Genomic DNA, 137,798 nt, shown 5'->3' on the forward strand with positions numbered 1-137,798 from the left:
ACATCGCTTGCCGGGAGCGGAGCTGGGCGCAGGGGGGCCACCGTAAGGGGGCGGCACCGCACGCAGACGTTCATGTAACACGCATTTATTAAGCACCTGCTGTATGCTGGAATCCCTGCAATAAACAAAAAGTCAAAACCCCTGCCCTTGGGAAGCTGACACGAACGAGGGCTGCAGCGGGCTGGGGAGAGAAGCCAGCGGGGCGGGCAGGGCGTAGGGAGCTGCTGGGGAGGCCGAACAGCCCTGCGCCGTGTGGGGGGAAAGGGCAGGGAGGGAGGGTCCCGGGCAGGTCGCACAGGCCCTGCGGAAGGTGGGAGCCACGATGGGCTGTGGTGAGAACAGGGCCGCGCCCGACTCGAGGGTCACGGGCGCCCACTGGCGGCTGCGGGGACAACAGGCCATGGGCGGCGCCGGGACGGCTGCGCGGGTCCAGAGTCGGAAGATGGGGCCCAGCCAGGTTGGGGGCCGAGGTGTGTTATGAATTGCGCTAAGTCCCGGGAAACCGAAGATCAAGCGGCCCACGAGAGAGGGGCGCTGCTTTAGCAGGGCGGCGGGGCAGACTGCCTCCAGCAGGTGCCTCAGCTGGAACCCGGGGAGCTGGGAGGGAGCCATGCTGCCGGCGGGCACGTGGCGGGGCCTGCAGGCTTCGGGGGCACGCAGGGCTCCTGCTCGAGAAGTCAAGGGAGGGCACCGCGTCCGCTGTAAAGTGCCGCCCAGGCGGGAGGCCGCGGGCCTGTGCCAAGCGGCGGGAACCAGGACAGGGACTGAAGGCAGCTGACCGGCAGTGCCAGGGCCAGACCGGTGCCCAGTGAGAACGGGGCTGCCCGGGACGTTATGTATGAGACCCGGCAGGTCTGGGAGGGTCCACACAGGTTCTGGTGTGGGGTGTGGGCTCAGAGGATAGAAACAGAAGCGTGCACGCCTGTAATCCCGGGAGGCCGAGACGGGTAGACCATTGGAGGTCGGGAGTTCAAGACCGGCCTGGCCGACATGGTGAAACCCCGTCTCTACTAAAAATACAAAAAATTAGGCATCTTGGCACGCGCCTCTCGTCCCCGATACTAGGGAGACCGAGGCAGGAGAATCGCTTGAACCCAGAAAACAGATTGCAGTGAGCCGAGATTGAGCCACTGCACTCCAGCCTGGCCCACAAAGCAAGACTCTGTCTCAAAGACCAAAAAAAAAAAAGCATAGATGTGGTGAGAGACCTAAGGAAAAGCCTGCCCAGGGGCCTTGTGTTGGGAGCGGTGCCCAGCAATGGCACCCCAGTTCCAGTTGGAAGCTCCCACCCCAACTCCTGGATGCCCCCCAAATGCCGTGGACCTAGAGCACCACCTGGCTGCCAAGGTGTGCCTGTGTCTGGGATGGCAGATTATCTTTTTGTTTTAAGTATGAAAATACATTTTCCCTGATTCCAGCTGCAGAAAACCAAGAGAAGTAGCCATATGTAGCCACCCGCCCCTGAAGACCGAGCGGACACGTGCTGGCCAGGCCGCTCCATGTGCAGGGAGGGCATTTTTGGACAGGAAACTTCCTTTAAAGGGCCGCAAAGTAAATTCTCAGCATCTGCCCAGCAGAATTCAGGTGTGAATGGGCACACAGCTGGGTGCCAAGAAGCTCTGCAAAAGCACGCTGAAGCCCTGAACCCGGTCCCACTCCGCTTTCTTCAGGGAGGGGCCTGGGGCTTGTTGCCACCTGGCCGCCTCCGGAGGGCAATGGGCGTGGCCCCAAACGTCTCACCTACACCTGTCGTTTGCTCTGCAGATAGGCCTGGTAGCTCAAAATCTCTTATCATTTCCATGGTTTTTTTCTTAGGCGGGGCCTCGATAAGACTGGGCACCACAGTGCACCACCACCACTTTTGACTTGCAATGCTCAGGGCTGAAAACCACCCTGCATTTGAGCATGGCATCCATTCATCTATCTGAGGTTAGAAACACCTGTTTCTAACACCTCAACCATTTTATTTTTAAGAATAATTCTGAGGCCTGGCACGGTGGCTCAAGCCTGTAATCCCAGCACTTTGGGAGGCCGAGGCGGGTGGATCATGAGATCAAGAGATCAACATGGTGAAACCCCATCTCTACTAAAAAAAAAAAATACAGAAAATTAGCTGGGCATGGTGGCGCGTGCCTACAATCCCAGCTACTCAGGAGGCTGAGACAGGAGAATTGCCTGAACCCAGGAGGCGGAGGCTGCGGTGAGCCAAGATCGCGCCATTGCACTCCAGCCTGGGTAACAAGAGCGAAACTCCGCCTAAAAAAAAAAAAAAAAAAAAAAAAAAATTCTGGGCCAGACACGGTGGCTCGTGCTCGTAACCCCAGCACTTTGGAAGGTCGAGGTGAGCGGATCATCTGAGATTGGGAGTTCGAGACCTGCCTGACCAACACAGTGAAATCCTGTCAGGTATGGTGGCACATGCCTGCAATCCCAACTACTCGGGAGGCTGAGGCACAAGAATCACTTTAACCTGGGCGGTTGTAGTGAGCTAAGATGGTGCCACTGCACTCCAGCCTGGAAGACACAGTGACACCTGGTCTCAAAAGACAAAAACAATTCCAAATGCTGACAACCGAGACAACACTGAGCCCTCCCTGGCCGTGCGTTCCCTCCATCTCCGGAAGCTGGACCTGGGGTTGTCCTGTGAAGCGCAAGTGAACCCAGCCAGGCTGCCCAGAGCCCTCTGGACACAGTCCTAATCCTGAGGGGTTCGAGGGGAAAAGCCCAGGTGGGTTCAGGGCAGCCCACAGGCAAATTTTCAAATAGTCCACGTATCTCAGGGGCTGCTGGCAAGAATCACCCCCACTTCTGACTACCCAGCAAGGTCCAGGCCCTCAAGTGGCCTCCCCAGCCTCTGTACTTCCTGACAGGGTCCGCCAATGTTTGCAGTCCAGGGTAGGGCTTGAGAGTCACAGCCGCGCGCAGCACAGCGCCCCACAGCAGCGGGCCCCTCTGCACCAGCAAGTGCTCTCAGTACCCCCCAAACTCTATATGCAGGGTGACGGTCTCCAGCTGCAGTGGACCCAAGCTTATAAAGCTGTCCCACCCACCTCTTTCCCAATCAGATCAAAACAGTGACCCACACTTTCTACGTGATGTAACTTGATTACAAATTGAGAGTTAACAACATTGGCATATTGTATTTTACTTTTTTTTTTGAGTTGTTTCGCTCGTTACCCAGGCTGGAGTGCAGTGGCGCAATCTCGGCTCACCGCAAACTCCGCCTCCTGGGTTCAGGCAATTCTCCTGCCTCAGCCTCCTGAGTAGCTGGGATTACAGGCACGCACAACCATGCCCAGCTAATTTTTTGTATTTTTAGTAGAGACGGGGTTTCACCTTGTTGACCAGGATGGTCTCGATCTCTTGACCTTGTGATCCACCCGCCTCGGCCTCCCAAAGTGCTGGGATTACAGGCTTGAGCCACCCCGCCCAGCCTCCAGCTAATGTTTTGTATTTTTAGTAGAGACGGGATTTCGCCATGTTGACCAGGATGGTCTCGATCTCTTGACCTCGTGATCCACCCGCCTCGGCCTCCCAAAGTGTTGGGATTACAGGTGTGAGCCACCGTGCCCGGCTGTATTTTACTTATTTAAAGATGGGGTTTCATCATGTTGGTCAGGCTGCTCTGTGCCAACTCCTGACCTCAGGTGATCCACCCGCCTTGGCATCCCAAAGTGCTGGGAATACAAGAGTGAGCCACCACACCTGGTCCGTTTTTTGTTTTTTCCTGTGACAGAGTCTCACTCTTGTCACCCAGGCTACAGTGTAATCCCTGTCTGCTGGGTTCAAGTGACTCTCCTGTCTGGCACACGCAACCAGCTAGGCTAATTTTTTTGTGTCTTTAGAAGTACAAATAGGGTCTCAGCGTGTTGTAAACTCCTTACCTCAGGTGATCTGCCCACCTCTGCCTCCCAAAGGGCTGGGATTACAGGTGTGAGGCACCACGCCCAGCTGCAAATTATGTTTAAATTTGAAGACAGAACCAAGTGCAGTGTTCCACGCCCACGATCCCAGCAATGGGAGGCCGTAGGAAGATGACCAGAGCCCATGATGTTGAGGTTGCAGTGAGCTGTGATCACACCACCACACTCTAGCCTGGCAACAAATAAATACAAAAAGGTGGAAGAGACATTACAGAGCAGGGCCTAAAGGGGGTTGTTGTCGGGTGTTTGAGGGTGAACTGAGGGGGGCTCCTCACATTTCCCGTGAAGCCACCTGCCTGGCTGAGCTCTCACCCTCCCATCCACTGCCGAAAGGGAGGCGCCCATCCCCTGCTGCTCTGCCAGGCGCTTAGTGGGCACCTCCCACCTCCGCTGAGCGCGACTCAGGCATTGAACCCAAGTTAGTTCTCGCCATGTTCTTCCACCCCTGTTCAGCCATCAGGGAGGTCAACAAGGGCTGGATGGTGCCTCAAGCCTAGACACGCGGTGGCCACCTTGTCCTGCTCTTTCAAGCATCCCGTGCGAAGAGGACAGGGCTGCTCAGACCATAGATGGTGCAGCCGCAGCCATGGGACATGCTGCTGTCCTGGGACATGAGACCCCAGGCTGAAAGGACAAAGCTGGCGGCAGCCATGGAGCCTGCTGGGAGGGCAGAGCCCGCAGTATGGTGTCAGTAGAGTCAGGAGCTTGTGAGGAGCTGGGCGGGCTGATGACGAGAGAGGCTCAGGTCGCCCCAAAGTTCCTGCTGCTGCTTCGCTTCCTAAGGGAATCCTCCCCCAACAAGAGATAAGAGGCCAGAAGAGAGAGCCTAGGAGAGCTGGGAACCTGAGGAGGGGTTGCACTGCGCCCAGGAGTGGCCCCCTCTGCATGCGGCACCCAGAAGCCAGCTGCCCCGAGATAAAGAACCCTGAGGGCCGAAGGGCCAGGGCTACACCTGGGCTTGGGCTCACCGCCGTCAGCCTCAGACACCACGAGGCCACCCGCCCGGCACTCCCGCCCAGCCCTCAATGTGCAACCTGAACCTCCTCACAGCAAGAACCGCAAACAGCCCCTCCCGGAGCCCAGACGCGGAAGGTCAGGCTGTGCGCAGGACTGGAGATCTGTGTGCCTTTATTAGCAGAACCACTACTTGAGGGGGATGAAGCGGGAGGAGTGAGTGGCCCCGATGCCCGGCCGGCCGTGCTTCACGGGCTTGTAGGTGATGGAGAACTCGCCCAGGTAGTGGCCGATCATCTCCGGCTGCGGGAGGTGAAGAGGAGAGCTGGGCGTCAGGCGACCTTCCCGGCCCTCCCGGCCCGGCCCGGCCCACAGAAACGGCCGCAGGCACCTTCATCTCCCCACCCCCGCCGCGGCCCAGCCCGCAGGGACCGCCCAAGCACCTTGATCTCCACTTGGTTGAAAGTCTTGCCGTTATAGACGCCCACCATGCTGCCCACCATCTCGGGCAGGATGATCATGTCTCGCAGGTGCGTCTTCACCACTTCCGGCTTCTCCATGGGCGGCGCCTCCTTCTTCGCTTTGCGCAGCCGCTTCAGCAGCGAGTGCTGCTTCCGCCGAAGGCCCCGGTTCAGCCGCCGCCGCTGGCGCGCGCTGTACAACTGCATCAGCTGCTCGCTGAGGGTGCACCAGGCACAGTGGTGTCAGCGGGGGACGGTGAGCGAAGGCCTGGCTCTCCCCAGGGACATGGCGGCACTGGATTTGTCACTGACCATTGTAATGACCAAAAACAACGTGCCAAATCCCTCTGGCAGCCCCGCCAGATACGTGCGACACCCCTCAGATGCAGGAGCTATCGCGTGACTGTGCAGGGATTCAGAGGGGACAAGCGACCCGGAAGCTACAGCCTCAGACAAAGTGCTGTAACGCACGGCTCCGGCCTGGAATCCCGGCGCTTTGGGAAGCTGAGGCAGGTGGATCACGAGGTCAATAGATCAAAACCAGTCTGGCCCACATGGCGAAACCCCGTCTCTACTAAAAATACAAAAATTGGCCGGGTGTGGTGGTGCACGCCTGTAGTTCCAGCTACTCGGGAGGCTGCCGTGAGCCGAGGTCGCGCCACGGCACTCCAGCCTGAGCGACAGAGCGAGACTCCGTCTCCAAAAAAGACAGTAAAAAAAATAATAAAATGGGCCGGGCGCGGTGGCTCACGCCTGTAATCCCAGCACTTTGGGAGGCCGAGGCGGGTGGATCACGAGGTCAAGAGATCGAGACCATCCTGGTCAACAAGGTGAAACCCCGTCTCTACTAAAAATACAAAAAATTAACTGGGCAGGGTGGCGCGTGCCTGTAATCCCAGCTACTCAGGAGGCTGAGGCAGGAGAATTGCCTGAACCCGGGAGGGGGAGGTTGCAGTAAGCCGAGATCGCGCCATTGCACTCCAGCCTGGGTAACAAGAGCGAAACTCCAACTCAAAAAAATAAAATAAATAAAAATAAAAATAAAATGAAACGGCATGCCAGGTGCTTCCCCCTACCCTGCTTGAAAAGGAGCCAGCGCCTGCCACCGCCCTTAGAATCTAAGGACTAACGCTGCCCGTTATTCTAACACACGTGGGAAGGTAACAAAGAGGGGCGGGTTGAAACAAGCGAACCCCTCCACGTCTCTGGACAGTTTTCTGGGCGCACAACCACGCTCCGTCCTTCGCCGGAGGGAGGCTGTGCCCGCGCAGCGCGGCAGAGGCGCAGGGACCCCGGAACCAGCTCCGCCCGCGACCCCCGCCCCGGCCCCGCCGGCCGGCCTTACTAGGACATGTCCAGCAGCTGGTCCAGGTCCACGCCGCGGTAGGTGAACTTCCGGAAGGTCCGCTTCTTCTTCTGCTCTACCTCCGCCTGCGCGGGCGCGGGCCGGGCGTCAGCGGGATCCCGACACCCGCCACCCGGGGCCACCAGGCAGGGGGACACTCCGCCTCGACCCCTCCCCCGAGGTCACGCGCGGCTCCGGGTTACGGGAACCCGGACAGGCCTTCCCCGCCCCGCGTCGTCCCGACACCCACTGGGCCCGCCCCACACCCCAACATCTGACCGCTCCCAAGGTCCGGAGCAGGCCGCCGTAGCCGCGGGGCCGTACTGCGGCTCCCGCGGACAGCCAGAGGTCGGATGGAGCCGGATAGGCCCGGGGTAGACGCGCCAAATTGCAACACTCACCATCTTGCCGGATCCTCGGAAAAGGCCGTGCTTGTCCGCGCCTGCGCAGTTATCGCGAGACTGCCAGCGTGTCCCGCCCCCTCGGCCGTGAACGCACACGCGCTTCCGCTTTGCCGGCGGCGAACGCGCACCCTCTGCCGGCTGGAGGGCAACACACAGGCTGCGGAGATTAAAGGGGCCGCTTTCTCCGCTGAGTGGGAGTCGGGTTCGTGCTCCGTTGTCTACAGGGTGACACCCACCTCGAGTATTCATGGAGCGCCTACTGTTGGCTCGTAGGTGCGGTTTGGGGGTTTAGGTCCCAGTGTGCGAGGAAGACAAGACGTTATTATAGGGCTGGGCGTGATGGCTCACGCCTGTAATCCCAGCACTTTGGGAGGCCAAGGCGGGTGGATCACGAGGTCAAGAGATCGAGACCATCCTGGTCAACAAGGTGAAACCCTGTCTCTACTAAAAACACAAAAATTAGCTGGGCATGGTGGCACGTGCCTGTAATCCCAGCTGCTCAGGAGGCTGAGGCAGAATTGCCTGAACCCAGGAGGCGGAGGTTGCGGTGAGCCGAGATCGCGCCATTTCACTCCAGCCTGGGTAACAAGAGTGAAACTCCGTCTCAAAAAAAAAAAAAAAAAAAAAAAAAAAAAAAAAAAAAAGGCCGGGCGCGGTGGCTCAAGCCTGTAATCCCAGCACTTTGGGAGGCCGAGGCGGATGGATCACGAGGTCGAGAGATCGAGACCATCCTGGTCAACATGGTGAAACCCCGTCTCTACTAAAAGTGCAAAAAATTAGCTGGGCATGGTGGCACGTGCCTGTAATCCCAGCTACTCAGGAGGCTGAGGCAGAATTGCCTGAGTCCAGGAGGCGGAGGTTGCGGTGAGCCGAGATCGCGCCATTGCACTCCAGCCTGGGCAACAAGAGCGAAACTCCGTCTCAAAAAAAAAAAAAAAAAGGAAGAGGAGAAACTAGAATTACATAGGAATGTTGCTTTTTTTTTTTTTTTTGAGATGGAATTTTGCTCCCAAGTAGCTGGGATTACAGGAGCCCACCACCACACCCGGCTAATTTTGTATTGTTAGTGGAGATAGGGTTTCCTCATGTTGCCCAGGCTGGTCTCGAACTCCCGACCTCAGGTGATTCACCCACTTTGGCCTCCCAAAGTGTTGGGATTACAGGTATCAACCACTGCGCCCAGACTGTATCTTACTGGAATTAAGGATAAAGTTGAAGGTGACTATTATTACAATAATGTGGCACCCAGCTGGGGGCAGAGGCTCACGCCTTAATCCTAGCACTTCGGTAGGCTGAGGCGGGCATATCACCTGGCATATCTGGCCAACATGGTGAAACTCCCATCTCTACTAAAATTACAAAAAATTGGCACGGTGGCTCACGCCTGTAATCCCAGCACTTTGGGAGGCCAAGATGGGTGGATCATGAGATCAAGAGATCAAGACCATCCTGGCCAACATGGTGAAACTCCATCTCTACAAAAAATACAAAAATTAGCCAGCTGTGGTGGCTCACCTGTAATCCCAGCTACTCAGGAGGCTAAGGCAACAGAATCGCTTGAACCCCGGGCGGGGAGAGGGGGCAGAGGTTGCAGTGAGCCAAGATTGCACCATTGCACTCCAGCCTGGGGGACAGAGCAAGACTCCTCAAAAAACAAACAGCAACAACAACAAAAAACGGCCGGACGCGGTGGTTCACACCTGTAATCCCAGCACTTTGGGAGGCCAAGGTGGGTGGATCACCTGAGATCGGGAGTTTGAGATCAGCCTGGCCAACACGTGGAAACTCCGTCTATACTAAAAATACAAAAAAATTAGCCGGTGTGGTGGCACCAGCCTATAATCCCGGCTGCTCAAGAGGCTGAGACAGGAGAATCATTTGAACCCGGGAGGTGGAGGTTGCAATGAGCTGAGATCGTGCTATCGCACTCCAGCCTGGGCAACAAGAGCAAAACTCTCTCCTAAAAAACAAACCCCCAAAACCTCTGGGAACCCAAGCTTAGCTGTGGCGCTGTCCAGGGAGCTCAGCTCTCCCCAGCCTTCCCCACGGTCCCAAGGGAAGCCAATGACACTGTGTCCAGGAGGGGCTGCCTCTCCCTCTCCCTCGGGAGCACAGCACCTGTGTGTGGGGCCCACCCAAGTTGCCCATTTTTCTGCAGCAGACGCCGTCCTGGCTGGCTGGCTGATTTAGCATGTGCTACTCCTCGGCTGGGGGAGCTAATCAAACTCAAGAGGCTGACACGCAACACCAGTGGAGACGGCTGCTCCCGCCTGGCCCCGGCCCTCCTGGAAGCTGGGGGGCCCACCAGCTCCTGAGGATACGGGAGAAAGCTCTGAGAGCAAGGAACATGGCGGGCTTCCTGGGCGGAGGCATTAGGGGGTACTGTCTCGGTGAGAAAACTGTACTGCACAGGGGTGTGTGGGGGGGTACTCCTTTTCTTGGCTCTCTCTAAACTAAGCCAGACCTTCCCTAAACTAAGCCCCCAAAATATGAAGTGGGGCAAGGGGTTCTAGCTGTTGTCTGCAGGATCTCACACTTGGAACGCTGTGGGCTTCCAATCTGAAACTTGGCGGACCTATTTATTTATTTATTTATTTATTTATTTATTTATTTATTTTTTTTTTTTGAGATGGAGTTTCGCTCTTGTTACCCAGGCTGGAGTGCAATGGCGCAATCTCGGCTCACCGCAACCTCCGCCTCCTGGGTTCAGGCAATTCTCCTGCCTCAGCCTCCTGAGTAGCTGGGATTACAGGCACACGCCACCATGCCCAGCTAATTTTTTGTATTTTTAGTAGAGACGGGGTTTCACCATGTTGACCAGGATGGTCTTGATCTCTCGACCTCGTGATCCACCCGCCTTGGCCTCCCAAAGTGCTAGGATTACAAGCTTGAGCCACCGCGCCCGGCCCTATTTATTTATTTATTTATTTATTTATTTAGAGACAGAGCCTCCCTCTGTGGCCCAGGCTGGAGTGCAATGGCATGATCTCAGATCATTGCAACCTCAACCTCCCGCGTTCAAGCAATTTTCCCGCCTCAGCCTCCAGGAGGAGTTGGGATTACAGACATGTGCCACCATGCGCCGCGTGCCACCATGCGCCGCTAATTTTGTGTTCTTAGTGGAGATGGGGTTCCACCATGTTGGTCAGGCTGGTCTCAAACTCCAGACCTCAGGGGATCTGCCTGCCTCGGCCTCCCAAAGTGCTGGGATTACAGGCATGAGCCACTGCGCCTGGCCCTTTTTCATGTTTTTAAGTCTCACCTTCCCTGTCAGAGTGACAGAGTATTGCTTCCAAAAGATGCCCATCCTAATCCCCAGAACCTGGGGACATGTCACCTCCCATGGCATAAGATGTTTAATAAAGGTCATAGGATGGGAAAAGCCTGGAGCCCACATTCCCAGAGAAAACTGGCGGTGGCCACGTCCTGAAATTCCCAGCATCCCAACACCCACTGAGGGATGGGCCCAGGCCAAGACCAAGGAGGGAAGAAACAGACACAAAGTGGTTTCTAATCCAAACGCACTTCTCTTTATTCAAACCAGGGTCAAACTGGTCAATGGGAAACACCCTGAAGCACATGCCTGGGGAGATGGCCTCCTACTCGGCCCACGCGGCCGTGGGATCCAGACCGCCAGTGTCCACGCGGCTGGCTGTGCGCAGCCCCCAAAGTGCACCTCAGACACTACCAAGCAGGTCAGTCGACGAAAGCAAGGAATTAAACAAAAAACAGAAACACAGTAGATTTCTTCTTGAAGCTCCCAGAGTTTCTGGACCAAGGAATCCCAAGCCCCAAAGCAAGGGGACTAGAAACGCACCCCTCCACCAGTGCCGACGGAAACCCTGTTTTAAATTAAAAAATAAGCCAGTATACATCGTAGAAAATTTCTCTTAAAAATCTCACAATTTGTAAATGTATATTTTTTCTTTAACATAAAAGTTTACAATATACCGTAAAACAAAAGGCTCAGGAAAATAATTTCCAAAGAAAAGGAAGAAAAAGAAACCTGAAGTTTTGAATTAAAGCTGAAGACATTTTTTTTTTTAACCCTGTTGTTGAACCAGTGACTTTTTTTTTTATTGTGCTGATGGGTTAGAGAAAGAAATATTTAAAAACTTCAGTCCAGACGACACCCACAGCCGCTCCAAAAGCCTCTCGCCCTCCCCCCGCCCCCCAAGGTTGAGTCGCTACTTTGCCGCCACTTTTGTGATTGTCACGAGTTCACAGGTTTGGAATCCGGGTCTGGGCCGTGCAGACGTCGCCGCCGCGGCTAGCGTCGGTAGGGGTGGAACCCTTGCACGTTGTGGTTCTGCCCTCGTCCAAAGCCGCTGCCACCGGCGGGGGGGCCCCCTGACCCTGGCACAGAGGGGCCCCCGTAGGAGGGGGGCTGCTGGCTGGGGTCCGAGAAGCCCTGTCCAAAGCCACTCAAGTCCTGCCCGTAACCTGCTGGGGGAGAGAGGCCTGTGAGCTGGGGGCGGTCCCCGGGCACTGGGCACTGCCGTGGAGCGAGGCTGCCTGGACGCGGTTCCGCTGAGCCACCTGGAGACCACAGGCCCCACAGGGTGGGGTGGGGGGCCCTTCTGAGGCCAGCACCTAAGCCACGGAGAGGAGCCCCGGGCGTCATATTCTCTCCCTCAAAACCATGTGAGCAGGGCACATACAGGGAAAAGCGGCTTCCAGAGCCCTCCGTGGCCCACATGGTCTTGCCGCTTCCCCGTTCAATCCTGAAGACACCGTGCGGTGGGTTGGTCGGGGGCAGGCTGGAGAAGGCTGGGGGTGGGTGGAGACACAGATGGCCCGAGGAGCCATCATGGACAGGGCTTCTAGAAAGCTGGCTCTCAGGAGGAGTGCACGGCTCTCAGAGTTTCAGAAACCCCCAGCGGGCCCTTGCAGCGATGCAGGGCCTGCCCAGACTCCACACCGTGCCCCTGCCAGGGAACGTCTGTTGGTGGCACATGTCAAGGAAGGGTCCTGGGCCCAACCTGACTGCCCCAGTGACACCATGGCTGAGGGTCCAGCACACTCTGCAGCCGGTCCAGCCACACAGCCGACCTCAGGGGCATGGACAGTGGTGTCTTCACAAGGACAGAGATGCCAGGCTGTTCCCCACCCAACTACACACCTTCAGGAAGCCCCTCCCGCACCCTCTGGGTTCCCAGTCAGGTGCACAGGGCACAGGCGGGCGTGGGCTCTGGGAGATCCTGGACCCGGTGAAGGCTTGTAGCCAGCCAACATCTTAGCACTGGCAAGGGCCCCTCCCCAGAGGGCATCGCCAACGTCCACCCCCGCCCGGGCGGCAGAGGAAGCCACGTCCACTTCCCGGTGCAGGCAGGTGGGAGGAACCTGGAAGAGGCGGCGGCACCTACCTAGGCCACATCACTGCTCAGCCTGACCATAAGAGTGTAAACAAAGTGTGGGCCGCAGCCCGGCGGGTCTGGAGAATAGGAACCCAGGCCTGGCAAGAGACGAGACCAGGGTGACCAACCCAAGCAGCTGTCACCGAGAGCAGTGGCTGACACACACTCCACGCCCCAACTGGGCGCCTCATGCCCCCCTGCCAGCCTTAGACACTCGGGGCTTGGTGGCGGGTCAAGACCCACATATGCAGCAACCTGGGCCCGAGGCCTGGCCATGAGGGCAGGGGACCCAGAGCCATGCAAGGCGGGCAGGCACCTGGGCCACACACAGCTCCCACTCCCAGCACCCACCAGGCCTAAAAGGAAGCGTGTTCACAGGTGCCCAGAAGCCCATGGCCACCTGGAGACAGGAGCCTTGTCCTCAAACCCTGCCTGTGAGCATCCCCTGGTGCCGGAGGAGCTGCCCGTGGTTGGAGCCCTACCCACTTAGGCCACTGCACTGGTCCTGAGCAAGGATGCTGTGACACTAGGCTCAGTGTAGGTCAAGAACTATAGCCATGCAAAACCTTGACCCATCCTGGCTCTGTCCCCCACCAAGCCCCTAGCCAGGTCCCCAAACAAGCTCCTAGCCCTGCCCCCCACCAAGCTCCTACCCTTGTCCCTTACCAAGCTCCAAGCCCTGTCCCCATCAAGCTCCTAGCCCCACCCCTCACCAAGCTCCGAGCCCTGAAGCACATGCGCCTCCTGCAGGTAACCTCCAGACACCCAAGTCACAAAAGCCATCAAGTCCAAGGCAAAGCCCACGTCCAGGCCACGGCCTGCTACAGACCCAGGCCTCTACCCCAAGCAGGGTCTTTAACCCAGCAGGAGAATGTTGACATCAGAAACTGAAAACACCGAAGGGTCAGTGCACCCTGGACCCAGATCAAGGGCCTTGACCCTGCGACAGTGATCACAGCCTCCTGGGACCCACTTCCCTGGACCCAGTCACCACTCAGCTTCGCACACACGCAGGCCCTGCAACGCCTGCTGCAACCTGCTGCCACCCGCGCTCCCGAGCTACCCCCACGCCCCTGCACTCCCCCAACGAGCGCTCTCCAACAACCACTGCACCTCCACTCCCCTCCCTCTATCCTTTCCTGCCAGGTAAAGGTGGGAGGAGGCCAGCAGAGGGAGGAAGCAGAAGGCAGGCCGTGCCTGGGGTCGGGGGCCAGCAAGAGACCACTTACCATACTGACCGTAGGGGAAGTCTGGCTGAGCTGTCGGGGGCTTGCTCATGTCCGGGGCGGCCTGAGACGGAGGCGGAGGGAAGGCCAGAGGCGCTGCCCCAGGAGTGGCCGGTGGAGGAGGAACCCCCGGAGGGGCAAACTGATCCGGTGGTGGAGGTGGAGGCCCATAGCCAAAACCTGCAGAAGCACAGGACGGCAAGGCACGGGCCACGTGGTGCAACTGGGAGCGGACCAGCAGGAGACCCACACCCAGCCCAGCAGGAACTGCCCAGACGGGACTGCCACCCTAACCCACGCAACGCCCAGGCCTCATGACGACCACAGAATGGACCACACAGCCACAGACCCAGGCCACTCCCCCCAGGAAACACACGCCCCTGGGATGGTGGCAGTTCGCTGAGCTGCAGCAGGGCAGGTGTCAGACAAGAACTCAAGGAGCCAGTAACCCCACAGCAAAATCACTTTCAGAACAAAATCCCGCCACCATGCCCAGTGCCCGTGTCTAGGAAGCTGCCAGCACAGGTGAGGGCGCGTCCTGACGAGCTCGGAGGCACTGCCGCCCTGCCCTCTGCTGCTGGACGTCAGGCAGCCGGTTCCACTCAGCTCCCTCCTGTCAGTCATCTGGCCGAGCCTGATCCAGACCAGAAGATGGGACCGCCTGCACCTGTGCCACGGTCACAGGGAGCCTCCAAATCCCCCTGATGGGACTAGCTCACACTGGGATGTTCCCCAACTGTCAAACATCCCTGGGTCCCAAAGACAGCAAATGAAAATTAGGTCCTAATACAGTCCTTGCTGACTGCGTGCTCTGAGGAGTAACCACTGGCTCGGCGGTAAGGGAACACAAGATCCTAGAAAGCCACACCCCCGGGAGGCCTGCGTCTCTTCTCTACTGGAGGGCTCCAATGGCCGCACCCTGGGAGTCCATCGAAAATTCAGGTGTGCTGAGGTCAGGAGTTCAAGACCAGCCTGGCCGACATGGATAAACCCCATCTCTACTAAAAATACAAAAACTAGGCCGGGGGCGGTGGCTCACACCTGTAATCCCAGCACTTTGGGAGGCCAAGGCGGGTGGATCACGAGGTCAAGAGATCGAGATCATCCTGGTCAACATGGTGAAACCCTGTCTCTACTAAAAATACAAAAAATCAGCTGGGCGTGGTGGTGCGTGCCTGTAATCCCAGCTATTCAGGAGGCTGAGGCAGGAGAATCACTTGAACCCAGGAGGCGGAGGCTGCAGTGAGCCAAGATCAGCCCACTGAGCTCCAGCCTGGGCAACGAGAGTGAAACTCCATCTCAAAAAAATACAGTAAGATGAAATTCTGGGTGTACCTTCTAATCTTATACTCAGCTCTTCAATTACAACTGAAGCATACAGGAAAATTAGTCAATAATGAGAACTTGTGCACCCTCAAACAAATGCCCCCCAATTCTGAAGTACGAAGCTGAGACGAGGTCCAGGCTCTGTCTCCTGAGGGGCTTGTGAGAACTGGCCGGGTGCAGACACTCCTGCGGTGAGGTCTCTGGCCTGCAAGAGCCTGGGCTGCCCTTCAGCCTGACCAGCGAAGCCACAGGCAGCGGAGCCCATCTGCAGGTGAAGGGCCTGGTGGCGGGTGACCTGCTGAGCAGCCACAGCCCACTTGTAGCTTTCCCTGAGGTTGAGGCCAGACGTGTAACACAGGAACCCCCATCACTCCCACCCACCACCTGGCTGGCGGGAGGCCCTCCCACAAGGCCCCCTAGACTTACTGAACTGTGGCGGGGCACCGTAGCCCTGAGGGAAGCCCTGGGGAGGGGGGAAGCCTCCAGGAGGGGTGGACACGATGTAGGAGGTGAATGGTGGGGGCGGTGGGGGGGCTCCTCTTCCTGCAGGGGGCGGTCCGTAGCCACCTGAAACACAGTGCAGGGGTGATGGGCAGACTGCGCTGGATACCACGGCTTGGCCACAGCCAGACCTGGGCCTGCCAGGGGCCCCCTGCAGGCCCCTCACCCTCTCTTCCTCTCCAGCACTCAGGACACAGGAACCAGGCTGTGCCTGCTGCCCTGGGGCGCCTGCTGAGTCAGCCTGCCATGTGGCTTCTGTCCCCACCTTTGCTCTATCAACAAGGACTTACCAATCGCCTGTCCTGCTGGCACCCACATTCCTGGATGAGAGAACAGAAGAGGAGGTTGGAGCCGTGTCCACCCAGGTGCCCAACGCGGACGAGGAGCCGCAGAGCACAGGCATCCGGGGCTGGGGCCCACCCCGGGACCCTCTGTGCTCAGAGCCTGCTTGTCCTGAGGGTAGAGCCCCCCCAAGCCCTGAGCAGAGAAGCACTCCCCACCCACTGTCAAACAGGCCTTTAAGCCACACTCCTCTGTCCCCTGCCAGATGGCAGGCACTGTGTCTGCTGACTGGGGCACGGGCGACCTCCAAGCTCCACCGGAGTACCCCAGAGAAACCTGAGACTTCTGAGCCTCAAGAAGGCAGGGACAGTCCCCACAGGACCTCCCAGCTTCCAATAGGGAAGGCTCCAAAGAGAAAGGTTTGAGACGAGGCACAGGGAAGCCACAGTCTCGGGGCCCGGACAGGTGACATCTGGAACCGTGACCTGGAACTCTGGTCAGGCTGTGGCCAAGCCCAGGGGTTCTGTGGCTGCTGGAAGCTCTTGAGTAGGGCAGGGCGGCCACGCACAGGCCTAGCTACAGAGGGCCCACGGCACTGCAGAGGGGATGGCAGGTGGCAAAGATCCAAAGCCTGCCCAGTCTTCAACGGCCCCCTAGGGGCAGCACCCCAATTTCGAGCTCAACTAGGCAACGCCAGAACTCAGGCTTTCCCACTCAGACCTGCCGTGGCACACAGCAGCGAGGTGCAGACGTTCACTGCAGCTCTTCCCGGTGACAGCGAGGCCCAGGCCAAGGACAGGCACCTAAGCCGTGGATACCCCGCTACTGAGGAGGCTGCAGTGCTGCCTGGGAGCTGGCTCTCTGCCGGCTCCCGGTCGGGACTGAAGGCCACTGTGTTGTGCTGGCAGGCGCAGCAGAAGTGGGGAGGCCGCAGCAACAGCCGAGCAGGGTACGTCGGGGCGAGTCAGATATGGGGGGTTCCCAAGAGCACCTCTGCCTCAGCCTTACCTTGCGGGCCATATCCTTGCTGCCACGTGGGCGGGGGCTGGCCTGCCCAGCCATTGGCAGCGTTGGGAACAACGCGGCTCCCCCACTGGCTGGCACCTGGCTGTCCCGGCGGCTGGCTCTTGCTGTCCCGAGGCTCAGCCCGTTTAACTTCCACCTAAACAAACCGAGCTCTGGTTTAGAACAGGGCCGCGGGTCCCAGCACCCCCTTCCCTTCAGACACACCCTTGGGTAACTTATAACTACACTTAGCAACTTACGACTTAAGACTAAATACTTAACTATAAACCTTATTTAGGCCAGTAGCATTTTTTTCTTAAAAAAATTTTTTTTGTTGAATTTTTTTGTTTAAAAAATGTTTCTCAGGTACAATAGATACAACTGTAAGACAAGCAGAGCCCACCCGCTGCGGGGCAGCAGGGACAGAGCCAGCAGCCCTCAGGGGAGTTTTGTGCATGACGAAGGGTCTTTCACTCAAGCAAAACGTCAGCATCCTCCTTCCTCTTGAAAACATGGGGACAAAACAGGACCAGGATCTTCCCAGCCGTTGGCATCCTCATCGCCCTCTGGACCACTCGGAGCCCACCCACCTGTGCTTTTAACTCATACCTGAGAAACACGGTTGGTGTTTTACTTAGATTTTTTAATTTAAAATGTCTAATGGAAGATAAAGACTTACCTTCCCCAGGCTAACGCTTAAAGAATCTCAATTAACTCAAAAATAATGTCAGAGGGAATGGATGTGATAAGAGAATCTTACATTACATCTAACAAAAAAAAGTAAACAAACATGCAATAAAATGGACATTTGGATCAGTAAGCAATCTTCATACTGTGTTCGCTCCACAGCCCGGGGCCCTTCCTCTCTAGACACTCAGGAGCCACAGCCTTCTCAGGAGGCGGGTGCGGGGCCTGGGACAACGAATAGAGCACGCCTGACCTACTTACTCCAGGCGCAGGGGCCGACCTTCCTTTAATGCCTGCTTTAAAGCATGGGTGGGCTGACAAGAGTCCGCAGGTCCGGGGCTGCCTCAGCATTTGAGATTGCTGAATTTGTCTTATTTTTATGGTACATTTTAATGAGAATAAAGGGGCAATGAATCCACCTGGAGTCAGCCTTGGGGTCTCAGTCTGAGCGCTGCGCATCTTGCGTTCTGTTCTGTCCATTAGAGAACAGACAGCGGTGGCCACAGAAGCACAAAGCCCCCACCTGCCTGCCCAATGCCCCAAGGACGGCCTATGATGGGAACAGAACCCCGTTAGCTCAAGGCAATGCGACAGCAGGAACAAGGGACCAGCTTCAAAGAACTCAAATTAATAAGTCTTCACACACTCTCCTTAGAGGACTGTGGTTCCTGCTTACAAAGCAGAGCAGTCCTTGTACGTGGGGAAAAAAAATTCTTTTACCCTTTCCTATCTTAACACAGCAACACAGACTTGCCTGGCATGGAGATGAACTATCACTTGAGACCAAACCTCTATGGAAAACCCCCATGAGGGGCTGGCAGCAATGCCAAGTGCCGTGTCCAGCCGACCAGTGAAGGTCGGTGCCAGGCAAGCTGGACTCCAATAACTGTCTTCCTTGGGAGGCGAGACCCACGCTGAGGCCGCCGAGCTCAGAGGCTCATGCAGACAGTCATGGCTAGAGGGACCCTCAGGCTGCCCAGGGACGAAAGCAGGTGTGTGCACTGCACAGAGCCCTCTCTGTCCCACGTTTCAAGACCATGCCAGCCTCTAATTGTCAATGGCGTAGCAGCTTAAAATTGTGAGCGCAGACTCCTCTGAACCTGTGCAGGCACTGTCGGGCACCCATGCAGCCTGCATGCCAACGTTACACCAAAAGCTGCACCGAATGTCAGAACAAGGGTGGTGTCTCCTGTTTTAATTGGGTTCGAATGGAATTAATGACGTCTGCAACCAAATCGAAGCCACCTGTATACAAAAATAACTACACCTGCTCCTGTCTTTATTTAAATGGTCGGGGCTGGGGGCAGGAGAAAAAGAGCATGAGGCTGGCTCCCTCCGGGACATTTTAGCTGAAAAAATAACCGTGGCTTTGTCCAAAAGGCTGAGCATCTTCCTCTGTTAACAGGTGACGCTGCCACACCATGGAGGCGGGGTCGAACTCCCCTCCGTGTGTGAGGCAGCCTGGCACAGCCAGCAGAGCTCCTTGGTTTCAAAGAACCAAGACAGGAATCCTGCAAAAACTTGGACCCCTAAGCTTTCGCTAACTGCAAGAAATTCCACACTGTAGAATTTCTGCCAGTTATTTATTTCAGAGTCCACTTTTCAAGAACCTCCAAGGGTCCAGGGAAAAAAAGAACTTAGGAAGAAGCCTTTTCTGACACACACCTACCAAGGGCTGGCCTGGGGGCGGGGGGTGGCCTCCTGTCCCTCTCACCTCCGGGGGTAACACAGTATGAAGATGACACAACCAGAGGTCACTTGACTGCATGGTGGCTGAGTACTACCGAGAGCATGTGGCTGGTGCCGGAGTTCCACAGTAAGTGACCCAATTAAAACAACCAATCCTTCATGATGTTTTCATTTTTCTTTCGGTTTTAAGCGGAACCTCGGCTCTCCAAGGTCCCTTGCTGATCACATTACAGGTCAGTGTCAGACAATGGGGATTTGCAGACATCTGAAGGAGTGGTCATGGAAACCAAGCCTGAGGCAACGCTGCGGTTTCACTGGAGCCAGCCCCAACACCGCCACAGCCTCGCCTGGCCCCCACCCGCCCAGTCCCAGGCCACCCAGAGGGAGGGGCTCCGGGAGCAAAGCTGGGAGACACCCACCCGCGGGAAGGGTGCTTGGAAAGGATGGGGCCCTCCTGCTATCTACAGACCCAGATCCACCGCACACCTCACGCAGCGAAGGCTCATGGGGCAAACTCGCCCGACCCTTTTCTGTGAAGGAATGTTCCTTTCCAGTGAAACCCCTAAGTTGCCTAAGACTTGGTTTGGTCTTAAGGTAAAATAAAACTACAACTACACACTTTTTTGCCCATGATGTCGTGAAAATGCATGTTGACAGCCTGGTCCACTGATTGTTCGTCCTCGAAAGTAATAAATCCAAAACCTAGCCAACGACGAAGAGTGAATCAAGGTAGCAGGGTGTTGTGACACAAAACAGGATGATGAACAGTATTAGGGACGGGCCGAGGGATCGACCCCGGGTTTCAGCTCAGCTGTGTGTGGGGTGCTGCCTCCCTCCCCAGGAGCTGCCACTCGGCAGGACACAGAGTGGACAGACGGTGATGTCCGCACTCCCGGTGAAGGCTCTGCTGACTGAGGCCTGAGTCAGGTCTCCGACCCAGACACCCAGGGCTGGGGCTGTGTGTCAGGAACACACTGGAACAAGGAGCACAGCCTAGAGGGCAGCAGCCGAGGCAGGACAATGGCGAGGGCCTCTGTTGCTACTGGCGGACAAAGCGCCCCCAGGGGAGGGTCGGAGGTCCGCGCTGCAGTATTCTGGCTCCCGCCTGTGGAGAGACAGCCAGTGAAGCCTGCAGGCCGGGAGCCCGTGTGGAAGCCTACGTCTCCGTCAGGGGTATGCACTGTGGATGCGTGTCTGCTGCTCTGAAACCCAGGATTCTCCCCCTCGGCTTGCAATTTGCTTTGCAGCTAGTGCTGACAGCAGCCATATATCGTTCTAAAGCGTTAACAGGTACAGTATCTATCACAGCTGGTGCCTCGCTAGGCTTACCCAACACCGTTGGGTAAGCCCAAGGAGTCCTACGAGAGTCATATCATAGGCATATATGCATATATATACAGGTAGATTAACAGTGCACAAAGATACAGGCCACAACGGGTTCCAGCAGGTCAGACTCTGCTGTCAGCAGCAAGAGCGAGATGCACCATGGGATCAAAACAGAAAATTTTAAAGGCAAAAAAAATTTAGCATTTTCCAAACACAAGAGAGTGGCAGTATAAACGAAGTTTAGTCGGTCTGGGGTGAGCGCGGCCCCCGGCTAACGGAGTGGGTCTTGTCCTCTACGCAGGAGTGCGCTGGGCTCCCCAGGCTTCCCCGGCTGGGTGGAGTGCGACACCGCAGAGCACACCGTCCTCCCGAGGGGCCCCGGCCGCGCTAGCACCTCCCCAGATGGCCTGTGTGCTGGACAGAAGGAAGGGCGCGGCAGACAGCTGCCCAAGACCTCACAGAACAAAGACGGACGAGGGAAGAGTGGAGATGGGGCTGAAGATGGGCCGCCCGCCAGAGGCACGGGATGTGTGACAGAGCACCACACAGCAGGGCACAGCGCGACACGGGCGTGAGCACGGCAGAGAAAGGCCGTGGGGGTGGGAGCAGGCAAGGGCCCCCAGAAGGAGTGGCCCATCACGGGGCCACCCGAGCTCAAGAAACAGGGGCCGGGGCTGCTGCAGCTGGGACCAGGCAGAAACATGACAAGCAAAACTGGGCGAGAAAAAGATGGAAACGGGGCAGAAAGAGCAGCTCAGTCTGTGAGAGGACAAAGGTCGCCTGCAGTTCAGGAGCCTCCTGCCGTCCTGAGCACACACATGCACCTCAGCATGACTGCACGTGGTGTCTGCAACCTGACGGGAGAGGAGGAAGAGGGACTAGGAGGGCAAGGCACACAGCGAGAGGAGGCGGGAAGAAGACCCGAGGACAAGGCGGGGCCAGAGGCGAATGAGGCAGCGGCTGGAGCGGGCGGGCCGAGGGCAGATGTGGGAGGGCTGTGCGGGGACCCGCGCAGACACTGTGTGCCCGAGACACATGCGGGGTCTCCGACAGGGACGTGTCCATAACCTTCAGTCAATGGAGAGGAAGAGGGAGGTGGCGGGAAGGGGAACACAGACCCATCTCAGAAGAGGAAGAAAGGCCAAGGAAGAGAACGCACTCTCTGGGAGGACCCGTCAAGAAGCGCCACGGCGTCTCTCCTGCCCTCTGCTCGCCTGACACCCAAGGGACACTTTCAAAGCCCAACGGCTAAGGACACGTGGCCACATGCTGGCCCCGAAGTGGTCTGTACACCAGCGTGGACTCAGCGACACTCGCCAGCCACATCCCGTCCACATGGGACAGGATGCAAGAAGGGGCGACAGCTCTGGGCGACAGCTCTGGGCGGCCGGAGGGAAGCGGGAGGATCTAGAAGCCACCCTCGGATTCCCGCGCACTCAAGTTTCCCGAGATCAGAGACAGTATTGGAACACGGCATCGGTGATGAAACAACATATTTAGAAGTAGACATTTCTCAAACTGCAGGAGTGTCTGAAACCACAGGGTTCGCCTGGTCCGGGCACAGTGCAAGAGGCGCTGGGTCCTGGGGAAGGCGCCCTGAGCGCTGTCTAGGAATGCGGCTGTCAAGAGGCGACATCACCACTGAGGAAGCGGGACAGAAACACCTGAAACTTCGTTTACACCCCACTGGAGCAAAGCCGCTCCCTCCTCTGACTGCGGGACTGGCCTGTACCTGTGTGATATAATTTAGCACCTGGAGAAGAGAAATCTAAAGAGATATCGTTAATCACAAACAATTCACAGAGAGAAAAGGAAAAAACAACTTACTTAACATTACTGTACTTTACTATGAGACACTTAAGTACATCACTAAGCATGTATGTCTAAATTAAGTTACGACTAAGACTTAACAGCGTAACCAACATGGAGGAGGAACACGCCCTAACCGTGGGGAGGGAGGTTCAAATGGCAAACTATGCTCCAGCATGGCGGCCATGCTGTGGCGCCGCGTGGCGCTCGGGGCTGCCCCGACTGACCTGGCGGGTGGTGCAGGGCGGCACGGACGCCTCGGGCAGACCCAGACTGTGGATCTGCTCGCGTGGCTGGCCAAAAGCGGCTGATGGACCAAAACCATGCGGGCGGGACAGACAGCAGCAGCCACGGAAAAGGGGCACAGAAACTGGGCGCCCATCGCCCCAGCTCCACAAACCAATGCGGACAGGCGTGCGGGGAGCTGAGGGAAATGATGAGGGAGGCCCTGAGGTGACTCCTCACCCCTCCTCCCACCTGCCCCACTGACTTCAGAGGGGGGGAAGGAAAAAAAAAAAAAAAAAAAAAAAAAAAGCATGAGATGGATGACGGGAAGTCCACGCTCCATGCCGAGCCGGCCGGCCGGCCCAGCCAACAACATGAAATGAAACCAGCCACACAGGGAGGACTCGACGAGGGGGCGAAGGAAGGTCAGATGCAGAAGCAGCACACTCTTCCGGGACACGGTGAAAAACAGAAACCAGGCTGACACCCATGTGGAGTCATAAAAACGCCAAAAGAACAAACCAAAAAACAATGTGTGACGTCTGACCTCGGGAAGCACAGACAGGCTGAATGGGGCGCACATCAGGAACCCATGTTTTAGTCATTTGTCTCCAAATCGTCCTGTCCTGAGGCTGTTTGCTACAGCCACCACCTATGTGTGCCTGGCGGTTGAGATAGTTTGCCATCTGAGGGAGGAGCAGGGAGAGAAGGCCAAGGACGAACTGGATCTGCCCTTACCTCGGGGCCTCTGCTTCTCGGCATCATAGATCATGACTACCTCCGTGACCTGGAAAGAGAGAGCGGCGTGAGCCCAGTGCCAGCGCCAGCGCCGAGGGGGCTTTTCCGAGGAATCGGCATGGGGCGCACCCTCCTTCAGCGGGGAAGATGCACAGGCAAGGGCTGTTCCCTGGAGTGCTGCCTGGGAAAGGCAGGAACCCCCACGCTCTGGGGCCAGATGCAGGCGCACAGAAGCAGCTCCAGGGCAGGCGCACGCTCATCTGTCTCCGAGCCGCCCACGGCCCCGCTCACGTGTATGCTGAGTGACACCAAGGGCCAACGATGCTGGCCACGTGTCCTAGCAGGGGTCGTGGGAGCCAGAAGACCCCACAGAAGCCCTTCCTACCCAAACGAGGGAAGCGAAGGGCACACTCGGCCCTCACTCAAAGCAGCAGGGCAACCACACACAGCTCCTCTGCGAACCCTGTGCTCCCTGGCCTTGCTCAGGGCCCCTCATTCCTGGCCTAGGCCCATGGCCCCCCCAGTTACCACCTTATAAACATATGCTGGACCCAGGCCCACAGGACGGTCCTGCTGGAGGGGCTAGAAATGTGACCTGCGGGACAGGGGATGAGACCCAGCAGGACCTCGGGGTGAGTGCACGCACCTGCGTCAGGTGACTGGGAGGGCTCCCTGCTGGACCCCTCCCGGCTGTCCCAGCTCCCTCTGGCACCAGGCTCAGCTGAAATTGGGTATTTTCCCACCCGCCAACTGGAGGTCAGCTCGTCCAGGCTACGCTGAACCCCATTTCTGTGTAACCGTTGTTCTCTGGCACTTTACCCCATGGTGTTTTCACAGCGGAATCAGGCGGACGCCCTGAAGGCTGTCAGGCTAGTTGCCTGCAGAACCACCCGACTGAGACATTAAATGGCCGTGAAGGCCAAGGCTGGGTTTTCCATCTTTTCGGTCGGGGGTGCAGGCATCGGTGAAATACGAGAGTGAGCTCCCAGCCTGAAAGGCTTGTGCACCTGTGGCTGCACCGCTTCAGCCCCGAGAAGGCGGAGGACGAGCAGAAGCGGCTCTGCCCAAGCGCACCGCCGGGGGAGGAGAAACTCACCACTCCGAACTTCTTGAAGTATTCCCTGAGCTCTGTCTCACCACAGTTGTGAGGAATCCCGCCGACAAAGATCTTATTTGATTTACTGTTATCACTCCTGGGTCCTTTCTGCTGTTTGAAGAAGGAAAAAACGGTCAGTCCACGCCGGACCCTCCAAACCCTCCATGAGCTGTGCGGGCTGCAGAGCCCAATCCACACTGGTGTAAGAGTCGGCTGAAAGCCAGGCAAGAACGCTCCACGAGCCTGCTAGGTCCAAACAGCAACCAGAAACACTAGGCTCTTCTGAGACACTTTTGCAGTTTAAAAAAAAAATTTTTTTTTTGAGACGGAGTTTCGCTCTTGTTACCCAGGGTGGAGTGCAATGGCGCGATCTCGGCTCACCGCAACCTCCGCCTCCTGAGTTCAGGCAATTCTCCTGCCTCAGCCTCCTGGGTAGCTGGGATTACAAGCACGCGCCACCATGCCCAGCTAATTTTTTTGTATTTTTAGTAGAGACGGGGTTTCACCATGTTGACCGAGATGCAGGCCTGAGCCATCGCGCCCGGCCCACTTTTGCATTTTTCTATAGAGACCCAAGGAAACAGAGATTTAGCATTTTTGCAGGGCTGAATTTCAATGAAACGAAAGCAGCACCGTGTGTGCCTCGCCTTCAGTTATTCTGCATTACAACAGCTACAAAGTGGAAAGGCGCTGCTGTGCAGGCAGGGACCTTAAGTACTGGGGAAGGGGAGCGCCAACGAGAGAAGCAAGCAGAGATGAAGCTGGATTTCAGGCTGCACTTCTTCAGCAGGTGACAAAGATGACCACGGAAACCTCTAGCAGCTCCAGAGCCACATGACACACGGCCCGAACCGCACAGCCCCTGCTGCCGCCTCCCGCTGCCCAGCGCGCCTGCTCCTGGACGCCTCTGCCCAGGCCCCATCACTCGCCTCTCAGCTGTGGCTGCTCTCCTCCTGCTCCCACCCCACCCAGCGTCCTTTTTCCTCTCCTATCCAAGGCTATCGTATTTTAAGTTGTCCCAACTGCTTTGAATTAAGAGAATAAATGGTTGGGGGTGAGCGCTCACTGCCATGACCGTAAGGACGGTTTCATGAGTGGGTGTCTGGGTCGGAATCCATCAAGTTGTGCAGTTTACTACGTGCCCGTTATATCTTAATAAAAACCAGAGAGACGTTAATGAATTAATAACCAGGCAGAATATGAACCGGGACTGGATTCCAGTCTGGAGAAAACAGCTATGAGAGAACTTGCGAGACAACTGTGGAGCAGGAACGTGGCCTGGACAGGTGACACAGGATTCCCTGCAGCCGTTTTCCGGCGTGCTGACCGAGCATGCATGTGGGGAGGACGGAATTTTAGGGGACGCACCCTCCAGTCCTTAGGAGTGGTACATGAGGACAGAGATGGATACATCCGGCAAAATATTAATGATGTATAAATCTACATGGTGTATTCAGGTATTCTTTATGCTAGTCTTCTATTTTTTGGGTAGTTAAAAAGTTTCCTAAAAAGTTAAAAAAAAAAAAAAAAAAAGAACAGAAAAAAAACACTGTTCCAAGGGCTTTGAAGCCTGCAAAGTGGATTCTGCTGGAAATGCAGGTTCCGCAGCCCCGGCCTGCTGCCCATACTGTGGAGAGGCTGGCACTCGGTGCCCCAGCAGGCCTCCAGGTCTGCACGGTCCAGCGCGCTCTGTGGGGGTGGGAGCTTTCCCATGTGCACCGCCCCACCAGGCTCCTGGCGCCTGTGTGAGAGCCGCACGGCTGGAGGAAGGTAGGCAGACCAGGGAAACCCCATGCCAGGACAGTACCATGTCAGCCAGGCAAGCTCCAGGGTCACGGGTCAGAGAACCCAAGTTGCCATGTCAGGGGATCTCAAGTGGAGCGGCAAGGTGGCCAGAATGAGCCGACACGGCCTGGCCCAGCACAGTGGGCACACAGGGCACAGAGATAAGATGAAGGGCTCCTGACAAGAAATGGCCTGAGCTGGCCGGGTGTGGTGACTCAAGCCTGTAATCCCAGCACTTTGGGAGGCCAAGGCGGGTCAAGAGATCGAGACCATCCTGGTCAACATGGTGAAACCCCGTCTCTACTAAAAATACAAAAAATTAGCTGGGCGTGGTAGTGCGTGCCTGTAATCCCAACTACTCAGGAGGCTGAGGCAGGAGAATTGCCTGAACTCAGGAGGCGGAGGTTGCGGTGAGCCGAGATCGCGCCATTGCACTCCAGCTTGGGTAACAAGAGCGAAACTCCATCTCAAAAAAAAAAAAAAAAGAAAAGGCCTGAGCTGTCATTTTTTTTTTTTTTCTTGAGATAGACTGGTAAGAATTTGCTTGGCTGTAGGATAAAACACAGCACTGATAAGCCTGGGTGATGCTCAACTGCTTGAGCGTGAATCTAGAAGACCCCTGTCGCGCTCTATCTTAGTGAGGGACACCACCAGATCGAAGGCACACATCTTCATCCTGAGTGAAGAACACACGAGGAGGCCACCCGGCCCCGCCCCTTACCCATCCTTCCTTCGGCCGCGTTCTCTCTGGCTGCATCCCCCGGGGTGTGCATGGCTTGGGGTCGATCTGTAGGAAGTTTCAAATCAGCTGGTGGTGAGTAAGAGGCTGTTTCTCTAGGAAAGAAGGTGTCAGCACAAGAGCGGCCACAGCGCAGCAGCCCCACCCCACCCGCCGGCTCCATCCGCCCTGCGTCCTACTGCATTACCCAGCCTCGGCACCACGGCTTCAGCCTCCCCATCAACCCACTTTCAAACATGCTCTAATACAAACATCCGTCGGAGTCCAGGACAGAATGAAGCAAAGCCACGACAGGGGAGGCGGAGCAGGAGAGAGCTCCCGGAAGGACACTTACGTTTCGGCCGTCTAGCGTGTGTGGTCTGCTGGCCAGCACTGTCCCCACACAGTTGGGGTCTTTAAATTTGACAAACCCAAACCCTCGAGACTGGTTGGTGGTTTTATCTTTCATGATAACACAGTCTACGACTTCTCCATATTGGGAAAAGTAGCTGCGCAGAGTCTCTGCTCAGAAATTGGGAACAAAACACAAACACACAGGACCAGAGCATTAGGCACGCGTCAGGCGGTGGCTGCAGGCACACGTGCTCTTCCAGTCCACTGGCTGCACACCCAGCAGTGCTGAACTGGGGGTTAGGGGGCAGTGTCCAGGAAGCACTGGGGGATTCTGCCCAACGCGCACTTGAGGCCCTCATGTAAATCAGAGGGGCTGCCAGTGCGCAGAGCAGCGGCCAGCGTTAACAGCCTGCCTTTGTGGGAGTCCGGGAAGGCAAACACAGCCCCTCTGGATGCTGACGGTGAGCACGGGGCACTGACTATGCTGACCTCTTTCTCTTCCTCTACTCTCAACTCGGGAGCTGGGCCAGGCCCGCCCTCTGCACTTCCAGCCACGGCTGTCTGCCTCCACCACCCACCTCAGCCCTGAGCTAGGAACCTGCAGACTGAAGTCTCGCCTGTAACTTGGGATGGGAAATACCAGGGCCAAATTAACAGTTTCAAAGTAATACACACTTACTCTCTGCCCCAGCCAACTCCAATGTCCCCTGCCCAGAAATCGAAACAGTATCAACAGCACTTTGAAACACCCAAGACAGGGCCGGCGCGGTGGCTCAAGCCTGTAATCCCAGCACTTTGGGAGGCCGAGGTGGGTGGATCACAAGGTCAAGAGATCGAGACCATCCTGGTCAACATGGTGAAACCCCGTCTCTACTAAAAATACAAAAAAATCAGCTGGGCATGGTGGCGCGTGCCTGTAATCCCAGCTACTCAGGAGGCTGAGGCAGGAGAATTGCCTGAACCCAGGAGGCGGAGGTTGTGGTGAGCCGAGATCATGCCATTGCACTCCAGCCTGGGTAACAAGTGAAACTGTCTCCAAAAAAAAAAAAGAAAGAAAAGAAACGTGCAAGACAGCAGCAATAGGCTGCAGACACAAGTTGAAGGCCAAGGTCCTAGAGCCTGTCTGCGGCGCCCACCTGACACCCCTTCCCCACCTACCTTGGGTCGTGCTCCAGTCCAGACCGCCCACGAAGAGCTTCCTGCAATTCAATGAGAAAACATTCACATCAAGACAAGCTCCCGCCTTAGAAATGCCCCCATCTGAGCCAAACTGAGGTCTCAATTCAAAACACGAAAGCAGTTTATGCGCACGTGACCGCGAGGTGCTCACTGCAATAACAAGTCAGCCTCTCCCATGCAGTCTGCAGACACGAAAGATGATCCCAAGCCTTGCCAGCACCGTGGGGAGAAAAGTGGCCGCAGAGCCACACGCAGACCTCACGCGCAGACCTCACGCGCAACGGGCGAAGAGTTCCTTTGACAGATCAGTGGTGACCGCTGCTGCCGAGCGAGACACAGGCCTGCCTTCCTACAGCCTTTGCAATTATTTTATAACCAGGAAAAAGAATTTAGAAGTCTAGATTTGAAATGTGCACAATAAACTAGACACCTAAGCCACAAGGCCTCTGAATTACAGCCCCGGGCGGGTGGGGAGAGACAGAAGCCTCCAGATGAGCCTGCACTCACGAGAGAACGAGGCCCACAGATGGCGGGGAAGGCCCTGGAGCTCCAGGCTCAGCACTGGCACCCCCCGCCCACCCTCACAAGCCCTCGGCCCCATCCTGGGGCTGTCTCTTCTGGGCAAATGGGGTGGCGCTCTCCCAAGGGGTCTGCCATCCAGCCTGCGGCAACACCCAAGGGCCCATCTTTTCACCTCTGCAGCTCCGAGTGCACCCAGGGGGCTTGGCAGTTCCAGCTCCCAATAGGGGCTGTGCTACCGTGCTTCAGCCATGACATCCACTGGATATGTCTGAGATACATGGGCCACAAGGCTTACCCAGGCACAGGGCCTCAGATGTCATTCAAGCTTCCCCCAAACCCAGGGGGCAGGGAAGAGATGGTTCTATCGGTGGCTCTCCAGGCCTGCCTACTTTCCCTGGAAAAGGGGACACGTATTCAGAAATCAAGTCCCTAGGCTGAATTTCGGCTGTGACTCAGTGCCAGCACCATCAACACCCTTGGTCTCCGGACAGCAGAGCACCCTTGAAGCTCCCACCTGAGACCCAAGGACGCTGCCAGCATCACTGACAACAGCAGGCACACAAGGGTCCACACGTCCCTGATGGTCGACCACGCCACACCCGCTGGTGCTTTTGCAGAAAGGTCCCTGGCAGGTTGAGCACATCACCGCCCCACCAGCAATCAGGAGCAACGGGCTGGAACGCAGCCCTGCTCCTCCAGCTCCTGCCAGCTCGCCAGGAAAGAGCCCTGCAAGGTGGCTGGCGATTCCCGCACCTCTCATCAACGACCGCCTGGCCTGTGAACTCCAGCTCCCGGAGTGAGCCCCTGGTGAAGGGTCTACCATAGCCAACTGCCAGGGGCTTGGTCCTGCTCCTTCTTTTTCCCTAAGAAAGGCTAATTTAAATCCAGTGTGTGAAAAACAAAGCATGGTCCCACCACAGGAAAGGCACCCACTGTCATCTTCAAAATGTCAACAAGCAACCCCCAGTGGGCTGTGCCAGTGGCCCTGTGTTTCCCGATCTCTAGAGACGAGATCTGAAAAGACCAATTTCAGAGAAAAACATGCTGATCCCGCAACAGCAGCAGGCTTACACCTCATTAACTTAAAATCCTGCGTCTCCCACGCCCCCTTCGCAATCAGGCCAGGGAGCACTGAGGTCAGGACTAGAGACCGTGGGAGGAGCAAGGCTCTGAGTGCCTCACTCCCCATAGGCTGTGCCTGTGCTGAGTCAGGCCCAGCCCTGCCCACATCCCTGCCAACAGGGCCAGGCACCCAGCAGGAGGGCCAGCAGCAGCCCCCACCCCACGAAGGAAGGGCCCTCGAGACTAGCAGGAACTGCCAGAAAAATGTCTGTTAACACAAGCCTCTGGAATAAACTTCAAGTGAGTGTGTGAATACACACACACACTCACTTGAAGAAATACCAGCCTCTAGTTAGCACTGCACCCACTAAACAGCCAGGTAATAGGCAGGTGTCCTCCAAGAAACCGAATCCCTGCCCGCCCACCTCGCCTCCCTGGTGGAAGGAACTCGTCAGACCAGTCCAGTTTCGGTCCTCATTTGAATTTCAAAAATTGGGTATTAAGGGGGAAAGACTAGAAATACATAGCTGAGAAACTCAGAACAGGGTGGGTGGGTTAGTAACTTGGTATCAACACTGTCCTTCTCAACTGGATGCAGCAGATCACACCTGTAATCGCAGCATTCTGGGAGGCCAGGAGTTCAAGACCAGCCTGGACAACATAAGGAGACACGGTGGTGGTGCCTGTAGTCCCAGCTACTTGGGAGGCTGGGGCAGGAGGATCGTTTTAGCCTAGGTCGAGGCTGCAGCGAGCCATGATGTCACTGCATTCCAGCTGGGGTGACAAAAACCTTGTCTCTTAAATAAAATTTTTTTTTTTTTTGAGACGGAGTTTCACTCTTGTTACCCAGGCTGGAGTGCAATGGCGCGATCTCGGCTCACCGCAACCTCTGCCTCCTGGGTTCAGGCAATTCTCCTGCCTCAGCCTCCTGAGTAGCTGGGATTACAGGCAAGCGCCACCATGCCCAGCTAATTTTTTGTATTTTTAGTAGAGACGGGGTTTCACCATGTTGACCAGGATGGGTCTCGATCTCTCAACCTCGTGATCCACCCGCCTCGGCCTCCCAAAGTGCTGGGATTACAGGCTTGAGCCACCGCGTCCGGCCTTAAATAAAATTTTTTAAAATAAAAAAAGATAAATCTTTTTTTCAATTTTTTTTTTTGAGACAGTCGTGCTCTGTCGCCCAGGCTGGAGTGCAGTGGTATAATCCCAGCAACCTCTGTCTCCCAGGTTCAAGGGATTCTCCTGCCTGAACCTCCCGAGTAGCTGAATTCATAGGTGTGCACCACCACGCCCAACTAATTTTTGTATTTTCAGCAGAGACGAGATTTCACAATGTTGGCCAGGATGGTCTCAATCTCTTAACCTTGTGATCCGCCCACCTCGGCCTCCCAAAGTGCTGGGATTACAGGCGTGAGCCACTGGCGCCCGGCTGCTTTGGCAATTCTGATCACTGAGCTGTGTTCGTGTAAGAGAATGTCGTTGGTCTTGGGCAACAATAGATAGCTCAGTGACCACATAAAGGGGTGCCGCTCCTCGGTCTCCAGCTACTCTCATGTATTTCAAGAGAAACAGACAGTGTGGCCGGGCGCGGTGGCTCACACTTGAATCCCAGCACTTTGGGAGGCCAAGGCGGGTGGATACCTGAGGTCAGAAGTTGAAGACCAGCCTAGCCAACATGGCAAAATCCCATCTCTACTAAAAATACAAAAATTAGCCAGACACAGTGGGCAGGGGCCTGTAATCCCAGCTACTCAGGAGGCTGAGGCAAAAGAATCACTCGAACCCAGGAGGCAGAGGCTGCAATGGGCCAAGATCACGCCACTGCACTCCAGCCTGGCTGACAGAGTGAGGAGTCAGACTCCGTCTAAAAAAAAACCACAGAGAGTTCACTGGGGGTGGGGCAGGTGGAGCAGGAGGTGCCGTGTGCCGGACGGCAAAATGTCAGCCAGTGGTGAGTCTTGCAGGGTCAAGAGAATGTGGGAATGTTTGTTACTACTTTTGTAATTTTCCTGTAAGTCAGAAATTACACATATGATTACGGCATAAAAATCTTTCATTACTGAGAACGTGACAGAATTTAAATTTCTTTTGAAATAAGTCTTGTTACTCATGAAATCTGAGACTGCAGCAGATAGCGTTTGTTTTACACGGCATGTCTGCTTCCAAGGGAAGGAGACTCCGGGCTGGTGCTGCGCTAAAGCTTCTCGTGTTCGTGTTTCTCTTACTACTGCTCGGAGGCTACCAGCTAAGACTGGCACCTTCTCCATGGTCTACAGACAGAAGGCTCCAGAAAGTCCCAGGAGGCAGGGTCACCTCCTCAGTAACAGGGACTGCCTCCAGGGCCCTGGCACAAAGTCCCTACTTCTGAGGCTCAGGATTTTTTAGTGAATAAAATAAGAAAGCTCTTGGCTGCCAACCTCACCAGGCGATGAGTGAGAAGCCAGCACCCCAGAAACATGCGGGGCCCTGGGCAGACACCTCCCAGATGCTGCCCATCAACTGCCCAGGCAGCAAAACCAACTCTCAGCTCTCACACAAGTAAACGCCAGAGTCCAGGGAGCCGCACGGGCCATGGCCAGCACGGGAGGTGCTGCTGACTCTTGGGCTGGCAGTCTGCTAGTCCTCAGCTCCAGGCTCACTCAGCCTGCACCTGGGCTGGCACCGTGTGGACCGAAGACATTAACTGGGCAGTTAAACACAGGGGTCAGCTACAAATGTAACCTCCCCACGCTCTGCCTCTGAGGAGCCCCCTGGTGGAAGAGTCATCACCCAGGTGACGGCCTCTCTGACACTGGAAGTCCTGCTCCTACAGACCTTATACCCCACAAACCCAAAGGGCCTGTTCTCATCAGTAGGGGAGGTGTGGGGTGAGCTCCACTTCTTCCTGGCAACCTGGAGTCTGGTGTGCAGTCTGACTACCAAAGGTCACAACACCACCTCCCAGGATCTGCAAGCCTGGTGCCCAAGCCCCATAGCTCCACACCCGGCGGGGGCTCAATCCACAGTGGCCGGAGCAGCCACTCTCTTCCACCTGTTAAAGTAAAAGCTGTTTGGGGTGGTAGTCTCGCCCGCTGTGTGCCCTTAGGGCAGCTGTGCGGGGAGGTATTGAAGCAGAAGGTCCATCTGCAGAGGCTTCCTCTGGCCTAGGCTGACCAGAGAGAGCACTGGCCTCCTGGCAATAGCAGAGAGGGCATCAAAAAGTGGCTGCCAGCCTGGCCACTCAGGGCAGCAGCCTCACCGAGGGCAGTCGGCAGAGGACCTTTCCCTTCCTGCTGGGCTGAGGAGCCAAGCCAGGAGGAGCCTGCCTCCCCACAGGACCCACCTGGCTTCAAGCTCTTCTAGTCACACTCAGTTCTGGGCACAATCTCGAGAGGCGGAAGCCCAGGCCCAGTGGCGGCTGCTGTGTGGGGAGTCTATGGACTTTCTTGCCCCTAAGGCCAACCGGGACCACTTTGCCCACTGCCTGCCTCAGGCCAGTGAGTGCAGCCCCGCCCTCCACAGCCAGGTTCCCCTCACAAGCAGGGCAGATGCCCTTCCCCACCCCGACGCTGGCAGGGTGTGGGGTCCACAGAACACATCAGAAGTCCATGAACTGTAACACACTGCTGTGTGCTAAAGGGGGCACTGAATGCCCACATCCTGGGTGCTAAATGTGGTCGCCCTCATCCTCTCCCTGCCAGCCCCACCCTCCCAGGCAACCAGTGTCCTCCTTCGCAATGCCTGGAGCCAAGCTGGAACCTCAGCCCATAAGTGTCTGTCAAATGAGTGGCCTCTGCCTAAGCTTCTGTCACAGCTCTCAGGGATTCTGACATCATGGCGCAGTGTCACGGTGACCAGGCCTGGATAGGAAAAGGCCTCAGTCCACAGAAGATAGCACAACCTCAGATGAACAGACCACACCACGCACACAGCAGCCTGACCAGGAGTGCTCTCTGCGTGGGGCGGGCAGTGGAGGAGTGTGGATTCCCAGCTCAGGCTCTTCCACTTGCGAGGGGGGACCCTGGGCGAATCCCTCAACTCCTCTGTGCCTCTGTCTCTCTGGAAAAGCCAAGGGTTAGTCAAGGGAACAAGCACCAGTTGGGCCGCATGCTGCTGCTGGCTCTGGGCTACTGGGGAGCTGCTAAGTGAAGGGCGGTGCTGCTGCCTTTCTAGACAAATGCCTGCTCCAGACCATGAGAGCCAAGGAGTAGCCAGTCAGGAGCACCCTGACCTCACGGCCCATTCACGGGAACCAAAGGAGCCAACACAGGTCAAGTCATAAACCACAAGAAGCTGCTACCCCCAAGGCGGTGGGAACCAGGCCAAGAGCACAGACGCTCCCAGACAGCAGCTCTCACCTGGGCAAGTCTCCCCCACCCCACAGGACACAGGCTGATGTCTGGGGGCATTTGTGGTTGTCACGAGTGGGGGTATTCCTGGCACAGAGCAAGTGGAGGACAAAGATGCTGCCTAGCACCCTGCAGTGCCCAGAAGGATGCCCTACCTCAGGGTGATCCAGGCCAGAGTGCTGACAGAGCCCAGGACATCTGCCTCAAAATAACCCAAATGTACCACAACAGCCCCAAAAAGGCCTGGCGTGGCCCCATGAGGTTTCCCGTCACTCCCTACATTGCAACAGCCTCCCCCAGAGGATGGCCCTCTGAACTGACCAGCAATCCCTCCTCCCAGGAGCCTGTGCTCACGGTGCACCGCACAGGTGGCCACAGCCTCTCCAGGCCCAGCCAGGAGCCCCACTCGGTCTCTGCTTCCACAGCCACCCAATGAACCGAGGGACCCGCCATGGGCCTTTCTGGCTATAAGCCGCACGGCCCTACCACAATCCTGCGTTCCCCTGAAGCTGCCCAGAGGCAGCTTTCTCCTCTCTCCGCTGAGTCCCTCCTCCCTCTGTGACTTCCCTAAATATGTGCAGGTGTCCCTGTCTCACCATTCCCCGGTGTACCTACCAGATAAAATCTTCCACAAACCTCCCTCTCCAGTTCCACAACCCCCTCCGCATTAGAGGCCAGCAGAATATAATGGCCTGAGCGCTCGAGGTGACCCCTTCGAGCCTCTGTCCCTTCCCGGTAAGCCAGGCATTGGGTCCTATTCCTGACACCTGGAGTATCACACAGGTGCCCAGCACCCAGCAGCTACTCCATGGGACTCGGTGACCCAGGCCGCACTGTGTCAGCTTCCCAGAATCCAATTCAAGGCGCTCAACCCAGAGACTTGAAGAGGACTTCACAAGGCCAGGGAGGGCAGAGTGGAAACTCTGGCCTTCCTGATCGCCTGTGCCCTGAGCACTGCAGGCCACCAGCTGGTACCGTCCCTCTAACCCTCCAGACAGGTCAGTGCCAGTCCCCCACCCTTCACAAAAGGACCAGGACAGGCCCCAATCCCAAATGAGGACATCGCCCATCACCTCCAGCACATGGGGTCCTCGTGCCAAACCCAGCAAGGTTGACAGGGGCTCCCCACACACCGCCTCTCCCATGTGCTTCCTCCTGCATGCAGCCCCTCCTTGGGCTGACTAGAAGTCAGGGTACAGAAGGCACTTCTTATCACCCACAGGCCTCAGCTGGCTTTGGTCCCCATCAGGCTTTACATGGACCTCTAAGCCAGCATCGGTACCCTCAGAACGCCGAAAGACTTCTTGGACTCAAACTCAAAAACAGAGCTTTCCCTGAGGGTGGCTCCCTAACCCACCTTCCCACGGCAGCGGCTGGGTGGCCAGAAGTGTCCCAGAACAGGGAGCTGCAGGGCTCCAATTGTCCTGAGGCATTGACCCCCACACCCAGGTGCGCTCCAGGCCTAGCCCACCGAGCAGGGATTGTGGCGACAGACGCAGGGCTTTGCTGAGAGCCGGTGGGATCTCCTGCCTCCTCCACAGCAGTGAGCAGTGAGGGACGTGAATGAGGAAGAGGGGCAGCCTGAGGACGTGCGAGCCCCCCACCGTGGGAAATCACAGACCCATGGCATCCTGAAAGCCGCCATCCGTCACAGAAAGGACCTGTTTCCATCCAAGCTCAGCACCCTCCCGCGTGGCATTTCCCAAAGGGCTGACTCTGTGGCCTCCCAGGTAACTGCAGGGGACCTGCCAGGACGGCGTTTCACAGGGGTACAAGGGTTTCACCCACACAAGTCCACACAGCAAGGAGCTCAGAGGAGGCCACAGACTCCCACACAGAATAGAAGCCTGTTTCCCACGCAAAATGTAGCTGTGTCAACACTTCTTGGCCACCGAGTCTGACTCAGAAAGCAGTGGACACTCCTGGGCAGCCAGGGCTTCCAGCTTTAAAGGCCGGTGATGTGGACAGTTGGCAGCTGAGGAGAGCAGGGTCCATGTACTCCAGTCCCCTCCACGCAGCCCGTGGGGGCCCACAAGCCTGTGTGTGCTATGGCTGGGACCCGAGCCCCCGGACTTCCCGAGGATGTCCATGCAGGGGAGGGAAAGGGAGTAGCCCTCACCTCTCTCCAGCTTCCTTGCAGCCAGGGCTTGGATGGAGCGGGCCCAGGCTCACCTGCGGCTTTAACTGACCTAACGCAGGCACCCCACCTGGGAGCCCCCTCCCCCCATCATCCCAAAGGGCTCCATTCCCCGTGGCCCGTGGAGCCCCTGCTCTGGCCAATCCCGCTAGGGCCCCATCCAGGTCAAGTCTCCCCACAGGCACACGGCCCCTGCCAAGTCAAAGTGCCTGGAGAGGACTCACAGCATGGGTGAAGCAGGGGCTCAGCGATGCCCTTTTGCTTTGTCTGGGGAGGGCGAGAACCCACAAAAGTCCTTCCCCATCCACAAGCGTGACCTGTGGCGTGTGCGGGAGGGGCCTGCCCAGGCCACCCTCTAGCAGCAACCGCTCCAGCTCGGGCCAATCCCGGCAGTGAGAACTCAGGGCGCTGCTTAAAGCCGAGAGGCACTGAGACATTTACACCAGACCACGAGGAAACCCAACCCAGATTGTTCTGCCAGAAGAATACAACTCTCAAAAGAACGTGAGTGCTACGGGAGCCGTCGCTGCCGAAGAGCAGAGCCGAGCCCCGCGACGCCGCGGGATGAGGGTTCGCGGCCCGTGGGCTCCGGCCGGGCTGCCATCGGAGGGGACGCGCTCCCTTCCGCAGCTCGAGCCCACCCTCGGCGGGGAGGCGCCGAGACCACGTAAACACAGCAAGCCCGGGTGGAGCCGAGCCCCGCGGGCCTCCGGTCTGCGAACCCCTCCCGTCCTCCCCACTCTGGGGGCTGGGACGGGAGCGGGGAGCCCCGAGCCCCGAGCCCCGAGGGGGAGAAGCTGGGCGGCGCCGGGTGCGGTACCCTCGGATCGGCTCGCCACGTGCGCCGCCCGCCAAGTTTGGGCGCGCACTGGGGGCGCCCCCCTGCCCGCCCCCCGAGGCCACGGTTCGGGGTGCCCCTGGCCCGGAAGCCGGGACAGGCAGCGAGAACGCCCTGGAGTCCCCGCAGGCTCCCTCGGGTTCCTATTCGGGGTCCCCCAAACCAGAGAGTCTACAGGCAGCGGCGGGGACGCCCTCAGGCCCCCCAGGTTCCCGTTCGGGGCCACCACAGTCAGGAAGCCGGGGTGCAGCGGCGGAGGCGCCCCTGAATCCCTCAGGCTCCCCTTCGAGGTCCCCCGGAAGGCGCAGTCGGGAAGCGGCGGCAGGGGCGACCCAGGACTCCCCCAGGTGGCTGTTCGGGGCCCCCCGACCCCTCAGGGCCCCCATTCACGGTCCCCTAGGACGAAAAGCCGGGAAGGGGCGGCGGGGGCGCCCGGACCCCCCAGACTCCGGGCTCCCGTCCAGAGCCCCCGGCGCGAAGTCGCGGCGACTCCGGGTCCCGAGTCTGCCCCCGGCCGGCGTGACCTTGACGGGGCGGCCCCGGGGGGCGGCGTCTGAGGCCGGGCGGCTGGGGGCTGCGGGCCAGGCCCGGGGCGGAGACGCAGGCCCGCGCCGCCCGTCCTCACCCGATCTCGTCGGCGCCCGAGTTGTTCATGGCGGCGGCGGCGGCGGCGCTCGGCGCTCCCGGGCCTCCTCGCTCGCTCCCGCCTCCGGAAGGTCACCAGCTCCGTCGCCCTCCCCACAGCCGCGGCCCGGATCTGCGCAACGGCGGCGGCGGCGGCGGCGGCTGCCTCCTCCCCTCAGCGCCAACGGTCACCGCGCGTCCCCGCGCCGCCGCGCCGCCGCCCCTGCGCACGCCCGGGCGCGCTCTCGCACGGGGCCTCCGGGGGCGGGGCCAGGGGTGCTCCGTCCGTGCGTGCGTCCCTGCGGCGGGTTTTTGCGCCGCCGCAGTAGAGGCCACTGAGCGTCTCGTTTCCGCCTCAGAGACTCCGGGCTTGGCCGTGGGGCATTCTGGGAAATGGAGTCTCTGCCCCGGCCCCGCCCCTACTTGGTCGGGAAGCGCGCGGGCCGAGACACGTGCGTGCGTGCGTGCGTGCGCGCGCGCGTCCGGAGCTCCGGACTAGGCACTGCGGGCGCAGGCGCGGCTGCCGCTTCCTCTTTAACTCTGCATTCGGAAGTGGTGGAGGCGCTGCGGACGGGGGTGGGGTCGGGGGAGCAGGGATGTCCCCGCCCGCACCCTATCCGGGCGGACCGAGGGCAAGCAGCACGTGGGCATCCCGCGCGAGGCTCCTTCCCGTGTCCCCATTTCACAGAAGAGGATCCCGAGGGTCCGAGAGGCTGAGTCACTTGCCCAAGGTCACCCAGTTCGGGCCAGACTGGAATCCAATCAAAACAATTAACAATTAACAGAATTCAGTGACTATGAAAGAATGTTATTGACCCCCTCCGAGTGCTAGCACTATTAATAACCAAATACTGTTTTAATTGCATCTGTTAATTGCATACATCAGTGGTTCTTCTGGGTGACTCTGCCCCCGAGGGGATAACGTGGCTATGTCTGATAAGGCGGTTTTCGTTGTCACAACTTGGGCGGGGGTGGGGGGGGGGTGCTGCTGGCATGGAGTAGTTGGAGACTCAGCACCCTGCAGTGCACAGGACGGCTCCCCAAAAAGAATACCCGTCCTCCAGCGTCAGCAGTAGGAGGTGGAGAAACCCTCTAGGCTGATGGTAGGAGACAGATGACCCATGGGGTATGTGCTACCCACTGCTTTTCTTCCTAATCTCACCGCCCTGATCATTGGATTTATTCATCATCACAAAATTAAATGAATACAAGGAACAAGGCTGGGTTACGTGGCTCATGCCTGTCGTCTTCAGCACTTTGGGAGGCTGAGGTGGGTGGATCACTTGAGGTCAGGAGTTCGAGACCACCCTGGCCAACATATAGTGAAACCCTGTCTCTACTGAAAATAGACCAGCCAGGCGCGGTGGCTCAATCCTGTAATCCCAGCACTTTGGGAGGCCGAGGCGTGTGGATCACAAGGTCAAGAGATCGAGACCATCCTGGTCAACATGGTGAAACCCCGTCTCTACTAAAAATACAAAACATTAGCTGGGCATGGTGGCGTGTGCCTGTAATCTCAGCTACTCAGGAGGCTGAGGCAGGAGAATTGCCTGAACCCAGGAGGTGGAAGTTGCGGTGAGCCGAGATGGTGCCATTGCACTCCAGCCTGGGTAACAAGAGCAAAAACTCCGTCTCAAAAAAAAAAAAAAAATACACCAAAAAAATTAGCCAGGGGTGGTGGTGTGCACCTGTAAACCCAGCTACATGGGAAGCCAAGGCAGGAGAATCTCTGGAACACGGGAAGTAGAAGTTGCAGAGGGCCGAGATCGAGCCACTGCACTCCAGCCTGGGTGACAGAGGAACAGTCCATCTCAAAAAAAAAAAAAAAAAAAAAAAAAAAGGAGCAAGATCACAGGCAAATAGTACAAAACAAAAAACTTTTTTTCCTTTATTTTGAGACAGGGTCTCACTCTGTTGCCAAAGCTGGAGTGCAATGATGCAGTCATAGCTCACGGCAGCCTTGAACTCCTGGGCTCTAGCTATCCTCCCTCCCTTATCTCCCAGAGTAGATGGGACTAAAACCCCATTTATTTATTTTTAATTTATTATTATTACTATTTTTGAGACAGTCTCACTGTCACCAGGCTGGAGTGCAGTGGCGCGATCTTGGCTCACTGCAACCTCCACCTCCTGGGTTCAAGTGATTCTCCTGCCTCAGCCTCCTAAGTAACTGGGACTACAGGCGCACAACCACGTCCCGCTAAATTTTTTTTGTTTTTTGTTTTTGTTTTTGTTTCGACCTCTCAACCCAGCTTTTCCCGACTCCAGGAAGAGAAGGCCTTTTTTTAAAAAAAAAACAACGGAGTCTCCCTCTGTCACCCAGGCTGCAGTGTAGTGGTGTGACCTCAGCTCACAGCAGCCGGGTTCAAGCAATTCTCCTGCCTCAGCCTCCTGAGTAGCTGGGACTACAGGCGCGCAACTCGACGCCCAGCTAATTTTTGTATTTTTTAGTAGAGACAAGGTTTCGCCATGTTAGCCAGGATGGTCTCAATCTTTTGACCTTGTGATCCACCCGCTTCGGCCTCCCAAAGTGCTGGGATGACAGGTGTGAGCCACCGCGCCCGGCCAATTTTTTGTATTTTTAATAGAGATGGGGGTTTCACTGTCTTACCCAGGATAGTTTCAATCTCCTGACCTCGTGATCCAAATGCCTAAGCCTTCCAAAGTTCTGGGATTACAGGTGGGAGCCACTGCACCCAGACTAATGTTTGTAGTTTTAGTAGAGATGGCGTTTCACCATGTCAGGATGGTCTCCATCTCTTGACCTCGTGATCCACCCACCTTGGCCTCCCAAACTGCTGGGATTACAGGGGTGAGCCACCACGCCCGGCTGGTTTTTTGTTGCTGTTTTTTTGTTTTTGAGACAGAGTCTCACTCTGTCACTCAGGCTGGAGTGCAGTGGCATGATCTCGGCTCACTGCATGAGTCACTTTGCCCAGCCTAAAACGTTGTTTAAAATTTAAAAAAAAGGCCGGGCGCGGTGGCTCAAGCCTGTAATCCCAGCACTTTGGGAGGCCGAGGCGGGTGGATCACGAGGTCGAGAGATCGAGACCAACTTGGTCAACATGGTGAAACCCCGTCTCTACTAAAAATACAAAAAATTAGCTGGGCATGGTGGCGCGTGCCTATAATCCCAGCTACTCAGGAGGCTGAGGCAGGAGAATTGCCTGAACCCAGGAGGCGGAGGTTGCGGTGAGCCGAGATCGCGCCATTGCACTCCAGCCTGGGTAACAAGAGCGAAACTCCGTCTCAAAAAAAAAAAAAAAAAAAAAAAAAAAAAAAAATTTAAAAAAAATTAAATAAATAAATCTGGCTGGATGCAGGGGCTGGTGGCCTGGAATCCTCATACTTTGGAAGGCCAAGGTGAGAGGATCATGTGAGCCCAGGAGTTCAAGACGAGCCTGGGCAGCGTGACGAAACCCTGTCTCTACAAAAAATAAAAATAGGCCGGGCGCGATGGCTCACGCCTGTAATCCTAGCACTTTGGGAGGCCAAGGTGGGTGGATCACCTGTGGTCAGGAGTTCAAGACCAGCCTGGCCAACATGGTGAAACCCCATCTTTAAAAAAAATAATAACAATTAAAAAAAATTTAAAAACAAAAAAATAATAATCAGACAGGCTTGGTGGCACATGCCTGTAGTCCTAGCTACTTGGAGGCTGAGGCAGGAGGATCACTTGAGCCCAGGAGTTGGAGGGTTCACTGAGTTGACATCGCACCACTGCACTCTGGCCTGGGCCTACGAGCCAAACCCTGCCAAAGAAAAAAAAAGAAAAAAGGACCGGGCGTGGTGGCTGAAGTCTGTAATCCCAGCACTTTGGGAGGCCGAGGCAGGAAGACTGCTTGAGCCCAGGAGCTTGACACCAAAAACCAAAACCAAAACCAAACAAGACTAGAATATTTGAAGCAAGCATACACCCATCCACTGGTGACTGGGTACATCAACAGTGAAGCAGGGTGGATGAAACTCGCAGGATGTGGACAAAGAAGGAGGGTGGGCACAGATGCTGACAAGTTTTATATATGTGTATGTATGTATATATATTACATATATATTATGTGTATGTATATTACACATATATTATATATATATTATGTGTATGTATGTATATTACATATATATTATATATATTATGTGTATGTATATATATTATATATATATTATATATATTATGTGTATCTATATTACATATATATTATATATATTATGTGTATGTATGTATATATATTACATATATATTAGATATATATTATGTGTATGTATATATGTTGCATATATATTAGTTATATATTATGTGTATGTATGTATATATTACATATATAAGACATATATATTATGGGTGTGTATGTATATTACATATATATTAGATATATATGTTATGTGTATGCATATATATTACATATATTAGATATATATTATGTGTATGTATATATTACATATATATTAGATACATATATTATGTGCATGTATGTATATATATTACATATATTAGATATATATTACGTGTATGTATATTACATATATATTAGATATGTATTATGTGCATGTATGTATATATTACATATATATTAGATATATATTATATGTATGTGTATATATTACATATATATTAGGTATAATGTGCATGTATGTATATATATTATATATATTATGTGCATGTATGTATATATATTACATATATTATATATTATGTGTATGTATGTATATATATTACATATATATTAGATATATATTATGTGTATGTATGTATATATTACATATGTATTATATATTATGTGTATGTATGTCTATTACATGTATATTAGGTAGATATATATATGCATATATATTATATGTATATTATATATATTATATATATACATATATATATATATATTTTTTTAGACAGAGTCTCTTTGCTACCTAGGTTGGAGTACAGTGGTATGATTGCGGCTCACTGCAACTTCTGCATCCCAGGTTCAAGCGATTCTTCTGCCTCAGCCTCCCAAGTAGCTGGGACCACAGGCGTGCGCCACCACACCCAGATAATTTTTGTTATTTTTTTTTTTTAGTAGAGACAGGGTTTCACTATATTGGTCAGGCTGGTCTCAAACTCCTGATCTTGTGATCCACCTGCCTTGGCCTCCCAAAGTGCTGGGATTACAGGCGTGAGCCACCAGCCCATCCTGGCCAACATGGTGAAACCCCATCTGTATGAAAATACAAAAATTAGCTGGGTGTGGTGTCGCACGCCTGTAGTCCCAGCTACTCCAGAGGCTGAGGCAGGGGAATCTCTAGAACCCTGAGTGGCAGAGGTTGCAGTGAGCCGAGATTGTGCCACTGCACTCCAGGTGGGTAACAGAGCAAGACTCTGTCTCCGAAAAAAAAAAAAAAAAAAAAAGCAAAACCTACAAACTGGGGCCGGGTACAGTGGCTCTCACCTGTAATCCCAACACTTTGGGAGGCCGAGGTGGGCAGATCACAAGGTCAGGAGTTCAACACCGGCCTGACCAATGTGGTGAAAACCCATTTCTAGTAAAAATACAAAAATTAGCCAGGCGTGGTGGCGCACACCTGTAGTCTCAGCTACTTGGGAAGCCACAGCTGAGGTGGGAGAATGGCATGAGCCAGAACCTAGGAGGCAGAGGTTGCAGTGAACCAAGATCATGCCACTGTACTCCAGCCTAGGCTAGAGAGCAAGACTCCCTCTCAAAAATATAAAAATAAATAAATCAAATTAAATTAAAGCTGGGCACAGTGGCTCATGCCTGTAATCTTAGCACTTTGGGAGGTGGAGGTATGCAGATCACAAGGTCAGGAATTCGAGACCAGCCTGGCCAACATGGTGAAACCCTGTCTCTACTAAAAACACGAAAATTAGCTGGGCATCCCAGCTACTTGAGAGGCTGAGGCAGGAGAACTACTTGAACCTAGGAGGTAGAGGTTGCAGTGAGCCGAGGTCACACCACTACACTGCAGCCTGGGCAACAGAGGAAGACTCCATCTTAGGGAAAAAAATAATACAGACACCTGCAAGGACTAAAATAACAAACAGCTACGCACCTGCCACTGAAATGAACATGACTGTATTTTGTCAGATTTACTTCAACATCTTTTTTTTTTTTTTGAGACGGAGTTTCGCTCTTGTTGCCCAGGCTGGAGTGCAATGGCGCGATCTCGGCTCACCGCAACCTCCGCCTCCTGGGTTCGGGCAATTCTCCTGCCTCAGCCTCCTGAGTAGCTGGGATTACAGGCACACGCCACCATGCCCAGCTAATTTTTTGTATTTTTAGTAGAGACGGGGTTTCACCATGTTGACCAGGATGGTCTCGATCTCTCGACCTCGTGATCCACCCGCCTCGGCCTCCCAAAGTGCTGGGATTACAGGCTTGAGCCACCGCGCCCGGCCCCTAATTTTTTAAAACATTTTTTAGGTACAGACAGGGTCTCTGTGTGTTGCCAAGCTGGTCTTGAACTCTTGCACTGAAGTAATCCTCCCACCTCTGCTTCCCAAAGTGCTGGGATCACAGGCCTGAGCCACTGCGCCTTCCCAGGCATTGCGATCACAGGCGGGAGCTGCTTCCCCTGGCCTATCAAGAATTTTTTTTGTGCCAGGATCACTGACAGCCCTGTGAGAGGAGCCCTAGAACCATGAAGAAACACCTTCCGTTAGTGAAATACCAAAGAGATATGAAACTGCTTCTGGCTGGGTCAGTGGCCCACGCCTGTAATCCCAGCACTTTGGGAGGCCAAGGTGGGAGGATCACCTGAGGTCAGGAGTTTGAAACCAGCCTGGCCAACAGGGCAAAACCCCATCTCTACCAAAAATTAGCGGCGCGTGGTGGCACACCCCTGTCTTCTCAGCTGCTCCGGAGGCTGAGGCCAGAGAATCCCCTGAACCCCAGAGGCGGAGGTTGCAGTGAGCTGAGGTCACGCCACTGCACTCCAGCCTGAGCCGAAGAGCCAGACTCTGTCTCAGAAAAACAAAAACAAACAAAAAACAGCTTCTGACCCAGCCACGCCCATCCTGGGGGAGAATTTGGGTGTCTCTTAGAGGACACATGGGCTCCAGCTTGGGGCAGAAAGGCAAGGCAGCCCGGCTGGGAGAGACGCTGTCCAGGCAGGGGAAGAGCATGTACCCAGGCCGGGCGCTGAAGGGGCACAGGGGCTGGGCAGGAGGTAGGAGGGCCCGTGGAAGAAATGAAGAGCCAGTGACCAGGCAGGTGGCTACCAGACAAGGCAGCCCAGGGAAGGCTGCTCGCGGGAGCCGTTTCAGAGGCTGCCTGCCTTCACACCCCGGCTCTGCTGCAACCTGTGACCACAACCTCTGTGGGCCTCAGTTTCCTCGTGTGTTAAATGGGCATAATAACTGCCCCACCTGTCACCTGGGCAGAACTCGTGGCAGGCAGGCAGTGCTCAGGCATGACCGTGGCCCCACGTTCAGAAGGGGAAGGGGACCTCAAATCAGAGCCAGGAAGCCACCGCAGCCAGCTTGGCAGAGGGGGGGGCAGGAAAAGGCAAGGGGTGTGGTGACCCTAAGGGCCTACCGTGTGGAGGGGGAGGCCTAATTCCACCCCCACACTGCCCCCAGCTGCAGAGCTGCCCCAGAGCAGGGCACTGCTGGGATTGAGTGCTGGTCTCCGAATGGGAGGCATCTTTATTATTTGTTTTTTATTTTTCAGAGGGTTCTTGCTCTGTCTCCCAGGCTGAAGTGCTCACTGCAACCTCTGCTGGAGGCATCTTTGGGCAGAGCCCTCCATCAGGGTCGCGGGGTCTCAGGTGACCCCCAGCTGACGGGGCTGCGACGTGGGCTCATGAAAGTGGGAAGGCAGCTCAGGGTCAGCTCGGGGGCGTCAGAGCTCTAATCCTGGGTCCCCAACCTCGTGGCCACAAGATCACTGGCTTTGCCTCCCAGAGCCTCCGTTTCCCCATCTCTAAAACGGCAGTCATCCTAGAACCTGGCGGGCGTGGTGGCTCATGCCCTTAATCTCAGCACTTTGGGAGGCTGAAGCGGGAGGATCACTTGAGCCCGGGAGTTTGAGACCAGCCTGGGCAACCTAACAAGCCCCCGTGTCTGTTAGAAAAAAAAATAGAAAAAGAAAAACACAACTCACTGTAGCATCTTCTGAAGATTAAATTACCTGAAACACTTAAAGCACTTCCGACAGTGCCTGGAAGATCCTCAGATTCTGACATCCCAGCGAGGAGGGGCTGAATGCTGACAGATGTGGAAACTGAGGCACGTAAGCCTCCGGCCTTGCAGGTTCGCGTACCTGGGCGCGGGGTTGCGGTGCTGGCTCCGCGGGGAGGGCCCCAAGGCTCCTGGGGGAGGGAGCGGCCGGGGCCCCGACCCCACTCCCGCCGCCCCTCGGCGTGGCCGCCGCTAGAGGCCGCTCCTGGAGCCGCGCTCGTCCTCTCGCGGGTCCGCCCCACAGGCCCCGCCCCTGGCCCACCGACCACGCCCCCTGGCCAGCCGGTCACACCTCAGGCCCCGCCCCCTGGCCAGCCGGCCCCGCCCCCGGCCCACAAGGCCCTGCAGGGAGCGGGCCCGGACGTGCCGCGATCGAGGTCGGGTCGCCGTCCAGCCTGCAGCATGAGCGCCCCCAGCGCGACCCCCATCTTCGCGCCCGGCGAGAACTGCAGCCCCGCGTGGGGGGCGGCGCCCGCGGCCTACGACGCGGCGGACACGCACCTGCGCATCCTGGGCAAGCCGGTGATGGAGCGCTGGGAGACCCCCTACATGCACTCGCTGGCCGCCGCCGCCGCCTCCAAAGGTAGCCCCCGCCCGGCCCGCACCGCCCCCGGGGCCGCAGGGGAAACTGACGCCAGGGGCTCTGCAGCCCGCCCTCCCGCTGGGGCCCCTCTGTCTCCTCGCCTGGCAAGGGGGGCTGCAGGTGGGGGCACACGGAGTCGTCCACGGGGAGTGCTGCGGACGTGGGGCCCGCACCCAGTAGGCGCCGCCTGGGTACCAGGAACTTCCCCTCCAGGGGGAGTGAGGACCCCGTTCTCCAGATGGGGACCTCAGCCGCGACACCTGGGCGGAACTGGGTCCTTGACTCCGAGGTCCAGACAGAGGGGTCGCGCCGCAGGGAGGCTTCCCGTTTGCCTGCCCGGGAGGGCAGCCCCGCCTCGCCCAGCTAAGAATAGCACCCAGAAAGCTGAGCTCAGGGAGACAGCTGTCCCCGGGGTGGCCCTGGCCTGCCTGGCGTCAGAGCCTGAGGGCTGCTGCGGACTCCCTGGCCCTGCACAGGCCCATTCCAGGAGTCCGGCCTCAGTGTTCCCACCCTGAAAATGGGCACGTCCAGTGTCAGTGCCAGTCTGGATGGAGGGGGCCCCATGTGTGGCCCACCGGGGACCGGCCCTTCCCCTCCCAGATAGGCTCAAGTCCACGTCTTGCCTGGACACTCTTGCAAACCCGATTTTTGGTTGGAGGGAGGGGGAGAAAAAAGTTACCAACCCGAGAGATAAGGGACCTGGCACAAACAGTGTGGGCTGGAGCTCAAAGTCCAAGGCTCTCGCCTCCCCCGGGGGCTGGGCCCAAAAGCAGTCTTATTTGGCCTTCCTGGCTGGCCAGCCTCTCTCTGGCCGCTGGCCAGGGCCCACGCTGTTCCCGCTCAGGACTCCTGTATCCTGCCCGCCTCCGCCCACGCTGGCCCAGGGTGGGCCCTCCTGTCCTGTGGCAAATGTCACTCAGCCCAGCCTGCCCTGCATCCCCTCCTCCAAGCAGACCCCTGGCCTAGCCCTGCACTCCATCCTCCAGGCAGACCTCCAGCCCATCCCTAAACCCCCTCCTCCAGGCAGACCCCCAGCACAGCCCTGCCCTATCCTTCACTCCCTCCTCCAGGCAGCCTTCCCAGCCCTGCACCCCCACCCAGGGCAGCCTTCCCAGCCCTGCACCCCCTCCTCCAGGCAGCGCCTCCCCAGCCCTGCATCCCCCATCAGGGCAGCCCTCCCAGCCCTGCAGCCCCCCTCCAGGCAGCCTCCCCAGCCCTGCACCCCCTCCTCCAGGCAGCCTCCCCAGCCCTGCACCCCCTCCTCCAGGCAGCCTCCCCAGCCCTGCACCCCCTCCTCCAGGCAGCCTCCCCAGCCCTGCACCCCACCTCCGGGCAACCTTCCCAGCCCTGCACCCCACTCAGGGCAGCCTCCCCAGCCCTGCACCCCCTCCTCCAGGCAGCCTCCCCAGCCCTGCACCCCCTCCTCCAGGCAGCCTCCCCAGCCCTGCAGCCCCCCTCCAGGCAGCCTCCCCAGCCCTGCACCCCCTCCTCCAGGCAGCCTCCCCAGCCCTGCACCCCCTCCTCCAGGCAGCCTCCCCAGCCCTGCACCCCCCTCAGGGCAGCCTCCCCAGCCCTGCACCCTCTCCTCCGGGCAGCCTCCCCAGCCCTGCACCCCACCTCCGGGCAGCCTCCCCAGCCCTGCACCCCCCCCTCCAGGCAGCCCCCCCAGCCCTGCACCCCCCTCAGGGCAGCCTCCCCAGCCCTGCACCCCCTCCTCCAGGCAGCCTTCCCAGCCCTGCACCCCCTCCTCCAGGCAGCCTCCCCAGCCCTGTCCGACCCTTCGCCCTGCCTCCAGGCAGCCTCCCAAGCCAGGCCCACCTAGTAACGCCGGGCGCCCCGTGTGTGACCAGGGGGCCGGGTCCTGGAGGTGGGCTTTGGCATGGCCATTGCAGCGACAAAGGTGCAGGAGGCGCCCATTGATGAGCACTGGATCATCGAGTGCAATGACGGCGTCTTCCGGCGGCTCCAGGACTGGGCCCCGCAGCAGAGTCACAAGGTACCCTCTGCCCGCAGGCCCTCCGGGAGCCCCACTCTGTTGGGTGAGGGCACGGCCTCTTGGGAGGTTCGGGGCCTGGGCCGCCAGGGGTGGAGGAGGGGGTCTTCTCCCTTGGGAGTCCCTCTGGCCACTCCCTTCCTGCAGGTGAGATCTTGGGGACCCCTCTGACCCTGTCTTTTTATTTTCCCTTCTTCAAGGTCGTCCCCTTGAAAGGCCTGTGGGAAGATGTGGCGCCCACCCTGCCTGACGGACACTTTGATGGTGAGGGGCGACAGGGATGTATCACAGGGTGGGCCTCCCAGCTCCAATCGAGCCCCTCCTTTGCTTGTGGGGGCCCTCTGGTGTGCACTGGGGGGACCAAGCCCCAGTGGGTGCAGGCTTGGCTGTGAGGGCTGGCAGGGCACCGAGGATGAGAACACTCACGGAGGAGCCCTGGAGGTGATTCTCAAGCCCAAGTGGGAGCCCCACCTCTGCCCAGTCTCACTTAACCTCCACCCGCTGGGGTGAGCCGGGGAGGCACTGAGCCTGGCCCTGATCTCGTGGGTTTCTGTCCTCTGTGCAGGGATCCTGTATGACACTTACCCACTCTCGGAGGACACCTGGCACACACACCAGTTCAACTTCATCAAGGTAGCGCTGTCTGACTTGCTGGGATGCAGGAGACCCTCTGCCCACACCCCACCTCCATCCTGACCACTGGCCACTCCCCTGCCACAGAACCACGCCTTTCGCCTGCTGAAGCCGGGCGGCGTCCTCACCTACTGTAACCTCACCTCCTGGGGGGAGCTGATGAAGTCCAAGTACTCCGACATCACCACCATGTTTGAGGTGGGCTCACCTGGAGTTCCCCACGGGTCTGCAGGCATTGACCTTGGGTGGGGCTGGGAATGGGCTGCTGGGGTCACCTTGCTGTTGGGGGAGGGTCCCTTCCCGACCCCCTGGGTGAACTGGACTGTGCTGGTTCATTTGGAAATCAAAGTCCTTTGCCTGGTGTGGTGGCTGCCAGGAGTGGTGGCTCATGCCTGTAATCCCAGCACTGTGGGAGGCCGAGGTGGGCATATCACTTCAGCCTAGGAGTTTCAGACCAGCCTGGGCAACATAGCAAGACCTCGTTTTTACTTAAAAAATACAAGCCGGGCACGGTGGCTCAAGCCTGTAATCCCAGCACTTTGGGAGGCTGAGGCGGGTGGATCACGAGGTCAGAAGATCGAGACCATCCTGGTCAACATGGTGAAACCCCGTCTCTACTAAAAAATACAAAAAATTAGCTGGGCATGGTGGCGTGTACCTGTAATCCCAGCTACTCAGGAGGCTGAGGCAGGAGAATTGCCTGAACCCAGGAGGCGGAGGTTGCGGTGAGCCGAGATCGCGCCATTGCACTCCAGCCTGGGTAACAATAGTGAAACTCCGTCTCAAAAAAAAAAAAAAAAAAAATACAAAAAGCCAGACACGGTGGCTCACACCTGTAATCCCAGAACTTTGGGAGGTCCAGGTGGTGGATCACAAGGTCAGGAGTTCGAGATCAGCCTGGCCAATATGGTGAAACCCCATCTCTACTAAAAATACAAAAATTGGCTGGGTGTGGTGGTGCGAACCTGTGGTCTCCGCTACTCAGGAGGCTGAGGAAGCAGCATTGCTTGTATCCTGGAGGCAGAGTTTGCACTGTGCCAAGATTGTGCCACAGAACTCCAGTGTGGGTGACAGAGACTGTCTCAAAACAAAAAACTAGCCGGGCATGGTGGCGTGTGCCTGTCCTCCCAGCTACTTGGGAGGCTGAGGTTACAGTTAGCCGAGATTGAACCACTGCACTCCAGCCTGGGCAACAGAGCCAGACCCAAAGAAAAGAAAAAAAAAGGGAAATCAGGCTGGGCATGGCGGCTCACACCTGTGATCCCAGCACTTCGGGAGGTCAAGGCAGGTGGATCACCTGAGCTCAGGAGTTTGAACCTAGTCTGGCCAACATGGCAAAACCCCGTCTCTACTAAAAATGTAAAAGTTAGCTGGGCGTGGTGGTGCACATCTGTAATTCCAGCTCCTCGGGAGGCTGAGGCACGAGAATCACTTGAACCCGTGATTCGAGGCAGAGGCTCCCGTCAGCCAGGATCACGCCATTCCACTCCAGCTTGGACCCAGACTCCATCTCAAAAACACAACAGGCCGGGCGTGGTGGCTCATGCCTGTAATCCCAGCACTTTGGGAGGCCAAGGCGGGCGGATCACAAGGGCAAGAGATCAAGATCATCCTGGCCAACATGTTGAAACCCTGTCTCTACTAAAAATGTAAAAGTTAGCTGGGCGTGGGGGTGTGAGCCTGTGGTCCCAGCTGCTTAGAAGGCTGAGGCAAGAGAATTGCTTGGACCCAGGAAGTGGAGGTTACTGTGAGCCGAGATCACGCCATGGCACTCCAGCCTGGTGACAGAGCGGGACTCCGTCTCAAAACAACAGAATAGAAACCAAAGTCCCTTAGCAGCTCAGCAGCCTCCCGTGGCTCCCCCGTGCCCTGTGGTTCAGCCTGAACCCCGCGGTTCCCCTCCCACCGGCCGCCTCCACCCAGCTGCTTCTCCTGTTCAGCAGTACTTTTCTCTGGCTGTACCCTTTGCCTGGTGGTGGCACCTGTCTGAGGAGGGCTCTGTGTGGTCGTCCTGGGCCGCTGTTCTGAGAGCCTGCTGGGTGCCTGTGGCCCTCGGGGCAGCTTGTGTTCTTTTTCTGTCGAGATTGTTTGGCCCCACCAGCCGCACTGGCAAGGTCTGGAGAACCACAGAGCAGGGGGCTGAAGCTCCATGATGCTGGTGTGGGGCTGGGGTCTGGGGCTGCCCTCCACGTGCCCATGGCGGCTGCAGCCGCCCACCCGGGCCTTGGCATCTGTAAACGCTCTTCAATGTGGGGTGGGCACCGAGGTGCACGTGACCCCACAGTCCTCAGAGGTGACCTGCGCCACCCCCGCCCAGGAGACGCAGGTGCCCGCACTGCTGGAGGCCGGCTTCCGGAGGGAGAACATCCGCACCGAGGTGATGGCGCTGGTCCCGCCGGCCGACTGCCGCTACTATGCCTTCCCGCAGATGATCACGCCCCTGGTCACCAAGGGCTGAGCCCTGACCCCTGCCTGGCCACACCCATGCCCTCCTCCGTGCCTTCCTGGCTGGGAGCCCAGGCTCTCCTGCCAGCCCCGCCTGATCCCAGCCACGTGTTGCCCGAAGCTTTCCCGTGCGTCCGTGAGCGGTCCTGCCGCCCCTGCAGGGTCCCTGAGGTGAAGTAAACGCTGGTGATGGTTGGCGGTCCGCAGTGAGTGAGCGACTCTTACTTCCAGCTGCATCCTCACCTCCCGCCGTCCCAGACACAGGAGAAAGCGGGTGACTCCCCTGCAGGTTTCTGAGCAGCCCCAGGCCCCCCACTGTCTTGCCCGTGGCAGACATCTCCAGCCGATGCTTGATGCGCCTTCGTCAGACCAGAGCCACTTGAGACTTAGCAGCGGGGTCAGAGAGGGGTGTAACTAGGCCAGGGTCTCAGACAGTGGGGAGCACCAGGGCAGAGGTGAGGGTGGGACAAGGACCCTTGCCCACCCCCCGCCAGAGCCCGCTTCTCTACCGCCCCCGCCCCAGGAGGGGCGTCGCTGCCGAAGCCCCGTGCCAAGAGCCCCCATTTCTGGACGTCATTTCCTGTCTGGAAGCGTTGCCCCCGCTGGGCCTAGTGCAGAGGCAGCCCCACATGCCCAGCCCCAGGAACATCCTGTTCCTGCCTGTCCGTGCCCTTGTGCCCAGCTGGTCACCCCACGCCCCTCACGTTCACGTGCGTGCAGGCAGCAGGCCCATCTTCCTGGGGCCATCCTGCCTGTCCCCTGCACCCACCTCCCCTCGTCTGGAGAGGCCGGCTCCTGGGCTCTGCACTATGGCCCAGGCTGCCCTTCCAAGGCCCTCAGGACGTCCCCCCGCCCCAGGACATCCTGCCTCCAGGCTACTTTCCTGGTCGCTGGGCACCTGCTCCCCATACTCCCCAGCCTCCCAGTCCCCATCCCAGCTGGCCTGTCATAACCGCATCCCCAGAACCGCCCCAGCGCAGCAGGCAGGTAGGGTGGGCCTGCAGAGCGGGGGCTCCGGCAGCGGCGGCGTCTGGCCCTGAACGCGGGAAGATGGGCCGTCTGCTGAATGAAAGCACATCCCTGATGAGGACACGGACTTCAACGGATAAAGGGGCTGGCGGGGCGGAGCCAGGGTTTCCCCAATGTCCCCGGTGTAGACGGTCCCCAAAGGGGACCTGGGCCCTAGAGGCCCCGGTCAGACAGCCTGGGGGGCACACAGCCCCACCCTGTAGCCCTCTGGTTTCAAAGGGGACCAGGTACCATCTCCCCATCCCCCTGGCCCCGTTCCTCCCCTAACTGGCCCATCCCCACTGCCTGGAAACGGGCCCAGAGGGCAGCGGTGACCTGCCCGAGCCCACTCAGGCCACGGGCCACCCTCTGAACCCCAGGACAGGATCAGACAGGCTTTGCGCAGCCCGCCTTGGGGCAGAGCGGGACAGTCAGGGCCCTCCATGCCGGCAACTTTGGGCCAGAACGTTCACGCCAGGGTCTTCAGAGCAGCAGGAAAGCGCCCTGCCGGCAGGCACAGTGCCTGTCCCTGCCCCCAACCCGAAGGCCGCCCACCTCTCGGCAACTTTCGCCTACACACCACACTGGGAGGCGGAGGCCCAAGGGCGGGTTTATTGACAAACTCACGGGACAGAAGGGGGACAGGACGGCTCCAGGCGGGGCTCCGACGGCGGGGGCGCTACCTGCGGTACCAGATCTGCAGCCTCCGCTCGCGCTTGATCTTCTTCTGCAGCTGCAGGATGCCATAGAGCAGGGCCTCGGCCGTGGGTGGGCAGCCTGCGGGGAACTCGCGTCAGTCTCCCTTCCCACAACCGGGACCCGCGTGACCGCGGGCACCGCGCTGCCGGCTCGGGGGATGTCCCTGCAGGAAGAGTGGAGTCCCCCGGGGCAAAGCCCCAATGCCCTCCACCCGTGCCTCATCCCGGGCTGTCACAGGAGCCTCCTGGCCAAGAGGCTGACCTCACCAACCCAGCCCCAGCCCTTGGGGCTCCGCAGGGACCAGCGCACACCAAACACACTTGGCAGGGTGACCGGGGCCCATGGCTGCCCTGGACGGAGGTGGAGGCAGGAAGGCTGGGCGGAGGGAGGAGACGTGGCAGTCGCCGCAGGGCCTGGAAAAGGGCGGCCGGGCCCCACCTGGCAGAGCTCTGGCAGGTCCAGGCCGCTGCCAGGGAGGGAGGGGCACGGTCTGCACTGCAGGGGAAGACACCAGCGGCATGGGCTGGGCCCCTGAGCTCTGGACCCCAGGACAGACCTCTCTGTGCTGACGAGGGTCACAGGGAGGCCCAGGCTGCCCTGTCCACTGCCCCCAGGTGACCTGGCTCAGGACCTCAGGGAGAACACGCTAGGGCTGCTCCTGGCCCCAGCTACACTGGCTGCTCGTGAAGACCCTTGGAAAGGAGTCGGGGGCAAGGAGGCTGGAGGCAGCGGAGCGGTTGGGATGGGTGAGAGGTCCTCCAAGGGCCAGGGACTGGGAAAGGAGCCTGGGAGGAACAGGGGTGCTCCCCACAGCCTCAATCCACAGGGCCCACCCCCACACAACAGGCAGGGCCGGGCGTGTCTGTGTCAGGTGCTGCATCCCTAGCCTGGGGGCTCCCCCAGTGCCACGTCCCCTCTGAGGCAGTCACGGAACCGTGCAGAATGCTGAGCAAATCAGTGCCCTTTCCAGGGAAGCTGAATCCAATGTCTCAGCCTGTTCCTCCACTTTTGAAAGGCACAGGATGTGCCGCCAGCTCGCCCAACCCTCCAGACTCACGGCTGGACTCTGCACCTGCGCTAACACCTCGGGACCAAGAACGGGACCTCTGTCGCCTGTCCCACATGAGCAACACCTCCCGACCTGCCACCACGGACCACTGTCAGGGCGAACGGCCCAGGAGTGATCCTCATGGGACCACAGGAGGCAAGGGAGTCCCAAGGGGTCCTCAGATATAAAGAACTCCCGTTCGATGTGAATTTCAGGCATGCAGCCAACGCTTCGTGTTAGAATAACTACATCCCAAATACTGTTGGGACATATTCAAATTAAAGTTACTACTAACTGTTTTCCTGATGGTCAAACTCACCCTAACCTCACAGTCAAACTGAGCCTCCTGCATTTTCTTTTGTTTTAGAGATGGGGTTTCACCACATTGGCCAGGATGGGATGGTCTCGATCTCCTGACCCTGTGATCCACCCACCTCGGCCTCCCAAAGTGCTGGGATTACAGGCGTGACACACAGCGCCCAGTGCCTCCCGCATTTTCATTTGCCAAATCCGGCCACCCTGGCAACCTTGGGTCCCAGGGAGTCTCATGTGCCCTTCTCTGAGGGTGAGGGTGTGGGATGGTGTCCCTGGCCTCCAGGAACCTTCTCTTTCGGTATTTCTTTTTTTTTTTTTTTTAAGACAGGGTTTCACCATGTTGGTCAGGCTGGTCTTGAACTCCCAGCCTCAGGAGATCCAACCACCTTGGCCTCCAAAGTGCTTGGATTACAGGTTGTGAGCCACTGCGCCCGGCCCTCTTTCGGTATTTCTAACTGCAAGTCTCTGTATCAGGCAGGACCACGTTAAACTGTGCTTTAGGCTGGGCGAGGTGGCTCACGCCTGTAATCCCAGCACTTTGGGAGGTTGAAGCTGGTGGGATCAGGAGTTTGAGACCAGCCTGAACAATAGAGAGAAACCCTGTCTCTACAAAAAAAAAAAAAAAAAAAAAAAAAAAAATTCAAAAGTAGCTAGGTGTGGTGGTGCGTGCCTGTAATCCCAGTTACTTGGGAGTCTGAGGCAGGAGAATCGCTTGGACCCGGGAGGTGGAGGTTGCAGTGAGCCGAGATGGTGCCATTGCACTCCAGCCTGGGCGACAAGAGCAAAACTCCGTTTCAAAAACTGCTTTAAACCAGGCGAGTGTCAGGAATTCTGATGGCTTCCACTGCTCCCTCGGCTCCCTCTGATGCCTGAACACACTGCAGACTTATCGGGGACGCGCTCCGCGAAGAGGGAGAGCCCCGGGTCGTCTCAGCTGTCAGATGCAGGAGCCCGCCCCGTCTGCTGGGGCGTGGGGCTCCCTCACAGGCGCAGCCGGGTTCTGCACGGCGCCTGCCTGTCCCCTGCTCCCTCGTGGGCGGCGCGGCCCCAGCCCTACCTGGGACGTAGATGTCCACGGGCACGATGCGGTCACAGCCCCTCACAACCGAGTAGGAGTAGTGGTAGTAGCCGCCGCCGTTGGCACAGCTGTGGGGGAGGCGCCGTGAGGGGAGCGGGCCGAGGACCCGCCCTGCCCACCCTCCGTCCTCAAGACGTTTGCCACATCCCCACCCGCCTTCCACTGCAGGCCAGGCCCGGCTACTGACGAGGCTGGAACTTGTCACAGAGAAGCGAGGAGCAAACACGCACAGGCTCCTGGATGGCGGAGCCAAGCACACGCGTGGTTGACAGTTCGGGAAAACGTGCTCCCCTCCCAAGGGGCTCCTGACCATGGATTCCCGCGCTGGGAACTGTCAGATCACACGTGTCAACAAAAAGCTCCTTCAAACAGCCACGCTGCCAACACTCGGCACCTGTCTACGGGGCGGCTGGGCCCCACGCTGGGCCTCGCCCGTCCCGGCTCTGTCAGTGGGTGCTGGGGTCCACCTGGGACAGGTAATGGGAAACCCCAGGTGACCACACAGCCTCCACTCCCAGCCTGCTTCTCACAGCGGTAAAAATGGACACAGCCCGAGTGCCAGCAGTGGGGGATGGTTATGAAAACTCCGGAATATTCTGGGCTGTCGCCCAGCCTGGAGTGCGGTGGCGCCATCTGGCTCACTGCAACCGCTGCGTCCCGGGTTTCGGCAAGTCTCCTGCCTCAGCCTCCTGAGTAGTTGGGACTACAGGCACGCACCACCACGCCCAGCTGATTTTTGTATTTTAAGTAGAGACGGGATTTCACCATGTTGGTCAGGTTGGTCTCGAACTCCTGACCTCGTGATCCACCTACCTCGGCCTCCCAAAGTATTGGGATGACAGGCGTGAGCCACCGCAACCAGCCTAACTCTGGAATATTCTAATTCTCTGTTTAGAATTAGGTTAGCAATATGTCCACTCAGGCGGATAGTGTTCAGCCAAGAAAAGGGGTGAGGCTCAGACACAGGCCACAGCGTGCAGGCACCTTGAGGATGTCTCAGTGAGACGCCAGACACAGAAGGCCACGCAGCGTGTGACCCTGTTCCTATGAAATGTGCAGGACAGGCCCACCCAAAGAGGTATGCAGGGGATGCAAAGTGACTGCTGATGGGGACAGGGTTTCCTTTGGGGGTGATAAGAATGTTCTGGAATTAGAGGTGGTAGCTACATAACTCTGTGACCATAACTAAAAACCACTGAACTGTTCACTTTAAAAGGGTAAACTTGGCTGGGCACGGTGGCTCAAGCCTGTAATCCGAGCACTTTGGGAGGCTGAGGTGGGTGGCTCACGAGGTCAAGAGATCGAGACCATCCTGGTCAACATGGTGAAACCCCGTCTCTACTAAAAATACAAAAAATTAGCTGGGCATGGTGGTACATGCCTGTAATCCCAGCTACTCAGGAGGCTGAGGCAGGAGAATTGCCTGAACCCAGGAGGCGGAGGTTGCGGTGAGCCAGGATCGTGCCATTGCACTCCAGCCTGGGTAACAAGAGCGAAAAGCCGTCTCAAAAAAAAAAAAAAAAAAAAAAGGTAAACTTAGCAAGACTCAATTTCTACAAAAATTTATTTATTTATTTATTTATTTATTTATTTATTTATTTTTAAAGATGAGGTTTCACCGTGATGGCCAGGCTGGTCTTGAACTCCTGATCTCAGGTGACCTACCCACCTTGGCCTCCCAAAGTGCTGGAATTACAGGCGTGAGCCACCGCGCCTGGCCTCTACAAAAATTCTAAAACTTAGGCACAGTGGAGCACATCTGTAACCCCAGCACTTCGGAAGGCTAAGGCTGGGGTATCGGGGGAGCCCAGGAGTTCGAGGCTGCAGTGAGCTATGACTGTACCGCTGCACTCCAGCCTGGGCAACTCAGTGACATTCTGTCTCTAAAGAATAAACATGATAAATATTTTTAAATGTCAAGGGATTAAATACCTTTTTTGTTTTTTGTTTTTTGTTTTTTTTGAGACGGAGTTTCGCTCTTGTTACCCAGGCTGGAGTGCAATGGCGCGATCTCGGCTCACCGCAACCTCCACCTCCTGGGTTCAGGCAATTCTCCTGCCTCAGCCTCCTGAGTAGCTGGGATTACAGGCACACACCACCATGCCCAGCTGATTTTTTGTATTTTTAGTAGAGACGGGGTTTCACCATGTTGACCAGGATGGTCTCGATCTCTTGACCTTGTGATCCACCCGCTTCGGCCTCCCAAAGTGCTGGGATTACAGGCTTGAGCCACCGCGCCCGGCCTGAGATTAAATACCTTTTAATGTTATGGGAAATGACCAAAAATGATGGCAAGGCCAGGTGTGGTGGCTGACATCTGTAATCCCAGCACTTTGGGAGGCGGAAATGGGCAGATCACCTGAGGTCAGGAGTTCCAGACCAGCCTGGCCAACATGCTGAAACCCCGTCCTCTACTGAAAATCCAAAAATTAGCTGAGTGTGGTGGCAGGGGCCTGTAATGCCAGCTACTTGGGAGGCTGAGGCAGAAGAATTCCTTGAACCCGGGAGGCGGAGGTTGCAGTGAGCCGAGATCATTCCACTGCACTCCAGCCTGGGTGACAAGAGCAAGACTCTGTCTCAAAAAAAATTGTTTTTACAATGCTGACAAGTTAGAAAGCTGAGATTATTCTGTGGGGAAAGCAGAGAACCGGGCAGAACGTGGGGTCTCCTGCTGGGGGTGGATAGAAGGAAGCTTTTGGGAAGAGGACCACTAGCACATCTGTGTGGGGTGGAGGCACCCAGAGGGCTGAAGGGCAGCACCTGGACCACGTGGGATTTCCCTGAATATAAATGACACAGCCAGGCCAGCACTCACGCCATGTCCACCCGAGACGTCCCTTTCTACACTCACCTCCCCATGGACACCACGTAGCGTGGCTCGGGCATCTGGTCGTAGACCTGGAAGAGAGGTGGGGTCTGTGTGCAGCTCACTGGGACGCGGCGGGGACCGGGTAGAGACGGAAAAGAGGCGGAGTCTGTGCGCAGCTCACTCCAGGGCAGCGGGCCCCCAGGCCTACCTTGCGGAGCGCCGGGGCCATCTTGTTGGTGAGTGTGCCGGCCACGATCATCACGTCGGACTGGCGTGGGCTGGCGCGGAAGACCACGCCGAAGCGGTCCATGTCATAGCGGGGTGCGGCCATGTGCATCATCTCCACGGCGCAGCAGGCCAGGCCAAAGGTCATGGGCCACAGGGAGCTCTGCAGAGGCCAGGATCAGGTCAGACCCTGCCGACGGTGCCCCGTGTGGCCCACCACAAGCCTCCACGTGGAGCACCCAGGCTCACGTCCAGGGCAGAGGCTAGAGGCACAGGAGTCCCCGCAGATGGCCACCAGGTCCCAAGAGAAGCGCAAATTGAGCCCCGCCAGCCACGTTTAAATAAAATAGACAAGCAGGTGAGATCTGTCCTCATCACGCAGCTCCCCGAACCCAGTGTACCCCAAGTCCCACCACTTGCACACGGGCTCCAGCCACTCTCTGAGCCAGTAGCCGTGCAGGTCTAACCCCAGAACTCCCTGGGTTAACTAGATCTGGGTCCGCACACTAAGTGCCCACGCCTCCAGGAAGCCCTCCCAGATCTGCTTGGCCACTCCCTCCCCTCTCCTGCATCCACGTGGCTTCTCATTTTCCCAATGGTTCCTGCTCCCCCTGCACATGGCTCCAACACCTCGCAGGGGCCCCTGCTGTCCCCACAGATGTGTTGGCAGGTGACAGGGCCAGGCTATAGAGCCAGGCAGGGCTGCCTGGGCAGAAACAGCCAACCCCACCGGCCTGCCCGGAGCCTGTGGTGGACCAGCCCCTGGCCGTTTCTCAGGTTTCCTCCATTAGAAACTATCCTCCAGCGGGCATCTCTGTTTCGGCTGCTGTGGCTGCCGGCGGCCCGGCAGGACATTCACCATGGCATTGTTTAGGAAACAAGAAACAAAAGGAAGCAGTGCCTGTCTGTCAATGGGGCACTGTTGAACCCGGGCCGTCGCAGCCGAGTGCCGCAGGCGCTGGAGGGAGTGGCACGTGCGCACGCTGGGGAGTGGGGGTGGCGGGGGCTGGCAGGGGCTGGTGCCACAGGCCGGAGAGGCTTTAGATCAGTACTGAGAAGGACCTACCGCCTTCACATGTGCTTCTTTTAACTTAAAAGAGAAACAAGAGGAACACAGAGAAGCCAGACAGAGAAGGACAAAAAGGGATGGGGTCATTTCAAGCAGGGCCCAAGGTGGCACCAGGGACAGAGCCAGTGAGCGGGACTCCAGGATGGCCGCCAGGGCTAGGGTTTGGGCGGATCCTCAGGAGGAACCACAGGCCACCAGGCCAGCACGGGGGCCCTCTGGGAGGGTCCAGCCTGCTCCACGGTCAGAGGGGCGAGTGTGCCTGTGTGTGTATGCATCCATGTGTGTGCCCGTGAACATGCATGTGTGCACATGTGCATGAGTGCATGCATGTACCTGTGCGTCCACGAGTGTGCGTATGTACATGCATGTGCATGTGCGAATGTGTATGTGGATGTGTGCATGAGTACGAATGTACATGTCTGTGTACTGTGTGTGTGCATGCGTGTGCATGTGTGCATGAGTGTGAATGTGTGTACGTATCCATATGTCCATGTGTATGTGTCAAGTGTGCATGTACACATGTATGTGCACGTGTGAATGAGTGTGAATGTGTACATATGTCCTTGTGTATGTGTGCGTGGGCATGAGTGTGAATGTGTACATATCTGTGTGTGTGTACCATGCGTGTGCATGTGTGTGTGCATGCATGTGTGCATGAGTATGAATGTATGTATCCATGTTTGCATGTACCGTGCATGTGTGTGTGCGTGCACACGTGTCTAGTGTGCATGTGCACATGTATATGTGTGAATGTGTGTACATGTGTACTGTGCGTGCATGTGTGTGCACGTGTGCACGTGTGAATGTGTGTCCGTGTCCGTGTATGTGTACTGTGCATGTGTGCGTGTGCATATTTGTGGACGTGTCCGTGTGTGTAGTATGTGCATGTGTGCATGAGCATGAGTGTGTATGTATCCATGTGTGCATGCCCATGTGTGCGTGTACTGAGTACATGTGTGCTGTGTACGTGTGCATGTACAAATGCCTGTGCATACATGTGAGCTTCTGTGCACGTGTGTGCATGCATGCATTACTCCATGTACATGTTTGTACGTGTGTGTGTGCATATGTGTCTGTGATTGTGCTGTCTGCGTGTGCATGTTGAGTGTATGCAGAGAGGCCCTGGCACTAGAGGAGGGCCTGCGGCTCACAGTAGACTCACCCTGCGGGCCCAATTGACGAGGTCATCCAGCTTGGCCACCACATACTCCCCCCGGCTGCTGGGTTTGGGAGCCACGGCTCTGGGCTTCGGCAGGGCGGGCTGGGTGCTGGCACAGAGACACACGGGCACAGGAGGCGTCAGCCACACAGGCACTTCCCAGCAGTGGATGCCAGCCCCCCAGCCACCACCAGAGGCCTGGACCCACAAAAGGTCAGGGACTGGGATTATGCGACCCCCTTCCCACCCCACCCAGGCCCAGAAGGTCCCTGGAGACACTGGTGGCTGCAGCACAGATGCAGAAACGGAGGGGGATGTGGGGGCGGGGCAGGGGGTACAGCCTCCCCCAGAAGGTCGGCCTTACCTGCTCGGCCCATTGGTAGCCACGGTCTGATGGACACCTCGTGCCTGCACAGCTGCACCCACGCTGGAGCTGCCAGGAGATGGAGTGTGGGTCGGTGGCCATCCCAGTCACACTCACTGCTGTCCTTCCTCTCCCCTCCCTGCTGTGGGACTGCCCTCACCTCTGCCTGCCAGCACTTTGGGCCACTGGTCAGAGCCTTAGGGCGGTGTGGCCATCACCCGGACCCTGATGATGGCCCAGACTTTTTTTTTTTAGACGAAGTCTCACTCTGTCACCCAGGTTGGAGTGCAACCTCCACCTCCCAGGTTCAAGCAATTCTCCTGCCTCAGCCTCCTGAGTAGCTGGGATTACAGGCGCATGTTACCATGCCCAGTTAATTGTTGTATTTTTAGTAGAGACAGCGTTTCACCATGTTGGCCACACTGGTCTTGAACTCCTGATCTCGTGATCCGCCCGCTCTGACCTCCCAAAGGGCTGGGATTGCAGGTGTGAGCCCCCACGCCCCAGCAATGGCCCAGACTTCAATGGAGTTTCTTTTGAGATGTACCCAGCAAGTCAAGAGGCCGCTCAGTGGCAGTGTCCAAGCAAGGACGGTTCTAGGGGCATCCACAGAAGGAAAGTGGGACTAGTCTCTCCATGTGTGACCAAGGTCAGATATCTGGGCATGTGCCCTCACCGGCCTGCCCGTTGCCTGGGTCTCCAGGAGGCCTGCCTATGGCTGCCATCTGCACAGGGCTCACGGAATGCCTTCCTGCCACAGGTAGCGGGGGTCTCTGATGGCACAGAGCTGGGCCCACAGGGTTGCTCCTAACTGTCCACCCTTTGCCACTGCATGGACTGTCCCAGGGAGGGCCCCGGCATGTCATGCACAGTACGCAGACCGCCAACCGCATCCTGTCCGTAACACACCACGTGACCTTCAACAAGGGGCTCCCCTCATCTGGTGCTGCTCAAGGCCCCCCCAGCTCAGGGCTGCAGACTCAGGCACTCACCGCAGACCAAGGATCCAGAAGCCTCGCAGGCCAGGAGCTGCAGAGAGGACCACAGGGTGGGGACGGTGAGCCATGGAGAAGCACTAGTGGCCACCAACTCAAGGGCCCCTGAATGGGCCGCAGGGGCCGGCCTCCAGGCGCTTCCCCATCAGGCTCCTGCCCGCATGGCCCAGCTCTGAACCCTCCTCAAGTGCCACTTAACAAATGTTAGGTAACGAGGGGTTTTTCAGAATATGAGCGCGTCTTGCTCCCCTACTTAAGACCCCATGGGCCCAGAAGGGAACCCGAACTTCGCCCCACCTCCCCGCCCCAGCGATCTTCCCCCGTGCTTGCTGCTTTCCCGCCCCAAGGCCTCCGCACTGGCTGCTCCCCTGCAGGGGACACCCTGCCCCACACTTGCACACCACTGGCCCCTTCTCATGAGGCAGGTCAGCTCAGATGCATGGGGCGTCCCATCTGCGCCAGCCCCCCAGGCCCTCTGGTTCCCGGCACCCAGTTCTTTTTTTTTTTTTTTCTGAGACGGAGTTTCACTCTTTTTACCCAGGCTGGAGTGCAATGGCACGATCTCGGCTCACCGCAACCTCCGCCTCCTGGGTTCAGGCAATTCTCCTGCCTCAGCCTCCTGAGTAGCTGGGATTATAGGCACGCGCCACCATGCCCAGCTAATTTTTTGTATGTTTAGTAGAGACGGGGTTTCACCATGTTGACCAGGTTGGTCTCGATCTCTCGACCTTGTGATCCACCCGCCTCGGCCTCCCAAAGTGCTGGGATTACAGGCTTGAGCCACCGCGCCCGGCCCCCGGCACCCAGTTCTATCTCCATCTGTGTGCGTTTGTGAAATGCCTGCCACCCCAGCGATGCCAGGGCCTACCTGGGAACCCACTACTCGTCCTGGCCTCAGCTGTGCCTGACAAGCCTGTGCTGGGTGCTCCAGACCCTGGCTGGTGCTCGTGGGTTTCCCACGCAGTTGAGCAGAGGCCCCATGCTCCAGGAATCTGCAGTGGGCTAAGCAGGGAAGGCGCTGTCCACGTCAACCTACATAGCAAAGTGCCCCTAGAGGAGTCGGCCGCAAAGGAAGCACAGAGGAGGGAATGCGCCTGCTTCAAGGCTCCTGAGGAACCTTCCCGGGGCGAAGGCTGAGGCAGGAGAGGGCCTGGCCAGACCTAGGGGTACTCGGGGAGGAAATGCCTGCAGGTTCGAGGAAGAAGCCAGAGGTGCAGGCTCGGTGCTGGTGACAGCTCAACTGTGTCCCTCCACCCCCCTGACATCTGAAGCTCTAACCCTAGGACCTCAGAATGTGACTGTTTTTGGAGATGGGGTCTTTAAAGGGGTCATTCATGGCCGAGTGCAGTGGCTCATGCCTGTAATCCCAGCACTTTGGGAGGCCGAGGCAGGCGGATCACCTGAGGTAGGGAGTTCAAGACCAGCCTGGCCAACATAGTGAAATCCCATCTCTACTTATAATACAAAAATTAGCAGCTGGGCACGATGGCTCACGCCTGTAATCCCAGCACTTTGGGAGGCCGAGGCGGGTGGATCGATCACGAGGTCAAGAGATCGAGACCATCCTGGTCAACATGGTGAAACCCCGTCTCTACTAAAAACACAAAAAATTAGCTGGGCATGGTGGCGCTTGCCTGTAATCCCAGCTACTCAGGAGGCTGAGGCAGGAGAATCGTCTGAACCCAGGAGACAGAGGTTGTGGTGAGCCGAGATCGCGCCATTGCACTCCAGCCTGGGTATCAAGATCGAAACTCCTCAAAAAAAAAAAAAAAAAAATTAGCTGGGTGTACTGGCAGGCGCCTGTAATCCCAACTACTCAGAAGCTGAGGCAGGAGAATCACTTGAACCCGGGAGGTAGAGGTTGCAGTGAGGCGAGATCCCATCACTGCACTCGAGCCTGGGCGACAGAGGGAGACTGGATCTCAAAAAATAAAATAAAGGGGTCATTAAGATACAATGAGGTCATGAGGGTGGGCCCCCATCCAATATGACTCATTTCCTTGGAAGAAGAGGCTATCGGGACACAAACATGTACGGGGGGAAGGCGCAGGGAGCAGATGGCCACGTGGAGGCCAAGGACAGAGGCCTCAACAGGAACCAACCGTGCTGGCCTCCGATCTTGGCCTCCCAGCCCCCAGAACTGTGAGAACGTCTGCTGTGTTAAAGGTGCCCAGTTGATGACACTTTGTTGCTGTGACTCCAGCAGATGCAGGCTGAGGCCCTATGAAGAGGCTCTGTGCAGTCTCCAGGGGCCAGGGCCAGGGTTTGACGCCCCTGAATGCAGCGGTCCACAGGGACTTCTCCCGCCTCTGAGCCCCTCCCTCGCCCCAGCCTTGGTCTCATCCAGGGTTGCTGTTTCCCGTGGCCCTGTGCAGGTCACAACCCTCTGAAGGACATGAGCCCGTGAACCTACTTCTTGGCATGCCGCGTGAGGCTGGGCACAGCAGGCAGGCTAACTGCCCAGCCCCAGGCTCTGGCAGGAGCTGCTCCTCTCTGGGCATCAGTTTCCCAAGCTGAAAATTTAGGACTCTGGATAAGCGCCTAGCAGAGGAAATGCTCTTCTGAGCACCTCTGAGGTGATGAAAAATTCTAGGCCCCTGGGCCAGGCACTCTTATTTTTTATTTAATTTAATTTTCTGAGACGGAATCTCACTTTGTTGCCCAGGCTGGGTTGCTGTGGCACAATCTCTGCTCACTGCAACCTCAACCTTCTAAGTAGCTGCAACTACAGTTACACACCACCATGTCCAGCTAATTCTTTTTTATTTTTAATTTAAATTTTTTTTTTTATTTTAGGGGCTTTCCGGCAAAAACTGGAAAGCCTGCTTGACAAATTCTAAACAGCTGTAACACTTAATTCTATTTTTACTAGAGATGGGGTTTCATTGTGTCAGCCAGGATGATATCAATCTCCTGACCTTGTGATCCACCTGCCTCGACCTCCCAAAGTGTTGTGATTACAGGTGTGAGCCACATGCCCGTCCTGGGCCAGGCATTCTTAACAAGAGGCCTAGTGAGGATTCAGAACCATAAGCTTGCAAGGATTAGGAAAAAAAAATATATATGTCTTTGTCGTCACCGGCATCTTACGGAAAATTAGCCCTTCGTTCAATTCATAGTGTAGGCCAGGTGCTTCGGCTCACACTCACGCCTGTAATCCCAGCACTTTGGGAGGCTCTGAGGCAGGAGGATTGCCCGAGTTCGCAAGTTTGAGAGCAGCCTGAGCAACATGGCAAGACCCCCACCTCTGCTAAAAATAGAAAAATCAGCCAGGCCGTAGTGGTGCACACCTCTGGTACCAGCTACACAGGAGACTGAGGCGCCACGATCCCTTGAGCCTGGGAGGCAGAGGTTGCAGTGATGAGCCAAGATCGCACCACAGCAATCCAGCCTGAGCGACAGAACCAGACCCTCTCTCCATAAATAAACGTATAAATACAATAAAAAAAAATCCTTAGCATAGACAACAAAATATGGCAGTATTAGCGGGACCTGTAGCTTTTCACCGAGAGAAACCACAGATGTTTCCTAGCCACGGTACAGGGGCTGCAGACCCTTCCTAGCTCAAAGCCTCATTTCCAACCCTCACTCCTTCAAAACCGCGGTCGTCATTAGACCTGCCGCTAGATCGCGTTCATAAGGGAAGCGCTCAGGTGACTAAGCGGCCAATCAGGTTTCTAGACAATCTTTTGGTAACTGCCTCTCGGTGTAACTGATCTCCTTGCAATTCTATAGATTTTATTCCATGCATTTAATAACTTTATCCGGGCAGGGGTCCGCAGGCTTCAGCTGATCCCTGGCTGAGACCCGCTCTGCGACAGGCCCTTCCTTACCTCCCAGGGTAAGAGAGAGAGACAGAGGGTCTGGCAGGGTGCGTGGATGCCCTGGGTGCTGTCCGTGCCCAGGCCCGGCCCTGTGACCTCGAGGAGTCTCGGACCCTCAACGGGCCTCAGTTTCCCAACCTGTCAGGCCCCGCTCACTCCGGGGCGTCTCAAGGGCAGCCTCTTGGGCGCGGGGCCCCTCCAGCCTCCGCCCCGAGCGCCCTCCTGAGGCTGGCCGCCGGCGTCATTACTTGCCGGGCCTCAGTTTCCCCGACGGCACCCTGGACGCAATAACGGAGACAGTTCATCGCAGGCCGGCCTGGAGCCCGAGGAGCGGCCGGCTCGGAGAAGCCCGGAGCGGACCGCGACCACGACGCCGGCCCCGACCCCCGACGCCACCACCGCCCCTGAGGCTCCCCCGGCCCTAGACCCGCGCGCGCGCCCGGACACCCGCCGCCGGCGCCATGCTCACCTGACAGCGCCGCCATCTTGGCCTCGGCCTTCAGACAACCTCTGCGGTCCGTCCTCTTTAGCGCTCCGGATGCCCGGGGCCGTCGCCCAAAGAAGCTCGGAGCGCGTGCGGAAACTGGAACCAGGAGCAGGGTGGTTCCGCCGCGCTTTCGGGCCCCCGTGCGACCGCAGATCACCCAAGGCGGAAAGAAGGCTGTCAGAACTCGCGGGTGGTGGCCGCGGGTCGACAAAAACAGAGGCGACATCCATTTTCTCTTTTTGCCTTTATTTTCTGACTCAAAACTGTTGTCAACGGCATTAATTTTCTTGTTATTCCTGGAGGAAAAAAACCCGGTTCCTGCGCGTCCCTGGGTGGGCTCGAACCACCAACCTTTCGGTTAACAGCCGAACGCGCTAACCGATTGCGCCACAGAGACAGCGCTGCGCGCAGGTGCCCGGGAAGACCTTCTGAAGCACATCCGGCCTGCTGACACGATGCGAGCTGCGCCTGCGCGGGAATGGCGCGGCGCGGAACGGAGTCCCGGCGAGAGCGACCCCGGCTGCCCAGCCGAAATAGCTCAGTTGGGAGAGCGTTAGACTGAAGATCTAAAGGTCCCTGGTTCGATCCCGGGTTTCGGCAAAGGTTTTAGCAACCATGGGAATCACTGGTGGCTTTTGCTCAGGACTGCTCCGGCTGCCTCGCACCTCTCCTGAACCCCTTTCCGGAACATGACTCCATTCTGCAGAGGAACAGTCAGGACATGAGCTCATCCCAAGGAAGGAGGGCTCAGACCTAAGAACCCCAAACCCTCCTCTTCCCTACCCCGAAGACGTTATGATTCCAGCTCAAACTTCCCCCGGCAATCCCTCGATTTTCCATCTTGTTTAAATTGGTAAGTTTAGAAAAAGTACTAATTATAAAAACACTAAACGCCCAAAGTAGCAAAACATAGTTTGCAGAACGATCTCTGCATGCATATCGTTTGATTTTCACAATTCCACTGGAGGTTTGTTCTGCCCATTTTATGATTAAGAGAGAGAGGCATGGCGGGGCTCAGTGGCTCACACCTGTAATCCCAACACTTTGATAGTCCAGGTGGGTGGATCACCTGACATCAGGAGTTCAAGACCAGCCTGGGCAAGAAGGCAAAACCCCAAGGTGTATTAAAAATGCCAAAATTAGCTGCACTTGGTGGCGGGCGCCTTTAATCTCAGCTACTCAGGAGGCTCAGGCAGAGAGAATTGCTTGAACCTGGGAGGCAGAAGCTGCAGTGAGCTGAGATGGCACCATTGCACTACGGCCTGGGCAACAGAGCAAGACTCTATCTGGAAAAAAAAAAAAAAAAAGGAAAGGAAAAAGAAAGAAAACAGAAGAGAAGGCTGCTGGACTCAGTGGCTGAGGTCTGTAATTTCAACATTTTGGAAGGCCGAGGCCAGCAGACCACCTGAGGTCAGGAGTTGGAGATCAACCTGGCCAACGTGGTGAAACCCCATCTCTACTAAAAAGAAAAAATACACACACAAAAAAAATTAGCTGGGTGTGGGCGCGGGCACCTGTAGTTTCAGCTACTTGGGAGGCTGAGGCAGGAGAATCACTTAACCTGGGAGGTGGCGGTTGCAGTGAGCTGAGATCACACCACTGCACTACAGCCTGGGCGACACAGGGAGACTCCATCTCAATAAAATAAAAAAAGAAGAGAAAACAGAGGTACAAATAAGGCGAACACAGATGAGGAGCAAGGCTGGCATCTCAAGAACTGACGTGCGTGAGTAAAGCCCTGCACGGTGGGTGTTTGCTGAATTCATGCGTGGACTGGGAGCTCCCTGCTGAGCGAAACCAAGCCTGGTCTCTGTTCTTAGCCAACTCAGAAGACTTGGAGGGGTCCAGGAGGGCGGCTCACTCCTGTAACCCCAGCACTTTAGGAGGCGAGACAGGAGAAACACTTGAGGCCAGGAGTTTGAGACCAGTCTGCGCCACATAGCAAGACCCCCAACTCTGTAAATAAATAAGCAAATAAATAAATAAAGACTTGGAGGAAAAGCCGACAGGAAATACTGACAGGAAACTAAGGGGCTGGCAGGTGCACAAAACCCTCTTCCTTCTACGGTTCTTACAGCTGCCAATGCCGTGGGTTTTGGTTATTTATTTACTTATTTTTATTATTATTATTATTTTTGAGACAGAGTTTCGCTCTTCTTACCCAGGCTGGAGTGCAATGGCATCATCTCGGCTCACTGCAACCTCCGCCTCCTGGGTTCAGGCAATTCTCCTGCCTCAGCCTCCCGAGTAGCTGGGATTACAGGCACGCGCCACCATGCCCAGCTAATTTTTTGTATTTTTAGTAGAGACGGGGTTTCACCATGTTGACCAGGATGGTCTCGATCTCCTGACCTCGTGATCCACCCGCCTCGGCCTCCCAAAGTGCTGGGATTACAGGTGTGAGCCACCGCGCCCGGCCTTATTATTTTTTTAAAGACGGGGTTTCACCATGTTGGTCAGGCTGGTCTTGAACTCCGGACCTCAGGTGATCCGCCCGCCTTGGCCTCCAAAGTGCTTGGATTAAGGCGTGAGCCACCGAGCCCAGCCTTATTTATTTGAGTTGGAGTCTTGCTCTGACACACAGCCTGGAGTGCAATGGCGCGATCTCAGCTCACCGCAACCTCCGCCTCCCAGGTTCAGTCAATCCCCCTGCCTCAGCCTCCTGAGTAGCTGGGATTACCGGCGTGGGCCACCCTGCACGACTCATTTTTGCATTTTCTGTAGAGACAGTGTTTTACTATGTTAGCCAAGCTGGTCTCGAACTCCTGATCTCAGCTGATACACCTGCCTGCCTCAGCCTCCCAAAGCGCTGAGAGTACAGACGTGAGGCACCACGCCTGGCCATAATTTGGATTTAAAATTTATGTAAATATTTTTAGAATAACTTAGATTGTCTGAGTACCCCATTGCCCAGTTCTTGTGTGATACAGTTGTCAGGATATACTCTTCCCGACCAGTCTACACTCTACCCAAGTTTCCTGGGTTTCCTCTCATGTCCTTTCTTGACCCAGGGCTTCATCAGGGACCCCACATGGCATCAGGCATGGCATTTCCTTGGCTCCTGGGACTGTGGCTGTTTCTCAGGTGGTCCCGTTTCTGACGCCCTCCTGCACGGTTCTGAGGCAGGACTTGCTGTGCAACATTGCTCATTGGGGGTTTTGCTTGTGACGGCAGAATGCCTCCCTGTCCCGTGTGCCAGCCGGGGTCATGTGTTAGCTGCCCTGGACTCCTCCCGGGAGGAACAGTGAAGTCAGCCCGAGGGATTCTGTTGGCCGTTTGCTTTAATGCTGGTGGTGGGGTCTGGGATGGGGACTGCAGCTGAGCTCAGTGGGGGCCAAGGGGGATAGTCCTGGGGCTGCTGGGAGGACAGGGCCCCTGCTGTTCAGGCTTCTTGCCTTCCTATGGTTTTTTTTGTTGTTGTTGTTGTTTGTTGTTTTTTGGTTTTTTTTTGTTTTTTGAGATGGAGTCTCGCTCTGTTCCACGGGGTGGAGTGCAATGATGCAATCTCAGCCTTCTACAACCTCCACCAGGTTCAAGGGATTCTTCGGCCTCATATTCCCGAGTAGCTGAGATTACAGGTGCTCACCACCATGCCCAACTAATTTTTGTACTTTTAGTAGAAGTGGAGTTTCACTGTGTTGGCCAGGTTGGTCTCAAACTCCTGACCTCAGGTGATCCGCCTGCCTCGGCCTCCTAGAGTTTTGGGATTATAGGCGTGAGCCACCGTGCCCAGCCCCTGTGGGGTCTTCCTGTTCAACAGGGGCTGCTCTGTGTGACCTACAGGATGGTGATGATAACGTGTGGCTGCTGGGGCTCCTGGGCCGCTGACTCACAGACGGGCTGGCCATTACAGAGGGTGGGCTCTCAGGTGGCTTGACCCATGTGCAGGAGAACCAAGACCTCACCCATGCCTTGTGCCAAGTGAGGCTCCTTGGACCCTCAGCCCCGTTTGAGCCTTTGGATGACGTGGACCCCAGCAGCGTCTGGACTGCAGCCCCACGAGCTACCCCGGAAGCCCCTGGCTGGGCTGCTCTGATCTCTGACCCACAGACACTCTGTGAAGAATGCTTCCAGCTTCCAGGTTTTGAGGTGGCGTTCTGTGGCTCAGGGGTCTGATGGATGGGCTGAGTGGACAGAAGAGTGAGGTGGGTGGGGAGGAGAGGAATCACGTTCAGGAACTCGGGGCCCTGGAGGACACCCTTGAGACGGGGAACATGGAGGAACGGCTTCATGGGGCAGGGGCAGGATGTGAGCAGAGGGCAGGTGGCGGTGCCAGAAACAGCTGGGGCCAGCAAGAGGGGAAGGGTCCAGAGCTGGGTGAGAGTGGGAGTGGGGAAGGCGAGGATGGGCGTGAGGCTGGCATGGGGAGGGAGGCAGGCCGGGCGTGGTGGCTCACACCTGTCGTCCCAGCACTTTGGAGGTCAAGGTGGGAGGATCATTTTGCCTGGGAAACAGAGCAAGGCCCCATCTCTGTAAAAAACACAAAAATCAGCCGTGCGTGGTGGTGCACACCTGTGGTCCCAGCTCCCTGGGAGGCTGAGGTGGGAGGATCGCTTGAGGCTGGGAGGTCAAGGCTGCAGTGAGCCGCGTTTGCACCACGGCTCTCCAGCCTGGGCGACAGGGCCAGACCGTCTCAAAATAAATAAATAAATAACACAGCAAAATAGAAAACGCACCAGGCGTCGGGGCCACGAGTGAGGTTTCTGTGGTTTGGAATTCCTGCCACGTGGATGAGGTGCACCACGCAGGGACACCAAGGCCTTCTTGCTGGAAGTGGTCAGACAGGTGCGGCTGTGCCAGTGAGGGGGACCCCGATTCCCTCACACTGCCGGGGCGGAGACAAGTGAGACCCGCTTCAGGAAAAGCACTGGCAGGGACGCAGGGGTCTCTGCAGCTCGGTGTGGCAGGTTGCGGAGTGTGGGCTGGGCAGGGAGGCATCTGGCAGAAGCACCCTAACTCTGAGACCAAGCCAGAGAGGGAAGAGGCGGGGGCCTGGGGCAGGGCTGTGTGTGTGGACAGCAGTTTTCCAGGGGGCACCAGGCCATGTCTGCGGATATCTGAGGCCATCGCAACAGCCGAGGCGGGAGCTCCTGGCATGGAGCTCAGCACCCAGCAGGACCCAGGTCCAGTGTCCTCTGTGCCCAGGGACAGGCCCAGGTGGGGGCCACAGGGTCAGCTAGCTGTCAGGAGACGGGCAGAACGTGCAGGCGCCTGCAAGAACGGGTCCTGGCGTCTCCCCTCGTGTGCACATGGGGTCCAGTATGCCTTCCTGGGACTCTGGAAGCAGTTGAGTCCCGACAGTCATGCTGCGGAGAGGACCAGCCCAGGACCCCCCACACTGGCGTCCTGAGAGCCCCGGCACACCTAGGACCCCCCACACTGTGTCCTAAGAGCCCCAGAACACCCAGGAGCCCCCACACTGGCGTCCTGAGAGCCCTGGAGTGCTCCTCGCTGGCCAAGCTTGTCAGGTCAGTCCACCAACTCCCTCCCGACTGCCTGGCTGACAACCAGGAGCGCCCATGATCCATTACTAAGGGAAGCACCCAGGCAGGTCCTGCCCCAGTGGCCCTGTCACCCTCAGACCCCAAAGGACAGCAAGGGCAGAGCGCGTGGGTGGGGTGGGGATGGGCAGCTGGGAACACACCAGTTCTGGTTCCACCTGCTGGGCGTGGCTTTGCTGCAAGGATCCCTTCCCCGACAGGTGCCGTCACCCAGGCAGGAGTGCAGTGGTGTGATCTCAGCTACCTGCAGCCTGGACTTCTGAGTAAGTGACCCTCCTACCTAATCCTCCCACGTAGCTGGAGCCACAGGCGTGAACCCCAGTGAGGCCCCCAGCTGCTGCTGAATTTTTTGAGACGGAGTCTCACTCTACTGCCCAGGCTGGAGTGCAGTAATGTGATCTTGACTCACTGCAACCTCCGTCTTCCGGGTTCAAGCGATTCTCCTGCCTCAGCCACCCGAGTAGCCGGGTTTACTGGTGCTTGCCACCATGCCCGGCTAACTTCTGCATTTTAGTAGAGAGTGGGTTTCACCATGTTGGCTAGGCTGCTCTTGAACTTCTGACCTCAGGTGCTCCAGCTGCTGTTTAAGCAGCACCCCTAGGACCGTTAGCGAGGCGAGAATTCACCTCGGGGTCAAGGCCATGTCCCTGGGGACGCAAGAGTCGCTCTCTCGTTTTCCAAGCTTGTACAGCCCACGCTGTGGGGCGCGTCTGGGGCTCAGAAAAGACAAGCCAGAGGTCTGGGAAGTGTTTTAATTCCACCTCAAACAACATGGCAATATCAGCAGAAAAACAAACGCATCAAAGTACTTCACAACAGCAGAAGAGTTCGGCACGGGCCCGCGCTTCCCGCACCCTCGGGAACCCACCGCGGAGGGCGGCTGTGGGGATTTTCCATGAGGCAGCCCGAGGCCTGTACATGCAATGCTGCTGAGCCCCCTCCACGGGCGGTGGCACTGGCTGCCCTGTGTCCCCCAAAGAGTGACCAGCAGAGCGCCAGGGCAGGTCTGCCCCTCTGCTTCAGAAACGACAAAACTCCAGCGTGCAGGCACAACTGTCAGGCCAGGGCCGGGTTTCCTGCTCCCGGACTTGCGTAGAATCACAGTTCCCGAGCAGCGGCCGTCTGCCGCCTCCCAGGTTGCGAGGACGTGCCGAGTGTCCTTGCAGCTTCGTCTTGCTCAGCGCCTTGCACGTCCCAGAGACAATCGTGTTCCCATCTGCTCGCTGGTGGCTGCAGGAGCTGGGCAGGGCCTGAGGGAGGAGGGTCCACAGCCCCCAAAGCGAGGCCTCCAGCCAGGGTCAGATGCCGTCCATGAGTGGGGAGGAACAGCTCCCAGGCTGCCGGGCCCTGGAACCTGGAAGCTTCGCGGTCCAGCACTGCGGTCCAGGCGCCGCCCTGAGCAGCCGCTGAGAACAAGTAATTCAGCACCTGTGGCTTTGACCTTACCAGAATCTCCGACCCTGCTGGAGCCTGGCTGAGCCCCGTGGAGTCACAGCAACAACCCGCAGCCCCGGCTCCGTGCTGTGGACCAGAACCCACCCGGGAGCCACATCCTGGAAGCCGTTTCTCCAGACGGGAGCCCAGTTGGGCTTCCCTACAAAGGCTGTGCTTCTGTGATGGCCGGCCACAGGACCACGCAGGGCTCCCACAGTGACCCTGATGCCGGCCACCCTGGGATCCCAGCACAGCCATCCAGGCCGATGACCAAAACCTCGGTGACTGGCCACGAGGTGACGACACAGTGCGGGGAAATTCACTCACGAGAAGAGGCCAGGCAGGCAGGGGAGGGGGGCGGCCTGGCCGACGGCAGCCAGGACACACGGCCGCACGCTGCAGTCCACTCACCACGGCGCGGAGGCCCCTGGAAAGGCATGCGTCCTGCTCCCCTCCTGAGGCCACGCGCACTCCCACCTCTCACGAAGGCTCATTCCTGAGAGCCGCAGCGCGCTGAGCGGCAGAGCACACTCAGAACCGGCGCGGGTGGAAAGCACACTGGAAAGACCGTTCCCACTTGCGAAGCGGCGTGCTCACAGCACACACAGCTGAAAACCTTCCATTTAACATGAGACGCAACCCACGTGACAGACACGCACGTCAGGCGAGACCGCCGCCCGGCCGCAAGCTCTGACGCACTGTCCACAGGCTTCTGTCCTTTCCAAACCTTTCTGGAACTCTGGAACTCGAAAAAAGGGCCAAGAATACAATGAAAAAATTGCCAAAGAAAACTGGCTTTCAATGTGGACGAAACGGCTTCTCCAGAAGTGTGGAAATCAGGACGGCCACGCAGAACACGGACGGCTCCACGAGCGAGCGTGCTCCCCGAGGCCCCGCTGTCGGAGGCGCTCCCTCCGCCAGGCCCCCGCGGACGCACAGCCAGCTGCTCCCTCATCGCCGCCGCCGCCGCTCTTCAAGGAGCTGATTGTCAAACATTTGTTTTTCCCTTCAGAAAACAAGATATTCATTTTAGCAGTTAATCACTGTGTGTCAAAGAGGATGAGAAAGAGACCAGGTGAGCGGCTCACGCCTGTAATCCTAGCACTATGGGAGGCCAAGGCAGGTGGATCACGAGGTCGAGTCCAAGCCCAGCCTGCCCAACGTGTGGAAACCTCTTCTCTACTAAAAATACAAAAATGAGCCAAGCGTGGCGGTGGGCAACCTGTAATCCCAGCTACTGGGGAGGCTGAGGCAGGACACTCACTTGAACCTACGAGGCAGAGGCTGCAGTGAGCCAAGATTGTACTACTACACTCCAGCCTTAGTGACACAGCTAGACTCCATCTCAAAAAAAAAAAAAAAAAAAGTTAAAAAAAAATATATGAGGTAGGGGCAGGTGCAGTGGCTCACGCCTTTAATCCCAAGGGAGGCCAAGGCAGGAGGATCACTGGAGGCGTTTGAGACTGGCCTGGACACAGCAAGACCCCATCTCTACAAATACAAAAACTATCTAGGTATGGTGGTGCACACCTGCAGTCCCAGCTACTCAGCGAGGGTGAAGCAGAACCACTTGAACCCGGGAGACAGAGGTTGAGTAGAGATCACACCACTGCACTCCAGCCTGGGCAATAGAGCAAGACTCCATCTCTCTCTCTGTGTGTGTGTACATGAGAGGGCAGCTGATGGGGCTGGAGTGTGCGTGTACGTATGAGGGCAGTTGTCTCACGGGGCCAGGGGGTGTGTCTGTGCACGTGCGTGTGTGTACACGAGAGGGCAGTTGTCTGACAGGGCTGGAGCTTCAGTCTAGAGAGATGAGTTGAGATGGGCAGCTGTGCCTGCTGCATACAGCAGGGTGAATATGCTTATCGCCAACTGTACACTTAAAGAGGTTAAGATGGTAACTTTTGCCAGGCGCGGTGGCTCACGCCTGTAATCCCAGCACTTTTTGAGGCTGAGGCAGGCGGATCACGAGGTCAAGAGATCGAGACCATCCTGGTCAACATGGTGAAACCCCGTCTCTACTAAATATACAAAAAAATCAGCTGGGCACGGTGGCACGTGCCTGTAATCCCAGCTACTCGGGAGGCTGAGGCAGGAGAATTGCCTGAACCCAGGAGGCGGAGGTTGCGGTGAGCCGAGATGGCACCATTGCACTCCAGCCTGGGTAACAAGAGCGAAACTCCGTCTCAAAAAAAAAAAAAAAAGATAGTAACTTTTATGATATGTATATTTAACCTTTTTTTTTGCCTCCTGGGTTCAGGCAATTCTCCTGCCTCAGCCTCCCGAGTAGCTGGGATTACAGGCACGCGCCACCGTGCCCAGCTGATTTTTTTTGTATATTTAGTAGAGACGGGGTTTCACCATGTTGACCAGGATGGTCTCGATCTCTTGACCTCGTGATCCGCCCGCCTCGGCCTCCCAAAGTGCTGGGATTACAGGCTTGAGCCACCGCGCCCAGCTTAAAAATAATTCTTTATAAAAGAGTATGAGATGCCAAGCTGTCCTTATTAAGTGACCTCCTATAAAGGAAAATTAAGTTAACAACTGCTTAGCTAGCAACTCCTCTCAGGAACGGGGCTGCCCTGGATGAAGAGAGAGAAACGGGCTGCTGGCTCTGACGCGCACCCCAGCTGAGGCAGAAACGGGAGCATGCCAGCTGCGGCGGTGGCGAAGGGCCGCCCGAGGACGGCCTCGGGAAGAGTGTAGACTGGCTCACGGAGCAACTCTCAAGGAACAACATGAGGGCCTGGGAAACGCCGGGTAGGTGTCACAGGGGCCGGGGACTAGGTCCCAGGACACCCAACATGTGACCCGAGCTGCCACTGAGGCCAAAGATCAGACACAACACCATTCACTGTTCGCGTTATTTCAACCACGTCCCTGGCGGGATAAAAGCACAGCCTGTGTATTCAACCGAATTCACTTCAACACGGCACCGAACACCATTTCTCCCAGTTCGCTGAAGGTTTTTATGGTAACCGTAAGCCAGGAAGAACTCCTAACGGATTTTGACGTTGCCAATCCAGACTCAAAAAAAAACCCAAAAATGAGGATGGAAGATGGCCACAGAAGGGAGAGGATGGGTTACGAGGCTTCTGAAATGGAGGGAGGACAAGCCCTGAGGCTGGGTACGGGTGGCCTGGACCTTACTTAAGCCTGACAGGCTGGGCCCATGAGATCCAGCAGGCAAACACCAGTTTCTGTTTCCAAAGGCCTTTTCTGTTTCGTTAAGCCAGCTGGGCCAACACTCGCTAAATGAAGCCAAATCCCACCTATGGACGGCTCTGTAGGGGTGCCTGCCAACACCACCGAGGCCCCAGACCTCCTTCTTCCTGACCTCCCCAGTGGCCCCTCTTGCCCTGCCTAGGGAGGACACGGGGCTGGCGAGGGAGCTCAGCGTCTTCACAAGTGCCGTGTGACTGTGGGCCGGGCGAGCCGCCCTGGCCGGACACCCCATCCTTGACTCTAGTTGAGTCTTCAGCCTGTCACTGCCCCGTGGGCCCCGCCTGGCTCCCAGCAAGGCCTGGCCGCGTGCCCAGAGACAGGATTAGGCACTCTGGGGGCCAAATACCCAAGGGCGGCTAAGCACATGGACGTGAGAGAAACATCTTGATCACAGCATTCTTCTGGCTGGAAAACGCCGGGCCCTGCTGCTGCTTAATCTCGCTGTATTTCTCACACAGCCATGGCGCTGCAGACACTGGGGAGGAAAGTTCCAAATGCAAACACCAGCCCCCTGCAAAAAGAGATTAAGAACAGACACGGCCGAGGCACGCGCCCGTGGCCCCGTGCTGCCCACAGCGACCAGCTGGGAGACCCGTAGGGCACGTCAAGCTTGTGTGATCAGCTCACCACCCAGCACCCGGGCCACCGAACGAGGGAGAGGGGCTGTAGCAGCCTCAAGTCAAGCGGCCCATGGGCGTGGAGGCAGAACCTGTCGGCAGAGACACGGGCGGCTGCAGACAGCGCCGGGAGCAGCCTACCGGTAGCTCAGCACGGGCCCCTTGATGTACTTCTCCTCGGCCGCCTTGTAGTCCACCTCGTCCACCGCAGAGATCGCGCAGATGATGGCCTGTGAGAGGGCACGGGGTCAGCAGCAGTCGGCGCTGCCCATCAGGCCCCAGGAGGCGCGCAGCTGAGGAGGCTGCAGTGAGCCCGGGGCACCAGGTTCTGGCCTCCACACACGGTCTAGCTCATGGTTCAGAAGGTGCGAACCTCATCCACGAACCTGCTTCTAATGATGTTTCTTTTCTTTTTCTTTTTTTTTTTTTTTTTTTTTTTCTTGAGACGGAGTTTTCGCTCTTGTTACCCAGGCTGGAGTGCAATGGTGCGATCTTGGCTCACCGCAACCTCCGCCTCCTGGGTTCAGGCAATTCTCCTGCCTCAGCCTCCTGAGTAGCTGGGATTACAGGCACACGCCACCATGCCCAGCTAATTTTTGTATTTTTAGTAGAGACGGGGTTTCACCATGTTGACCAGGATGGTCTCGATCTCTTGACCTCGTGATCCACCCGCCTCGGCCTCCCAAAGTGCTGGGATTACAGGCTTGAGCCACCGCGCCCGGCTCTTTTATTTTTCAAACGGGGTCTTGCTCTGTTGCCCAGGCTGGAGTGCGCTGGTGCAATCTCGGCTCACTGCAACTTCTGCCTCCCAAGTTCCAAGCAATTTTCTTACCTCAGCCTCCTGAGTAGCTGGGACTACAGGCGCGTACCATCATACCCAGCTAATTTTTATGTTTTTAGTAGAGACAGGGTTTCACCATGTTGGCCAGGCTGGTCTCAATCTCTTGGCCTTGTGATCCGCCCACCTCAGCCTCCCAAAGTGCTGGGATTACAGACGTGAGCCACCACGCCCAGCCCATAATGATGTCTCGTAATTAAACCAGTATTCTCTTTTGAACTAGAAACAACAGCTCAGGTCACTAAAAGCCAAGAATAAAAGGCAAAACCCAAACCCCCAAGTGCATTTCTGAAAATTTTTAAGTTTATTGTATTAAAAAAAAAAAAAAAAAAGGAGTATGCCGAGTCCACACTACCAGATGTTACCACATGTTAAGAAGTCAGTCCTGGCCGGGCACGGTGGCTCAAGCCTGTAATCCCAGCACTTTGGGAGGCCGAGGCGGGTGGATCACGAGGTCAAGAGATCGAGACCATCCTGGTCAATATGGTGAAACCCCGTCTCTACTAAAAATACAAAAAAGTAGCTGGGCATGGTGGCACATGCCTGTAATCCGAGCTACTCAGGAGGCTGAGGCAGGAGAATTGCCTGAACCCAGGAGGCGGAGGTTGCGGTGAGCCGAGATCGCGCCATTGCACTCCAGCCTGGGTAACAAGAGCAAAACTCCGTCTCCAAAAAAAAAAAAAAAAAGAAGTCAGTCCTATTTTTTGGTACTGTGATTATGGTAAAGCCATTTCAACACAGTCCGTCTGGTTGAGAGCAGGGTCTCTCCCGCTCGGCCCTGTGGACACTGAGGCTGGGCCGTTCTCTGGGCTGGGCAGTCCTGGTCACCACTGCAGGGTGTCGTCAAGCGGTGTCCCTGCCCTGACCCACTCCCTGCCAGAAGCTCCCCAGGCTGTGACAAGCACGAATGTGACCAGACGCTGCCAGTGTCCCCAGGGGGCAGTCACCTCCTTTTAGAGACACGCACTAAAGTATTTATGGGTTAAAACAAATGCTTGAGGTCTTCTATGCTCCAAAAACTCATCCCAGGCAGGTTATGGAACATCAGAATTCATTATGCTATTTTCTTTTTGTATCTATTTCAAAATTCCCATAATTAAAAAGTTAAATAGTTTTGAGTACTTTTTCCCACAGATGTACACGTATGCCCAGCAGTGTCCTCTCTGAAATTTCAGATACAAACTTGCAAACAATCTGTATTTGCTCCTCCCCAAGCCCCAAATCCCCAGGAGAAGTTCAAGATCACAGACAAATTTCTGGTATTTTTACTTACCGTGGGTTTATCAGAGTATTAAATGTATTATCGACATTTCATTTTTCAAATTCCAACGGGTTTACCTGGGTACTAAATGCAATTCTGAATTTCCCACTCCCCATGGGTTCACCAGGGCTGACCCACCGAGGCTGGGGGGCATCTGTGCGCCCACGGTGGGGAGGGAGCTTCGCACTCCCTGGCCCCAACAGCATCTAAGCAGTTCCGTGTGTGCACAGGGGTCGGGTGCACGGCACTCCCACTTCCCAGCACCAATGGGACGTAAGCACACAAGGCCTCCCGCTCCATCGGCCACCGAACAGCCAGGGGGCAGGGGCGAGCCCCGTGGCCGCCACCTTGGGCACGTTCTGGACAGTCCCGGCGCAGGCCCGTCCGTGTCCGCGGCTTACCTCGGGCAGAAGCACGTCCAGAATGAAGCGGATCCGGTCCCCGTTGGTGCGCCGGAGCATCTTGGCGCCCAACTCCTGGCAGACGCCCTGCAGGTACTTCACCACCAGGTCCAGCTGTCCCTCGTCCTCCAGGTAGGTCTCCACGCAGGTCACGTACTGGCTGGAGCTCAGGAAGGTCTGCAGCCAGCGCGACGGCTTCCTGCTCTTCAGGATGGCCCGCAGGTGGCTCTCTGCGCCCTTGGCCTTCACGATGTACTCCACCAGCTTCTGGTTGGCCCGGTCCCGGGCGGCCCGAGAGCGGTCGGGGAGCACTTTCCGGTACGGCTGCCTCTGCCCCAGGGGGCTTCCCAGCGCCAGCTCCTCAGGGCTCCCCTTGCTCAGCTGAGGAAACGTGGTCCCCAGGACGTCCTGCCGGATGGATTTTCGGACAGGATAGCCTGCAAAGAAGCACGTGTGGCAGGACCAGCGCATGGGTTCCTTCCTACGCGGCGTGGGTCAGGGCTGAAGCGAGGCTGCAACACGGCCGGGGTGGGGGCAGACCCTAGTGCTCAAGCGCCATGTCAGCACGGGAGCGGCGCGTTCACGGTCCTCAAGACCCCTCCTCTGCTGGGCCCCCTGGCCTTTCTCCCCTCACTGGGCCCTTAGAGCAGAGCGAAGCGCCTGCCCGTGAAGCACTGCCCAAGAAGAATCAATTCAGCCACGTCCACTCCCCAAGCGCCGCTGCCGTCCACAACGGAAAATGCTGGACCAACAATGACAGGCTGGCCAAAGGTTCTGGTGTTCGTGGCACATTCTCTTTCTTTCTGAGACAAGTTCCCGCTCTGTCCCCCAGGCTGGAGAGCAGTGGCGCAGTCCCACAGGTCACCAGGCCGTCCTCCCACCTCTGCCTCCCGAGCCACTGAGGCTGCAGGCGTGTGTGCAGCAGCCCAGATCACTTTTTTCTATTATTATTATTATTACTACTATTATTATTTTGTAGACATGGGGTCTTGCTCTGTTGCCCAGGCTAGTCTAGATCTCCTGGCCTCAAGCAATCCTTCTACATCAGCCTCCCAAAGTGCTGGGATGACAGGTGTGAGCCTCCACACCTGGCTACATTCTGAACGGTATCTGAGGTGCGCAGCCACCAGCCACAGCTGGGACAGGGTGGCTGTGGCCCATGGGATGAGGGCCCCAGGGCAGGCTCGAGAAGCTGTGCCAGGGACACCAGCAGCCCCAGGTCCCAGGGACCCTCAGGGGTCACATCAAAACCCAGTAGGGTTGCACAATGCCGGGTGGCTGTGGACAGTGCCTTGACCCCAACGTCCCCTTCCACAGCTTTGGACATAAAAGACTGTTTTTTTCTAAAGGACTAAAAGGCAGATCACACTTTCCAAGATGTGTCTGTAGACTTACTTATATCAGCTGCGTAATATTCCAGGAAAGAGCCGGCAAAAGACCTGCAGCCTGCAGGGGGTGCAGGGGAGACAGCAGTGTGTAGACGTAAGAGGAGTCCCGGGAAGCATGTTCCAGGCGCCGCCCCGGCATCTCTGTTTAGGAAATGGTCAGGCCAGGCCAGAACCCCAGCCCACCCACAGGGAATGCCCCAGGGCCACGGAGACATGCTTCACCCCCAGGCAGCTCCAGCCCTGTCCCTCGGAGGGGCCACCCCCCAGCACCCCACGTACCTAACCGGACCCTGTAGTCCGTGATGAGGGAGACGCACCAGCCGATGGCCTGGTCGAAGTCCTCCCTGGCTTGGTTCTACAAGGAGACCCGGGCGGTAGGCGTCAGCGGGAGGCAGCCCCAAGCACCCTGGGTTCAGAAGCCACGTAGGCCAGGGGACTAGCCATGTGTCCAGGCCACCCAACCCTCCAGCCCACACCTCTGATCCTCCCTGACAAAGGGGGCTGGCAGATGCCTCGTACAGGAATGCCCTGGTCAGCAGGACACACACCAGACCCGGGTCTGGGCCCGACCTGAAGGCATCCACAGTGGTGAAACACCTCCCATGTACCAGATGAGAAGATGTGAAGTCTTGGAAATAAGCTGCTCTCAGAGACGCTTTTGTTGGGAGCTGTTGACTGTGGCCAGGCTAGGCCAGCACCTGAGCTGGCAGCTGGGTGGGTCCTCAGAAAAGGACACAGCAGCCCCACAGATGCCACAAAGCCACGACCACCACACAATGACCCAGGGAACACTGGACCGAGGGCCACCGGGAACACAGTGCACCATCAGCGTAACCCAAGGCCGGCGGACACCACTCCCTGCCGCCCCAGCAGCCCCGCACCTTCCTAAAGCACGGCTTCCCCAACACCCTTCCTCAGAAGCCACACTGACTTCCCCTGAATAAGGTGGGCTTCGTGCCCACCACACCTGACTGCACGAGCAGATGTGAGCGCACACTCTCTCAGAACACAGGCTTTGTGTTATAAACTGCAGCCCTTCTAACGCACGGAGCTTCCTACTGTCCTCCTCTCCCCACACCTTCCTCCATATTTAGAAGGTAATTCAGATGCTTCAGAGTGGAAAAGACACCGTGTTGAATTTTCTGAGAAAGGATCTCGCCCAGGCTGAAGTGCAGTGGCGCCATCTCGGCTCCCTGCAGCTTCCAGCTCCTGGGCTCAAACCGTCTTCCCACCTCAGCCTCCTGAGTAGCACCACGCCTACTAATTTATGTTATCTTTTGTAGAGACAGGGTCTCTGTACATTGCCCAGGCTTGTCTTGAATTCCCGAGATCAAGTGATCTTTTCTGCCTGGGCCTCCCAAAATGCTGAGATCACAGGCGTGAGCCAGCACCTCGTGCCAGAAACGACACTTCTCAGAGCGTGAAGCAAGCTCAGGTCAGGGAGGCCAGGCTCTTGCGTGGTCTGTGCCCTCCCCCAGCACCTTCGGGCTGCAGTGAACACACCCAAATTGGTGACAGGCAGGGAGCGAGGGTCACCGCCTCAGAGAAACGCAGGTGACTGACGTACGAAGAAAAGCTCAGGACAGACACGGTGCCAACCTCACAAGGTTAGGGAAAGAAAAAGCCATCCACGCCCAAAGCATGTGCTTGCCATGAAACTGAAAACAGCACAGCGTCACAAGAGTCCGCCGGGACGGCCTCGGCCCTGCCTGTGGCCTCAGGAGAGAATGTGGGAACAGACAGAAAGATGTCCATTTTGGGCTCAGCTGTAATGGCAAAATCTAGGAAAGGCTGAACACTGGATTCCAGAGAAGTAAAAATAATTGCACTGAGTTGACATGTTGGTGTTCAAAGTCGCTACAACAAAATGGGTATTTCCAGAGGGGAAACAGACATTTCTGAGTTAGACAAACCCCTTGCAGTTTGACAGAGCGTGATGAAAGCTGGCTGCAGATCCAGGGCACGGGGAGCCGCTCTGCAGCAAGCTGACGCGCCACATGGCACAGGCCAGGCTCACCGTGGCACTGGAGAGCATGCTGAACTAGGGACGCCTCCGGCCTCAAGGGGCGGCTGCCGAGGCACGTGTGCCCTGGGGTGGACTGAGAACAGTCAGCCAGGGAAGGCGGTGGCCTTGTGCAAACTGTCCCCGCCAGAGCCTCAGCTTCCTCACCTGTCAAGTGGGGAAATGGGGCTGCAACTTGCCAGGGCAGTTGTGAGAATTCGGTGCAGTGACTGAGCCCACGATCTAACTCTAGTAGCCGGAACGCAGCCCGGCTCTGCTACTCCCACCGTCATTCACACACATACACCGCAGCCACGATTTCCAGAGCTACAGAGGACACATTTACTAATCACAAAATAAACCACTTAAAGAAGCAAGCACAAATCATAATCCACCTACCAGAAGTGTCTGTTTGTCCTTACAATCAAAGTGCTTTAATCTTCTAAGGGACACTGTGATACTTGAAGCAGAGAGATGGAAAAGTTAACATGGATGAACTTCCTCTAACAAGCCTCTGATAAAGATCAGTGAGGCGGCTGCAGGACCCACCAGCCCCAGCTTATTTAAGGAAGGTGACCACTTCCCCAGCTGCCAAGAAGCTCCTGGAGTCCTCGACGCATCATGGTGGGTCCAGTGACTTCAGCGACACTCACTGGGCCCCCCAAGTCAGGCACGCCTGGTCTCCAGGCCACACCTCCCACCCCCCGGGGCAGCTCGGAAGTACCAGGAGTCAGAAGACACCGGTTCTGAGCATTCACATTTGGAGCATGTAGTGAGATGGTCTGAAGGCTGCTTTCAGCCGGCTGATCCAGCTACCTGTGTTCTCAGCCCATGACTAAGGACCGACCAGGTAACCCAGGGGCAAACTCAGGTAGAGGCTGAGAGGCTGTCTGCACACCTGCCTGGACCACATTTTGCTAGTTTGTGGGAAACGGGGCCTCAGTGAGCATCTGGTTGGGCTCTTTCAAAGCCAGTAAATCACACTGTGAAAACTGGAGTATCTGACCAGATCCTTCACACAGCCTTTGTCTGGCTCACCCTTCCCGGCCAGTGAGAGGTCACAGGAAGGGCGCACCTCCAGTGATACCCCACCGGCCCTGCCCGGGCTTGGACTCACGCTGGGGCCTCCCGTCCGCCCCTCCGTCCCCACACCACCCGGCCCGTGCTCAGAAACCCAGACCCGTGCTACCCTTTCCCCTTCGGGTTCATGTCCCCTTCGATGAACAGCACGCTCGCTTTCTTATCTCTCCGCCGGACGCTCTTGACCTGTTCGCAAATCCAAGAGAATACAATGTCAAAACGAAAACGAGACCGTGGATCTTAAACACTCTTTCTGACATGCTACATGTTAGCAGGCACTGCCCCGGCTCTGGGGTGACCCGGGCCAAGTCTCTCGAAAGGAAGCGCAGAGACGGCCTCACGCATCACGTAAATGCTTTCCCTTTTGAGCGGAATCAGCCAGTTTTGTATGGGTTTTTGAATAAAAAGAACCACACGACCACTACCAGCTGCCTCTTTAAATAAGCACCTGACGGATTCTCCCAGGGGCTCAGCAGGGTGGGTTTATCCTCCACGCTCTGGGTGAGTGGACCGAGCGCGGAAAGGCTCAGGAACAAGTCCAGGCCGCACGGGGAGGGGTGGGGGACTGCATGGCGCTGCCACCTGCCCCCAGCCCCCCAGTCCTGGCCTCCCGGGGCCACCCTGAGAAGACCGAGAAGCACCAGCAACCAGCGCCTCAGACGGCCCTTCCGCGCTGCACCCCACCCCGGGAGGCCGCCGGCTCTTATGCCACAGGAACCTGCCACATCAGTGACCTGTTAACCCAGCAGAGACCCCAGAAACTGATGAAAACAAGGGAAGACTAGCAAGGTGCGGGAGGGGAAGCCAGTGCTGAGGAAGGGCAGAGGCCCCAGAAGCCCGGCCTCCAACACCGCCAGCCAGCAGGCGATACGAGGCCAGCTCAACCTCCCCAGCAAACACTGCGCCAATTCAACCCGAAGGTGTCCAGGACCGTAATCAGATACACGCAAGGAGCCTGGGTGACTCGGGTGAGGTCCGTCATCAGAGCAACAAAAGCATCTCCGGATTGCTGCGGAGCAAACGCCTTTGGATTTAAACACTATTGTCTCTTAGGAGAATAAAGGGGAAAAACGGGTAAACCAGGAAGCAGAGGTGAGGGCCAGGACAGCACTCAAACTAACGACTGCAACTTCCAGGCGGCAAGACGGGAGTGGAGAATCTGCTCCTGCTTCAGCCCAACACCCACACTGGGAACTTGGACAGGATTTCAAACACCTATCCCGATGCATGCAACCAACCCCACAACATCGAGACCAATGAGCTCTAATGGGGTAAAACTGGGTGAAACGCACAGTACTGAAGATGAGCGAACTTTTTTCCTTCCCCCATCCCCAGGTAAGAGTCTTGCTCTGTTGCCCAGCTAAGTGCAGTGGTGCGATCTTGGCTCACTGCAACCTCCGCCTCCTGGGTTCAAGCAATTCTCCTGCCTCAGCCTCCCCAGTAGCTGGGATTGCAGGTGCCCACCACCATGCCAGGCCAATTTTTTGTATTTTTAGTTAGAGATGGGGTTTCACCATGTTGGCCAGGCTGGTCTCGAACTCCTGACCTTGTGATCCACCCACCTCGGCCTCCCTAAGCGCTGGGATTGCAGGCATGAGTCATCACGCCCGGCCACAAATATTTCTTTCAAGGTCTTTCTAAGCCTGCTTGGCTAAAAACGTGGCCTATAAACGCCACCACCATTGTGCCTTTATTTAGGTACACACATCTCCAGAACTCTTTTGTATAAACCCACCAACTTTTCCCAGGAAAAACAAAATAATGAAAACATTTGTCCAGGACAAATTATCAAGAACTGAGTAGGAGTGGAGTAAAAATTCGTGAAATGTGACTGACTACATTTTAGAAGATGGAGAAAGCTGTTCTTACCACTGCTGGCCAGAAGGGGTATTTCTGGTATTTAAGCCACACTAGCATTCCTACTTCAAACGACCGTGGTTCTAGAATTAAAGAAAGAAAAAAGAAAAACAACAGAAAAAAGAATAGACAAGTCAAATCCACATCACACACTGGTATAACAGACCAAAAAACAGTTCCCGAGATCGTGTCTAAGCCTGACTTGCACGTAATTGACTGAAAAGGAGAATTTGCAGGGCAGATTCATAACCCGCAGGACTTGAGTCTCACCGCCAATGACGAGACCACAGAAGAAAACGGCGGCAGTGGGGAGTGAGCTGCGGCCGAGCTCTCAGCTGTGACCAAGCACCTGGGCTGCGAGGGTGCCGTTGGGGTGGCAGCGGCTCTGTCCCGTGTGTGCAATTTCTCTCTCTAAAGTCCCTCCACAGGAGGACACTTTTTTTTTTTTTTTTTTTTTTTTTTTTCCTGAGACAGAGTTTCGCTCTTGTTACCCAGGCTGGAGTGCAATGGCGCGATCTCGGCTCACCGCAACCTCCGCCTCCTGGGCTCAGGCAATTCTCCTGCCTCAGCCTCCTGAGTAGCTGGGATTACAGGCACGCGCCACCATGCCCAGCTAATTTTTTGTATTTTTAGTAGAGACGGGGTTTCACCATGTTGACCAGGATGGTCTCGATCTCTTGACCTTGTGATCCACCCTCCTCCCAAAGTGCTGGGATTACAGGCTTGAGCCACCACGCCCGGCCCAGGAGGACACTTTTTAAAAAGAGTGGCACACGACAGACGTGAGGCCACGGTGCGCGGAAAAGAGCCCAACACTGGGGCGAATTTCTACAGGGGATTCTGAGAAACCAGGGTCAAAACTAAGAAAATTTAAAACGTAACCAGAAAACTATTTATGAATATTCTCAATGCCAAAAAATGAGGGAATGAGTTACAATTTTAAAACTGAAGTATTAGAAAAACTACTGGCAACTGGCTGTCCTTAGACACACAAAGCCTCTGCGTGGCAGACGGCACAGCGGAAGACGGAAGTGCTGCCGGTCGCTGTAACGTAACCAGCCTGAGCGGAGGAGAGGGGAGGCGACCGGGGAGGGGCATTCAGTCTTCAAGAGAAACTTCCAGGCCCAGGTGGACAGGCAGCCAATTCAGAGGCCGGTCAGGGCTCAAAAAACGGCCAGCCTGGCAGGAAGCAAAACCAAACGGGAGCAAAGCCCAGTCCCCGCAGGGCCAGAAGCCAGCCAGCACCGGGCTCTGTGAGGCCTGCTGTCCCGACCCTGTGGGGCGGCGTGGTGGGAAGGGGCCTTCCCAAGGGCTCTGTGCTCTTCCCGTGTGTCAACTGATCCTGCAGAGATGATTTCCCGGAAGGCCCCGGCGACTGCCCCACAGCGCCCGCGATCCCCGACCATCCAGGCAGGTGCCCAATGGGTGAGGCAGGGTTTGGTGAGTGGCGACTCCTCACCCAAAGGAAAGGGCTCCGAAGAGCATGTGGAAAACTGTTCAAAAGTCTGACCATTAGCATTAAACAAAAAAAAAAAAAAAAAAAAAAAAAAAAAAAAGGAAAATGTGAAGCTGTAATGAAGCTCACTAAATGATGGAAAAGCACTCAAACGGCTTGGACAAAGAAAAGAAACGATGTCGCAAGACCACAGGCACTCCAGTGTGCGGGAACTGGAGCCCCCGTGGCTGCACCCACAGCAGCTTCCTGGCCAGGAAGCACCCCGCGTCTTCCGGGTGCTGCCGGCGGGGGAGCCCGGGAGAGAGGCCCGCGGCCCTCCCTGTACCATCCATAACTGTTTTGTGAATCTACAATTATTTTGAAACTAGAAGGTTAAAGAAAAGCAAGATTAGCTGAGCTGAATGCTTCCGGGGCTGGATGTCGTGACTTGGTTCGCAAAGCTGACTTTCTGTCACGGCTGGTTCAGCTCTTCGGGTCTCTCATTTCTAGTCCCTTCCACGTAGCTGTTCTGCGGCACCTAAAAGCAGGTTTCCCTCCTGTGCAAGCAGCTACTTACAGGAGAGGCCGGGAACAATTCTCCCCCTGGACGGCCTCCCCAGCACCATCGCCAACGGAGGCCTCCAGACAGGGCCACGGCCACACCCAAGCGATGGCGGCACAGCCCCTGGGCTCCCCGGGCCGTCCTTCATTCCCAGCAAGGGGCCAGGAGGACGAGGGCTGGAGGTAAGTGACAGGAGTAGCGCTCTAACAGGGAGGGCTGGGCCGTCTCTTCCCAGGAGTCCCTCTTCCCTTTGTGTAGGTTATGCTTAAGATAGAGGACTGACAACGTGGCACTTCTGAAGGTCCCTTCCAGGCCTCGGTTCAGTGGGAGAGAAATGAACTAGCAGGAGCCCTTTGGTGGAGGATGGCAGGCACGGTCTCAGAACCACAGCCCACACTGCCTTTGAGCGCGTCGTTAGGGCTGCAGGCATGCTCCCTGGTCACTGCTTACCGTGGTATAAAAGGATTCTTGGTGGCTCCTCATCTTCTTCGTCTTCCTCCAGTATAGAACGCATCGAATTCGACCTCAGAGACACTTCGGAAGACCGGCAATCTGCCAATAACGTGATATCAGACTTTCATCGTCACTGCGCTGGCTTGATGACTCATCCCAAGAAAACATTTCATGACACATGACCGTCAATGCATCGAGAAAAGGCTCCGTGCTACACACAACCCCACACTGCCAAATCCAAGCAGAGTGCGCTTCTAATAAACCACATTTTCAAGAAAACACGAGAGGGAGGGAGGGAGGGAGAGAGGCCTGCGGTGAAGGTGAAGGTGAAGGTGAAGGGAGAGCGGGCCGTCAGCAGCAGCCACCTCAGCCACAGAAGCTGCGCACACTCTGGGTGGGAATCCCCCTTTTGTCCCGGCCCAGCTACCCATTCACATCTGAGGCGCTCAGTGGGAACGCAGGGAGGGCCGGGACAGGAGCGGACTGTGGAGCAGGGCAGGGTGCGGCCACTGCGCCTTCAGACACTTTGTCATTTCTGGAGCGTGGCAGACAGGCACCCTCAGTTCCCGGCCGCTCCACCAAGCTAAGGAGATGGGGGCCTCAGCAAAGAAGTTCAGAATCAAGCCTGAAATCTACGCAGTGAGTAGCAAGCAGATTTCCAGACATTTGAACATGCAGTAATTACGATTTCAGAACTCGCATTTCAAAATTCAGGGATGCTACAACGTTAAAAGGAAACAAATCACAGTGCTTGCCTGCAACCACACAAAAACACATCTGCACGTGAATTCTGAAAACATCGGGAGGCTTTTGAGTGAGTTAATCACTTTTCAGATTCCTGCCCAACGTAATGGGAGTGCGTTATTGCTTCTGTAACAGTTAACGGAAGGGTTAATCCTCGGGGCGCAGCCTCAGCCTCAGCACAGCCACAATGCTCCCAGCCCCGCTGCACACAACTGTGGCCCGTCCGCCCCTCCACGGGCTCCCCACGTGCCTGACTCCCTGCGCTTCTGAACAAAAATAAGAATACCAGTATTTGGGAGAAGGTGAAGTAATTACAGCCCAGTGGGGAGACAGACAAACAGGAACGAGGAAGGCTCTGCTCTAAGTCTACTTCAGTAATGATCTCATTAAGAGCCGGTTAGAAATGCACGCGTGCCTCACTCCCCAGTCTGGCTGCGGGAGGAGCAGGACTCCACCCTCTGTGCTGTCCCCCTCCACGAGAAACTTTTACCTTCCTCCAGCTTCTGGGAATCCGGCCGAGGACGTCTGGTTTCATCCACAGGGGCGCGGGAGGGAGGCAGGCGGAGACTGGCAGTGCTTCTCAGGGTCAGGGACTCCCTGGGCCCCACGTCTGGCCCAGGGGACGGTGCAGCCCCGGCGGCCCTGGGCTCCAGCTGCACGGCAGGCTGCCTCTGGCTGCCATCCAAGCGCGGCCTCTTCTTCGCAGAGCACTCGCCGCGCTCCGAGCAGGCTGAGGGCTCAGGGGCTAGGGGCACAGTGAGGCTGCCCGACGGCAGACCGGCGTTGGCACAGGGATTGCCTTTCCTGACCCCGCAGGGCGAGGACGGAGCTGCCCAGCGGCCTGCCTCGCTCCCACTGTCTTCCTCCGCACCACTCTCTGAAAGGGAAGACCCCCCGGGGCACAGGCTGGACTTCGGTGCTGACTTTCTTCCCCTCTTACTTGTGAGAGTCCCACTTTGGCGGTGGATTCTCGACTGGCTCCCATCCTGGGAACCATCTCCAGCTGAGAGGACCGAAAGGCCTCCAGGGTTGTCACTTTTCCTGAGTCCCTTCTTGTGGTCCACTTTGCACTTGGGGTCCTTTTCACAAGTGAACGGCCTTGACGGGCTCTGCCGCACGCACTCCCTCCTTCTGTGAGGTCCGGAACTGCCCACCACGCCTCCGCCAGGAGGAGACGAGGAGCTGGAACCGCAGGGCGAGGGGACGGGTTCCGGGGGCTTCCTCCTCGGAGACCGCTCAGCCCTACCCGTGTCCGGGGAGCTTCCTCGACTCCACACAAGCCCCTCGCTCAGCACATCCAGAGCCACGCGAAGTGACCGTCTGTAGGCCAGCTCTTCCAGGGGAGCCGCGGGAACCTCACTCTGTGCGGCTGCAGGGACGGAACACACACAATGCCGGTCACGCTCCCGGCCCGGGCGCCGCAGTCGGGCACCGCTCTCAAAGCACACTTGTCTAGCTCTGACGGCTGGTTTCATACCTCAGTCCCTGACGGGGAGGACTAACACTTCTCACCTACATTTTCCCAAAAAGGGGATGAGGCTACCACACAACAGCTATTCATCCCGGGCTTCCAGGCTTCAGGTTCTTAAAAACCACATTTACTGACCTTAATCTGATTGGCTAGAAACATAAATTCCTCCGAGTTACAAAACAATCCTGTGAGCAAAATGTATTCAAATGTTTTGCAAATCCTCTCTCAGCCTTACAATTTCAAATTCAATCAGGGTCCATAAAACCCAATGCCAACTACATAAAGAACTCTGCCGGCCACGTATTCCTGGTTGGGGGGTTGGTGGTAGCAAGAAACAGGAGATTTAAAAGACTCATTGTGGGCTGGTCAATTTTCAATACTTCTTTGCAAGGGCATTTCAAAGCCAGCAAAGAGCATCGTGGGCCTCTGGTTTCCAGCCCAACCTCCCTGCTGCAGGACGCTTATTTATTCATTCCGACATAGAGATATGGCGCTATTTATTTGAACAAGATGATGGATGCAGTATCACAACTCAGCGGGCATAATGCCTCAATCATAACAGTATTTCCCAGCTGAATATTAAAGGCCCCCACAAACAACCGGCCCCCAACACAATCTGCGCCAGCGAGGATGCCAGCGTCTGAGAGGATGGTCAACCCTGCCTAAGTTACAGAGACAGACCCTGCTTTAAACAAGAGCCATTTTTCGGAAGACACAGGAAAACAGACCTGATTTGATAAACAGCATTGGAAGCAATTCTGGCCCATCTTTTCATAAGAGAAACAATTCTTTGCAAATAGGATAAATAGTGCCACTTTGAGGAGAAAGACGGCACGTTTGGGTTTCAGAGCTATGGCTAGGGAGCACGCACTCCATGATGCTCCTCACTGTGTGTGTGCGTGACATGTCGCTGGCTGGGCTCAGGCAAAGCCTTTCTCACCCACTGCCTGCAAAGGAGGTGGGTGCCGAACTGAGGGCCCGGGAGAAAGCGCACCGGGGTGGACGGGAAGCTGAGATCTCCACTTCTAACCTGCCTCGTGCCCACCATGACAGTGCCTCAAACAATGGGGCGCCACCAACTCCAGTGCCAGGCCACCCGTTCCCTCCACTGGGCTCCGCTCTGGAATTTTACACACACGACCAACTGCTTCTCAAACCTTGGACTGAGACCAGACTGGCCAGTCAGAGACAGAACCACAGGGAGTCTTACTACGGGAAGAGCAAAGGAGAAAGGAAAACCGCCCCCCTTCATGGAAGCAAAGTCATCCACGTCTTGTATACTGGAGGCCACGGAGGAATCAGACGACCTTGATGCTCACCAGGGACCACTCTGGGTGTCAAGAATGGGCGTGGTTCTAGGGCACATTCTGGAAAGGTTTAAGAAAGCAGACCCACGCTCCCTTCTCCTGCAGCTCAGGGAATTCACGTGCCCTTGTATCAAGAAAAACATGATGAACAGGGTGAATTTTTACCCAGAAAGCTGAGCCTTCACGTTCTCCCAAATGATCTCTTACGTTATTAAAACCTAGTGGCCACTTAGAAACACACTCTTACCTAAGGAGGAGGCAATGGCTTCGATGTGAGACTTCTCTAGGATCTCAACTTCGGTGCTTTTCACCTGAATTCTGCAGAGACAGAATCGACATTATACACCACCAGCCACCGCCACCCAGACATTTTCAAACACGTTTTCCTGCAGGTAACAAAAGAATTCATTGCATTTTCCTCCTCAACCTTCCACTGAAACCAAAAGTCACAGCCAACTAGGAATTTATCTGCCTGGGGTTAGAGGCAGCAAGAACCCTGGTGAATATTTTTTTTTTCCCCTTTTAAGACAGAAAAGGTTGGCTGGATTTAAGAGTACAAATGAATTCAAATTGTGACTTTTATGAGGCAAATCCTACTTTTCAACTGCACAAATAACTCCTTTGTTAGATTTTCAGAATAGATGGTAATGTCACTAAAAGCTGTTTACAGCCCAGCAGGTGTGTTTTAGTTTAAAAGGATGTGCTTTCCTTTTAAACTCGAGTATTCAATTACCTTCCCAGCCGCAGGGAAAGCGTGAGCTGGGGACCAGGCGTGCTTCCGAGGCCGCTCTGAAGATGCAGGCAGGAAGGAGTGGGGCAGGGGGAGCGCCGCAAGAAAGAGCAAGAGCGACAGGGGACCAATGACTGGGACCCCGAGGGGTCAGTCTCCTTGCTCTCTCCCGAACTGGAAATTCTCCCGGCAGAAGCACCCTCGCCACGATCACACGGGACTGGGCCTCAGAACTGCCGTCACTCTAGAGGACTTACACCTCCCCAGTGCCAGACACTCGCAGAGCAGAACCGCGTGCCGCCTGGTCACGGGTTATTCGCCTTCTGAATGCTGAAGACTAGTTTAGAGTGACAGGCTCAAAAACCAAATATTTCAAAACGGATGGGCCTGCCACGGAGGTTTCTGAAGAAAAGACACACAGATCTCCAGGGAGGAAATATCCCTATTTTTATGGCATGGCAATGATTAAGAAACGGACCCAAAAAAAATCCCTATTTTAACCACAAACTGAGTATAATTTACATGTATTCAGTTTTTGCACCGATCTCTCCATAGATCTCACAGAATGCCTCGTTTACAGCTTCAGCTTCCGAAGTGGCATAAAATCAAACGAGTTGCTTTCTCATGAGGTTATTACGAGCATTAATGAATTACAGTAAGCAAATGGTGAAGAAGCCCATTAAGAGTGGACTTCAACTGTTTTGTGGGGGTAGGGAATGGAAGTATCCGAAATCTACACAGGAAAAAGACGGTATTGGAAAAAACACGACACTTAACTTTTCCTCTAGGGAGAGGATTTGGACATCTAGAAAATATTCCTTTTTTCTCTTATGTTTTGTTGAAGTCTTGGTTCGGGCCAAAACCTACATTTAAAAAAAAGGAAATCCACGTTATTAAAACAGCTGACCTAGTAAAAAACAGTGGCAACACTTCGTACAAACGCAGCAGGCCATCCCGAAGGTCCACGACCACGGGATTTCAGGTATTTGGTCCGATCCCCATTGTTTCACAGATGGGGAAACCGAGGCACAAGAGGTCAGTGGCAGACAAAGACAAGGCCCCGGGCTTCTGCACTGGCGCAAGCACTGTACTGAATTGCTGGAAAGCCTCCCTGAACACGACCATAATTTACTATCACAGGGCTGCTCGCCAGATTTTTCCTTGAGTTACAGACTTACATGCCTTTTTATAGCTCATTCTTTTTTTTTTTTTTTTTTTTAAGTGTGTGGGGAAAAAAAGACATTTCTGGAAGCGTAACCTTGGAAGCACTAGACCAAAACCCTATCAAACGGGGAAGAAGAATCGGTGCCGACCGTCCTAGCTCCATTCCTTCACTGAAGCAGCTCCTAGGTATCTCCTGATAAAGATTTTACTTGTCACCCGAAAGTCATTTCTAATTCCTGAAGTGGCAGAATAATGGCTGTCACCTTCGCAGGCCATAATCGCTTTTCCCATCGGCAGAGGACATACTTGGCATCCGCCATCATTCACGCACATGTGGCAGGCGGCGGGGCTTTGGCAAAGTCCTCCGAGGTCTGGCGCGGGTGTGCCCTGCAACAAAATGTGCAGGGAGGTTTATCAAACTGTTTGCGATGTGAACGCAGACACAGCCCTCGGGGCAAAGGTGAGCTCGGCTCGGCCTCCAGGAGAGGGTTCGATGCCACGATCCCGCACTGAGAGGCTCTATGCCAAAAAACAGACCGACAATCGGCGGGGCTGGGCACCCGGGGAGGGCGCCTGCATTTTTTCATAAATAAAATAGAGCACAGTCCCCCCAGAAGGTTCTGCCTAGCTTATTTTTAAAAGGCTCCTGAATAAATCATCTCCGCGCAGAAGGCCTGCCTCCGAACTCGGCAGGAGAGGCGTTTTACACAATCAAAGCGCACGACCCTCCCCAATTTGGGGGGTCAACAGCAGACCACCGCGCACACACACACAAAGAGCCGAAAAACGCCCGCTCCTTGGCCTGCCAGGTCCCTGGAAAGAGCGGGACAGCTGCAGGCCGTTCGGGGCGCCACTGGGAAGGACTGGCTTGGCTGTTGACAGAAATGAAAGGTTTGGGGGTGGGGTGGAATTCAGCTGCAGGGAAGAGGGGGTTCCCGGCAGAGGTGGGGGTGGCGTTTCAGGCACAGCAGCAGAAGTCGGGGTCCAGGCTGCAGGGAAAGGGATTTCACCGGGGAGGGAGGGTTGCGGTTTGCAGGAACCAGGGAGTCGGACAACAGAGGAGCGGGGGCGGGGTGTCACAGCAGAAGTCGGGGGGCTCAGGGAGGAGGTGGAGCGGAAGGTCCAGGCAGCAGGGATGGGAGGTTTCACGGTGGGGGGAGGATCCAAGGAAGGAGACGTAGGTCCAGGCAGCAAATATGGGGGAGAGGGTCCACGGAGATGGGGTCCAAGGTAGAAGGGGGGCCCACGGCGGCAGGGACGGGAAAGGGGGTTCAGGTAAAGGGAAGGCCCACGGCAACAAGGGCGGGAAAGGCGATCCAGGCAAACTGGGGGGCCCACAGCGGCAGGGACGGGAAACGGGGTCCGCGCAGAGTGAGGGGTTCGCATGGCGGCGGGGACCAGGCGCCCCCGAAGAGTCTCTAGGCCGGGGCCGCCCCTCCCCCCAGGCCAGGCCTCCTCGCCCCAGCCCCCGCCTGGCGGAAGAGAGGAACGCATCCCGCCGGGCTCACCCGGCCCCAGGCGTTCCCGAGAGCGGCGCCCCGAGCCAGGGCGAGGAGGCCGCGGCGGCCCCAACGGCGGAGGACCCGCCCGCCAACCGCCGCCGTCCGCGCCGCCCGCGCTCACCGCCTCCGCCGCCGCCGCCGCCGCCGCTCCCCGCGGGGCCGGAGGCGGGGCTTACCTCGCGGCGCCGCCAATCCCTGCCCCCTGCCTCCCGCCGCCCAATGGGACGCGCACGCTCCCAACGCGCGAAGGCCCCGCCCCCTCCAGCGTCTGCGGCCGCGAGTCGGCTCCGCCCCTTCCGCCGACCGCCTCTGCCGTTCGCCCGCGAGTTCCCGACTTAGGAGAGCGGGTGGCGGGGCGCGTGTGGCCGCTCTCGGGCGCCGCCTTCTCGCGCTCCCGGTCCTTTGTCCTCCATTCAGACCCCCGGAGGCCGGTCTCGGTGGGGAAACGGGCGTCATCGCTCGCGACGACCCTTGAGAGAAGCTTCCAGAACTTTCGATCATCTTCCAGGTTCTGCGGCATCTCCCAGCCCGAGAGCTGCGCGCCACGGACCTGAGTCTGACTGATCCCAAAGCCGGGGCGCCCGGGCACCCCGCAAAGGCGTCATGAGCTTCTGAACTAGAGCAGACCCCACCTTGGGAGGGTCCCGAGACCCCCAGCGCATGGCGGGAGTCAGGCCTCTCCCTGGGCTGTTTGCGTTTTGTTTGTTTGTTTGTTTTTTTGAGACGGGGTCTTGCTCTGTCGCCCAGGCTGGAATGCAGTGGCGCGACCTCAGCTCACAGCGGCCTCTGCCTCTCGAGTAGCTGAGATTACAGGCACCCGCCACCAGTCCCGGCTAATTTTTGTATTTTTAGTGGAGATAGGGTTTCACCATGTTGGCCAGGCTGGTCTCGAACTCCTTACGCAGGTGATCCACCTGCCTCGGCCTCCCAAAGTGCTGGGATCACAGGCGTGAGCCTCTGTGGCCGCCGCCACTGGACAACATAGTGAGACCCCCCCCATCTCTCTGTCTTTTTTTTTTTTTTTTTAAGATGGGGTTTCATCATGTTGGTCAGACCAGTCTTGAACTCCCGACCTCTGGTGATCCGCCTGCTTTGGCCTCCAAAGTGCTTGGATTACCAGCGTGAGCCACCACGCCCGGCCCCACCCCTACCCATCTCTATTTAAAAAAAAAAAAAAAATGCGAAAAAGGCCCGGGTGGAGGCTCACGCCTGTAATCCCAGAACTTTGGGAGGCCAAGGAGGGCAGATCAGCTGAGGTCAGGAGTTCGAGACCAGCCTGGCCAACATGGTGAACCCTTGTCTCTACTAAAAATACAAAATTAGCCGGACGTGAGGAAGGGCGCCTGTAATCCCAGCTAACTGGGAGGTTAAGGCAGGAGAATAACTTGAACCCAGGAGGCAGAGGTTGCAGTGAGGGGTGGTTGCCCCAGTGCTCTCCAGCCTGGGAGACAGAGCACGACTCTGTCTCAAAAAAGAAAAGATAAAAAGACTGGTAGAAACACTCTTCACCCATTGTCCCCTACTTTTTTTTTTTCCCCCCCCAAGACAGAGTCTTGCTCTGTCACCACGCTGGAGTGCAATGGCGCAATCTCGGCTCGCTGCAACCTCCGCCTCCTGGGTTCAAGCGATTCTCCTGCCTCAGCCTCCCAAGTAGCTGGGACTACAGGCGTGCGCCACCATGCCCAGCTAATTTTTTGTATTTTTAGTAGAGACGGGGTTTCACCATGTTGACCAGGTTGGTCTCGATCTCTCGACCTCGTGATCCACCCGCCTCGGCCTCCCAAAGTGCTGGGATTACAGGCTTGAGCCACCGCGCCCGGCTAATTTTTGTATTTTTAGGAGAGACGGGGTTTCACCATGTTGGCCAGGATGGTCTCGATCTTTTGACCTCGTGATCCGCCTGCCTCGGCCTCCCAAAGTGCTGGGATTACAGGCGTGAGCCACCGCGCCCCGCACTGTCCCCTACTTTTTAAGGGGGAGGGGTAGCAACAAAGCTGCTTCTAACTTCCTTTTCCTTTGGCACATTTGCAGTGAAAGGAGGTTCATGTCTTCCATGGATTCCGACAACCTTAGCAACTGATTTTTTTTTCCCATTATTGAGAATTTTCACCTGTCACTGGTTTTTTATTTTTATTCACATTTTTGAGTCGAGGTCTGACTCTGTGGCCCAGGCTGGAGTGCAGTGGCGGAATCATAGCTCACTGCAGCCTCAACCTCCCAGACTCAAACGATCCTTGCACCTCAGCCTCCGGAATAGCTGGGACCCCAGGTGCGCACCACCATGCCTGGCTAAGATTTTTAATTTTTTTAGAGACGGGGTCTTGCTCTATTGGCCAGGCTGGTCTCAATCTCTTGGGCTCAAGAGATGTTCCCGCCTCTGCCTTCCAAAATGCTGGGGTCACAGGCGGGATCCACCTTGTCCAGCCGAGTCTTGGTTTGTCTATAAAATGGGTGTGGTGGTCTGTGGGTGCCTAGCAAGAACCATGTCTCGGGTATCATTCTCTCACCTTAAATCTGAGCTGGCAGTGACTCACGCCTGTAATCTCAGCACTTTGGGAGGCCAAAGCTGACACATCACCTGAGGTCAGGAGTTCGAGACCAGCCTGGCCAGCATGGTGAGACACCGTCTCTACCAGAAATGCAAACATTAGCTGGGCGTGGTGGCGCGTGCCTGTAATGCCAACTACTCAGGAGGCTGAGGCAGGAGAATCACTTAAACCGGGAGGCGGAGTTTGCAGTGAGCCAAGATCGTGCCAATGCACTCCAGCCGGGGCAGCAAGGGTGAAACTCTGTCTCAAAACAAAACAAAACAAAAAAACAACAGCGTGGCAACAGCTCACGCCTGCAACCCCAGCACTTTGGGAGACCAAGATGGGGGATCACTGAAGCCTGAGCCTATGCGGTCAAAGCTGCTATGAGCTCAAATGAGTTTGTTTTTGAGACAGAGGCTGGAGTCAGTGGCACCATCTCGGCTCACCGCAACCTCCGCCTCCTGGGTTCCAGTGATTTTCCTACCTCAGCCTCCAGAGTAGCTGGGATTACAGGCGCATGCCACCACACGTGGCCAATTTTTGTATTTTTAGTAGACTCGGGGTCTCTCCGTGTTGCCCAGGCTGGTGAGCTCCTGACCTCAGGTGACCTGCCAGCCTCGGCCTCCCCAAGTGCTAGGATTACGGGCATGAGCCACCACACCCAGCCTCTGGCTCTTGTATTAAATAAATGAATGCTTTTAGATTTCTTATGCCACTGCTATGTTAGGTCTTATTTTATTAAATGCCTCTCCATTCATCTGTGACTTCCCTGTGTTCTATTTTCCTCGCCATTGTACGCCCAGCCCCTGTCACCCAGCACTCACTCAAATTTTATTTAAAGAATGAATTTCTATCCTAAACCGTAGAGACTCGCCGTTTCAATAAAGGGTCTGCTTCTAAGGCAGCACAAAGGCCTGGCAGGTCTCTGCCAGAACCCCCTTTCACAGGCTCCTTCCGGCTCGCACGTCAGTTACGGCTTTAATTAAAACGTTTCCCTTCTGCTGGAAAGTATCATACACCGTTCCCTCTCGTTACTGAAGACGTCGTAAAACAACGGTCGCTATCCTGTTTTCGTTAACCAGACCTGTACTGTGGGACATTTCAGCGATTCCTGATTTTTCCATGATGTAAATAAGGCTGCAGGAAGCAACTCTCGTATGTAAATCTTGGTGCACATCTGATCGTATCCTTATGATAAATCCCAGGAGGTGGAAATTGCTGGGTCTGAGGGTCTGGACCTCCTCAAGGCATCTGACAGATCACGTCAAGCTGCTTTTCAGAAAGGTACCAATTCACGTCTGCGGCAGCCCCCCATTACCACGGCCCATCTAACACCCTGCACGAGGGCCAGGCGTGATTATTTCGCTCATCTTTGTTAATTTGATGATGGGTGAAAAATGTATTAAGTTTGTTACTGAACCATGAACTAAATCAAAGACTAAAACATACAGACACATACCTAGTGAGCCAGCCTGAACCAGAACTGAATCTATATTTTCTAAAGTGATTGAACTGTAACATCAAAATAGCCTCTGAACTGAAACTCAACCAGTGTTGCAACCCATTCAAGTCCCTAATTAGGCCATAAGGGGACCACACTGGAAACCCTGACCATACCTTGACCTTGTTAACACGGAGCTCCGACCGCCAGCTTAGACAGGGCCCCACCGCCAAGGAGCTTTACAGATGTCCAATTACCAGCCCCCTTCACACAAGCCACGGTTACACAGGAAATTCAGAACACAAGAGAGAAACGGGCGTTTCTGGAGACCCAGGGGCTTCATGGAAGTCAGGAATATCTTGGGGAGACCAGGATGCCTTGAGCCCAGGAGGTCAAGGCTGCAGTGACCTGAGATTGCTCCGCTGCACTCCAGCAGGGGCGATACAGGGAGACCCTGTTGCTAAAAACAAAACAAGGCCGGGAGCGGTGGCTCAATCCTGGAATCCCACTTTTGGAGACCTGAGGTCAGGAGTTCGAGACCATCCCGGCCAACATGGCAAAACCCCATCTCTACTAAAAATACAAAAATCAGCCAGGCGTGGTGGTGCGTGCCTGTAATCCCAGCTTCTTGGGAGGCTGAGGCAGGAGAATCGCTTAAATCCAGGAGGCGGAGATTGCTGTGAGCCGAGACGGTGCCGCTGCACTCCAGCCTGGGCGACAGAGTGAGACTCTGTCTCAAATACATAAATGCATACGTACATAAATACATAATAAAAATAAAAACAACAAAAAGAAAAACAGATTCCTTCACAGGTTCCTGGAATTTGGAAAAAGCGAAAATGGACACGTTGTCCAAACGTCAAGGAGACGCTTGCCACGGCATGAGACCTGTGTGAAGTCCCTGGTCATGCAGCCCTGAAGCCCACCCTGTCTCAGGCGCCAACACAGCTACCCTCTCTCTGAGTTACAGGACAATTGGGTTACGGTAGTCCTCCCTTATTCGAGGGCTGGCTTTATACAATTTCAGTTAACTGCAGTTGGAAAATCTTACCTGACAAATTCCAGTCCTGGCGCAGTGGCTCACAACAGTAATCCCAATACTTAGGGAGGCTGAGGCAGGAGGAGCCCTTCAGGGATACAAGAGTTCGAGACCAGCCTGGGCCATGTAACAAGACCCCTGTCTCTACAAAAAAAAAAAAAAAAAAAATTATCAGGGCGTGATAGTACACACATCAGCAGTCCCAGCTACTTGGGAGGCTGAGGCAGGAGGATCACTTAAGCCCAGGAGGTCAAGCCTACTGTGAGCTAGAATTGCACCACTGCACTCCAGCCTGGGCAACAGAGTGAGACCTCAACTCAGAAAAGAAAGAAAAGTGGCTGGGTGCAGTGGCTGACATCTGTAACCCTAGCACTTTGGGAGGCTGATGTGGGTGACCTCCTCCTGAGGTCAGGAGTTCGAGGCCATCCTGACCAATGCGGTCAAACCCCGTCTCTACTAAAAATACAAAGAAGAGCCGGGCGCGGTGGCTCAAGCCTGTAATCCCAGCACTTTGGGAGGCTGAGACGGGTGGATCACGAGGTCAAGAGATCGAGACCATCCTGGTCAACATGGTGAAACCCCGTCTCTACTAAAAATACAAAAAATTAGCTGGGCATGGTGGCGCGTGCCTGTAATCCCAGCTACTCAGGAGGCTGAGGCAGGAGAATTGCCTGAACCCAGGAGGCGGAGGTTGCGGTGAGCCGAGATCGCGCCATTGCACTCCAGCCTTGGTAACAAGAGCGAAACTCCGTCTCAAAAAAAACAAAAAACAAAAAACAAAGAAATTAGCCAGGCATGGTTGTGTGCACCTGTAGTCCTATTCAGAAAGCTGAGACAGGATAATTGCTAGAACCCAGGAGGCGGAGGTTGCAGTGAGCTGAGTTCACACCTCTGCACTCCAACGTGGGCAACAGAGTGAGACTCTGTCTCAAAAAAGAAAAGAAAAATTGTGGAAATTGGCCGGGCACAGTGGCTCACAATTGTAATCCCAGCACTCTGGGAGGCTAAGGCGGGCAGATCACCTGAGGTCAGGAGTTTGAGACCAGCCTGGCTCACATGGTGAAACCTTGTTTCTACTGAAAATACAAACCATTAGCTGGACGTGGTGGCAGGTGCCTGTAGTCCCAGCTACTCAGGAGGCTGAGGCAGGATAATTGTTTGAACCCAGGAGGCAGAGGTTGCAGTGAGCTGAGATCGCGTCATTGCACTCCAGCCTGGGTCACAGGAACAAAACTCCATCTCAAAAAAAAAAAAATTTAGAAGCCAGGCGAGGTGGCCCACGTATGTGATTCCAGTGCTTTGGGAGGCCAATGCGGGCAGATCACATGAGGTTGGGAGTTCAAGACCAGCCTGACCAACATGGTCAAACCCGATCTCTACTAAAAATACAAAATTAGGTGGCACATGCCTGTAATCCCAGCTACTTGGGAGACTGAGGCAGGAGAAACCCCATCTCTACTAAAAGAACAAGTTGGGATTACAGGCGTAAGCCACAGAGCCCAGCCACAACTTCATCTTAACTAATTATGTCCATGGAGACCGTCCTTCCAAGGAAGGTCACATTCTGAGGTTCTGGGGAGATGAATATTTTGGGGTGACACTGTCCCACCCGGTCCGGTCCCGCGAGTGTGAAGTAAACTGTAGCCATGTCGAGCCTCGGGGGCCGTGGGGATGCTCCTCACTGCAGTGCCACCTCGCTCCGCTGCACTGATGCGGGCACTTTCCACACCGTAACGTAATTACTGGTCTCCACGCTTGTCCTTCCGCTGGACGCCAGCCTCCTGCGGATAAGCGACCGTGTGTCATTCATTCCTGCATTGTAGAGGATGAGAAAAAAAAATTAATTTTACCAGCTGGCACCAGAATTCATTTTAGAGACACAAGGAGGCTTGTTTAGGAGAATACCTTAATTAGGAGCAGGGGCGCGTGAGGGAGGCCTGAGGGCAGGATTGATGAAAAGGACCCACAAAGGGACCGCCCAGCACCTCTGCGGGAGAAAACAGCTGCAGTCTGGGGTGGCCCGCTAGAGAGGGGCTGTGGGCCGTGGGGACCCAGAGAGGTGAAGACACAGAGAGGCCGCCAGAGAGACACAGGAAGGACAAATGGGAGGTCACCGTGTCTCCCAGCATTGCGGGAAGGGCAAGCAATTTTGTGAGCTGGCCTCTCCGAGCTAAAACAGAACAAGATGGAAATGCATATCCAGCTACTCAGGAGGCGGAAGCAGGCAGATCCCTTGAGCGCAGGAGTTCGAAACCAGCCTGGGCAACATAGTGAGACTCCCATGTCTGCAAGAAATAACAAAATGAGCCAGGTGTGGTGGTGCACACACCTGTGGTCCCAGCTACTCAGGAGGCTGGCATGAGGATCATTTGAGTCCAGGAGTTCGAGGCTGCAGTGAGCTATGATTGCACCACTGCACACCAGCTTGGGTAACAGAAGGGGATTTTGGGAAAACCCTTGGAATTCACAAGAAATTGGGGAAAACCAAGCTAGAAATTAAAGCCACAACCCCTGACCTCCCTGTGTTGTCAGGTAATTGAGGCTCTGAGACTTAGTTCAGTCACATTACATGGACGTTGGCTGGGTGGGGGGGCCGTCCTGGAATAGGGACAGGATCACTGTGTTTTCCAATCTGTTTCTTAGCTTTGTTTGACTGGTTACCTAAGTAAAACATATTTAAGACCCTTAACATGGTCTGGCTCTGTGTCTGCAGCCAAATCTCCTCTTGTAGCCCCCATAAATCCCACATGTTGTGGGAGGGACCTGTTGGGAGGTGACTGACTCACGGGAGCTGGTCTTTCTCCTGCTGTTCTCTTTTTTTTTTTGAGACAGAGTTTCGCTCTTGTTACCCAGGCTGGAGTGCAATGGCGTGATCTCGGCTCACCACAACCTCCGCCTCCTGGGTTCAGGCAATTCTCCTGCCTCAGCCTCCCGAGTAGCTGGGACTACAGGCGTGCGCCACCATGCCCAGCTAATTTTTGTATTTTTAGTAGAGACGGGGTTTCACCGTGTTAACCAGGATGGTCTCGATCTCTTGACCTCGTGATCCACCCACCTCGGCCTCCCAAAGTGCTGGGATTACAGGCTTGAGCCACCACACCTGGCCACCGAAGGCTATTTATTTTATTTTATTTGAGACGGAGTTTCGCTCCTGTTACCCAGGCTGGAGTGCAATGGCGCGATCTCGGCTCACCCCAACCTCCGCCTCCCGGGTTCAGGCAATTCTCCTGCCTCAGCCTCCTGAGTAGCTGGGATTACAGGCACATGCCACCATGCCCAGCTAATTTTTTGTATTTTTAGTAGAGACAGGGTTTCACCATGTTGACCAGGATGGTCTCGATCTCTTGACCTTGTGATCCACCTGCCTCAGCCTCCCAAAGTGCTGGGATTACAGGCGTGAGCCACCGCGCCCGGCCTGGTCTCGAACTCTTGACCTCAGGTGATTTGCCTGCCTCAGACTCCCAAAGTGCTGGGATTACAGGGTGTGAGCCACCACACCTGGCAGTTACAATTAATTTTAGAACTTTCTCACCACCCCCTAAAGAAGCCCCTTCCCCATCAGCTGTCACTCCCTGTCCCCTCCCCAGCCCTGGTACCCACACATCCCCTTCCTGTCTCTGTGGATTAGCCTGTTCTGGACCTTTCATCGAAACGAATCATACATTGCATGGCCTTCTGTGGCTGGTGTGTCTCGCTGAGCGTCACATCCTTAAGGCGCATCTGTGCTGTGGCCTGGACCAGAGCCTGGTTTCTGCTCATGGCTGAGCCATGCCCCAGAGCGTGGTGTGGTCTGCTGAAGAATGGCCCCCGACAGACGCAGCCACCTCCGAACCGCTGGCAGCTCCAAATGGTTTTTGTTTTGTTTTGTTTTGAGTTTTGTTTTTTTTTTCAACACAGGGTTTCACCATATTGGTCAGGCTGGTCTCAAACTCCTAACCTCAGGTGATCCGCCTCCCAAAGTGCTGGGATTACAGGCAGGAGCCACCGCGCCCGGCTGTTTTGTTATTTTGAGACCAGTAATTCTCAAAATAATTCTTCGAGCAATTCTCCTGCCTCAGCCTTCCGAGTAGCTGGGACTACAGGTGCATGCCACCACGCTCAGCTAATTTTTGTATTTTTTTTTTAGTAGAGACGGGGTTTCACCATGTTGGCCAGGATGGTCTTGATCTCTTGACCTCGTGATCCACCTGCCTCAGCCTCCCAAAGTGCTGGGATTACAGGCGTCAGCCACCACTCCCAGCCCCTAATGTTGTTTTGTATGGCAAAAAAAAAAAAAAAAAAGAAAAGAAAAGAAAGGAAAAAAAGAGTTTGCATATGAGATCAAGGATCTCGGAATGGGAGATTATCTGGGTGAGCTCTAAATATCCTCACAAACGTCCTTCTAAGAGGAATATTTTACACCCAGAAGTGGAGACAGCCACGTGAAGACACACGTGGGACTGAAGTGGTGGGGCCACAGGCCAAGGACACGAGGCGGCCCCGTAAGCTGGGAGAGGCAGGAAGGGTTCTCCGAGGAAGCAGCCCTGCTCACACCTCACCTTGAGCTCAAATTTCTGGCCCCCAGAACTGTGAGAGAATAAATTTTAAAATACAAAAAATTAGCTTGGCATGGTAGCACGCACCTGTAATCCCAGCTACTCAGAAGGCTGAGGCAGGAGAATTGCTCGAAGCTGGGAGGCGGAGGTTGCAGTGAGCCGAGATCGTGCCATCGCACTCCAGCCTGGGTAACAAAGCAAGACTCTGTCTCAAAAAAAAGAAAAAATATATATACATACACACACACATAAACACATATAGACACACACACATATATGCATACACACACAACACATACACACATATATATGCATGTGGATGATGGAATACAAAGAAAATCCATACTTGCTTTTTTTTTTTTTGCGACGGAGTTTCGCTCTTGTTACCCAGGCTGGAGTGCAATGGTGCGATCTCGGCTCACCGCAATCTCCGCCTCCTGGGTTCAGGCAATTCTCCTGCCTCAGCCTCCTGAGTAGCTGGGATTACAGGCACGCGCCACCATGCCCAGCTAATTTTTTGTATTTTTAGTAGAGACGGGGTTTCACCATGTTGACCAGGATGGTCTTGATCTCTTGACCTCGTGATCCACCCGCCTCGGCCTCCCAAAGTGTGGGATTACAGGCGTGAACCACCGCGCCTGGCCGCACTTGCTTTTTTTTTAAAAAAAAACAAAAACAAAAACAAAAACAAAAAAACAGCACCTCCCCCTGTCTCGCAGGCTGGAGTTCAGTGGCGTGATCTCAGCTCACTGCAACCTCCGCCTCCCGGGCTTAAGCAATTCTCCTGCCTCAGCCTCCCAAGTACCTGGGACTACAGGCACAATCCACCATGCCCAGCTAATTTTGTATTTTTAGTAGAGATGGGGTTTCACAATATTGGCCAGGCTGGTCTCAAACTCCTGACCTTGTGATCCGCCCACCTCAGCCTCCCAAAGTGCTGGAATTACAGGCGTGAGCCAGCACACCCGGCCGAAAAAGCCACACTTTCTAATGATCCCTGTCTTACATATTTTCGATCCACCTTTTATTCGATAATGAGAATATGTCGCTTGATGACGGTGTTGAGAACAGAGGTTGAAAATGCGCAGTGACAAACCGAGCATCTCCCATCCAGTGTGGGACATGGGTCTGCCACGCAGCCTGGGTGCTGGCCACGACCCTCAGAAGGTGGTAGAGGGCTGGGGATGAGACGTGGGCTCCGAGGCGACCCAGCCGGTGCCCGGCCTTTGAGCCATGCCCTGATTCCGTGATTCCCCCCGAAGCCTTCGGGCTCCTCCAAGCGCCTCTCCCGGTCCCCAGCCCCGCCAGCGGCTAGAGTCCCTCTCCTCCGACAAAGCGTCCAGGATTAGGTCCCGTGGAGTTTCCATCCTGTTTGCCTTTGATTTTTTTTTTTTTTTTAAGCCTTTCATTTTAACTATTAGGCATTTCGGGGCAGGCTGCGTGGTGTCATCTGCATTTCAAAAAAGCGTCGCCGTGAGGATTTGTTTTCTCCCTTCGAACTGTTTCCTTGTTCTTCTCCCAGACGTGGGTAATCTACACCCGTCTTTTGTTTGTTTTCTTCAAGGTCCTATATCATATTATCTTACATTGTTCTCAGGCAATACCTTCCTTCTTTGTCTCAAAGTCTCCCACATGGACAAAGCCCGCGGTTCCCAGATAACTGCCCTGTCCTCCCGTCTCCCCCATCAGCCCCCGCGGCTGCTGCACCTGCACAGTAAACCCAGAATTCTCGGGGTCACCCTCAACCCTGTGTCACTTTCTACCCCCAGACACACTGAGTTCTAATATGGATCTTGACTCTCTTGTCGAGATGGAGTCTCGTTCTGTCGCCCAGGCTGGAGGGCAGTGGCGAGATCTCAGCTCACTGCAACCTCCGCCTCCTGGGTTCAAGTGGTTCTCTTGCCTCAGCCTCCCAAGTAGCTGAGATTATAGGCGTGCACCATCATTCCCAGCTAACTTTTGTATTTTTAGTATAGACGGGGTTTCACCATGTTGGCCAGGATGGTCTCGAACTCCCGACCTCAGGTGATCCACCCACCCTGAACTCCCAACTGAGCCACCACACCCAGCTGAATCTTGCCTTTTTATTTTTTCCCAGCACCTACCCCCCGAATCTTGCCTTTTTAAGTCCCCAAGAGCCTTGGCCCAGACTCCAGGCCACCAAAAATTCCAGGAAGAAGGCCCAGCGGTGCCCAGAGAGGTGTGTGCACAGAACCTGGCCTAAAACCTTGTTTACATCTATACCTAATTGTCTTGCACGTACGCTTTTGTTTACTTTGAAGTCTTTTACATTTTAGAGCACTTTTATGTTCATAGCAAAGGTCCTGGGCATGGTGGCTCATACCTGTAATCACAGCACTTTGGGAGGCCGAGGCAGGTGGATCACCTGAGGTCAGGAGTTTGAGACCAGCCTGGACAACATGGTGAAACCCCATATCTACTAAAAATACAAAAATTAGCTAAGCGTGGTGGTGAGCACCTGTAATCCCAAGTACTCAGGAGGCTGAGGCAGGAGAATCACATGAACCGGGAAGGTGGAGGTTGCCGTGAGCCAAGATGACACCACTGCGCTCCAGCCTGAGTGACAGAGCAAGACTAAAAAAAAAAAAAAAAAATTGAGCAGCAGGTGCAGACGTTCCATAGCCTTCCTCCTTCCACAGGCATAGCCTCCTGCCCCTCCACCCCAACTGGCTGCAATCAGTGCACCAGGAACTCGTCTTGCTCACCCAGAGTCCACAGTTCCCATTGGGGCTCACTCTCTGGGTGGCATGTTCTACGAAATTTTTGTTTATTTATTTATTTATTTATTTATTTATTTATTTATTTATTTTTATTTTTTTGTTTTTTTTGAGACGGAGTTTCGCTCTTGTTACCCAGGCTGGAGTGCAATGGCGCGATCTCGGCTCACCGCAACCTCTGCCTCCTGGGCTCAGGCAATTCTCCTGCCTCAGCCTCCTAAGTAGCTGGGATTACAGGCACGCGCCACCACGCCCAGCTAGTTTTTTGTATTTTTAGTAGAGACGGGGTTTCACCATGTTGACCAGGATGGTCTCGATCTCTCGACCTCGTGATCTACCCGCCTCGGCCTCCCAAAGTGCTGGGATTACAGGCTTGAGCCACCGCGCCCGGCTATATTTTTTTTTAAGACAGGGTTTCACCATGTTGGTCAAGCTGGTCTTGAACTCCCGACCTCAGGTGATCCGCCTGCCTTGGCCTCCAAAGTGCTTGGATTACAAGCGTGAGTCACCACGCTCGGCCTTGTTTTATTTTTGTTTTTGTTTTTGCAGGGTCCTGCCTGTCGCCCAGGCTGGATTGCAATGGCACGATCTCAGCTCACTGCAGCCTCCGCCTCCCGGATTCAAGGGATTCTCCTGCCTCAGCCCCCCAAAGTAGCTGGGACTACAGGTTCCCGCTACCACCCCCGGCTAATTTTTGTATTTTTAGTAGAGACGGGTTTTCACCATGTTGGCCAGGCTGGTCTCGAACTCCTGACCTCAGGTGATCCACCTGCCTCGGCCTCCCAAGGTACCGGATTACAAGAGTGAGCCACGGCGCCCAGCCTCATTCCACAGGTTTCACAAAGGTACTGTGTTCCGCCCCCACCTTGCACTCTCAGACCAAACAGCTTCACTGCTCCAAAAATCCTCTGTGCTCTGCCTGTTCATCCTTCCTTCCCCAGCCCCTGGCAGCCTCTGATCTTTTTACTGTCTCTATAGTTGAGCCTTTTTCCAGAATGTTCTGTAGCTGGAATCCTGCAGCACGGAGCCTTTTCAGATGGGCTTTTTTATTTTTATTTATTTATTTATTTATTTTTTAGACAGAGTCTCGCTCTGTCACCAGACACCAGGCTGGAGTGCAATGGCACAATCTCAGCTCACTGCAACCTCCACCTCCCGGGTTCAAGCAATTCTCCTGCCTCAGCCTCCCGAGTAGCTGGGATTACAGGCACGCGCCACCACGCCCGGCTAATTTTTGTATTTTTAGTAGAGACGGGGTTTCGCCATGTTGGCTAGGTTGGTCTCGATCTCTTGACCTCGTTATCCGTCTGCCTCAGCCTCCCGAACTGTTGGGATTACAGGCGTGAGCCACTGCTCAGACAGGCGTCTTTCACAGAGTCACATGATTTTACAGTTCCTCCATGTCTTTTCCTGGCTTGAGAGCTTTTTTTTTTTTTTTTTTTTTTTGGTCTGGAGATGGAGTCTTGCTCTGTTGCCCAGGCTGGAGCGCAGTGGCGAAATCTCGGCTCACTGTTGAAGCAATTCTCCTGCCTCAGCCTCCCAGGTGGCTGGGATTACAGGTGCCTGCCAGGATGCCCAGCTAATTTTTACATTTTTACTTTATTTTATTTATTTTTTGAGATGGAGTTTTGCTTTTGTTGCCCAGGATGGAGTGCAGTGATGCGATCTTGGCTCACTACAGGCTCTGCCTCCCGGGTTCAAGCAATTCTGCCTCAGCCTCCCAAGTAGCTGGTATTACAGGCGCCTGCCACCACACCCCACTATTTTTTTAATTACTATTGTCTTTAGTAGAGACAGGGTTTTGCCTTGTTGGCCAGGCTGGTCTTGAACTCCTAGCCTCAGGTGACCCACCCACCTCGGCCTGCCCACACTCACCTGTTTTATTGTTTTTTTTTGAGACAGGATCTCGCTCTGTTGCCCAAGCTGGAGTGCAATGGTGTGATCTCGGCTCACTGCAATCTCTCGACCTCCCAGTTTCAAGCAATTCTCCTGACTCAGCCCCTCAAGAAGCTGGGATTATAGGTATGCTCCACCGTGCCCGGCTAATTTTTGTATTTTTAGTAGAGATGGAGTTTCACCATGTAGGCCAGGCTGGTCTCGAACTCCTGACCTCAAGTGAGCTGCCTGCCTTCACCTCCCAAAGTGCTGGGATGACAGCCGTGAGCCACCGTGCCCTGTCAAACCTGGGTTCTTTTTTGTGTGTTCCTAAAGACATGTACATGTGTGTCTGTCATCAGACACAGCAGCTTGATTTCCCACACGTATCTGCTTAAGATTAGAGGCCGGGCGCGGTGGCTCAAGCCTGTAATCCCAGCACTTTGGGAGGCCGAGGCGGGTGGATCACGAGGTCAAGAGATCGAGACCATCCTGGTCAACATGGTGAAACCCCGTCTCTACTAAAAATACAAAAAATTAGCTGGGCGTGGTGGCGCGTGCCTGTAATCCCAGCTACTCAGGAGGCCGAGGCAGGAGAATTGCCTGAACCCAGGAGGCGGAGGTTGCGGTGAGCCGAGATCGCGCCATTGCACTCCAGCCTGGGTAACAAGAGCGAAACTCCGTCTCAAAAAAAAAAAAAAAAAAAAAAAAAAAAAAAGATTAAAACTTGGCCGGGCGCGGTGGCTCATGCCTGTAATCCCAACACTTTGGGAGGCCGAGGCGGGTGGATCACGAGGTGAAGAGATCGAGACCAACCTGGTCAACATGGTGAAACCCCGTCTCTACTATAAATACAAAAAATTAGCTGGGCATGGTGGCACGTGCCTGTAATCCCAGCTACTCAGGAGGCTGAGGCAGGACAATTGCCTGAACCCAGGAGGCAGGCGGAGGTTGCGGTGAGCCGAGATCGTGCCATTGCACTCCAGCCTGGGTAACAAGAGTGAAACTCCATCTCGAAAGAAAGAAAGAAAGAAAAAGAAGAAAGAAAGGAGGGAGGGAGGGAGAGAGAGAAAAGAAAGAAAGAAGAAAGAAAGAAAGAGAAAGAAGAAAGGAAGGAAGGAAGGACGGAAGGAAAGGAAGAAACTGAAACATTGAGCACTTATTTTATGCATGCTGCGGTTGACAGGTCCGCTGATGATACAAACTGTGACATTTAGGCTCTGCCATTACGTTCTCAGGGGCTGGATGGATGAACTTGATGATCTTACCAAAACGGCATGTTGGGCTTTTCTCCATCCAGATTTTCATTCTATGACTATAAAATTGATCAATCAAAAGAAAAAAACATATCCTGCACCTCAACGTGATAAAAGCTGACGTGAAACAGGCACCTCTCCGAGACGGAGGAGGACGTCAGGAGGAGGAGGAGCCGTTTGCTGGCGGTTTTCTCCACGTGCAGTGGGGGCCCCGGCAGGGGTCTTCACCCGGCGTCTCCCCCTGGCCGCCGGGTCTGTCTGATGTTTGTGGACGCCCCATCATGAAGGATTCTCCATCCTTATTAGGGAATTAACACATCCAGCCATGGTGTTCTCTGCCTGGCTGGCTGGGCTGCCTGGAAGTCACTCCCAGGCAGGAATCTGTTCTTTGGGTGCAGTAGAACTAAGCGTTTTGGTAAAGACACTCTTTTTTTTTTTTTTTTTTCCTGCGTTGTATAAGAATCCTAGACTCTGACACCTATCTTCAATAGCACCCTAGTTCAGAATCGGGGTTGGGGGAAGCAAGGGGAACAGAAGAAAGAAACCTAAGAAATACCAGCTCCTTCTTCTCCTTCTCCTTCTTCTTCCTCCTCCTCTCCCCCCTCCTCCTCCTTTTCTCTTTTTTATTTTTTTTTCTATTTTAAAAGACGGGGGTTTCACCATGTTGGTCAGGCTGGTCTTGAACTCCTGACCTCAGGTGATTTGCCCACCTTGGCCTCCAAAGTGCTTGGATTACAGGTGTGAGCCACCACGCCCGGCCCTTCTTCTTCCTTTCTTCTTTTATTGAGACAGACTCTTGCTCTATCACCAGCCTGGAGTGCAGTGGCGCAATCTCGGCTCACTGCAACCTCTGCCTCCTGGGTTCAAGCGATTCTTCCGCCTCAGCCTCCTGAGTAGCTGGAACCACAGGCGCGTGCCACCATGCCCGGTTAATTTTTTTTTTTTTTTTTTTTTTTTTTTTTTTTTTGAGGCAGAGTTTCGCTCTTGTTACCCAGGCTGGAGTGCAATGGCGCGATCTCGGCTCACCGCAACCTCCGCCTCCTGGGTTCAGGCAATTGTCCTGCCTCAGCTTCCTGAGTAGCTGGGATTACAGGCATGTGCTACCATGCCCAGCTAATTTTTTTTTTGTATTTTTAGTAGAGACGGGGTTTCACCATGTTGACCAGGACGGTCTTGATCTTTTGACCTTGTGATCCACCCACCTCGGCCTCCCAAAGTGCTGGGATTACAGGCTTGAGCCACCGCGCCCGGCCGATGCCCGGCTAATTTTTTTGTATTTTTCGTAGAGACGGAGTTTCACTGTATTGGCCAGGCTGGTCTCCATCTCTTGACCTCGTGATCCACCCACCTCAGCCTCCCAACGTGCTGGGATTACAGACGTGAGCTACCGAGCCCCCTTTCTTCTTTTTTTGAGACAGAGTTTCATTCTTGGTGCCCAGGCTGGAGTCCAGTGGTGTGTGATGTTGGCTCACTGCAACCTCCACCTCCCGAGTTCAAACAATTCTCCTGCCTCAACCTCCCGAGCAGCTGGGATTACAGGGGCCCGCCACCATGCCCAGCTAATTTTTGTATTTTTAGTAGCGACAGGGTTTCTCCTTGTTGGTCAGGCTGGTCTCGAACTCCTGACCTCAGGTGAGCCGCCCGCCTCGGCCTCCCAAAGTTCTGGGATGACAGGCGTGAGCCACCGCGCCCGGCCACATCAGCTTCTTTGTGACTTAGCATAAGGTGTATTTGTCCTCCACCTCATTCACGGATGTGCAGACGACAGCCAGGCCTTTGCAGGTTCCCTGAGCATTCCTGTGGATCCAGGGTCTCTTCCCATGCCTGGAAGGCTGCCCTGAGGCAAGGGCGGTCTTGATGGTGCTGGAGGGAACCGTGCTACAGCTTCACAGGGTGGAGGCGTCTGCACATGTGATGAAACGGCATGGACATGCAAACACCTGTGCAAACCGGCGCGATCTGAGCAAGCTCCGGGCATCACACCAGCATCAGCTTCCCGGACTTGACGCTCTAGTATCGAGTTACTCCAGCAGTTAGTTAATGCTAGTACCTTGGCTGGGCACGGTGGCTCACACCTGTCATCCCAGCACTTTGGGAGGCCAAGGCGGGTGAATCACCTGAGGTCAGGGGTTCAAGACCAGCCTGACCAATGGGGTGAAACCGCATCTCTACTAAAAATACAAAAATTAGCGGGGCATGGTGATGGGTGCCTGTAATCTGGCTACACAGGAGGCTGAGGAAAGACAGTCTCTTGAACCCAGGAGGCGGAGGTTGCCGTGAGCTGAGATTGCGCCACTGCACTCCAGCCTGGGCAACAGAGCGAGACTCTGTCTCAAAAAAGAAAAAAAAAAAAACACGCTAGTACCTGCTCTGCCAGCACCACTGCAGTGTCTGTTTAATACCTAGTTATTTTAGCACCTAGGCACTCCAGTATCTTTTTTTTTTTTTTTTTGAGACGGAGTTTCACTCTTGTTACCCAGGCTGGAGTGCAATGGCGCAATCTCGGCTCACCGCAACCTCCGCCTCCTGGGTTCAGGCAATTCTCCTGCCTCAGCCTCCTGAGTAGCTGGGATTACAGGCACGCACCACCATGCCCAGCTAATTTTTGTATTTATAGTAGAGACGGGGTTTCACCATGATGGCCAGGCTGGTCTCGAACTCCTGACCTCAGGTGATCCACCCACCTCGGCCTCCCAAAGTGCTAGGATTACAGGTGTGAGCCACCGCACCTGGCCGCATCTAGGTACTCTTATGTCTAGTATCCAGTTTCTCTAGTACTCAGCAACTCTAGTATCTGGTTACCCTAACCCACTTACTTTAGAACCTAAGCATTCCAGTATTATATATGCTCTGGCATCTAAATGCTCTAGTATCCAGGTACTCTAGTATGTAGTATATAGTAATTGTGTAGATATGCTACTAGATAATGTGAACATCTAGTTACCCTGGTATCTAGTGACTCTGCTATCTAGTATCCAATTACTCTAGTATCTGGTTACTCTGGGACAGTATCTAGTATCTAATTGCTGTATAGTATCTAGTATATATTGAGTAGACACCCTACTATCTAGTTAAAGCAGGCATTTAGTTGCTCTGGTATCCAATTACTCTAATAGCTAGTATCCAGTTACTCTAGTACCTAGTTATACTAATGTCTAGTAACTAGTTACTCCAGTATCTGGCTACTCTGGGACAGTATCTAGTATCTAATGCTCTGGCATCTAAATACTAGCAGATACTACTAGATACTCTAGTATCTGGGTACTCAAGTATGGTGTCTGGTACCTAGTTACTCTCATACCTGGCCCTCTAGTTATATCAGGCATATATGGAATGCTCCTGTGTGTTTCTTTTTTTTTTTTTTTTTTTTTTTTTTGAGACGGAGTTTCGCTCTTGTTACCCAGGCTGGAGTGCAATGGCGCGATCTCGGCTCACCGCAACCTCCGCCTCCTGGGTTCAGGCAATTCTCCTGCCTCAGCCTCCTGAGTAGCTGGGATTACAGGCACGCACCACCATGCCCAGCTATTTTTTGTGTATTTTTAGTAGACGCGGGGTTTCAACATGTTGACCAAGATGGTCTCGATCTCTTGACCTTGTGATCCACCCGCCTCGGCCTCCCAAAGTGCTGGGATTACAGGCTTGAGCCACCGCGCCCGGCTGTATTTTTTTTTTTTTTTAGACAAAGTCTCTGTGGCCAGGTTGGAGTGCAGTGGCACGATTTTGGCTCACTGCAACCTCCGCCTCCCAGGTTCAAGCGATTCTCCTACCTCAGCCTCCTCAGCAGCTGGGACTACAGGCGCCCACCCCCATACCCAGCTTATTTTTTTGTATTTTTAGTAGAGATGGGGTTTCACCGTGTTGCCCAGGGTGGTCTTCAACTCCTGACCTCATGGTCCGCCCACCTCAGCCTCCCAGTGTGCTGGGATTGCAGGCGTGAGCCACCGCGCCCGGTCCATATTTGCAGTTTTTGTTGGGACGGGGCAGCTCCCAGAGAGCTGCGGCAGATCATGACAAGAGAATAGGTCATTCCGAAAACATGAGGCAGATGATAACAGAATTGAACGAAGGGCTGACGGGCTAGGGAAAAAAATATTTTGGCTCCTAGTGGCGAATTTTATAAAACGGAGAAACCGGCTGGGGCGGTGACTCACACTTGTAATCCCAGCACTTTGGGAGGCCGAGGTGGGTGCATCGCGTGAGCCCAGGAGTTAGAGACCAACCTGGGCAACAGAGTGAGACCCAGCTCTTCAACAATTAGAAAACATTAGCTGGCTGTGGTAGTGGCACCGGTGGTCCCAGGTACTCAGGAGGCCGAGGCCAGAGTCGCAGCCACAGTGAGCCAAGACTGTGTCACCACACTCTAGTCTGGGTGACAGAATGAGAGCCTGTCTTTAAAAAAAAAAAAAAATTGTTAAAAAAAGTCTATTCCAGGCCAGACGCAGTGGCTTACACCTGTAATCCCAGCACTTTGGGAGGCCGAGGTGGGTGAATCACCTGAGGTCAGGAGTTCAAGACCAGCCTGGCCATCATGGAGAAACCCCATCTTTAAAAATAAATTAATTATCTAATTAATTAATTAAATAATAGGCCGGGTGCAGTGGCTCACGCCTGCAATCTCAGCACTTTGGGAGGCCAAGGTGGGTGGATCACCTGAGGTCAAGAGTTCCAGACCAGCCTGGCCAACATGGCAAAACCCTGTCTCTACTAAAAATACAAAAAACTACTGGGCATGGTGGTGCTTGCCTGTAATCCCAGCTACTCAGGAGGCTGACATGGGAAAATCGTTTGAACCCGGGAGGCGGAGTTTGCAGTGAGCCGAGATCGTGCCACTGCACTCCAGCCTGGGCAACAGAGCGAGACTCTGTTTAAAAAATAAAATAATAATAAAAGAAAGAAGAAGAAAAGTTCCCACAGAGTGCTTTACACAGCCTGCCATCCCCCCGGCATGGGGCAGTCAGCCCGCTGGCTCCTGAGGGGCACCTGAGAGGCACTGGCTAATGACACAGAGACCCTGAGCTGGTGTCATTAGCACGACCTGGACCCCTGGCCCCAGAAAGGGGTCTCCTGCTTCCCTCCTGCCGCTGCTGGTGACCGGGTTTGGGTGGCAGCCCCCAGCCTCTGCTGTGAGCTGGGGGGTGGGGAGGTAGCTTCCTGTAACCAGGGGTAACAGTGTCCTCGCACCCCAGCCCGGGCAGCACATGTGTGTGACTGTCTGTGTCTGTCGCCCACGCTGGCCCCAAATCTATTTTGAAACCGTTTACATTTTCACCTCCGGGCAAATGACGGCTTCAGTCAGTGTTCCTTTGGGGAAGCAGGTTTCTCTGATGCTATTTGGGGACCCGCTTGGTGCCTGGCAGGGTGAGGAGTCTGCTTCCTCCTTGCCAGGCCTGTGCTAAAGCTTCACCAGTGTCCCCAGATGTGTGAACCCGCAGCACTTCCGGGGCTCCCTCCAGCCGGGGGCCTCAGGCCTCCTACCACCTCGAGCAGAGGGCATTCTCAGCAGCTCTTGAGCTACCTGGGATGAGAGCAGGTCTTGCTGAGAACAGTTCCCGTGGCACCACCGTGGGTGGGCACCACTCGGTGACCCAAGTGACACCACTGGGTGACCCAAGGCCAACCCACCTCGAGAAGAGCCCAGAAGTGGACAGAGAGGCCTGACCCTGACCCAAGGAGATGGCAGGTCCCTGGTCTGTTCAGACTGGACAGCAGGATGCAGCAATAGGAATAGAAGACAGGGCCGAACGTGGTGGCTCACGCCTGTAATCCAAGCACTTTGGAGGCCAAGGCAGGCAGATCACCTGAGGTTGGGAGTTCAAGACCAGCCTGACCAACATGGTGAAACCCTGTCTTTAAAAAAAAAAATTGAAAAAAAAAAAAAAAGAATAGAGGACAGGCCAGGCAGGGTGGCTCACACCTGCGATCCCAACAGTGTGGGAGGTGGAGGAGGGCAGATCACCTGAAGTTAAGGGTTCAAGACCAGCCTGGCCAACATGGCAAAACCCCGACTCTACTAAAAAATACAAAAATTAGTCAAGCGTGGTGGCAGGTGCCTGTAATCCCAGCTACTCAGGAGGCTGAGGCAGGAGAATTGCCTGAACCCGGGAGGCGGAGGTTGCGGTGAGCCGAGATCAAGCCACTGCACTGCAGTCTGGGAGACAAGAGCAAGACTCCATCTCTTATCTTTTTTTTTTTTTTTTTTTTTGACACGGAGTTTCGCTCTTGTTACCCAGGCTGGAGTGCAATGGCGCGATCTCGGCTCACCGCAACCTCCGCCTCCCGGGTTCAGGCAATTCTCCTGCCTCAGCCTCCTGAGTAGCTGGGATTATAGGCACGCGCCACCATGCCCAGCTAATGTTTTGTATTTTTAGTAGAGACGGGGTTTCACCATGTTGACCAGGTTGGTCTCGATCTCTCGACCTTGTGATCCACCCGCCTCGGCCTCCCAAAGTGCTGGGATTACAGGCTTGAGCCACCGCGCCCGGCCAAGACTCCATCTCAAACAGCAACAACAACACACACTTGTGGGTCCACCCGAGCCAGGAGCTCTAGGGCGAGGCCGGAGCGTCTGTGGGGACCAGCGCCCTACCAGCTGCAGCAGGTTCTGGGCACCAGCTCTCCCTCCACACGACCGTGGCGGACAACTGGAGCTCTCCCTGGGCTGGAGGTCCTGTGCCCCAGCCCCACCCACGGTTCCACAGCAGGGCGAGGCCGGCAGACCCCTCCCCACCGTGAACACAGCCCTGCTCCGGGCCTGGCCGCTGCATCCAGCCCAGAAATGGATGCTGTTTACAAATGGGGCCCAGGCATCCAGGCTCTCTCCTGACCCCCGGCCTCCCTCCCCTGACTTCCCCCGTGGATGGAATGACTGATCACCCTCAGGAGGGGGAAGCAGTCTCGCCCTCGGCGGGTGGCGGCGGGCAGCGGGGGGCGGCTGAGTGCCTAATGGACGTCTCAGACCCCTAGCCTTGTCAAACGCATCAGCCCGAGGCCTGGCCGGAGAGGCAATTAGCAGATCGAGCCATGAATCATTGATGGCTGTCGGGGTGCGGCCGTTTTGGACTGATTACCTCATGTTTTATTCATGGATCTGGGCTCCACATAACCATGTTTTTAGTGGGGAAATCGAGGCTAACGCACAGAAGGTGCAAAGCACTGGTGATCTGGGCCCCCGCAAAGTGCCAGAATTACAGGCATGAGCCACCGTGCCTGCTATCTGATCTAACAGATATGTAACGCCCAGCCTGGCCCGGCGCGGCGCCTCAACGCCCGCAATCCCAGCACTTTGGGAGGCCCAGGTGGGCGGATCACCTGAGGTCAGGCGTTCCAGAGCAGCCTGGCCAACATGGTGAAACCCATGTCTACTAAAAATACAAAAAATTCACCAGGTGCAGCGGTGTGGGCCTGTAATCCCAGCTACACGGGAGGCCGAGGCAGGAGAACAACTTGAATCCGAGAGGTGGAGGTTGCAGTGAGCCGAGATCGCTCCACTGCACTCCAGCCTGGGCGACAGAGCCAGACTCTGCTGAAAAGGAAGGAAGGGAGGGAGGGAGGGAGGGAGAAGACTCGTCACTGCCCGAGAGTCCTTGCCGGGAACATTCACAGGAGTTTTCGGGCCTTGTTTTCTTTCAACACTGTTTTCCGAGGGTTTCATGCTGACTGTTGCTCCATTTTCTTTTTTTTTTTTGAGACGGAGTTTCGCTCTTGTTACCCAGGCTGGAGTACAATGGCGCGATCTCGGCTCACTGCAACCTCCGCCTCCTGGGTTCAGGCAATTCTCCTGCCTCAGCCTCCTGAGTAGCTGGGATTACAGGCACGCGCCACCATGCCCAGCTCATGTTTTGTATTTTTAGTAGAGACGGGGTTTCGCCATGTTGACCAGGATGGTCTCAATCTCTTGACCTCGTGATCCACCCGCCTTGGCCTCCCAAAGTGCTGGGATGACAGGCTTGAGCCACCGCGCCCGGCCTTGTTGCTGCATTTTCTGTCATCTGCCACACCCAGCTTCCAGGGCTAAACTGCGGGGGTTTCCCGGGCCCCTCCTGCTATCTCCCCAAACCTGCTGGGCCGATCCCAACCTCAGTGCCATGGCAGCAGTGGGTAAATGCCGGTGTGATACCGCCTCCTTCACATCAGGGAGACCCCACGTCCCCACGGGGAATAAACGCAGGTTCCCACTCAGGATGCCGCTGCACAGACGCTGATGGCCCTGTGGGCAGGACCGGCAGCACCCACGATGCCTGCAACCCGGACCCAGCAGGGACCAGGAACCAGGAGCCGGCCCCTCCTCCTTCCCCAGAGCCCCCCGGCCTGATACACCCACCGATGTTGTCACCACAGCCTCATCCAGAGGGTGGAAGGGAAGGTGTCCCCCACTGTCTCCCGAAGGATGCGTGAGACGGCCGCAAAGACAGCCTGCCTGGAAGGGTTCTCAACCCTCGGTTTCCACAGCCGCCCCGGGGGACCCAGACATCAGAGGCGGGCGCGGCAGAAAACGCAGGACGACAGCCCGCTTTGTGCTCCCAGCACCCGGCCGCGTGAGAGGCCGGGGCTTTCTGTAGCCGTGTCCATCTGATTTGGGGGGAACCAGGACCCAGGGAGGGGAGCAGCCCGGCCCATTGTCTGCTGCTTCTCTTCCAGCCCCTCCCCAGCCAGCCCCCAGCCCCCACTCCGGACGCCGGAGGCCCAGCGTACCCCAGGGGAAATCCACGCAGCTTCTCGGGAAAGGTCCCCACATCTGGGACAGGGCCGGAGCTGGAGTCCTGGAAGACATCTGGGGTGCAGAGAGTGACCCCCGGCCCATGGAGGCCACGTGGGGGCCTCGGCTCCCGGGCAGGCATCTTCCCACCTGACCTGTGGGTGCCCCTCTCTCGCCTCAGCTCACCTCCCCCAAGCCAGGGCCTTTCTCAAGAAGCACCCACCGTGCCTCCTCTTCCCAACTGGACCCTGAAAAGCCTCTGCTGTCTTTCGACAAGTTGCAATTTGGAAGCGTTCTTTGTTTCGTTTTGTTATTGGAGACTTTAATCTTGGTGGTGGCGGAGAACATTCTAGAAGCTACAAGGAAGCAGCACCTTGCAAGAAGCCAAAGCTGAAAATCTCAGGGTCGGGCGCAGTGGCTCACGCCTGTAATCCCAGCACCTTGGGAAGCCTCACGCCTGTAATCCTAGCACTTTGGGAGGCCAAGGAAGGTGGATCATTTGAGGTCAGGAGTTCAAGACCAGCCTGGCCAACATGGCAAAACCCTGTCTCTACTAAATATACAAATATTAGCCCAGGGTGGCGGTATGCACTTGTAACACCAACTGGTTGGGAGGCTGACGCAGAAGAGTCACTTGAACCCAGGAGGTGGAGGTTGCGGTGAGCAGAGATCGCGCTGCTGCACTCCAGCCTGGGCGACAGAGCGAGACTCCGTCTCAAAAAAAAAAAAAACCGGCCGGGCGCGGTGGCTCACATCTGTAATCCCAGCACCTTGGGAGGCCGAGGCGGGTGGATCACGAGGTCAAGAGATCGAGACCATCCTGGTCAACATGGTGAAACCCCGTCTCTACTAAAAATACAAAACATCAGCTGGGCATGGTGGCGCGTGCCTGTAATCCCAGCTGCTTGGGAGGCTGAGGCAGGAGAATTGCCTGAACCCAGGAGGCGGAGGTTGTGATGAGCCGAGATCACGCCATTGTACTCCAGCCTGGGTACAAGAGCGAAACTCCATCTCAAAAAAAAAAAAAAAAAAAAAAAAAACCCGAAAAAAAACAAAAACAAAAACAAATTCTGTCCCGGAAGACTAGCTTCCATGGGCAAAGAGCTGTGAGATGCCTCCAGTGTTCAATGATAAACAGGCACAAATTGGCAGCTAAAACCTCACTCTCTGAGAAAAGCTGCATGCCTCCGCGTGCACACCCGGACACACACGCCAGGTCCCGACCGCAGTGGCGTCAAAGGTCCCGGTTCTGGGTGGAGGCGCTGAGAGTCCCAGCTTTGCCGTGTGGTTTGGTGTGGGGTGCTTTTCCGTGTCGGTGGAATTTTCTAGGTTCCTGAGGTCCTGTCCTAATTGGCGAGAAGACCAGTACCTTCTTTTTCGGACAGCCCGGCTGATAGCAATCGGACATTGGAGTGGGCACGAGGGTGAACGGGCAGATGTCCCAGCAGCCTGCCTCTCAACCCCGGCCCGCCTCTGACACTAATTCGCTGTGTGAGCAGGAGCTGGGGCCGGCCCGGCCGCCACCCTCTTCTGTGAAGGCCAGGCATCTGCAGAGTCACAGACGGTCAGGTCTGCAGGGGACCACAGAGAGGAAGGAGTGCCTTTAACTAATTCAGGGCGCTCCGTCCACAGCACACACACACACACAGATGCTTCTCACAGTGGAGGCACACACTTCCTAAAAATTAAAAACTGCTAATGCCTGTAATCCCAGCCATTTGGGAGGCTGAGGTGGGCGGGTCACCCAAGGTCAGGAGTTCGATATCAAAACCCCTGTCCCTACTAAAAATACCAAAATTAGCCGCAGGTGGTGGAGGGTGTCTGTAGTCCCAGCTACTCAGGAGGCTGAGGCAGGAGAATCACTTGAAACGGGGAGGCGGAGATTGCAGTGAGCCGAGATTGAGTCACTGCACTCCAGCCTGGGCAACAGTGCGAGACTCTGTCTTAAAAAGCAAAAAATATATATATAAATAAAAACATTTTTGTTACAGCTAGGGTTTTGCCATGTTGCCCAGGCTGGTCTCGAACTCCTATGTTCCAGCAATCCTCCCACCCCGGTCTCCCAAAGTGCTGGGTTTACAGGAGCGAGCCACCATGCCCCAGCCTTATACTTTTCATATTGCAGCAATTATAGATTCACCACAATTTGCAGAGAGAATACAGAGAGGTTCACACTCTTCACCCATCTTGCCCTGGTGGTTGCATCTCAGAGAACTGGACTACACTATCAGATCCAGGAGCCCAGCTGGGCACAGGGGCTCACGCCTGTGATCCCAGCACTTGGGAGGCCGAGGCATGTAGATCACTTGAGGTCAGGAGTTCAAGACCAGCCTGGTCAACATGGTGAAACCCCATCTCTACCCAAAATACAACGATTAGCTGGGTGTGGTGGCGCATATCTGTAGTCCCAGCTCCTTGGAAGGCTGAGGCACAAGAATTGCTACAGCCCAGAAGGTCGAGGCTACAGTGAGCTGAGATCGAGCCACTGCACTCCAGCCTGGGTGCCTGGGTGACAGAGTGAGACCTGTGTCTGGAAAAAAAAAAAAAAAAAAAAAGCAAAGTAGAAACTGGAGGTCACAGGAAGACTTGGAACTCCTGGAACCCTCAGAAGCTGGAAAGGGCAGAAAGGGGTCCCCAGAGGGAGCGCAGCCTGGCAGACACCTTCATTTCCAGGGCCCCGCATGGAGTAGAAGCTCAGCAAACCCTGTGAACAAGCCCTGCCTGTCTAGCCTCCTGTGGGTCCCTGGCCCGGGCCAACCAGGCCAACCTGAGAGGCCCCAAGAGCTTCAGCCTCCCCATCCCGGGGATTCAGGTAGATGGGGCCATGAGCACCAGCTGAGGCCTTGTTCCCTGGGGGACCCCCTATTTACCCAGATGTTGGGTGCAGCCCCCCTGCAGAGGCCCGTCCAACATGGGTTTTCAAAGAAACAGACAAATCCACAGAGATAGAACGGGGGCCGGCCTTGGTGGCTCACACCTGTGATCCCAGCTCTTTGGGAAGCCAAGGCAGATGGATCACGTTTAGGTCGGGAGTTCCAGACCAGCCTGGCCAACATGGTGAAACCTTGTCTCTACTAAAAATACAGAGATAGGCCGGGCGCGGTGGATCAAGCCTGTAATCCCAGCACTTTAGGAGGCCGAGGTGAGTGGATCACGAGGTCAAGAGATCGAGACCATCCTGGTCAACATGGTGAAACCCCGTCTCTACTAAAAATACAAAAAAAAAAAAAAAAAAATTAGCTGGGCATGGTGGCGTGTGCCTGTAATCCCAGCTACTCAGGAGGCTGAGGCAGAAGAATTGCCTGAACCCAGGAGGCAGAGGCTGTGGTGAGCCGAGATCACGCCATTGAACTCCAGCCTGGGTAACAAGAGCGAGACTCCGTCTCAAAAAAAAAAAAACAAAAAAACAGAGATTAGGTGAATGTGGTGGCAGGCACCTGTAATCCCAGCTAGTGGGGAGGCTGAGGCAGGAGAATCACTTGCACCTGGGAGGCAGAGATTGCAGTGAGCCAAGATCACGCCATTGCACTCCAGCCTGGGCAACAGGATCGAAACTTGGTTTCACAAAAAATATATATATATTGTGGTTTCGTGGGATTGGCACTGTGGCTCCTGTCTGTCATCCCAACACTTGGGGAAGCCAAGGTGGGAGGATCGCTTGCGGACAGGAGTCCAAGACCAGCTAGGCAACAGAGTCAGTCATCATCTCTACAAAAAATAAAAAATTAGCTGGGTGTGGTGGTGCATGCCTGTGGTCCTAGCTACTCAGGAGGCTGGGATGGGAGGATTGCTTGAGCCTGGGAGGTGGAGGCTGCGGTGAGCTGTGAACACATGGTGGCACTCCTGCATGGGCGACAGAGCAAGACCCCATCTCTTAAAAAAAAAAAGGGGGCGGGGCCAGGTACGATGGCTCATGCCTGTAATCCCAGCACTTGGGAGGCCAAGGCAGTCAGATCACTTGAGGTCAGGCATTGGAGACCAGCCTGGCCAACACGGCGAAACCCCCTCTCTACTAAAGATAGAGAAATCAGCCGGGCGTGGTGGCTCACGTCTGTAATTCTAGCACTTTGGGAGGCCGAGGTGGGTGGATCACCTGAGGTCAGGAGTTCAAGACCAGCCTGGCCATCATGGAGAAACCCCATTTAAAAAAAATAATAATAAATGGGCTGGGCGCGGTGGCTCACGCCTGTAATCCCAGCACTTTGGGAGGCCGAGGCAGGTGGATCACGAGGTCAAGAGATCGAGACCATCCTGGCCAACATGGTGAAACCCCGTCTCTACTAAAAATACAAAAATTAGGCCGGGCGCGGTGGCTCAAGCCTGTAATCCCAGCACTTTGGAAGGCCGAGGCGGGTGGATCACGAGGTCGAGAGATCGAGATCATCCTGGTCAACATGGTGAAACCCCGTCTCTACTAAAAATACAAAAAATTAGCTGGGCATGGTGGCAGGTGCCTCTAATCCCAGCTACTCGGGAGGCTGAGGCAGGAGAATTGCCTGAACCCAGGAGGCGGAGGTTGCGGTGAGCCGAGATCGTGCCATTGCACTCCAGCCTGGGTAACAAGAGCGAAACTCTGTCTCAAAAAAAAAAAAAAAAAAGAAAAAAAAAAATACAAAAATTAGCTGGGCATGGTGGCGCATGCCTGTAATCCCAGCTACTCAGGAGGCTGAGGCAGGAGAATTACCTGAACCCAGGAGGCGGAGGTTGCGGTGAGCCGAGATCGCGCCACTGCCCTCCAGCTGGGCCACAGAGCGAGACTCCATTTCCCCTCCGCCAAAAAAAAACACAATAAAAATAAATAAAATTAAAAATAATTTTAACAAATAAAAGAAAGTGGATCAGTGAGTGCCAGGGCTGGGGCGGGAGATGGGCACTGATGGCTGATGAAGATGACTGGGTTTGCTTTAAAATGGTTACTTTCACCGGGCGCGGTGGCTCAAGCCTGTAATCCCAGCACTTTGGGAGGCTGAGGCGGGTGGATCACGAGGTCAAGAGATCAAGACTATTCTGGTCAACATGGTGAAACCCCGTCTCTACTAAAAAAATACAAAAAATTAGCTGGGCATGGTGGTGCGTGCCCGTAATCCCAGCTACTCAGGAGGCTGAGGCAGGAGAATTGCCTGAACCCAGGAGGCGGAGGTTGCGGTGAGCCGAGATCGCACCATTGCACTCCAGCCTTGGTAACAAGAGCGAAACTCCATCTCAAAAAAAAAAAAAAAAAAAGGTTACTTTCGCGTTGTGTGAATTTCGCCTCAGTAAAAGTCACCTTCCTGTTGTTCTCTCTGTTGCAAAGGTGAGGCAGGCACGCTGGTAGATGAAATGGTAATGCGGGCGTGTGGTTCTCACCAGTCTTTAAAAGCACCTCCAGGGAGAGAGGTTTGCGTGAACGGCACTGTTTTTATGTAGCTGCCAAAAAGCTATGACAGCAAAGACCTTCAGTCCCCAAAGCCAAGGCCAGCTCCTGTCCACGTCCCTGCTAGCCGCCAAGGCCCTCAGATCTTGCAAAGTGAAGAGTGACCACCTCTGACCGAGGGGCTCAGGCCCCTCCTCATCACTCCCGGGACCTCTGCCCTCAGGTTGGCAAATCTGAACCTCCAATCCTCTTCCGGCCCAGAGGAGCCACCGGGGTTCCAGTCTCAGCTTGGGGAAGGGGCAGGAGAAATGAAGCGTCCTCTGAGTCCAAGCTCACACTCACAGGACGTCGCCCTGACTGGCTGTGATCAGGGGATCCCTAGGATGTTGGCCAGGACCCCCTCCCTCTGTGGAACCGAAGCCCCCTGGAGGGCCTAGAAATCTGCATTTTTGAGACAGGGTCTTGCTCTGTCACTCAGGCTGGAGTTTAGTGACATGATCACGGATCACTGTAGCTTTGAACTCCTAGCTCCAGTGATCCTCCCATCTCAGCTTCTTTTTTAAATTTAATTTTATTATTATTATTATTATTTTGAAGACGGGGTTTCACCATGTTGGTCAGGCTGGTCTTGAACTCCCGACCTCAGGTGATCCGCCTGCCTTGGCCTCCAAAGTGCTTGGATTACAGGCGTGAGCCACCACCCACAGCTAATTTTTTTTTTTTTTTTTTTTTTTTTTTGAGACAGAGTTTTGCTCTTGCTGCCTAGGCTGGAGTGCAATGGTACAATCTCCGCTCACTACACCAGGTTCAAGCAATTCTCTGGTCTCCCAAAGTGCTGGGATTACAGGTGTGAGCCACCGCACTTGGCCTAATCTTTTTAATTTAAATAAAAACAGGATTTCACTATGTCGCCCAGGCTACTTTTAAACTCCTAGACTCAAGCAATCCTCCCACCTCAGCCTCTGAAAGTGCTGGGATGCGTGAGTCTGGGCACAGTGGCTCACGCTTGTAATCCCAACACTTTGGGTGACCGAGGCGGGTGGATTACCTGAGTCAGGAGTTTGAGACCAGCCTGACCAACATGGGGCAACCCGGTCTCTACTAAAAATACAAAAATTACCCGGGTGTGGTGGTGGGCGCCTGTAGTCCCAGCTACTCGGGAGGCTGAGGCAGGAGAACTGCTTGAGTCGGGGAGGCAGAGGTTGCAACGAACCGAGATTGTGTCACTGACCTCCAGCCTGGACGACAGAGCGACTCCATCTCAAAAACAAATAAACACAATCCAAAGTGCTGGGTTGCCAGGTGTGAGCCACTGTGCCTGGCTGGAGTCTGCATGTTTAACACCGTAATTCCCACCCCAGACCAGCCTGGAGGTTCCTACCCTCAGGGGCAGATGTTCCCATTTCCCAGCCAGGAACCCTGAGGCTCATTGGCTCAGAGACAGCTCAGCAGGGGCTGAGCCAAGACCTGCCCGCCAGGCCCCCGAGTTCCTTCCCAGGCCTCCTGGAGCCATCCCAGGGCCCCGCTTCCCCCTCCCTGTGCCCTGGCACTCAGCCCCCAAGGCCCCCTGAGCCTTCCCAGGCCCCGGCTCCCAAGCCCATGGCCGGGCCCTTTGCATGGGGCATCTTTGGGAGGGGAATTGTCTGTTCTCCTTAAACATCCATCTTTAAGCCGTCCGTTGTCTTGGCAACGGTCTACGGCTGACCTTTGTGCAGAAAAAAAGGGTGACCTTCCCAGTACACCCCCCAGCCGCCGCCCCCCCACCGAGGCCCGGTTTAAAGGCATCTGTCTAAACAATGCATTATGGATTTCTCCACCGGGTGCGCACGGGCCGAGAATTTCAATCTGGGCGGCTCTGCCAGTTCCTAAACTAGAGGCGCACGCAGGGAGAGGGTGTCGCACACACTCGCCGGAACGCTCAGGCCCTGGGAACAGACCCCAGACTCAGGCGGGTGGAGAGCAGAGCCCCCCGCCTCAGTTCCTCCATCCGACTCCCAGGGGCGCGGCCCGGTGGGAGCGTCACGCCTCCTGGCTGCTGACACCCAGCCTCTGGGACGCGCCTGTCCCACTGTGGAAACTGGGACGGGGACTGAGGCAGACCCCCGGGCACCTGCCAAAGCCACCACCCCAGAGGGGCTGGATGCCCGCCGTGGCCCAAGGTCACCACTGGCCCCCTGGGGGCTGATGAGAGCTCTCTCGTGGGAAAAGGGGCTGGCTTGGGCAGGCTGGTCCCCACACGGGTGGGCAGCAGGCCACAGACACCCCCCCGCCTGCACACGCTGGCACAGGAAACTCCATCAATGCCTCTCCCTCTGATCTCTCAATCTGTCCGTGATGAGAAAAGGAGAGAAAAAGGAGACAGATCTCCTCCAAAGCTTTCCTGTGGCAGAATTCTGCCCTGAGGTTCTTGCCGGCTTCCAGGCAGCCCTCCCTGCTTGCCTCTTACCACAGACACAGCGCACAAATCATCTCCCTCTTCTGCTCTGAACTCTGCTGTGGCTCCCAAGTGCCCTCAGGAGAAAAACCAAACTCCTCCCTGAGGCCCCTGAAGCCCTCAGCCAGCCCCCGCATCCCCTGCTCCAGCCACACTGGTCTCCTGAAGGACACACCAGGCTCCATGCTGCCTCCAGGCCTTTGCACCTGCTGTTCCTTCTGCTTGGATCCTCTCCATGAGAAACCCAGCTCCTTCGCTCCCTCTGCTGAACTCAGCTCAAAGGACACCTCCTCCAGGAAGCCCTCCTCAGACATTTCGAAGACAGAGAAAGAGAGATGGGCAAAGAGCTGGCTCTTTCACACTCGTGTCCTCAAGGCTCCCCAAGGGTAGGCACCAGCTATGTCTGTATTTTACATTTTTCTATTTATTCTACTCTATTTTCAGAAACTCACGAATGTGGACTTGGTGCCGGACACCCCTCCAAGTCTTTGGTGCCATAAACACCAGTTTTTCAAGGTCCACGTTTGGGGGCTGAGGCCGAGGGAACAGGTGCCTTTCACCAGCTCAAAAATCAATGCATGTGCTTTCCTTTTTTTTTTTTTTTTTTTTTTAATTTTTGAGACAGAGTTTCACGCTTGTTACCCAGGCTGGAGTGCAATGGCGCGATCTTGGCTCACCACAACCTCCGCCTCCTGGGTTCAGGGAATTCTCCCGCCTCAGCCTCCCGAGTAGCTGGGATTACAGGCACGCACCACCACGCCCAGCTAATTTTTGTATTTTTAGTAGAGACGGGGTTTCACCATGTTGACCAGGATGGTCTCGATCTCTTGACCTCGTGATCCACCCGCCTTGGCCTCCCGAAGTGCTGGGATTACAGGCGTGAGCCACCAGGCCCGGCCTTTTTTTTTTTTTTTTTTTTTTTTGAGATGGAGTTTTGCTTTTGTCCCCCCGGCTGGAGTGCAATGACACGATCTCCGCTCACTGCAACCTCCACCTCGTGGGTTGAAATGAACCTCCTGCCTCAGCCTCCCAAATAGCTGATATTACAGGCACATATCACCGCTCCTGGCTAATTTTTGTATTTTTAGCAGAGACAAGGTTTCACCATGTAGGCCAGGCTGGTCTCGAACTCCTGACCTTATGATCCACCTGCCTCAGCCTCCCAGATTGCTGGGATTACAGGCGCACGTTCATGTGTACGTTATGTGATGACACAGGTCACGCTACACCAGGGCCTGCCCCAGAGACCTCCTCCTAACTTGGTCACATCCAGAAAGTCCCTATTTCCAAATAAAGTCCATTCACAAGTTCAGGTGACATTAACAGATCTTTCAGGGAGACGCTGAGCAGCCGCGGTGCCCATGGATGGATTGAGGCCCTCCCCTCTTGCCTGTTCCCATGCCCCCTCCACCTCCAGCACTGAGACCCCAGCTTGAAGCTTCTTCACGCCCTCACCAACCTCTGCGAGGCCCAGGAGACACTGTGAGTCCCTGAGGGCAGGGCCTGGGGCTCCCCCGCCCCACCTGGGCTGGGACCCAGGTGAGATGGGGACCCCTGAGCATTCAGCTGGGGGCCCCTTGCCCAGCTCCTGGGACACTCGAGCTGAGCAGAGTGCAGAGTGCCCCAGCCCCTTCCCAAGTCCCTGCTGGGGAGGTGCTGCCCACTGACGGGGAGATGCCCGAGCACGGAGACTCCAGGGCGGAACGGGGAGGCGGCACCTGGGGCCCAGAGTCCTGTCCTGTCAGGGCCTGGTGCACCCTTGATCCCAAACCCAGAAAAATCAGCGGGAGCCTGAGGCCAGAGCAAGCCAATGGCAACTGGGAACTGGGGTCTCAGGGGCCAGGAAGGCCAGGATGGAGGGCTGCCCCCTCGCCCTGCACGGCACCCCCGGAGCTGCCTCTGTCTCCCCATGTCTCTCAGCTGCCCAAAGACCTGCTCTGTCTCTGCCTCTCTCTGTCTCTCCATCTCCCTCTCTCTCGGTGTCTCTGTTTCTCAATCTCTATCTCTCCATCTCTGACTCTGTCTCCCTCTGTCTCTGTCCCTCTGCCACCTGACCCGGGCGGACAGTATCCTCGGTGGTTCCGCTGTCCCTGGAGGACCAACACGTTCTCCTCTGCCTGAGAGGCCTCCTTCGTGTCCTCTGGGGGTCTGAGAAGACAGGGGGGCTCTGGGCCGCTGCAGGGGCAAGCGGCCTCCGCATCTCCCTGCCCACCGCAGGGCACGGCTGCCAATAAAGGGTGGGGGCGCCGGCACTGTGGCTCCCGCAGGGACAGACCTTCCCGGGTGCCCATGGGAAGAGCAGGCAGCCCTCACCCGCCGCCTGCCACCTGCCAGCCACCCCTTCCAGCCGGCGGGCAAAGGGGCTTCCCGTGACGCTGGGCAGGCTGCAGGCATCCGTGGGGGCCTCCCAAGCCCAGGCAGATTCTGGGACACCCACCCCCATCCTCCCGTAGCAGGAACAGGGCCACACGTGGCTCCACACAGACCACTCCTCCCGACGCTGGAGCCCGCAGTGGGAAATCACCTTCCCTTGGGTCTGAATGGAAAACCGAGGAGCCCTGGACGCAGACACCCCCCTCTCCACAGGCCCGACCTGCCCTCCAGCGCCACCAGCTCAGTGGTGAGACGGCCATCTGCAGGAGCATTCAAACAGGGGCAGGGACTGCCCGAAAAAAGCCTCCCTCACGCGGGCGAGCGCCCATGTGTCGACGCGGTCACAGCTCCACTGCAGAGCCGCCATCCCCACCGCCTGCAGCCGACGGAGAAACCGAGTCACAGGGTAGCCGGGTCACATCCCTGGAAGTGTCAGGGTCAGCGGGGAGACACAAGGCCAAGGCTGGAAGCTGTCTCCACGTGTCCTGCCCGGAACGCCTGGCCCTGCTGCGGAACACGCCCTCTGCTTTTGGCCTTGGTGGGACCCGCCTGGAAGGTGGGATCTTCCTGGAGGGTCAGAGGCCCAAATCCAGGGCCACTGGGAGGGTTTGCAAGGACAGCATTCCCTTACACACTCGGAAGCATCTGGGGACAGCCCGAACGTCCACCCACAGGAGGATGGACGACCGGCGTGCACGGCCCTCCGCCCACCAAACACGACTGAACCGTGGGAAGGACCCAGGCTCGCCTGCGCCTTGGGGGCGTCACGCTCAGGAGAGACGCCAGACACAGAAGGCCCCGCAGGGCGTGATCCCATTTCTATGAACTGCCCAGAACAGACCCATCCACAGAGACAGGAAGGGGCTGCGTGGGTACCAGGGTCTGGGGAGCGGACAGGGAGGGTGGCACGGCAGGGGGGTGACGGTTGAAGGGGATGAGGGTTCCTTTTGTGGTGATGGAAATGTTCCACAGTTGATTGGGATGATGGACACGCAGCTTTGTGAATACAATAAAATCAGTTGTACACTGTAGGCAGGGTGCCGTAGCTCACGCCCGAAATCCCAGCACTTTAGGACGCTGAGGCGGACGGATCACCTGAGGCCATTTCAAACAGCCTGCCTGGCCAGCGTGGCGAAACCCCATCTCTTCTAAAAATACAAAAATCAGCAGGGCGTTTTGGCTCGCACCTATAATCCCAGCACTTTGGGAGGCCGAGGCAGGTGGATCACCTGAGGTCAGGAATTCATGACCATCATGGCCAACATGGTGAAACCCCGTCTCTACTAAAATTGCAAAAATTAGCCGGGTGTGGTGGCGCGCACCTGTAGTCCCAGCTACTCGGGAGGCTGAGGCAGGAGAATCATTTGAACCCAGAGGTGGAGGTTGCGGTGAGCCGACATCGTGCCACTGCACTTCAGCCTGGGCAACAAGAGCAAGACTCTATCTCAAAAAAAAAAAAAAAAAGAAGAAGAAGAGTCCAGGCGAGGTGGCTCAGGCCTGTAATCCCAGCACTTTGGGAGGCTGGGGAGGGCGGATCATGGAGTCAGGAGTTTGGAACCAGCCTGACCAACATGGTGAAACCCCGTCTCTACTAAAAATACAAAAACTAGCTGGGCATGGTGGCAGGCACCTGTAATCCCAGCTACTTAGGAAGCTGAGGCAGGAGAATCTCTTGAACCCAGGAGGCGGAGGTCGCAGTGGGCCGAGATCGCGTCACTGCACCCCAGCCTGGGTGACACAGCGAGGCTCCATCTCAAAAAAAAAAAAAGAAAAGAAAAATTGCCTTCCCTTCTGTTCCTTGTCAATTTTACTCTGTGACACTGAAAGGCATCAATTTCACCTTCCTCTGGAGACACATACAAGGAAGCCTTTTCTAGGAGCCTTGCTAGGTGGTGAGCCTGCCGTCCCTGGAGGTATGTAAGCGGAGAAGCGTGAGCCTTGGGTGGGGCTGCCTGACCTGAGTGATTAATGACCTCTGGTTTTCAGGCCCAGCATCCAAAACCCCATACTCTGCCACGCACAGTGGTTCACGCCTGTAATCCCAGAACTATGGGAGGCCGACGCAGGTGGATCACTTGAGGACAGGAGTTCGAGACCAGCCTGGCCAACATGGTGAAACTCCATCTCTACTAAAAATACAAAAAAAAAAAAAAAAAAAAAATTAGCTGGGCGCAGCAGTGGGTACCTGTAATCCCAGCTACTCTACCTGGGAGGCTGAGGCAGCAGAATGGCTTGGAGGCTTGAACCCGGGAGGGGGAGGTTGCCGTGGGCAGAGATCACACCAGTACACTCCAGCATGGGTGACAGAGTGAGACTCTGTCTCAAAAAAAAAAAAAGCACCGTCCAAACTGCTGGCTGCCGGAATGATCCCCAACCCTCCGGGCTGAGCGGAGGCCCCAGGTCGGCGCTGTGGCAGACAGGTCCCAGCGGCCGGCAGGGCCTCTGTGCGGCGGCCAGAGCACTGCATACATGCACACGTATGTTCATCTGCACAGGGATCACTGTTGGGGGATTCCCCCTCCCTTCTTTCCTTTAAGTAAAGAGGCCTGTCATGGTCAAGGGGCACCCTGACACTGCAGATTTCACGGTGCTTTCATCACGGCCAGCCCGGCTCACAAAGGGCCCTCTAAGCCCTCCGTGTCCCATTCTCTACGTGGGAGCCTGCCTCATTTCCTATTAACTTCAAAAGTCTCAATCCTATTACGGCGGGGGGCGGAGAAACAGCGGAATGGAGAGCAGCCCTTTATTCCCTGTCCCGAGCTGGGCAGAGGCCCCAGGGACCCTCATTAGGCGGGCGATGTTACCGAGGGTCTCGGGGGGTCTCTGACAATGGCCTTCCCCACCCCACCAGGAGCCCGGAAACAGCGGTGGGGCCTCTGAGCTGCCCACAGGGGCCCTTCCCTCCTCGGCTGGCATGGCAGGCGGGAGGCGGGAGGCGGGTCAGCCTGGCACTGCTTCACAGTGCCGTGAACCTCACTCCGGGGCCCTGACTTGGATGGCAGCACCCCCAGCCTTGGTTTCCTGCCTGCAAAATCAAGACAAGCCCACTTCCCACCTCCCCAGCTCTCCTAGGCTCCTGTGTGGGTGGAAGGAGGTACGTCCCATTCCTCGCCAAGTCAGGACCCTCCGGCCTTGTGAGGTTCTTCCGGTCTCGCCTGTGCCCAGCAGGTCGCCCAGGCTGGAGTGCAATGGCACAATCTCGGCTCACTGCAACCTCTGCCTCCCGGGTTCAAGAGATTCTCCTGCCTCAGCCTCCCAAGTAGCTGGGATTACAGGTGCCTGCCATCATGCCCTGCTAGTTTGTGTGTGTGTGTGTGTGTGTTTTAAAGACGAGGTTTCACCATGTTGGTCAGGCTGGTCTTGAACTCCCAACCTCAGGTGATCTGCCTGCCTTGGCCTCCAAAGGGCTTGGATTACAGGCGTGAGCCACCACGCCTGGCCTAGTTTTTGTATTTTTTTAGTAGAAATGGGGTTTCACCATGTTGGCTAGGCTGGTCTTGAACTCCTGACCACACACAGGTGATCCACCCCCCTCAGCCTCCCAAAGTGTGTTGATTACAGGCATGTGAGCCACCACACCCAGTCTGTGATCCCCTTTCTATGAAATGTCCAGAACGGGCCAATCCGCAGAGGCCAGAAGGGGATGCATGGGTGTCAGGGCTGGGGTGGGGACGGGGAGCAATGGTTGACGGGGATGGGGTTTCCTTTTGGGGTGATGAGAACGTTCTAGAACTAGCCAGAGGTGATGTTTGCAAATAGACTAAAAGCCACTGAATTGCACCTTTAAGCAGGTGAACTTCTTGGTCCGTGAATTATGTCTCAATGACAAAAAGCTGAGAAGTACTCACTCTTCTGAAGAACCGGCTCCTTTACCCCGTCCCCGGGCGCTGCAAGCCTTCTGTCTTCTGGGCACGCCTGTGACTTTCTCGAGGGAAAGGAATGTGTCTTCTTCCTCTGCTGTATCATCTCTGACTCACTTGGCACAAATATTGTCAAACTGAACATAAAATTGGGTGTCAGGGCCAGGCGAGGTGGCTCACACTGTGATCCCAGCATTTTGGGAGGCTGGGGCAGGAGGATTGCTTGAGCTCAGGAGGTGGAGACCAGACTGGGCAACATAGCAAAACCACCACCACCCCATCTCGAAAAAATAAAACAAAAAATTAAAATAATAATAATAATAATAAACAAAAACAGAAAAAAACAAACAAAAAATAAAAAAAAAAAAACAGAAAAGAAAAACAAAACCAGGCATCTGAAGATGGAGGGATGTGGCCGGCCACAGGTGGACAGCAAGGAAGCTGCTGGACTGGTCATGTGCACGTTGGAGCAGCTTGTGCAAAGGCCCTGGGGCAGAGACAGAAGCCGCTTCTTCTAAAGACAGAACAGGGAGGTTGGGTGGAAGTGAGTGGGATGGAGGAAGGAGGGCTGGATCCTCTCTCCCTCCCTTCCTTCTTTCCCTCCCTCCTTCCTTCCGACTCTGTTCCCAGGCTGCACTACAGTGGCTCCATCTGGGCTCCCTGCAACCTCCACCTCTCAGGTTCAAGCAATTCTCTTGCCTCAGCCTCCTGAGTAGCTGGGATTGCAGGCCCGTGCCACCACGGACGGCTAAGTTTTGTTATTTTCAGTAGAGACGGGGTTTCACCAAGTTCAGGCTGGTCTCGAATTCCTGACCTCTGGTGATTCTCCTGCCTTGGCGTCCCAAAGTTCTAGGATTACAGGCGTGAGCCACTGTGTCCTCAGGCCCTGAGGGCTAGATTCTTGATTCCTGGTGCTTTGAACCCATATGGGGCGAAGGGACAGAGAGTCGTGGGTCAGGCACAGAGCAGCAGAGCTCGAGGACATGGGACCAGAGGGAGCAGCAGGGTGCCCCCTGACCTCCCAAAGCCTCAGGGTTGTCTGGTCTCCCCACCTGGAACCCCAAACCTGCTTGCCGCCAGGCCTCCTAGCTTATTCCTCGAAGGATACGCACATTCCAGAGGAGGAAACTGAGGCATAGAAGTTTCCGTGACTCCAGAAAGCTGCCTGAGAGCAAGGCACAGCAGGTGCACGTCACTCCCAGCGGGAAGGTACTCCTGGCCGCAAGACCAGGAGTACCGGAAATCAACCAGGATCCCACCAAACGGGCCGGCGCAACCCACCAGCGGCACCTGTGGGTAGGAGCCTCGCCTCAGCACAGCCACACACTAGATGGCCCCAGGGTGCAAACGGCCTCACCAGCCCTGCCCTGCAAGGGCAGTAAGGAGTGAACCCAGACGGGTGTCCCCGCCTGAGTAGGGAGGACCGTCCCAAGGCCAAGGAAACTCCATCCACAGCAACCACCAGAGGCTATTTAGGGCTGTGGAAGTTCTGCAGCCCCAGAGCCAGAGAGTGGACACAGGTGTGGTCATGACGGTGAGATGTGCTCATCACACGAGGGACTCAGCTGTTCTGTGAATGACAAAACCCTCTGTGACTCAGTTTCCTCCTATAAAAAATGGGTCTGCCAGGCCAGACCTATAATCCCAGCACTTTGGGAGGCTGAGGTGGGCAGATCACAAGGTCGGGAGTTCGAGACCAGCCTGATCAACATGGTGAAACCCCGTCTCTACTAAAAATACAAAAATTAGCCGGGCGTGGTGGCGCGTGCCTGTAATGCCAGCTACTCGGGAGGCTGAGGCAGGAGAATCTCTTGAACCCGGGAGGTGGAGATTGCGGTGAGCCGAGATCGCGCCACTGCACTTCGGTTTTGGTGACACCGCAAGACTCCTTCAAGAGAAAAAGATGGAAGGAAGGAAGGGATGGAAGGAAGGAAGGGAGGGAAGGAAGAAATGGGTCTACCAGGAGGGTTATGGCAGAAGCCACTGGTCAGGGGCAGCGGAGGTGGGGAAGGGCGCTGAGCAGGGCTTGGGGTTCCCGTTGGGGCCTGAGACCCAGACCTGAGGCTCTGGGGGTGAGCGTGAAGCTAGGCCCCCAGGTCCAGCCGGGGGGGGGGGGGCTCCCCAGCACCTGCACCCGCCCTGTCCATCCAGACCTCTGAGCCTGCCTGCTTCGGGACCCGAACCCGGCGCCCGGTACACTCCCCTCCTACACCCGGAGCGCGCCACTCGCAGGGTGTCCGGCCCGCGGGCCGCGCTGGGCCTCCCGGGGGCACTGTCTGGGGGGCGGGAGGTCCCCCCCAGCGCTGCCCGCGCCAGCCCCCGCCTCTGCGGCTCCGGAGCGCGCGTCTGCCGCGCGGCGTCTCCACCGGCCTCCTCGCTCCACCTAGCGGCGGCCAGAGCCCGGAGCCGCGGGGGGCGCAGGGAGGGCGCGGGGCTGCGGGGGTCCAGGGTCCACCGCGATGGGGCGCACAGCCCGGCAGGGCCGGCTGCTTCCCGGCGCCATCTCACCTCCCCAGGTCTCCCCTTACAAGCCGGGGAAACTGAGGCACGGAAGGACCAGGCACGCACCCAAGGTCACGCAGAATGAGCGGGAAGCTTCAAACCCAACTCCAGCACCCAGAAGCCCACGCAGGTTCCTCCACCGCCACCCCAGAAAAGGAGGGAAGCCTGGAGGCCTGGAAGGGAGGGGACGCAGGGTACAGAGGAGGATGCCAGGGGCATCCTGCAGTCCTGCTGGGGACCCAGACAGGTCCCAGCTGGGAACAAACCGCAGCGCTGCCAACCGCCAGCAGGGACGTGACCTCCTTCCCTCACCTCCCAGCGACCTCTCCCTGTGGCTTCAGTCTCCTCGTTTGTAAAACGGGTTAATTAGAGGACCCTTGGGAGGTTTGGTACACAGTAAGCACTCAATCATTGTTGGCTGTTGGTCAGGCGCGGTGGCTGTCATCCCAGCACACCTGTCATCCCAGCACTTTGGGAGGCCAAGGCAGGCTGATCACTTGACGTCAGGAGTTCCAGACCGGTCTGGGCAACATAGTGAAACCCCGTCTCTATTAAAAATACAAAAATTAGGGGCCAGGCGCGGTGGCTCAAGCCTGTAATCCCAGCACTTTGGGAGGCCAAGGTGGGTGGATCACGAGGTCAAGAGATCGAGACCATCCTGGTTAACACGGTGAAACCCCGTCTCTACTAAAAATACAAAAAATTAGCTGGGCATGGTGGCGCGTGCCTGTAATCCCAGCTACTCGGGAGGCTGAGGCAGGAGAATTGCCTGAACTCAGGAGGCGGAGGTTGCAGTAAGCCGAGATCACGCCATTGCACTCCAGCCTGGGTAACAAGAGCAAAACCCCGTCTCAAAAAACAAAAATTAGCCAGGCGTGGTGGCGTGTGCTCGGAATCCCAGCTAGTTGGGAGGCTGAGGCAGGAGAATCGCTTGAACCCGTGAGGTGGAGGTTGCAGTGAGCTGAGATCGCACCACTGCACTCCAGCCTGGGTGACAGAGCAAGACTCTGTCTCTGAATAAATAAATAAATCAGCAGGGCGTGGTGGAGTATGCCTGTGGTCCCTGTTATTTGGGAGGCTGAGATGGGAGGCTCACTTGAGCCACGGAGGTTGAGGTTGCAGTGAGCCGAGATCATGCCACTGCACTCCAGCCTGAGTGACAGAGCAAGACTGTCTCAAAAATAAATAAATGAACAAAAACATAAATAAGCCAGGCGTGGTGGGGCGCACCTGTGATCCCGGATATTTGGGAGGCTGAGGCAGGAGAATCACTTGAACCCAGAAGGTGGAGGTTGCAGTGAGCCGAGATCGCGCCACTGCACTCCAGCCTGAGTGACAGAGCGAGACCTTCTCTCAAAAAATAAATACACAAATGTTGGCTATGGA

General features: G+C 55.8%; 5 protein-coding genes, 3 non-coding genes and 1 pseudogene across 20 annotated transcripts; 2 read left to right on the forward strand and 7 right to left on the reverse strand.

Annotated features, from left to right (window-relative positions):
• Positions 1-5,034: 5,034 nt before the first annotated feature.
• On the reverse strand, positions 5,035-7,351 carry RPS15 (ribosomal protein S15). The gene is made up of 4 exons (XM_039465951.2): positions 7,085-7,351; positions 6,684-6,769; positions 5,321-5,555; positions 5,035-5,180 (listed from the first exon to the last, which is right to left on the reverse strand). The coding sequence occupies exons 1-4, from the start codon at positions 7,334-7,336 to the stop codon at positions 5,067-5,069; spliced, it is 687 nt and encodes a 228-aa protein (XP_039321885.2). The 5' UTR covers positions 7,337-7,351; the 3' UTR covers positions 5,035-5,066.
• Positions 7,352-10,594: 3,243 nt separating this feature from the next.
• On the reverse strand, positions 10,595-46,145 carry DAZAP1 (DAZ associated protein 1). 9 transcript variants are annotated; one of them, XM_074384874.1, is made up of 13 exons: positions 37,906-38,162; positions 28,370-28,410; positions 27,213-27,379; positions 26,861-26,926; positions 24,355-24,465; positions 23,259-23,307; positions 19,780-19,862; positions 16,788-16,941; positions 15,788-15,817; positions 15,423-15,563; positions 13,674-13,850; positions 12,454-12,542; positions 10,595-11,533 (listed from the first exon to the last, which is right to left on the reverse strand). In XM_074384874.1, exons 1-12 carry the CDS (start codon positions 37,932-37,934, stop codon positions 12,454-12,456), a joined length of 1,137 nt encoding a protein of 378 aa, XP_074240975.1. In that variant the 5' UTR covers positions 37,935-38,162; the 3' UTR covers positions 10,595-11,533. The 9 variants fall into 9 exon arrangements, with proteins under 9 accessions (XP_074240975.1, XP_039321488.1, XP_039321487.1 ...); XM_074384875.1 differs by having other exon boundaries at positions 11,442-11,530; XM_039465554.2 differs by lacking the exon at positions 12,454-12,542 and having other exon boundaries at positions 10,595-11,530; positions 24,355-24,462.
• A 243-nt stretch (positions 46,146-46,388) lies between these two features.
• On the forward strand, positions 46,389-51,930 carry GAMT (guanidinoacetate N-methyltransferase). Of its 2 annotated transcripts, none has more exons than XM_074384879.1 (6): positions 46,389-46,657; positions 48,508-48,653; positions 48,851-48,914; positions 49,216-49,283; positions 49,371-49,481; positions 50,686-51,594. In XM_074384879.1, the coding sequence occupies exons 1-6, from the start codon at positions 46,477-46,479 to the stop codon at positions 50,725-50,727; spliced, it is 612 nt and encodes a 203-aa protein (XP_074240980.1). In that variant the 5' UTR covers positions 46,389-46,476; the 3' UTR covers positions 50,728-51,594. The 2 variants fall into 2 exon arrangements, with proteins under 2 accessions (XP_074240980.1, XP_039321484.1); XM_039465550.2 differs by lacking the exon at positions 50,686-51,594 and adding an exon at positions 51,601-51,930 and having other exon boundaries at positions 46,390-46,657.
• Positions 51,931-53,321: 1,391 nt separating this feature from the next.
• On the reverse strand, positions 53,322-66,884 carry NDUFS7 (NADH:ubiquinone oxidoreductase core subunit S7). Of its 2 annotated transcripts, XM_003944482.4 has the most exons (8): positions 66,791-66,883; positions 62,495-62,531; positions 61,503-61,571; positions 61,142-61,247; positions 58,894-59,073; positions 58,728-58,774; positions 55,856-55,944; positions 53,322-53,513 (listed from the first exon to the last, which is right to left on the reverse strand). In XM_003944482.4, exons 1-8 carry the CDS (start codon positions 66,804-66,806, stop codon positions 53,416-53,418), a joined length of 642 nt encoding a protein of 213 aa, XP_003944531.2. In that variant the 5' UTR covers positions 66,807-66,883; the 3' UTR covers positions 53,322-53,415. The 2 variants fall into 2 exon arrangements, with proteins under 2 accessions (XP_003944531.2, XP_074240979.1); XM_074384878.1 differs by lacking the exon at positions 55,856-55,944 and having other exon boundaries at positions 66,791-66,884.
• Positions 65,292-65,352, reverse strand: LOC120362872 (U7 small nuclear RNA). The gene has a single exon (XR_005578666.1). It is a non-coding gene; the product is annotated as a U7 small nuclear RNA (small nuclear RNA).
• Positions 66,885-67,131: 247 nt separating the features above from the next.
• TRNAN-GUU (transfer RNA asparagine (anticodon GUU)) lies at positions 67,132-67,205 on the reverse strand. The gene has a single exon. It is a non-coding gene; the product is annotated as a tRNA-Asn (tRNA).
• A 130-nt stretch (positions 67,206-67,335) lies between these two features.
• On the forward strand, positions 67,336-67,408 carry TRNAF-GAA (transfer RNA phenylalanine (anticodon GAA)). The gene has a single exon. It is a non-coding gene; the product is annotated as a tRNA-Phe (tRNA).
• A 5,639-nt stretch (positions 67,409-73,047) lies between these two features.
• LOC104650342 (uncharacterized) lies at positions 73,048-73,795 on the reverse strand (annotated as a pseudogene).
• Positions 73,163-95,972, reverse strand: PWWP3A (PWWP domain containing 3A, DNA repair factor). 3 transcript variants are annotated; one of them, XM_039466404.2, is made up of 14 exons: positions 95,902-95,972; positions 94,542-94,665; positions 93,892-93,977; positions 92,632-92,702; positions 90,097-90,975; positions 88,860-88,961; positions 86,425-86,495; positions 84,665-84,741; positions 83,875-83,935; positions 81,753-81,828; positions 81,481-81,531; positions 80,086-80,522; positions 77,727-77,815; positions 73,163-74,749 (listed from the first exon to the last, which is right to left on the reverse strand). In XM_039466404.2, exons 2-14 carry the CDS (start codon positions 94,599-94,601, stop codon positions 74,695-74,697), a joined length of 2,115 nt encoding a protein of 704 aa, XP_039322338.1. In that variant the 5' UTR covers positions 94,602-94,665; positions 95,902-95,972; the 3' UTR covers positions 73,163-74,694. The 3 variants fall into 3 exon arrangements, with proteins under 3 accessions (XP_039322338.1, XP_074240981.1, XP_074240983.1); XM_074384880.1 differs by having other exon boundaries at positions 95,787-95,955; XM_074384882.1 differs by lacking the exons at positions 90,097-90,975; positions 92,632-92,702; positions 93,892-93,977; positions 94,542-94,665; positions 95,902-95,972 and adding an exon at positions 89,618-89,703 and having other exon boundaries at positions 73,164-74,749.
• Positions 95,973-137,798: the final 41,826 nt, after the last annotated feature.

The sequence above is a fragment of the Saimiri boliviensis genome, chromosome 14, assembly GCF_048565385.1.
Source record: "Saimiri boliviensis isolate mSaiBol1 chromosome 14, mSaiBol1.pri, whole genome shotgun sequence".
NCBI classification, from domain to species: domain Eukaryota; kingdom Metazoa; phylum Chordata; class Mammalia; order Primates; family Cebidae; genus Saimiri; species Saimiri boliviensis.

Excerpts from the sequence above, each read along its gene's own strand:
- RPS15 (XM_039465951.2), bottom strand. The coding sequence starts at position 7,336 with ATGAATACTCGAGGTGGGTGTCACCCTGTAGACAACGGAGCACGAACC. Across the intron at positions 6,770-7,084 it reads TCCGAGGATCCGGCAAGATG|GCGGAGGTAGAGCAGAAGAA; the intron begins GTGAGTGTTGCA and ends GCGCCCGCGCAG. Across the intron at positions 5,556-6,683 it reads CAGCTGCTGGACATGTCCTA|CGAGCAGCTGATGCAGTTGT; the intron begins GTAAGGCCGGCC and ends GTGCACCCTCAG.
- DAZAP1 (XM_039465551.2), bottom strand. The coding sequence starts at position 37,934 with ATGAACAACTCGGGCGCCGACGAGATCGG. Across the intron at positions 15,818-16,787 it reads GCAAGGATATGGCCCGCAAG|GAATGTGGGTGCCAGCAGGA; the intron begins GTAAGGCTGAGG and ends TCTCTCATCCAG. Across the intron at positions 11,534-13,673 it reads CTTCCCCTACGGTCAGTATG|CAGGTTACGGGCAGGACTTG; the intron begins GTAAGTGGTCTC and ends TCTCTCCCCCAG.
- GAMT (XM_039465550.2), top strand. The coding sequence starts at position 46,477 with ATGAGCGCCCCCAGCGCGACCCCCATCTTCGCGCCCGGCGAGAACTGC. Across the intron at positions 48,654-48,850 it reads CCCCGCAGCAGAGTCACAAG|GTCGTCCCCTTGAAAGGCCT; the intron begins GTACCCTCTGCC and ends CCCTTCTTCAAG. Across the intron at positions 49,284-49,370 it reads ACCAGTTCAACTTCATCAAG|AACCACGCCTTTCGCCTGCT; the intron begins GTAGCGCTGTCT and ends CCCCTGCCACAG.
- NDUFS7 (XM_003944482.4), bottom strand. Across the intron at positions 61,572-62,494 it reads TTCTGGATCCTTGGTCTGCG|CTCCAGCGTGGGTGCAGCTG; the intron begins GTGAGTGCCTGA and ends ATCTCCTGGCAG. Across the intron at positions 55,945-58,727 it reads TACGTGGTGTCCATGGGGAG|CTGTGCCAACGGCGGCGGCT; the intron begins GTGAGTGTAGAA and ends CCTCCCCCACAG.
- PWWP3A (XM_039466404.2), bottom strand. The coding sequence starts at position 94,601 with ATGATGGCGGATGCCAAGTATGTCCTCTGCCGATGGGAAAAGCGATTA. Across the intron at positions 92,703-93,891 it reads ATCCTCTCCCTAGAGGAAAA|AATTCAGGTGAAAAGCACCG; the intron begins GTTAAGTGTCGT and ends CTGTCTCTGCAG. Across the intron at positions 88,962-90,096 it reads TTCCCAGAAGCTGGAGGAAG|ATTGCCGGTCTTCCGAAGTG; the intron begins GTAAAAGTTTCT and ends CGTTATTGGCAG.